This window comes from Vigna angularis, chromosome 7, assembly GCF_016808095.1.
Source record: "Vigna angularis cultivar LongXiaoDou No.4 chromosome 7, ASM1680809v1, whole genome shotgun sequence".
Classification (NCBI taxonomy): Eukaryota; Viridiplantae; Streptophyta; class Magnoliopsida; order Fabales; family Fabaceae; genus Vigna; species Vigna angularis.
The window spans coordinates 27,281,903-27,426,081 of record NC_068976.1 but is presented as its reverse complement, the minus strand read 5'-3'; the positions used below and the strand labels follow the sequence as shown (position 1 = coordinate 27,426,081).

General features: G+C 32.9%; 9 protein-coding genes and 1 non-coding gene across 11 annotated transcripts in view; 4 read left to right on the top strand and 6 right to left on the bottom strand.

Annotated features, from left to right (window-relative positions):
* LOC108338709 (2-methylpropanoate--CoA ligase CCL4) overlaps positions 1-524 on the bottom strand; it is a 4,010-nt gene extending 3,486 nt beyond the window's left edge. Inside the window, exon 1 of the mRNA XM_017575757.2 lies at positions 1-524. This exon is cut by the window's left edge and continues 3,486 nt beyond it. The gene's annotated coding sequence lies outside the window, so the exon portion shown is untranslated.
* A 4,326-nt stretch (positions 525-4,850) lies between these two features.
* LOC108336627 (uncharacterized) lies at positions 4,851-5,531 on the bottom strand. Its single transcript, XM_017573100.1, has one exon. The coding sequence runs from the start codon at positions 5,529-5,531 to the stop codon at positions 4,851-4,853; it is 681 nt and encodes a 226-aa protein (XP_017428589.1).
* A 39,288-nt stretch (positions 5,532-44,819) lies between these two features.
* On the bottom strand, positions 44,820-47,697 carry LOC108336326 (protein LEAD-SENSITIVE 1). Its single transcript, XM_017572742.2, has 2 exons — positions 47,446-47,697; positions 44,820-45,684 (listed from the first exon to the last, which is right to left on the bottom strand). Exons 1-2 carry the CDS (start codon positions 47,537-47,539, stop codon positions 44,996-44,998), a joined length of 783 nt encoding a protein of 260 aa, XP_017428231.1. The 5' UTR covers positions 47,540-47,697; the 3' UTR covers positions 44,820-44,995.
* A 2,383-nt stretch (positions 47,698-50,080) lies between these two features.
* LOC108338100 (auxin response factor 8-like) lies at positions 50,081-61,621 on the bottom strand. 2 transcript variants are annotated; one of them, XM_052880149.1, is made up of 14 exons: positions 60,993-61,621; positions 60,617-60,732; positions 60,341-60,439; positions 60,184-60,240; positions 59,934-60,089; positions 59,772-59,856; positions 54,004-54,094; positions 53,755-53,919; positions 53,556-53,678; positions 53,028-53,103; positions 52,482-52,629; positions 50,965-51,977; positions 50,691-50,881; positions 50,081-50,536 (listed from the first exon to the last, which is right to left on the bottom strand). In XM_052880149.1, the coding sequence occupies exons 1-14, from the start codon at positions 61,033-61,035 to the stop codon at positions 50,359-50,361; spliced, it is 2,541 nt and encodes an 846-aa protein (XP_052736109.1). In that variant the 5' UTR covers positions 61,036-61,621; the 3' UTR covers positions 50,081-50,358. The 2 variants fall into 2 exon arrangements, with proteins under 2 accessions (XP_052736109.1, XP_052736110.1); XM_052880150.1 differs by lacking the exons at positions 60,617-60,732; positions 60,993-61,621 and having other exon boundaries at positions 60,337-60,439.
* Positions 61,622-89,136: 27,515 nt separating this feature from the next.
* LOC108336625 (uncharacterized) lies at positions 89,137-90,024 on the top strand. Its single transcript, XM_017573098.2, has one exon. It carries the CDS (start codon positions 89,137-89,139, stop codon positions 90,022-90,024), a length of 888 nt encoding a protein of 295 aa, XP_017428587.2.
* A 10,302-nt stretch (positions 90,025-100,326) lies between these two features.
* On the top strand, positions 100,327-100,408 carry TRNAS-AGA (transfer RNA serine (anticodon AGA)). The gene has a single exon. It is a non-coding gene; the product is annotated as a tRNA-Ser (tRNA).
* Positions 100,409-102,060: 1,652 nt separating this feature from the next.
* On the bottom strand, positions 102,061-105,801 carry LOC108336624 (helicase sen1-like). Its single transcript, XM_017573096.1, is given in 8 exon segments — positions 102,061-102,298; positions 102,395-102,653; positions 102,789-103,116; positions 103,204-104,119; positions 104,121-104,431; positions 104,581-105,150; positions 105,450-105,594; positions 105,743-105,801. Coding segments are annotated over 8 exon segments (2,826 nt in total).
* Positions 105,802-111,916: 6,115 nt separating this feature from the next.
* LOC108337547 (uncharacterized) lies at positions 111,917-115,713 on the top strand. The gene is made up of 7 exons (XM_017574101.2): positions 111,917-112,054; positions 112,141-112,698; positions 112,948-114,243; positions 114,335-114,659; positions 114,778-115,036; positions 115,131-115,364; positions 115,498-115,713. Exons 1-7 carry the CDS (start codon positions 111,974-111,976, stop codon positions 115,535-115,537), a joined length of 2,793 nt encoding a protein of 930 aa, XP_017429590.1. The 5' UTR covers positions 111,917-111,973; the 3' UTR covers positions 115,538-115,713.
* A 12,594-nt stretch (positions 115,714-128,307) lies between these two features.
* On the top strand, positions 128,308-136,167 carry LOC108338670 (mediator of RNA polymerase II transcription subunit 15a). Its single transcript, XM_017575699.2, has 5 exons — positions 128,308-128,460; positions 131,674-131,796; positions 132,236-132,347; positions 132,469-132,577; positions 135,964-136,167. Exons 2-5 carry the CDS (start codon positions 131,687-131,689, stop codon positions 135,990-135,992), a joined length of 360 nt encoding a protein of 119 aa, XP_017431188.1. The 5' UTR covers positions 128,308-128,460; positions 131,674-131,686; the 3' UTR covers positions 135,993-136,167.
* Positions 136,168-139,155: 2,988 nt separating this feature from the next.
* On the bottom strand, positions 139,156-142,446 carry LOC108338669 (CASP-like protein 2A1). Its single transcript, XM_017575697.2, has 3 exons — positions 142,039-142,446; positions 140,811-140,931; positions 139,156-139,536 (listed from the first exon to the last, which is right to left on the bottom strand). Exons 1-3 carry the CDS (start codon positions 142,266-142,268, stop codon positions 139,261-139,263), a joined length of 627 nt encoding a protein of 208 aa, XP_017431186.1. The 5' UTR covers positions 142,269-142,446; the 3' UTR covers positions 139,156-139,260.
* Positions 142,447-144,179: the final 1,733 nt, after the last annotated feature.

The following is a 144,179-nucleotide window of genomic DNA, read 5'->3' as shown; positions in this document are numbered from 1 at the left end:
GTTGGCTTTAAGGTTTACAAGTGGATTGGTCGTCCAACTGCGATGAATATGGTAGTTCAACTAGGTTGTATGTGGTCGTTCAATTGGGTTGTATGTGCTCGTCCAATTGGGTTGCATGCGGTCGTCTTTGACCATGCAGGTGGATTAGGCGGACTATGTCGCGACCTTATCTTAGCGGGGTTTGATGCACGAGTCTTTATTGGTTCAGGCAAACTTTGTTTCGTGTTGCCGACTTAGGCAGGTACTAGTGTCAAATTAGGTGGATTGGTGTTGCTGGCTTTAGCAGGGTTCACTTCATGCTGTCGACTTAGGTAGACTTTGTCGAGTTGGTGATAACTTTATTGGTAACTACAATATTAATGAGAGGGGTTTTCTAAAATGTTGTAATGATTACTCCAAGATGCCAAATGTCGTTTCACATTAAATAATTATGTTCGATCTGATGCGGCCGCATCTTAGTGGTTGAACTCGGGGAATGAAACATTAAAAGTTACATGCAATCTTGTAGGGAAATGAAGTTTGACGAAGTGTTTTTTTTTTCAAAACCTTTATATTCGTCTTCGTCTCACATTTCTCTCCTTCTTCTCTTTGTCTATCTCTGCACCTTTTCACACTTGCCTTCTTTCTGTCTAAGTTCATTGTTCTTGCCTTGTTCTTCGTGTGTGCTAATCATTGTAGGTATGTCTTCTGATTCTTCTTCTAACACTAGTTCCAGTGGTCGTCGTTTGATGCTAGAGTAAGAGATTACACCCATGAGTGAAGGTTCATCTTCTGCTTCTCCTCCTCCTTTTAATGATAGGGTTTTCTCAATGGAACCCTTCTCCGTTACCCCTCATGTGGTGGCTTCTCCTGGGGTCACCTTTGTGGCTTCCAAGAAAAAGAAGAAGAAGGTGGCTAAAACTAAAAAGGTCATGTCACCTACAATGTGGGTTGAACCACCCACACCATAATTAAAAGACGTGACCAATTCCCCAATAAAGGATTCTAGATGTACTTGGATTCAGTATGAGGTAGCCTTTTATGCCTTCGAGTTTGTGATTGAGGTGAGGGTAGCTGAGCTAATGTAAAGGACCACAATTTTGTCTGTTTGTACAAGTATTTTAGGGAGTTTAATGTTTCTTTTCCTTTCTCCGATTTTGAGAGTGGTCTTCTATCTGCCCGCTCCATGACCTCTGGCCAACTTCATCCTAATAGGTGGGGTTTAGTGAAGTCTTCCGAGATTTTTGTGTGATCAGTTCAGTCTAACTCTCACTCCTCACATGTTCATGTTTTTGTCTCTTAATAGTTCCCAATGTGAATCCTTATTCATGATCTACACCCAATCTTCAATAATTGCAAAAAGAAAATTTTCAAACTTAAGGCCTCTTCTACCGAGGCCAAGCTCAAATCCTTATTGTTCCCTGATACTCGGGCACCAAGACTTCTCTTATATTAGTCTTATGTGGACAAGTTTAACTCAGTTCCTAATGACTTAATAAGCATATAGGAATAAAGGGGTATTGAGCTCATCAGACAACTCCCTCTACCCATAAACTGTCAAGATGTGTTGCGTGCCACACATGTTGAGGATCTTGTCGCTTTCTTCAAGAGCAAGGCTAGCTATTCTATTAATGTTGCCTTCAAAGTGTGATATGGAAGTGTATGCCTAGGGAAAAGTATACTAATGACAATTGAAAGAATGAATGGAAAATGAAAAATGGATAAGAGAAAGAGAAAGGAAACTTATGACTGGATGACACGCCACTTGAGAGAGGACTCCAAGATAAGTGTCGAGGAAGGACCGCCACTTAACTTTGCATCAAGACAAGGTCTACCAAATTGGACTAAAGACACAGAAAACTATCTCTAAGAAGAATGCAAGATTGCAATTCAACTCAAAATTTCAGTGATTTCAAAGGTAAGTACAAAGGAGACCCCCTAGGCTTCTTATATAGCTTTTGGAGTGAGTTTGGTGAAGAGTTTCAAGCAATGTGGGAATTGGAAGGCTCCAAGGTCTGGCCATGCAGCTGCAGCACGTCCCTTAGGTTCTTGGAGTCCCACATTGCTTAGTTCTCTCATTCCAAAAGGGTATATAAGCTACCTTGTTCTCCTAAAGTTCAAAAAATGAAAACTAGCTATGCTACCTTGGGCTACAAGCTAAGACGCCTACTTTCTCTTCTTTTCTTTTAAGACCAAGCCATGGGAAGTCCCACATTGCTTGTGCTAAAAGGAAAAGAAGGGTTTATAAGCGTTTATTCACTAGAACTAACGAAAAGAAAATAAGGAGGCAAATACACGCCTATGAAACCTATTCTATTTTTTTTCAAATGTGTAAAGAAGACAAGAAGTAAAATGATTTTCTTTAGCCATGCTTCTTGTCATCCTTTTATTCTCTTCATCACTTGGCCTCTCTATGATTACATCATCCCCCCCGGGTTGGAGAGGATTCGACCACGAATCTGGCAAATCTGCAAAAGGAGAAAGATCAGCCACATTAAAAGTAGGATGTACATTATAAGTGCTAGGCAAATCAATCTCATATGCATTATCATTTATTTTGCGTAGGACTTGAAAAGGATCATCGCCTCTAGGATTGAGTTTGGATTTCCTTTGTGAAGGAAATCTATCCTTGCGCAAATGAATCCATACCCAATCACCAGGAGAGAAAGTGACCTTTTTCCTACGCTTATTGACACAAGATGAATGCTTTTGATTGGTGTGTTCAATGTGGTCTTGACTCTATTATGCAAATCCTTAATGAAATGCGCTTTGGACACACCATCTAAACACATGGACTCAAAATCAGGAAGGGGAAGAAGATCCAATGGAGTGAGGGGGTTGAAACCATAAACAATGTGAAAAGGAGAATGAATGGAGGTAGAGTTGACAACCCTATTATAAGCGAACTCAATATGGGGTAACAACTCTTCCAACTGGCGTGGATTGCCCTCAAGACAACGTCTCAACAATTGACCCAAAGTTCTATTAGTCACCTCAGTCTGACCATCAGTTTGTGGATGACAAGTGGTAGAGAAAAGAAGTTTAGTACCCAACTTGTTCCACAAAGATCGCCAGAAATGACTAAGGAACTTGGAATCTCTATTAGAAACTATTGTCTTAGGTAAACCATGTAAACATACTACCTCTCTAAAGAATAAATTAGCAATACGAACAACATCATCTACTTTGTGGCAGGGAATAAAGTGTGCCATCTTTGAAAAATGGTCCACTACCACAAAGATAGAATCCATCCCTCGCTGTGTCCTAGGTAAACCCAAAACAAAATCCATAGAAATGTCAACCCAAGGACTACTAGGCACAAGCAAAGGAGTGTATAAGCCATGAGGGTGGGTGGTGGACTTAGCATGCTTACATGGAATGCATTGGCTACAAAACTTAGCTACATGTTTATGCAATGAGGCCAATAGAAATGGTCATGAAGAATAGCTAAAGTTTTTGCAATCCCAAAGTGCCCCATCAATCGTCCCTCATGTGCTTCTTTAATTAAGAAAAGACACAATGAACTCTTGGGAACACAAAGGCATTTATTCTTGAAAAGAAAGTCATTTGAAAGGAAAAAATCCTTGTGTGGTCCATGAGTACATTGTTCAAATAAAGAAGAGAAATCACTATCATCTTGATACAATTCCTTTATGTGATTAAACCCAAGAAACTTGGTTTCAAGAGTAGTCAAAAGAGTGTGTCTTCTTGATAGTGCATCAGCTACTATATTAGAAGAACCCTTCTTGAGTTTGATGACATAAGGAAATTTTCCTAAGAACTCCACCCACTTAGCATGTCTCTTATTGAGTTTTCCTTGGCTTTTCAAATGTTTTAAAGTCTCATGATCACTATGGATCACAAACTCTTTTGAAAGTAAGTAATGTTGCCAAGTTTGCAAAGCTCGAATAAGAGCATATAATTCCTTGTCATAGGTGGAATAATTTAAGTGACTCCCTTTAAGCTTCTCACTAAAGTAAGCAATAGGATGTCTTTCTTGAAGAAGTACAACCCCAATGCCTACATTAGAAGCATCACACTCAACTTCAAATGACTTAGAAAAGTCAGGTAAGGCTAAGATGGGAGCATGAGTTAACTTGTCTTTAAGGACTTGAAAAATCTTTTGTTGCTCATCCCCTCACTTAAAACCTACATCCTTCTTTACTATGTCACTTAAAGGAGCAGTGAGAGAAGAGAAATTAGGCACAAAGCGACGGTAAAAACTAGCTAGGCCATGAAAGCTCCTCACATCCTCGATGTTTTGAGGAATAGGCCACTCCCTAATAGCATCAATTTTGGAGGAGTCGACTTTAACTCCTTGGGAGCTAATAACAAAGCCTAGAAAAACTACTTGCCATGCCAAAAATGCACTTCTCTAAATTAGCAAACAATGAGGCCTCCCTTAAGGCTTGAAGAACACTCCTAACATGAATGCAATGGTCATCTAAAGACACACTATAAATGAGAATGTCATCAAAGTAGACCACTACATATTTGCCTATGAAAGGTCATAAAACATGATGCATGAGACGCATGAAAGTGCCAGGAGCATTAGTCAAGCCAAAAGGCATGACAAGCCACTCATATAGTCCAAATTTGGTCTTAAAGGCGGTTTTCCATTCATCCCCTTCTTTGATTCGAATTTTATTATAACCGCTCTTAAGATCAATTTTGGAAAATATGGTGGAACCATGAAGCTCATCTAATAAATCATCTAACCTAGGAATGAGATGCCTATACTTAATGGTGATGTTATTAATGGCCCTACAGTCGGTGCACATACGCCATGAACCATCTTTTTTTGGTACAAGGATCACTGGCATATCGCATGGACTCATGCTATCTCTAACCCACCAGTTAGACAACAAACCCTATACTTGTCTTTGAATTTCTTGGATTTCCATGGAATTTGTTCTATAAGTCGGACGGTTTGGAAGAGAAGCTCTTGGTATAAAATCAATTTGGTGTTCAATTCCTCTAAGAGGTGGTAAACCTTTTGAAGGATCTTGAAACACATCTTGGAACTCCTCTAGCAAACTATCTAACTTAGAAGACCTAAGGACAGGAGTGGATGTGAGACACTGGGAAGGAAAAACACAAAAGATAGGGTCTTTATTTTCAATAACTTTAAATATCTCTTTATGAGAGATGAGGCAATTATGCTTGACCTTCTGCTTTTCTTCACCTCTCTTGGACTTCATGATGAGGTGGTCCTCAAGTATTTCCTTTGGAGTTAGAGGTTTTAAGATGACCTTGCGCCCTTGGTAAGTAAAAGACATTCTATTAGTAAGACCATCATGTTGAACATTTCTATGAAATTGCCATAGTCTTCCTAATAGAATGTGAGTTGCTTCCATGGGTACAACATCACAAAGAACCTCATCTTGGCACTTGCCAATGGAAAAGGAAATATGGACTTGTTTATTGACCAAGATTTCACCCTCCTCACTTAACCATTGAAGCTTGTAGGGCTTGGCATGCGCAATAGTGGGCAGCTTGAGTTTGTCAATTACACGAGTGTTAGCCACATTAGTACAACTTCCCCCATCCATGATCATGGAACAAACCTTGCTAGCTATAAGACATCTAGTGTGAAAAATGTTTTCTCTTTGAGTGGAGTCAAAGTCCTTATGGACTTGTCCCAATAGACGTCTTATAACTAGTAGGTCTCCATCAAATGGAACCTTGTATTCATCTTCACTACAGGAAGAAGAAGAGTGAGAAGTTGTGAAGGTGAAGAAGGAGGAGAGTCATCGGTGACAACCTCTTCTCCTCGAATGCACATTGCCCGCTTATTTGGGCATGTAGATGCAATGTGACCATGACCTAAGCACTTAAAACATTTTATCTTACTAGAGCGCCTAGGTGACTTAGGTTTAGAAGAAGGCGCGGGGTTAGTAGATGATGGCTGAGATTTATGAGTGACCTTCCTAGAAACATGCTTTTCTTTGTCCCTTGATGATGAGCACGTATAAAAATGTTCCTTTGAAGAACTTGAAAACTTGTTGCGGTAGGACTCTTTTCTTAAAATTTGTCTTTCGACTTTCATAGCCTGATGTACCACAACATCTAAGTCCTTATCATCATGGAGCTCCACAACATCTTGGATGTTTCTATTGAGACCACTGATAAATCTTGCTATTTTCGTGGAGTCAGTGTCATGAGTGTTAGTATGATATAGGAGCACTTCGAGCTCGCGCGCATATTCCTCCACACTTCGTCTACCCTGAGTAAGTCGTTGGAGCTTAATCAGGAGGTCCCTATGGTAGTATGGAGGTACGAAGCGTTGGTACAACAAGTCTCGTAAATGTTCCCAAGAGCTCGCGCGTGAGCCCTTGGTGTTAATGTCCATCCTAATTAGCCATTGCATGGCGTATCCCTCTAAGTCTAAAGCAGCTATCTTTACACGCAAAGGTCTCTCTACACTATACAAATCAAAAATCTAATATACTTTAACTATCCACTCTAAAAATACAGTAGGCTCAGCTTCCCCTTTGAAAGTGGGCAAGTTCAACTTGGGCATTCCAAGGCTTTGGTCCATAGCTTTATCTTCATGCTTCTTCTTTGAGGAACCATGATCATGAGCATGAGGTTGCTTCCCTTTTGCTTTTGCGTCCTGGTCCAACCGTTTGCTAATGGACTCAAGTTGATATTGCATTTGTTGAAAGGCCTTCATAAAGTCAAATTTGCTAGAAGCACTTCCATTATGGCTAGCTCCATTGGAAGAGGAATGGCTTGAACCTGCAGACATTTTAAAAGGCAAACAACAGCAACACAAACATAAGACACATGTTAATACAGTCAGCAAAAACAGTGGAAAAGTGAAGCCAATAGCAGCTCTCGGTTCACTCAAACAGTAGCAACAAAAAATAGCTCAAGGCTCACAGTTTTTATAGTGAAACAAAGCAAGATCACTCCACTCACATGCACTCTTCTTTCAAAATAGTAATGTGTCTCTCAAATCACAAATTTAGAGCAGCAAATCAAGGCTAAAGCAAGTGGAAAAATGTACAATCCAACCTCAACACAAGAAAGAGAACAAACCAAGACAACATATACTTTAGAAGCCAAAAATGGAAGAAAACCACAAGACAATTGGTGAAAAATAGAACCTAGAAAGCAATAATCTTGGCACACAAAAAAATTGGCAGCAATCTAAAGATTAAGAGAAGACAAAACAACAAAGAATTAGGAGTCAAAACAGTGGCACATTAAGAAGACAGCAGCAAACAAAAATTACACAACTAAGAAGTAAATCACACCAACATGCTAGTCATACATGAAGAGTAAGATCTAATTAATGCTGGAAATAATTTGGCAAACCTCAAACCGATATATTCTGTATTTTTAATGAGAAAAGAGGCTTCAAAGGAAGTATCAAACACACTAAAAACAACAATGATTCCTGGCCAGATTGCACACAATTTCACATAGCTTGGATGCTGATTTCATTTTTTTTTAGACATGCAGTAATGGATTTAAGTCTCGGCCAGGTAGAAATTAATGAGGAAAGTGTGTTTGATTAAAAGACAATTGGAATTGGATAATGCCTCAATGGATACATAACATATAACATATAAGCAAGGTTCACACACTTAAATCCTATGGTGATCAAACTCAATTCAGCATACCAACATGGAGATGTAAAAAACTCTTAGCGATGCAATGTCATAAATGTTGTCTAGAAAACACCTAAAGAGGAACAAACATATGACTCAAAGCAAAGCTAACAAGCAAGAAAGACATATACAATCCAGCCAAGACAAAGAATAAAAGCTGGAACAGGCACACAAAATGAAGTAGAACACTTACTTGTTGAAGACTTCTAATAGCATTGTGTTGCTCAGGAAACAAGGTATTTGCGCAAGCCTCTGGATAGCCACGGTTTAGCACCTCCAAGCATTGACTTCAAGCTTCTGGACCATCCTCAAGAGTGTGTGGATGTTATATCATGTTCCAGAAATGAATTCCAGCTAGCAAAATACATCAAACAGCAAGCACAATGCAAAACAGTTTAGAAGTACAACAACAGCAGATAATGGATGAACACAGGTTGAAACAGAATTAATTTCGTATAGCAAAAGAACGAATTTAAATGAAGTAAAAGCTGGACTTTTAAGTAGACATGCAAACGAAACTTTTAAAAAAATTGCATGGAAAACGGATAAGAAATGAAGCTAAACTAGATCAAACAAAATGACTACAAAATGATGCACGCACTGGACAAGAGGCACATGGTTTTGCTGAAAAAGAAACTCTACTTCTACTCTAACATGCAATTCGTAATAAGGATCAAGCTCATAGCTCTAGATACCACATGATATGGAAGTGCATGCCTAGGGAGAAGTATACTAATGATAATTGAAAGAATGAATGGAAAATGAAAAACGGATAAGAGAAAGAGAAAGGAAACTTATGACTGGATGACACGCCACTTGAGAGAGGACTCTAAGATAATTGTAAGAGAAAGAGAAAGGAAACTAATGACTGGATGACATGCCACTTGAGAGAGGACTCCAAGATAAGTGTCAAGGAAGGACCGCCACTTGACTTTGCATCAAGATAAGGTCTGCCAAATTGGACTAAAGAGACAGAAAACTATCTCTAAGAAGAATGCAAGATTGCAATTCAACTCAAAATTTCATTGATTTCAAAGGTAAGTACAAAGGAGACCCCCTAGGCTTCTTATATAACTTTTGGAGTGAGTTTGGTGAAGAGTTTCAAGCAATGTGGGACTTGGAAGGCTCCAAGGTCTGGCCATGCAGCTACAACACGTCCCTTAGGTGCTTAGAGTCCCACATCGGTTAGTTCTCTCATTCCAAAAGGGTATATAAGCTACCTTGTTCTCCTAAAGTTCAAAAAATGAAAACTAGCTATGCTACCTTGCGCTACAAGCTAAGACACCTACTTTCTCTTCTTTCCTTTTAAGACCAAGCCATGGGAAGTCCCACATTGCTTGTGCTAAAAGGAAAAGAAGGGTTTATAAGCGTTTATTCAACTAAAACTAACGAAAAGAAAATAAGGAGGCAAATACACGCCTATGAAACCTATTCTACTTTTTTTTACAAATGTGTAAAGAAGACAAGAAGTAAAATGATTTCCTCTAGCCATGCTTATTGTCATCCTTTTATTCTCTTCATCACTTGCTTTCTATGATCACATCAAAGTGGGAATTGTAATCTTTTTCTATTTTGTCTACAGAGATTATGTTGTCAAAATACTCTGACTACAAGACGTGGAATGTTACCCATTTGAAGAAGTAGAAGGTCAAGCCTACCAAGCTTACTCCCATAACAGCTTCCAGCTTCTCCTATTGTTAAGAAACAAAAGGTTGTGGTGACAAAGACATTATTAGTTCCAAACTATATTAGAACTCCTGCTCATGAGGAGCCTGTTGAGAATAATATACCTCCCGAGGTGGTGGACCTAACTACCGACGAGGTCTCTAAGGAGCCTGTAGGGGAGGTACTCGGTGGTCTTAACCTCGAGGGGGATCTTATGCTAAAGAGGCCCTTGAAAAGAAGGTGATCGAGCTTCTTTTAGATGGTGCCTTCTTTAGCAGTGTTCCTCACCTTCACCTTTGAAACTTGGGATCTTCTTGGGTTGTCTTATAGAGGTTCGAGGTTGCCTTTTAGGGTGGAGCACGTCTCGACCACCATTTATGTTGTCCCCTCATTGTGCCATTTGGAGATGCATGAGGAGTTTGTGAAGAACTATTCTCTTCCTACTCCTTATGACATGACGTTGTTGAATAAGGTTCATTTAGAGGGTTGTATGTACTCGATCGAGGTCATGATGGCCCGATGCATGGCTATTATGTACTATTGCAAAAGTTATATGGCTAAGAGAAGTTTGTAGATGGTCAAGCTCAAGGAAACCGAAAGAGAGAAGGTCGAGCTCCTGGCTAACTTGAGTGAAAGTTAAAAGAGGCTCAAGGAGAATGATGAGGAGCCACTATGTTGAGGGCAGAGGTTACCCGTTTGAGGGAGGCTGAGGAGGCCCTAAAAAATCCACAGTTGAAGGTGGTCAACCTAAGGATCATGAAGAACGAAGTGATGAACTTGTACATGGAAGTTTGGTAGAAGCTAACAAGTAAAGACTTGAAGTTGGTGCAAAGCTATAGCCGAGCTGCCTTGATGACAATCAAGCTTGAGCAACTAAAGGGTGGGAGGGGTAACTTGGTGTCCAAGGTGAAGGAGGCCAAGACGTGTATTAAGACTTTCCAAGAGAAGGTAGCTCGCCTGAACAAAAAAGTGATCGATAGTCTCCAAGCTAAGGTTGTTTGGTTGAACGAGGAGAGGGGCAACTTTATTATTGGAGGTTTGACTGCCTATGTTGGAGGTTTTGACAAAGCCAAGAGGTAGGTTATTGATAACATTGTTGTTGACGCAATCAAATTAATACTACTAAACTATACCAACTTCATTATTGTTAACATAGTGGCCAATAAAATAGAAAGGGTAAAGTTAAACTTAAGTCGTCTTTCAACAAACACAAAATTGATTCTTAACAAATTAGTTCTTATATAAACTATACAAAAAGGGTTAATGAAATAAAAGTAAGAAAGAAGATAAAGATAAATAAAAGATTAAATAACAAAATAACAAAAGTTATAAAGAAATAAATTTATAAAAAACTTAAAAAGATAAAAACAATGATAAAGAAAATAGGTTGATTTCACTGATTTTTCAAAATAGGATTCATCATTTGTTATCTTAAGATTATTGTTCAATTAATTATTGTTTTAGATTATCAAATTAATCAATATGAATTTTCAATTAAGTTATTGGCGTTCTCACTATTAGCCAATGTACATTTTTAATTAAAGGTTTAATCACTTTAGAGGTCCCTATTTCTGCAGATTCATATCAATTGGGTCCTCATATTTTGAAAGTTCTCAATTGGGTCCCTATTTTGGTAAAATTGAGTCAATAATGCCCTTGTCTTTAATTGTTGTGGAGGGCGTTAACTTTCTTGCTTGGTGGCATGCTGAGGTATCCTTTAATAATCACGTGGCATAGTGAGGTCTCATTACGTGGATTTATTTTAATTAGGAATGGAAAACAATTTAGACGTGGTCGGCCACTCGACGTGGTGGTCGATACGGTGGTCGGCCACTCGGCCTGGTGGTCGGTCGCCCTGATGGGTGGTCGGCCTGGTGGTCGGTCGGCCTTGAGACCAACCACCAGACCGAGTTGCCGACCACTCACCAGGCCCTCCAGGCCGACCACCCACCATGCCAAGTGGTCGACCACCAGGCCGAGTAGCTGACCACCAGGTAGTACCATTATTTACCATATTTCATTCCTTTAAAATCATTTAAATCCATGTAATACCCTTATTCTGTGCCACGTGGTTATTAAAGGATACCTCAGCATGCCACCAGGCAAGAAAGTTAACGCCGTCCACAACAATTAACGGCAAGGGCATTATTGACTCAATATTACCAAAATAAGGACCCAATTGAGAACTTTCAAAATATGAGGACCCAATTGATAAGAATCTGCAGAAATAGGGACCTCTGAAGTGATTAAACCTTAATTAAAAGCAAGAACTTTGTAGATTAATCATTATAAATTTAACCAAAGTACATTCTCAATTAAATATTATTATGTCTAATCATATATATTCTTTTACCTCTTATATCAAGTAAAAAACTAATTGACCAAAGTAAATTCTTGATTAATTCTTGTTAAAGTTTTCACTTTTAATCAAAGTACATTCTCAATTATTAGCAAAAACACATTTAACCACATGAAACTTTCTTACTTTAATCAAAGTAAATTCTCAATTAAAATAAAAAAATGCTTGGACTCATATGATTGATATGTTATGTATATTTAACACCATGCTAACTTGCTACAATGTAAAAATAATTACCTTTACTTGATTAAAAAATAAAAAACATAGAAAAATATAAATCACAATAAGAATTAAAAGAACAAACAAATTTACTCATCTAACTTTAGAATCCAATTAAGAAATTATAGCAGAATCAACCTAGAGGCTTAACACTCCATGGAATGTGGAAATAACATAAAAATAAAAGAAGAGATGTGGAGAACATGAGAGAAGAGAGAAAGAGGACGAATCAATATATCCTTTAGTGTGAACCCATTCTCCGGTAAAATCGAGTAGGCGTTCCAAGTATAGTTAAATCAAGTTGGTTGGGACATCCAACTTTTTTAAGGTGTGCCAAAGTAGGACATTGATCAACTTGCCTTGGTCGATCAAAATCTTGTGCACTCGAAAGTTGGTGATGGGGACTATTACGACCATCATGTCATGATTTTGATCATCTATGCGTAAGTCCTCGTTAGAGAAGGTTATAGAGGTAAGTGTCATGGTGGGAACTGGCTCATTGAGTTTATACTCTTATGATATCTCTTTTTGTGTTGTTTGGGAGCTTCTCCCTTTGGCAAAACCACCAACAACAGTGTAAAGGCTTCCTTTTGTTTGAACGGGGTTAGGTTGAGTGTAGACTATTTGGCTCCAAATTATTGGTTGTATCGTAAGCGAAGTAGGTTGCTAGGCTTGCACGACCTTAAATCTCAATATTTGAAGGACCATGTTGGGCTGGTTCAATTGTCTTCGTCCTCACCCTATGAAGTCGCCACATCCTTTGCCTTGACCTCGTCCTCTACCTAGATTGTTACTTCCCTGTTGAATAAATCGGGCTAAGGCATCAAAGCGAATCAGCTCTTCGATGAGATCTCTTCGATGTCGGCACTCCTTTGTGGTGTGTCCTATGCTCTGGTGGTAGGAACACTTATAGGCTGGGTGGGCGTCGGTGGAAGGTTATCGAGGTTCTAGGAGCTGAATGAGCTATATGTTGAACGCTTCCCTAAGTATAATATCCTTATTAGCATTCAGGGGAGTGTACTAGTTGTACCAGGACACAGTCTAGTCACACTCTTTATTCTGTTATCTTCAATGGCAATGTACTTGGAAATTGTTTCCATCAGGTTGTCCATGTTATCAGGCCTTTCTATGAAAAAGAAATCAGAGAAAGGTTCGGGTTGAAGACCACAAATCAAGGAATGCATGTTAATGGATGGAGTGAGGTTCGAGATCATGGTTGTTGCGAAGGTGAACCTCTACATGAAGTATTGGAGGGTCTCGTTTTTCCCTTGTTCTATGTATTTCAAGACTGCCGATGGTAGACACTGTTTTATTATCCACAAACCATGCTCTGAACATGACACTTAACGCGTCAAAAGAGTCCACCGAGTACGGGGTAATGTATAGTATCAATCCATAGTCGATCCGTTCAAGGTGGTAGGAAACAACTTGCAAAAACCTATTTTATCATGGGTGTGAATAGTGACCTGGATCAAATAAGCTTTCACATGGGTTGCCGAGTTAGTTGTTTTGTTGTACTTGCGGATGTTGATGAGAATCCACTTTTGGATGTTATCCCAAGATACCTTTGTTGTTAAAGGATGAAAATTCTCAACGTTTGGTGGACATGAGAAGTCGATTCTATCTCAAAAATTCTAAAGGTGTACTTAGAAAGCCTAATGTTCTTCCTAATCTACCCACTTGCTGAGATGTCTAGTAAAATTTTAAGACTCTACTGACTCCTCATCTTAGTCGAAGTTGTAGTGTCTTCGCTTGCTGTGATCCTGCCTCGAGTGATAGGATCTGTCGCGAGTCTCCCCAACTTTGCATGGGTATACTTGCTTCGATGTCTTCAAAATCTATGTCGAGTTGATCGACCGCGACAAGATCTGAGTGGATTGATGAATCTTAATATGTATTCCATGAGGCTAAATATATAAATATATACATCAATAAATATATTTGAGAATATTTTTTTATCATTTAGGTTAGTAAACTTGAATGAATTTTGTTACACCATATAATTTATTTTGTTAGATCGAGTATATACAATATTTATTATTTATTATTTTCATAATAAAAATTTAAATGCTAAAACATATGTTTTTATCTTGTTATAATAAAGTTATATTTATCATAACATAAATAAAATGTTGCTAACCATAAAATAATTACAAATAAAAGATGCACATGCAACATGACATATATATATATATATATATATATATATATATATATATATATATATATATATATAAGTTAATTTATAAAATGATTTTGCTTTTAATAAACGTGGACAACTTCCTTCAATAAAAAATTTTCCAAAATAGTTTGTTTTCCAATATGTAGTGGCTCCACCTGCCACTTGGTTTAGTCATCAGGAACCATCCAAAACTGCGTTTGTTGGGAGTATGGACGTCAGATCATTCTACAATATTGCATATGACATAAACGTCATTCACACTTTATTGACATTATTGACACTAAAATAAAATAAAACTACACCAACTGTTACGTTCACAATAAGATTCTTTCTGAAGGAAAAAATAATCATATTTTGACATAATTTCATTACGATTTGATAATCTTTATCACATCCTTATACAGAAAACATAATTTTCACAAAAAAATAAATTTTAGATTTAAATAAATAAAAGAACTAGAGGGTTCAGTGTCAAATAGGTATAAACAAGCTCTGGTGTAGTATGAAAGAACCATAATCCTATAAAGGAATCATAGTCGACACGTATCTGTCACTGAAATTGAGAATCCGTGAGAGACACGACGCACCTAAGCTCTAGGCCCACACTAAATTGAAATTTTATTTATAAAACTTAGGTTAAATATTGTTTTTTCCTAATTTAAGTAAAAATTAGAATTATTATTTTTTATTTAATTTAGTTTTTTAATTTTAAAATGTATGAATTTAAACTTTTTAATTAACTTTTATTAAGTTTATTTATTATTTTTAATGTATTTTTTATTAAAATAAAAATATGTTAAATAATATAAATAATTTAAGAGAAATAATATTATTACACACTTTTACATTCATTTAACACATGATACAAGAATAAAATAATCTAAAAAGTGTAAAGTTTTGTATTTTTTCAAGAAAGAAGAAAGTAAAAAGTAAATAAGGATAATGTCAAATGAATGTAAAAAATTTAGGTGTGTTAAATAATCATTTTCTATAATTCAAATATTACCATAAGAATGTATTTAAAATATTAAATAAATTTAATAAAATATAATTAATAAAACTAAATTTACATATTTTTAGAATTAAATAAATTAAAGTTTTGAAAAGAAACTCATTTTAATTTTCCTTTAAAGTTAACAATATATTTAAACCTAAAATTTATTACAATTCAATTTATAAATATTAAATAAATCAATAATAATATAATAAATTTATCATAGTGTTATACTATTTCAAACATTTAAGTAAAATAAATTTTAAACATAGAAACTTATTTTTACTTTCTTAATCATAACTGTTAGTAATAAATTTATCATAGTGTTATATGATTTTAACCATTTAAATCAAACAAATTTTAAACATAGAAACCTATTTTTACTTTCCTAAAGTAAATCACTACAATAGTTACTATTAAGAAAGTAATCCTCAAAAATAAAATTTTTAAATATTTGTTTTATTTTATTTATTTTATTCATTTATTTCATGTTTGAATCCTTAAACAGTTTCTTTGTCTGCATTGAACATTAATTAATTGCTGTAGTTTTTATATTTTTATATTTCTTTGTTCATGAAATGTTCAAATTGAACATATTTATTTAATGTGGATTTTAATCTTATGTTTATATAGTTTATTTTAATTTTATTGTCCATAATGTATTCATATAATACAATAAAGATGTAAAATATTAAAATAAGATTATAATTTTTTTTATTTTTTTTACGCAGCTTGACTATAATATGGACCAATCATTAGAAATTCTTATGCTAATTAGGTCAATCTTATCCACTTTTTACAAACTAAATATAAAATGAGATAAAATAATATGATTCACCTTTTACAAACTAAATATACAGTGAGATAATATAGAATGAACCAACCCACATTGTGATCTTTAATTACTCTAACAAAGTAGTAGAAGAGGTAGCGATGTCAAAATGAGTTGTAACCCGCGAGTTAATCTGGCTCAGTGCGAGTTTGAGCTGTGTTAAGTTTGAAAAAAATGTAATTTTTTTATGCGGATTAGTTTTCAATCTGGTTCACTTAGAATCCGACTCACCGGGTTGAACCCGTTGTGAGCCGGGTTGACTCATCAACCAACCTAATTTAATTTAATTATTTATTATTTTGTGTTTCAATATTATTAGTTTTAACCCTCGAGAGAGAAAAACATTATATTCAAAACTCTAATATTATAAATAGAGAAGTGATACAAAAATTAACAATATTAAAAACTTATTTGTTCGTCTTTTGTACATGTTTTTAGATTACGCTTAGATTGTATGATACTTTTTTAATTGTCTTTAGAGTTTAACATCATTTTAGTGTGACGTTTATTTAGATTTTACTTAAAAAATGTAATATTTTTATTTTTAAAAAAAACTCATAATTAAATGAGTCAGTGAGCCAACCTATTTAACCCACCAACCCGTGGTGGGTCGGGTCGAATTCAAATTTTTTCCGTTCGCTAATAAGTGAGTCGGGTTGGAGTGGCTCACTAAGTGACCAACCCGTCGTGAGCCGGGTCAGATCGAGCCGAATTACCCGTTTTGATAGCTTTAAGAAAAAAGACAATTTGCTACGTTGAAAATTTTGGTTTTTTAAATAATAATATTTTGTATTATCTATGATAGTGTATTCATTTATGAAAGTTTTCCATACTATAATACTTTTAATTTCAAACAATAGTATATTAAGAATTAAAAGTTATATCATTTGTAATAAAAGAAAAATACATGATAAAATATAATTTTAAAGAAAGAAAATAATAACAAGATATTTGAAGTTAAAAGATATACGAAAGGATATTGCTTTTTTAATTTATATAAAATAGATAAAATTGTACGATTTGAAACAAATTATTATTATAAACGGAATTGTAAAGTAGAGGACTAAAAGTTTTCAAAGAAATGTTTTTCCGTAAAATTTCTTTTGAAGACATAAATTAAATTAAAATAGTAAAAGAAAAACAGTAAGTAGAACTCTCAAAATGAGTTACAATCCGCGGTTAATTGGGTCCACCACAGGTTTGTACACTTTTTTATTATTTTGAATTGTCTTAAGTTTAACATCATTTTGGGAGTGAAATTTATTTAGATTTGAATTACAAAAAGTTTGTAATTTTATTTTATTTTAAAAAATTGTAATTAAGTGAGTCAATGAGTCAACTCCTTTAACCCACCAACTCATGCTGGATCGAATCGAGTTCGAATTTTTCTAACTCTAATAAATGAGTCGGATTGAATTGACTCACTAAATAACTCACTGGTGAGTTGGATCGAATCAGACCCGGTAACCCATTTTGACAACACCAATCTTATTGTTAATAGCATTATATTTGGATAACATCTATCACAAATTAATTCACATAAAAACTATAAAGTAACTTCCAACATAAGATTTTAATATAATGAGTTTCTTTAGTCTTTTATAAGATTTTAATATAATGAGTTTCTTATTCTTTATCTTTATATTTATATATATTATTCATCAAAACTCATTTTCATCTTATTAGTTTGATTTAATATGAGACTTCCAATCAATTTACATAAAAAAACTGAAATAATGTACTTTTCTTTCCAAACTTACTAAAATACTATAAATTTTAAAATATTATTAAAATAGATAAATAGTATTAACTTAATACAATTTTACTGTAAAGAAGTGATACCAACTTAGTACAACTTTAATATATTATAATTTTTTATTTTTAAATTTTAATTAAAGTTATAACCATTTAATTTTTAACATATTATAATATAAATTTAAGTTGTATTAGTCTAATACAATTTCAATTGGTACTTTTGTCTCTTATCTCACTAATCATGAATATTTCACGTATATGTAATGCTCTAATTCAGGGTGTCATGAATAGTATGCAGAGTAAGATGTTTCAAAATCCTCTTAATGCGAAAAATGGTACAAATTAAAAATTTTGACATTTAAAACATGCAGAATTAAAAGAAAATTCTAACTTTACCACAAATATAATCTAATTACAAAATTTTGAAATTAATAAAATAAACGAAGAAATAAAAGTAATCCAATTACATTATTCCTAAAATTTATAACTCAAAAAATTTAAATAACCTAGGGTTGTTTCCCACTCTCGTGTCTCTATCATGTACCTAAAGCATATCCAACATCCCCTGCTCCCGTATAACCAAGGATCATATGATCATCGCAAGACACACACAAACACAAACACAATCAAATATAGGTAAGCTATCATAACACAACCAATAACAATATAATATGATCATAATAAGTAAGCGCAATTTAATAATAATCAGTCATCTACAACGCTATCCTTACTCACATAATCATTTCTACACCATGATCATCATCAACATTCTCACCGACTATATCATATTATACCATCAACGTTATTCTTATCAACATTGTCTTCAAACACATCGTCACTACGAATCATCAACACATATACCTTCATTATGACTATCCCCATCATGAACCCTTCATCATGACTATCCCCATCATGAGCATCACAAATCCATGAACTCCATCATAAAGGAATCAGTCACACTTGTGTACCATATCTCACCCACTTGTAGCCTCCCCTACAAGCCCCTTGTAGCCTCCCTACAGGTCCACTTTAGTTGTCCTGCCATCTTGCCTAATGACCTATTTTCCTACTACACAAGGATTAGGCAAAACACCATTTCCCCCGTAAAAAAAGGGTTCAACACTCGAACATCACTCTCTTTTCGCACATAAGATCAAAGAGAACCATTATCTCGTATTACATGGTAGATATTCTCAGAATTTGCTAGGTACAACTAGTAGATTCATCCTCTACTCTCATGCTCATTAATCATCTACACATTCAATACAACCCAACAAATTCCGATCGTCCAACATTAATTAAATGTCCCTCTTGACCCTATACAACTATTATTATTCCCTACTTAATATTATTTACACATCAACCTATAAAATCGCATACATATTCCAAGGTGAGTTCAATATAAACCCCTCATGAATCCCATACAGACAATATGTCATAAATATTTCACTCAATATCAAACCAAAAAAATAATTTACTTATGAGTTTAATTACTCATTATATTCCTTTTTCTTTTATTATTCTTTCAAGTTCACTCAATTTTACTTTAAATTCCACTTTTAATATTGACTTATACTTTATATATATATATATATATATATATATATATATATATATATATATATATATATATATATATATATTATAATTATAATTTTTAGTTATTTTATTTTATTGTTATTATTATTATTATTTTTTTCGTCCTTCAAATTTTTTTAAAATTTCAAAACTATCCTCTGCAATTTAAAAAACCTTACATCTTATCTTTCATGCTTCAACAAATTTCGAAATTCGTTGAATGATTTTTGCTTCAACGAATTTTGAAAGTTGTTGAAGGATTTTTTTCTTCAACGAATTTCGAAATCTATTGAAGCCTTTGAAAAAACTTCAGCATATTTAAAAATTCGTTGAAGAAAAAATCCTTCAACTTTCGAAACTCGTTGAAGAGAAACATAAATTTTAAGGGTATTTTTGAAAATTAGAGATGCATGATAAAATGTTTGGAACTGTTGGGAGAAACAACCACTGAACCAACCACACTCCAACGTTGCCAAAATTTGCGCCCGCAACCTAGTTAAGTTCAAACTAACCAACCACAACGTTGTTGGAGCCATCGTGATCCCTCTGGCCACAACCCATCAGGACTTTCACTACTCTATTTCGCACCACCATCAAGTCCTTCTCGTGGAACTGCATCAACAACTAGAATTCCAAATCAAACCCTAGCCCCTAATTTACATATCATGCAAAGAAGATTCAAGAAACCCAATTTGCAAATAGAACCCAATGTCCACGAATCAGAATCCCGAAGATCAAAACCCAAATCCATCAACCTACGAACCACCACTAGTGGAAAAACAACGTATAACGTCACATGTTCTATGTCTAACCACTAAATAACCAACGTTAAAAATGACCGATGGAAATTTTGTAAATAAATGCAATTATTAAACGTCGTTTAGAATTATAATTCGACGTAAAAGGATATAAAACGTCGAATGTCTCAGCGTTAGACGTCAAAAGGCCAGTGAATTCAATAAAAATTTGAGCGGGAGATTGAAAATTCCTTCAATTTATCTTAGCGCGCGAGACCCTCTTCACTGCTCAAACTTTTCTCGAACGAAGTTTGACGACCATCACATGTAATCTTTCTTTCATTTGATACAAATGCATGTTAATTAACTACTTTAGGTATGATTTTCGTTTGTTTTCACTGATTATTTTCGTGTTCTTGTCCTTCACAGGCGCATTTTGCTTTCTATCTCACTGGTGACAACACTTTATTTCGATGAACCCACCTTTTGAAGGTTAGTTTTTGTTTTGGTTTTGAAGAACTTATTTGTTAAACTTTTTTGTTGTTTTTTTTTTTTGTTGAACTTGTTTGTTGTTGTTTGGTTGAACTTGTTTGTTGTTGTTGTTTGATTGAACTTGTTTGTTGTTTGTTATTGTTATTTGTTGTTGATCCTATATTACCGTTCATAGTTCTGCTTTTCAGGTTTAGTAAAGTTGTAAAAAAGGATTACAATTAATTAAATAAAAAAAAATTGATTAACGTCGTATATTGACAAAATTCGACGTTAAATTAACGCCGTATATTGATAAAAGTCGACGTTAAATTAACGTCTCCCGATATGACGTCGTTCTCGAATTCGACGTGAAAGGCCAAAAATATTCGACGTTATACGCTATTTTTCCACTAGTGCACCAACCCCAAAAATACAATTTGAGATAACAAGAATATAACCCCAAGCATTTCCAAATCAAAACCCGAACTCCCTCGTTATGAGACCAAATCTATAGAGAAGATTCAAGAAACCAAAAATCCTTTATTGCAAACTCAAATATACAAGTAAAAATCTCAATCGCAAGAATCAGATTCCAAAAACCCCAAAATCTCTAAATTTCCAATTTCAGAAAACCTTTATTTCAAACCCCAATTTGTGACCATCAAGATCCACAAATAACAAAGAACAGAGGTAGAAGAAAACCTCAAAACCTCAACCGAAACCCTTGTCGCGAAATTGTCGGGACCACAACGCCGTTAAGAGGTTGCACCTGCGCTGCCCTATGAAACAACCCACAAACAGAGAAGAATAAGCAAGTCTTCCTATCCATGTTTAGACAAAATCGTCTATACGTCTAAACACTCTCATGTTTTGAAGTTTAACCAAATAACATTAAACAAAATAATAATATGAAAATACCATAAGAGGAAACACAAGACTTAGGACCAAAATCCCCAACATAGAAAAACCTTAGGAAAACACTTATGATTTTAGGAAACAGAAAAATAACTAAGTCAAAACACCCAGATGTTATGCTAAACGACTATTAAGTCAAAGCGTTCAAGAGAGTTGAAGCTAAACGTGTAAAGCTTATTATAGCCAAATGGTATTTAGTTTAACTCTCGAGAAAACAAAACAATGTCAAGACAATATCATTGACAAAAACATTCTAAAAGGCTAAAACTTAAAACACTAAAGAAAACATAAAATGTTAAACGTTATTGCTCTAAAAAGGCAAAATAACAAAAACTGTTTACATCAGTCTAAACGATATCATGAGCTAAACTATTACTTCGTTCAACGATGAAGTCTTTACTTAAAGCTTGGTATCTTTAGAAGAAAAGCTTAATTGTTAAATGTTACTTCAACGGTAGAAAAATGAAAAGCATTTTGTTGTTTTGAGCAAGCATTAAATGTTATTAAATGTTCAACGTTCAAAAACAACAAAAATGATAAGAGAAAAGACATATATGCTACATGCACAATCTACTCCATTATTTGCAAATAACCTACTCTACACGCATCCATAAACTTCAAATTAAAATATCAAAGTGGACATTAGAGATAAAAGAGATATTCACATAATGTTCTTCACTTAAAGCGGTGTCTAAAAGAAAGTACAACCAACTTCAAGTAAAGTACTGAAAAAGTCTGCTCTGAAAACTTGACTTTAACCAATGATTGTTATACATGAAGAAAGAGAAGACACAAGAATCAAGGCCAAGAGCTTAGTCTAACGGACACTTATCCAAGAGCCTTTAAATAAGAGATCAATCTGATGAAAAATTAAAAGGATAACATACAACAAAACCATCCTTTGATAAGTTTTCAAAAGAAAAGCACAAAAAAAGCTCAAGAAAAAGAAATTATCTGAGAGAAAAAGAGAAGAAAAGAACAAAAGAAAATCATACTCTCAAGTTTTAGTGTAATATTTGCTTACTGAGTTAAGGAAATCTAGGCAATGTTGCTTAGTACCAGGAGTGGTGTGAATACTCATTCAGTTTAGAGTGACAAGAGGTTATTCACTGACTGAGAAGAGCAGGAGTGGTGCAAATACTCATCCAATCTAGGGTAATAGGAGGTTATTCGATGACTGAGAAGACTAAGAGTGGTGCGAATACTCAATTGTAAACTTGTTGAAGATTATAGTGGAATTCTTTGCAGAGGAGACTGGACATAGCTCAACTGGAGTCAACTAGTATAAAAATATCTGTGCAATTGTTATTTCTCTCTTGTCTAAACACTTTTCTTATAAAAACATGTAACTGCGTTTTATTTCTAAATATAAGAACCTTCTGCACTAAACGATTATTCTTCAACTAAGGAAGTTCTTACAAATATTGTAATGTATGTTCTGGATAGCAAGTTAATAGGGAACTATATTTTAAAAGTCATTTATTAGGTCGAACGTCTAAGTGTCTATTTGATAAATTCAAAACTCGACGAACGTGTTATATCAAAAGGGTTGTGAAAATAATTTTTCCATTAACATTATTTAACTCCCCTTCTAAAGTTTTTCAAGTACTTCAATCCAGCCAACCACGATGCCTGACCCGAATTGGAGAAGACGAACCCTCCCCCTTAACCACCGCTCTTGCGCAACGATGTGCTCGGACCATGGCAAAAGAGGAGGAGAAAACCTTCCTTGGGTGGCACGACGAAGAACCTAGAGAATCAATCGATATACACGCCAGATTGCGCCATTGCGAGCTCAGAACGAGAAAAAGGAAAGAGAAAGTGCCTCCCCTAGCCAACTTCTCTTGCGCGAGGCAAAGGGCACCCAAGGCTGGGTTGGTCTGCAAAAATGGAATGCCAGAGAAGTGAGAAAACTTCTCTGATTAAGGTTCTTTTGATAGAGAAAAGAAACCTTTGAGAAACTATTTAAGGTTTAAGTGGTTCAATTTTGTGAACCAAATAAAATTTAGAAAAAAAAAATTAGAATGACATTTAGAATTGATTAAAAGAAAACCTTCACCCTAATCAATTTTTAATTATAATTAGAAGAAAAGTTTAATTCCTAATATTTTTCTAATTATAATTAAATGGAAGTCCATAAAACAAAACTTTAATTTCTAATATGTTTTTAATTATAATAAGAAGGAAACTTAACCCCTAATTTATTCCTAACTATACACTAGTGCAGTAAGAGGAAATGGCACCGGTTATTATTGTTTATAGGCACCGATTCTACGACCGAGGCATATACAGGCGAGGTAAAAAGGGGTAAGTCTTATGCCTCGGTTATGAACCGAGGCGTAAAGGGATAGGATTATGCCTCGAGTCATTTTAACCGATGCCATAAAGTTTTGTTTTCTTGATTAATCCCCTGCTACACTCTCCCACCGTTTCGAAACCAACCACACAAGCATAAACACAACCCTCATTATTTTTATAACATGTTTCATCCGCAAACAGACCAAAAACCCACGATTTCTTTTCCTTTGTCGAATGGAAATGGAAGTTCAATTCAGAACAGGGTCAAAGGTGGATGATGAATCTGGCATGTGTTCCCCTCCTTTGTGGTCCACAAGTCCATCAAAGAGTCCCCGTCACTAAAAAATTGAACAACAAAAATGTCTCTGGATCAAGAACAAAACCAAGAACAAGATTGATAGTGGAGGGTTTTATTTGAAAATGGTGTTTCCAATGTCTCTGGATCCAAAAAGAAGACCAAGAACAAGATCCAAAAAAATTTCACTTACCAAGCCAAGGAGGACCACTGCCGCGATGACCAGGACCGTGGGAGCGACTGCGGCAACAGAGACAACGCGGCATGGCGGTGCAGCAAGAACCCAGGAAGACCACGCGACGATGGCGGCAATGCGGCGGCAATGCGGCAGCAATACTTTCTTCACCACGCGACGGCAAGGCAGTAGCGGGGAGGCAACGACGGTGACGTTGTGGACGTAGTGGGGAGGCAGCAGCGGTGACTTTGTGGAGCGGATCTGGAGCGAATTTGGAGCGGCTTGGCGATCTGGAGCGGTGGATGAAGATGAAGATACAGAGGGGAAGAATGGCGGAGGCAGCAACGGCGGAGGCTACAGCAGTGAGAGAGGGGAAGAATGGGAGAGCACAGAGGGGAAGAATGGGAGAGCACAAAGGGGAAGAAGGGAGAGCACGAGAAAGAAGAAGTTGTTGGGCTGTGCAAATGAAAAAATCAGAGGAATGAAACGAGTGTATAGGCAGCAGTCGTCTGGCAACCCGAGGCAATAGGGGCTTTTTAAAAAGTTGTCAGACAAAAAGTGTGCTTAGGACAGAGGTATAGGTCTCGGGTCTTCTTCTAACCGAGACAATATCATCATTCTGCCTCGGGTCAAGGTGTAACCGAGGTATATAGTCTTTTAGCTTCGGGTTTTGCGTAACCGAAGCGTATATGGCGCGTTAGATTCCACTTTTTTTACTAGTGATAATTTAATGACAGCCTTAAATTCCACATATATAGTGATAACTCATTAACACCCTAATGCAGGTTAAGGTGTCATTTGGCTGTTATTAGGCCAGTGAAAGGAAAAATCCCATAAGCCCATCACAACTAGTATAAATAAAGGTCTCAGGCATGACTTCAGACCGGATTGCACACGTTACATATTACGCATTACTTGCATCTTTTGTTATAATCGTTCGATCATTTTATTGACTTGAGCGTCGGAGCACCTTTAACAGGTACGCCCTCATCCGGCTTGGAGAAGGAGGGGGAGTGAGCTACGTCCAACAAGTCTTCAACACCCGTCCAGCTCCCAACGTCTGTCCGCTTAGAGCTACGTCCGACAAGTCTTCGACACCCGTCTGTCACAAGAATCGTTTGTCCGCTTCAACATTCGTCCAGCTCCCAACATCCGTCCGCTTGGAGCTACATCCGACAAGTCTCCGACACCCGTCCGCTTGGAGCAACGTCCGCCCAGCCTTCAACCTAGTGCATGGAGCAGCGTTCGTCCGTCCTAAGCCCACCCGTTCGATCTTCAAAATGCTTCGTCCATCTGGTCTGTCAAGTTCGTTCAATCTTCAAGGTCCATTTGACCATCCACACAATCTTGAGTGCTTTGAGTATAGGACGTCAACCCTATATCCGAAACATTATTCTAACTCCTGATATTTTTTTTCTTAATCCTTAATTAATCAATCTTTATCTTATTTAACATGTTAACTTACCCTATGTAAGTCATCGAAATGATATCGTTACATGATACCATCCTATACATAGTATCTTTTGAAATCAAATTTAATCATTTATAATATTCTAAAAATAGTATACAAATTATAAAAGATAAAATTTAAAAATAAATGTTGCTCAAGTGTAGGTAGACGGGGAGTAGGTGTGTTAAATCAAAAATATTGTTTTTATAATGCTCACAACTAAGTTTGTTATACCGATAAAATATTAATAAATACATTTTTTAATTCTGAATAATTTAAAATCAGATCCATGGAACATTAATATCTTAATTGATAATCATTTATAAACTTAAAATCTCTATAAAATATTATAAAAGCAAAAGATTATTTAAATTAAACGATGTTCAAATATGTTGGTTCAGAACGAAAGAAAAAACAATATTTCTACGATAAAATCTATGAAAAAGGAGAATATTTAAAAAAGTAATAATATCATTACCATTATCTCAAAAATTAAAAAAGACAATTGATTATTCTATAAGATTAATAAAAAATTAAATTCGAGTATAAAATTTCTACTGTTAAACTCTTTAAATAGTGTATAAATTTAAAAATAACATCTATACTAAAAAATAAAATTAATAAAAGAGTAGGTCCAAGTAGACCATACTTACACTCTGTCCCTGTTTGCCTCATGTGTTTGATATCTGAAGGGATTTTCTTTTAAAAAAAAGTAAAGATCAGCCGAAGACTTTTTATTTATAGGACTCTTTGTTTTTTACTTTAAAAATTTTCTTGTACTACAAAATAAAAATAGTAAAAAGAAGTGCTTTTAGTATGGTGTGACATCTCAAAAATACAGTCATAACTATAAATTCAGAAAGTCACATTTAATAATAATCTCAAACAGTTTTTCCACTAAAAACAAAAGCCTGACCGAACGGTTTACAGAAAACATTTACCGAACGGTCCAAAATCAACTTAAGCGAAAACAAAGGATGGTCGGACGACCACTCAATTCAACAATCACACTACTGGCCGAGCGGTCTCACTGTTCGGTCTCCATTTCAACATTAATCAGGTTCTCTTCATTCAGCATTTCTTCCAAACGCTCGTCTCCCTCTGCTCACATCCACACGGATGATCATCGCAATGACAAGACGGACGTACAAGGACAATTGACAACACAAGGAAAACGAAAGGGTAAGCTTACGTAATTTAACTCATGCATCAACATATAATTTCTAGCAAACAGTTCATTTCACACATACATATCAACGTACGCATTCATCATACATCACATAATTTAACGCATGTACAAAATAAAACTCAACACGACTGACTGTCCGGACTGTATGAAATCTGCGTAGTTACAGGCGTTCACGCACCCGGGTGGTGTGGTAACTGGCATCCTCATCAGCTGCCACCTGAGGTTAGTCCGTTATTACGTCGCCCACGTTAACTTATGGACTAAGGACCTCCTGCCGTTCCCACGCATGACGTGCGTCCTCTACTTGAGAACGAGCACTCACGGAACATCAGGATGAACAGCCAGCATTAACTATCCACAGTCATACTTTACAACTTTCAACATTCAACCATGAGTCGTTCCTGCCTGGAACGCTCGTTCAATATTCATAACTTTCATATCATCTCAAATACTGTTCATCATTCATTATTCATCAATCCATAATCATTTTCATCATTCATAACAAAATCACCAAAAGCCGAACGTTCTGTCCCCAAAGATCGAGGACGAACGTTGTAAGTGAGACCAAAAGGACGTTCGTTTGAATCAAAGACCGAATGCTAAAAGCGAGACCAAAAGACGCTCGTTCGGAACGAAGACCGAACGCTAAAATCTGCAGAAAATTCCAATAGTACTGTTCATTGGACGAACGCTATTTAGTGGGAGAAGAGAACGAGCGCTCAAAATCATACCGAGCACTATTCGGACGAACGCTCAGTTGGAGACCGAGTACTATTTGGACGAACGCTCGAGGCCGAGCACTATTTGGACGAACGCTCGAGGCCGAGCACTATTTGGACGAACGCTCAGTTGGAGACCGAGCACTATTTGAACGAACGCTCGAGGCCGAGCACTATTTGAACGAACGTGCGAGGCCGAGCACTATTTGAACGAACGCTCGAGGCCGAGCACTATTTGGACGAACGCTCAGTGTATGACCGAACGCTATTCTGGGCGAACGTCAGGTGTAAGATTGAAAATCTTGAAGATAAACTAAGAGAAGTTTGGAGAAGTAATACGAACGGGAAAAATGCACTATTACATATATATATACATACAAGCACACAGAAAGAAAGAAGTTCATCAAACGTACAGGATTCAACAATGCCAAACCGAACGCTCAAACAGTGAGGACGTTCGTACTCAACCAGAGAGTGTCAAATGACAGAATCAATATACCAAACATTTTCCTAAGGAAAACCGAACGGTCAGTGACCGTCCAGAACGAACGTACAGCGTTTCAGGGAAAGTGCAGAAATGCATAAAACTCATTTTTTTCAAATGGTGACCCCTGTTCATCTGACTGAGTACCTGTGTTGGACTTTCTGTACATTTTGGCTAATTCTCTCGGGTAATCGTTTACAGGGGTACTGTAAACGATTACCAGACACCACTCTCAGTCATATATCATTCTCATTCAATAAAACGAACGTTCAATCATAAATTAAACATAACAGCTTCATATAATCACAATAACGAACGTTCATGCAAATCAGTCATGGTAACATCATACAGTGAAATAACGAACGTTCATATCATCATTTATATCATTCATCATGCATCTATACAGTAAAATAACGAACGCTCTCACATAACATACATCACAAACAGTTAAATTAAGTAAGCTTCCCTTACCTGGAAATGACCGAACGTTCACAGACGCACACAAACGCTTCTCCACTCAAATCCTACTTGCCAACGCTCGTTAATCCACTGTGCGAGCGAACGACCTCAACACCAAAAGTCATAACCACGCTACTCTAAGAGAATAACGAACGTACAATTCAAACATAGTTTTCATGCATGAAGGACGAACGTCAGAGAGGAAGGAAAGAACCTACCAGCATCACCAGCCGAACGTTCTCTTTGGAACTCCTACGCCAAGCGTCCTTCAATCTTGCCGGAGTGTGGAACGGAGGAGGTTTGAGTGGTGGTTCCTTAGAGAGAGAAAGAGGTTCAGGTGTAGAGAGAAGGAGGAGAGAATTTGTGTTTCCGAAATGAAGGAAAGAGGGGTGCGTGCAGAGGGTGGAGAGTATTTCAGAAATTCTCAGATTTGCTTTCCACCCTGCCAGCGCACGTCCGCACTCCGCCAGCACACGTCCGCACCCACCAGCGCACTTCCGCACCCACCAGCGCACTCCACTATGCCTCAGTAGCCTAAAACGGACGGTCGTCCACTCCCGAGCGAACACCTGGACTCCACCACGCCGAACGCACGTTCCCACTGCGCTCTGATCAGCTTGGCGTGCGACAGCTGGCATCCGTCAGTGGATGCCAGGCGCTGCTGTCGCCCATGTGCGGGCTGAGGTGGCTCGCCCTGCGCCTGCCACGTGGACTCCACTGTGCACGTTTTTCTGAAGCGTGACATATGGTAACTTTTCTTTTAAAAGTAGGATAAGATGCAAGAATGGACTGACGAGAAGTGTTGCTAACTTATCTTCAAATAATCTCAAAAGAAAGGTTTGAGACCATAAAGATATGAAATAATTAATGTGTCAAAAATATTTTAGAAATAAATTTATTTCAATCATAATTCTAATCATGTCAAATAATTTTCTAAATTTTAAACGTTTATGACAGTTTATTGTATGGGATCTCCAGCAAGCCAATCGGCTTTGATGAGTAGATCGTACGGTTGACTTATTCCGTAGACAAGGAACATCATTAATTGTAGATAAAAGATATTTATCAGCGTAAAATATAAATTAGGTTAGGGAAGACAATAAAACTTGTACTCGTGCCTATTTTATTTATGGATAAAATTAACGATACATAGCAAATATTTTAATATTTATTTATAAATAGTTTGTACGTAGATATTATATTATTTATATTTATGGATGTTAGAATCACTAAAATCCACACACGTACTGTCTTAGTAAATTACATGTGTCAAGAGGGGGATCCGACACTCAGATGGTGGAAGGCAGGTGTAAGCAGCTGAGTGGACGTTCGTTTTGGAAGGAAAACTCTGATTTTCAGAAATTCACGCCACTCTCTGCATGCACCCTTCTTCCCAGATTTCTGAAAAACTCCATTCTCTCCTCCTTCTCTCTACATCTCCTTCATCTTTTCTCTAAGAAAGCCTCACCGTTTCTTCCTCTGATCATCACTCAAGCACCATTTCTACTCCTCCGGTGTCAAGAGCTGCAGTTTGAACCGATCGGTTTTGAGTTCTGAACTGGTAAGTTCTTCCCTTCTCTTAGTTGTACGTTTTCTGACACATGCAAGCCAAGTTCTGGTTGCATGAGTTTATCATCTCATTCTGAGCACCTTTCTGGCCTTTTGTTTGGATTAGTTTCATAAAGCGTGAACTGTAGGATTCTAAGATTTCTGGTGGTGAGCTAATCTATACAAGCTGTGAGCGTTCGGTCACGTTAGAGGTAAGGGAACCTTATATAATTTGAATTGTATGTTTGTTTGGATTGTATGCATGTTCGTTGAGTTGCTGAATTATATGAAATATGATTGTTGCTATGTTTTGATTGTATGAAGTATGGAAATTTACTATGATATGGATGTATGAAATTATGAAGATAAATAATTCTAAGTATGAAATTCTCTATGATAATGTATGTTCGTTACTGAATGGTCTTTGACCGTTCGGTTTTTCTCGGGGACTCGTTTAGAACTAGATTCTTTCATTTGGAAGGAATTTCTGTTGAGGACGAGCGTCTTTGTCTAGTACAATTTGTGTACAGGCGTTCCACCAAGGATATTCTTTCCTTGGCATTCTGATATAAATTTAAGTATATCTATATGTAGTAGTATGTTCATTCGTTCTTGAACATTAATTAAATAATATCTTATATCTACCAAGCGCTCGTACGATTTAGTGCTAGGTCTTTCACCAAGCGATCGTACTATTTAATCATATGTCTTTCATCAAGCGCTCGTACGATTTAGTGTTAGGTCTTTCACCAAGCGATCGTACTATTCAATCATATGTCTTTCATCAAGCGCTCGTACGATTTAGTGTTGGGTCTTACACCAAGCGCTCGTTCTCTTTTTCGTAATCTCTTGATAATAAGAGCGTTCGTCCAAACTCAATAATGTTCACTCTCTACCGTGATCAGTCTTCGACTAGCATTCGGTTTTCTTGAGGATAAATTTATAAATAAACTAAGTATTTATAGCGTTCGGTTCCTTCATATGATTCTTTTAGGTACTACCCTTTGAATGTCTTGCAGTGTCTGTCTCTATTGGTTTCGGCCTAGAGTCTTAGTACTCGGCCTGGGCTTTTCGGTGTTCGGTTTGCACTCTCTAGAGTCAGTTCATTAAATTGGCTCACTTTGTAAATAACATTCGTTTCTATTCGTTCTTGTGAACTATGATTGTACTCAGTTTCTTTCTCAACCCGATAGTAACCCTCTCGGTCTTAATCTGTTTTGGAACTGGAGACCTCTTGGTCTCGCTCCAAGTTTTCGGTCTCGTTCGGGGTTGAAGGTGTACGTTCGGTATTTGGCATCTTAAGGGATTTTTATTCAAATTCATTGGATTTGAGATTTTGAAAATGTAAGATGATGGAATATGACGTAGAAGAAATGAGTATGGTTATGAACGAGTATTCTGGGGAGGAATATCTCATGAATGTATATCGGAATTGGTAAAGTATGAATGTGGGCATGCTAAGTTGGCGGTTCATCCTGATATTCCGTAATTACTCGTTCTCATGTAGAGAAGGGTAAGTCATGTGTGGGAATGGCAGGAGGTCCTATTCCTTATGGTTAATTTGGACAAATAGGACTAACCTCGGGTGGCAGCTGTTGAGGATATCCCAGTTACTACATCACCCGAGTGCACGAACGTCGTAGCTACACAGAATTCATACCATCCGGACAGTCAGAGTCTAGTATTAGGCTTTGCATGGAGTTAATGATTTATCTTGTTTATTTGAATTGTGTGAAATATATGCTGATACATGAATTAAATTACATAAGCTTATCTTATGTTCCCTGTCTTGTCTGTTTTGTACGTTCGTTTGTCTTTCTGTTGCAATGATCATCCATGTGGATGTGAGTAGAAGGAGACGAGCTGCTGGAAGAAGCGCTGAAAGAAGAAAACTTAGTCGAGGTAGAAGTTAAGACCGAACAGTAGAACCGTTCGGTCAGTATTATAGTTTGATAGTAAGGTGATCGTTCGATTACCTTTTCCCTTTTTCTTTTGTAGGACCGTTCGGTCAGAATTGCATCCTTGTTCAGTTTTAACTTCTTGTCATTTGTAAGGTCGTTCGGCCACAAACGTACTTTCTCTATTAATGTAAGACTGAGCTGTATATTATTGAATGTGATTATTCTATTATATAGTTTTAGACTGTATTTTTGGGATATTACAATGGATACTTATTATTTATAAAAAAATAAAAATAAAAATTTAAATTATATTTTATTTAATTAAAATTAAATATTTGTGGAGATTCGCGGATATCACATATTTGAAAATATGCGTGAATATTTTTTAACGAATATTCACACATAGTAGATTGTTTTTTTTTTCAAGTCGGATAACAGGTAAACACTACCCATTGTCATTCCTAAATTAGGCTCATAAATAGTAGGTATTTTAGTACCCACTTATAGTAGGTATTTTAGTACCCACTTATAAACGAATTGGATGTAGGTATTACACTATCGACCCACGAATATCTGTTACCCGCAAATAAATAAAGTAAAAATTTAATTAAATTTAATTTAATATAAAATTAATTTATATTTTATTACCTTAAATTAAATTAAAATTAAATTTTAGTTTATAATTTATTATATTTATATTAAATTATATATATATATATATATATTTAATTTTATTTTTTAAATGTATAAAATATTTTTTTTTAGTATTTACAGATACCTACGAATTTTTTTGAAATAGATACGCTGCTGATAGCGGACGAGTTACGTGTGATATTTTCATTTTGCAAGTCGGATTGCGGGTAGACACTATCTGAATCCGACCTGACTCCTTGTCATCCTTAATTCATGTGAATAAAATGTATTAAATAAGGTAATTTATATATATATATATATATATAACTATTAAGGTTGTGAAAATGAATTCATAATCAAATAAAAATTTATCAAATTAACTTGAATTTAATATACTTAATTAAAAAACTTAGACGTCTACTGCAGAGATTATGGTCGACATGTAAGTAATAAATTGTGAATTATTTCTATGAAAACTTCCGGTGATATAGTCATTGGACAAATAATTTGTTCCTTAGACCATTAAAGTTTTTATTGGATGACTTAAATTTTTGGACAAGATGACACTTTTAGCTAAGAGAGTAGAATGATGGCTTGGAGTATTGAAATGTGCTTAATTTTCTTGGTAAACAAAGTGTTGGCCGAGCCAGAGTGTGCTTTTCTAAACTTAGAAACAAAAAATTGCTTGTTAAAATTTGTTTATCGTTTACTATGTTGTTATATTTATTTGATTAATATATTACATTTGAATATTAATATTATGTAATGAATGATGGATTGCATTTTATTAGCATTTCCAACTTGAATACATGTATGTCTAAATGAAAATCAATAATAGTATAATTATGATACGATACTATGTGTGTTGTGAATCTAATTTTCTATTAAAAAAAATACTATGTTGAGATGTTTTCATTATGTATTAAATTTGATATTCTAAAAAAAATAATTCTAACTTTTTTAGTATTAAACTTACATTGAATAAAATATTAAGTGGTGAGAGTAAAAAAAAAGTCAGTAGTACAAAAAAGAATTGTTGCCATCTGGATTTAATTTATCATGAGTGTAGTGACAACTTAGTGAGAGTATAGTATGATAAATTTAGATCTCTTATTATACTTCAATGCAAGAGTCTTTCAATAATGGAGTTGAATATATGTGATGTATGATGTTAGTAGCTTATAATATAAAATGTAGTCTTTTGATTAAAAGATAAAAACTTAATTATTGATAGATGTTTAATGATTGAATTGAGATGTTAGACAATAGAATTAGAGTTATTGTGGATTGTGAATTTAGAACTAGAAAAATTGTTCTTTATCATGTTAAAAATTTCATATGAACCAGATTATTTTTTATGATCTTACAAATTTCATATGAACCAAATTAATCTTTATCATGTTAAAAATTTCATATGAACCAAATTATATTATAATGAATGTAAATTTCATGTTGTAAATTAATTTTGTGAGATTGAGATAATTAACTCTTAATATGTATCAAAATATATTCTAATTAGGTTTGCTGAATCTACCATATCACCAATTATCAAATCATCTACAAATATTAAATTCTAAATTAGAAATGTTCAATCTTTGATTAATGGGTGTGACAAGTTTTTAATGTGAAATATATAAGTGTGTTTTTTTTATTGAAAATACCTTTTCTTTTCTGCTCTTAAATTTCATATTTCATATGTGATGATATATTGGTGTTTGTGACCTTCATTACAGTAATCAATCAATTTTGTGCATGGAAAAACGTTTCTTTTGACAAAAGGGAATGTTAGGACATAAACATCCCAAAAATACAGTATAAAACCATATACGAGAATCATCACATATTAATAATACTACAAATCAGTTCTACCCAGAACGAGATACGATTATGGCCGAACGACTTTACACAATAACGGGGGATTTAAAAAAAAATATGCTAGCTACTACTAGACCGAACATTTAACAAAATACACTAATACTGCACGGTCTTTACAAAAGATAAAGCCAACGCCAGACCGAACGCTCTCAAGGTTCGGCCTTCACTTCCGTTGCATCTTTTAATACTTCTTCCAACAGCTTTTCTCCTTTTGCTCACATCTACACGGATGATCATTGCAACAGGAAAACGACAGGACGTACAACACAGACAAAGATAATAAACAGGGTAAGCTTATGTAATTTAATTTATTCAATCACATCATACAACATATAACAAAACCAACAACGACCACATCATAATTCATACATCCATGCATGCAAATAATGACCACATGACTCTGACTGTCTGAACTGTATGAATCCTGTGTAGCTACGACGTTCGTGCACCCGAGTGATGTAGTAACTGGGATACCCTCAACAGCTGCCACCCGAGGTTGATCCGTTCCGTCCAAGTTAACCTTATGGACTAGGACCTCCTGTCATTCTCACACGTGACTTACTCCTCTCTACATGAGAACGAGTAATCATAGAATATCAGGATGAACGTCCGCTAAGCTTTGCCCACATTCATACTTTACCAATCAATAACCACTTTCTGAGATATTCCTCCCTGGAATACTCGTTCATAATCAAACTATTTCATACACATCACATTTCAAATTCTCTCAGACTTTATCATCCACATATTCAAATGAAATAAGATCATACGTTCTTATCATAGCCCAAGTACGACTGGTATAACAAGACCGAGCGTTACTCATTTACTTCAATAAACAGACTCTTAAGAGTTCAAACCGGACGCCACGAAGCCTAGGTCGAGTACAAAGACTCTAGGCCGAACACCTTTTAAAGACTCACACTGATTTATACTAAATACTAATACTTATGAGAAACTATGAAGTAACGGACGCTATTGAGTTTGAATGAAGACTCTCATTCTAAGAACGGTAAATATATATATATATATATATATATATATATATATATATATATATATATATATATATATATATATATATATATATATATAACAGAAAACAAGACTCAGTGTTGGTTTAAGACCGAACCCTGTAGAACCGAACACTATTGGACGAGCGCTGATCCAAGACCAAGTGATTATAAGGAACGAGCGCTACTAAGACTGAACGCTTGGTCCAAGACCAATCACTAATAAACTTACATAAAATGAATGAATAAATATATATATATATATATATATATATATATATATATATATGTATATACAATTGAGCCACCACTTATTCTGAATGAAAGAGAACGATAACGTCTACGACCGTAAGTAATATATATAACACATGTACTAAACTGTTTAGGAAGTCTAAAGAAGAACTACACTTAAGTCGAACACACACTCATACATATCTACTATTCTATCACGACCGTTATTAACGAAATTCCTTGTATAAGAGAACCTAATATAAACGGACGCTCGACCAGATTACCACCTTTACTCAGAATACTACAGTTGACGATCAATCTCTATCTCAACTCAATTCACCACATACATCATTCATCCATCCACACGTCCAAACAAGTAGTACACACATATCTCATATTCATCAAATAATCAAACAACGTATCATGCAAACATGCCAACGTTCAAACAAGAATTTAATCAAATTATATAAGCTCCCCTTACCTCTAAGCGTGACCGAACATTCACAATTTGAACAAAATAGCTTGCCACCAATCTCTTAGAAGACTATGATTACGATTTACGAAACTAATCAAATGAAAGACTAGAAAGGCGTTCAGAAATGGGTTAAGGAACTCATGTAACCGAAAATTGAGTTTGCATGTACAGAAAAACCACTCGGCTGAGAGAGATGAACTTACCAGTCCAGAATCCAAAAATGATCGGTTCAAACGAACGCCCTCGATGCCAGGAGTGTTCCAGCGGTGCCTGAGAGGTGATTGGAAGAAGAAATGGGGAGGTTTTCTTAGAGAGAAGGAGGAGATTTTAGAGAGAAGGAGGAGAAAAGAGCTTCAGCAGTTTGGAGAAGAAGAAAGGCATGCAGAGAAGTGGCACGACATTTGAAATATGGCTTTAAATACTGCCGTCACTCAAAACGAACGACCACTCTCCTGCAGCCACCTGTTTTCCACTAATTGAGACGCTCACTCTCATCTGTTTTTATTCTTTCTGATTTTTGTTTCTATTAGTTTTTTCCATGCATGGCTTTTCTCTTTCTTCCTTCTTCTTTTTCAGTTCCTGTTTCTATGAAAGTCAAGTTCTCGAGATAAATAGAATTTCTTCTGGTCTTTTTATCAGAGCTAGAAGTCATGACATTGGAAAGCTCTCAGCCATTGATAATGCTAAATTTTACCATTATTTAAGCATCATTTTAATAGCAAAATCAACTCCTTTCTAACTTATAACTTGTTAAATCCTCTTCTTTTGTCTTGTTTTCTAAATAATTGTGTTTTTGGCTACTGTGATGTACTTTCATCAATAATCCCTTATTTTGTAGCTAAAAATGAGCTTGGAAGAGTCTCCAACAAATTATAGGGATAAACCAACCACAAGGCACCAGAAACGCTCGTCGCCAGCAAGAGGACGCTCGTCCAGGACGTTTAGAGGGGACGCTCGTCCAGAAAAAGAGAAAAGAGGACGCTCGTCCAGGAGCTCATGGAGGACGTTCGTCCAGAGAGTTAAGAGGACGCTCGCCAGCGAGAATAGGACGCTCGTCCAGAGAAGACGTCTAGCGAGACACGCAGTGGACGCTCGTCCAGCCAGGCAGAAGTGGACGCTCGTCCAGCCAGGCAGAGGACGCTCGTTCGGCAAGGCAGAAGAGGACGATCGTCAGAGAGGACGCTCGTCCAGAGAGAGTTAAGAGGACGCTCGTCCAGAGGGATAAGAGGACGCTCGTCCAAGATTTAGGACGCTCCTCCTGGCCAGAGAAGAGGACGCTCGTCCACTTTCAATTTATCCAGATGGTCCGCGCCGGGCGCGACGGGGCGCCGGGCGCGACTGACAGAGGGCGCCGGGCACGATTTTTACTGATGTGGCAGACAGAGTCTATTTAACCCTAAAACGCGAAGGGGAAAGGGTCTTTGGTTCTTTGGAGGTGCGATTTCACGGCTGGAGCTCATGGAGGGCATGAGGAGCTTGTGGGAACATCTCCTCCTCTTCCTTTGGGTCTCCTTCTTCTTCCATCTTCCATGTTTGTAAGCTTTAGGGTTCTCTATGGAAATGGAGAACCAAACCCATCTTTGTTGGGATTAGTTGTAGCCTTTGAATTCTTGTGTAATTGTTGAATGATTTGATTATATATATGCCTTTTCTATCAATTGCTAGTATTCTTGTTTCCGATCTTAAAGCTTGCATGTAATGGGGACGTTCATGACTTGATTTTGGGGTTTTATGGATTATGGGGACGTAAGATGAAACCCAGAACTGAAATAGGAGTCCTTGTGGGTCATTTGATTCTAGGGATGGAAGATGATTCACATGTTGTCTTAGATCCTAGCTCTTTAATGCGGGTTTTTCTTGTTAGATTGTCCAAGGGATTGGAGTTTGATAAGGAAAACCTAGGCTCTTTCATCTAAGGGATTAGGGCTAGAGTGTTTTAGTGGATTGACTTTAGTAAATTGATAGAGAGGAGATGAAATTGGTTATACACAAGAGTGCATTGGTGAAAACTAACCTTAGCAATGTCATTTCTTACCATTTCTAGTCTTTTCCATTTCCAAGTGCCTTCAATACCAAAGTCCAACCTTCTAATTACTTGTGAATTTATCTTTCTGCACTTGTTTGTAAATTGATGTTATGTTCTTGAGTCTATATGAGTTGTTAATCGCACAATTCTTTAGTATTACGAGTCTCTTGGGAAAACGATACCCGGTCTTACCGGTTTATTACTTGAACGATTCGGTACGCTTGCCGAAATCGAGCCCAACAAGTTTTGGACTAACAAGTTTTTGGCGCCGTTGCCGGGGATTTGGGGATTGAACCCGAGTCCTAGCAACAGCTAACAAGTTTTGGGTCAACAACCATCCGTCAATCATCAAATGATTGGCCTTGATACCACCGTGCAAATTTGGAGCATGCTGAATACTTACTTTGCTAACTCTCGAGCACGTATCAAGAAGATCAAACTTCAATAAGTCAGGTCATCTTGCGAGTATGTGTCAAATTTTTCATCAATGTTGAATACTTCTCCATCAATGCAACACAGTATGTGTCAAATTTTTCATAAGTCAGGTCATCTTGCGAGTGATTGTTAGCATCGTTTCAATCAAGACTTCCAACCTTCTTCTCAAATGTCACCAATGACGCCACTACCTTTTCTTCCAAGAATACCTCTGATCAAGCTCCTCCTGCTTCACTTGTTTCTCTTGATACTCATTCCAATTCATCTACATCTTCTAATACATCATTCTACTACTAACCCTTTTACATACTCCTTCGATGGCCAATCATCATCCCATGCAAAGCAAAGTCTGACATTTTTGAGCCTAAAGTTCTTGTCACTTCTGTCTGTGTGATAAAGTTCCCACCATAACTGGGGAAGCTCTAGCTAATCCTGAATAGAAACATGTTATGCAACAAGAGTTTGATGTGCTTATTAAAAACAAAACTTGGAGTCTTGTTTCTCCTCTGCCAGTGCCCATATTATTGGCTACAAGTGTATATTTTGCAACAAGTTCAACAAAGATGGAACTTTACAACGACGAAAAAGTTCAGTTAGTTGCTCGTGGATATAGCCAAATTTAAGGCGTAGATTATTTCAACATTTTTAGTCCTATGATTCAGTCAGCCACAATCATCAGAGTTGTTCGTTCTCTTGCAGTTTATACTCGAGGGCCTATTCACCATCTTCATATTAACAATGCAATTCCTGCTTAGTGACCTTGTTGAAATTACATACATGGAGCAACCTTCAGGTTTCTCAACCAGCACCACTCATATATGTCGTCTTAAAAAGGCTATCCACAACCTTAAACAGGAATAAGCTTCTCTAAGCTATATAACTCAAACAAGATAAAGACTTTTAAATAGATTAATGATTGTGGAAGTTTGATGGTGGTGAGAATATTGTGCACATAGTAGATTTGATGTGGTAAGATATTGATTCCTCTTCTAGGTTATATGACTCAAGCAAGGAGAAAAGCTATGATGGTGTTTGGTGTGCTCTCAAGAAAGGTTGTGTCAACTCAAGAGAAAGGGTGGCTAAAAAAACCTAAAATGAGTGATCTAGTCTTGGTAACTAAGTTCAGTAATATGAAACAAATTTGGTAGCATAAAAATAATTTAAAGTCGAATTTACATGGAAGAGACATTTCTATTTATAAACTTAGATAACCTTAAAGGTGTCATCAAATTGTAAAAGCAAAACCCTAATATTCTAACTTGAAGACCAAGGTAAAAATCATCTCTATTTGAAGGATGACACATGGCCACTACTAAGGAGAATTCCTCTCCATTAGGAGCATGACACATGGTCACTACTAAAGAGAAATTCTCTTCATTAGGAGCATGCCACACAGCAAGAGCATGTATCTCATAAAAAGAGAGCAACTTGGAGACTACTTTAGTTAAGGGTCCACAAGCTTCTAAAAGGTTTGCTCTTCAGCTAGGGATTTTACCCTAGATCCATGTGTCTCCCTAGGGCCTATCTCCCCTAGGCCCAAAACCCTACACTACAAGCTGAGCTCCAAAATAAAACCTAAACTACTTGGCTTATTATACAAGGTTCAAAATAAACCTAATTTACTAAAAACTCACTAATGACCCATGATGATAAGAGCTTGAACCCACTTCTCATAGATGACTCCAACTCTTCTTTAGTATATTTGGCTATGACTAGGGATATGCCATCAAATAGGCTCCTCAAGCATGGCATTATAAGCTAAGTCATACTTCTCACAACTTGGTTTTTCTTCTACAAAAAGTGACTCTTCTCTTTTTGTTCAACATGACAATCATTGTTTTATGTATATACTGATATGTTGATGACATCATTGTCATAGGAAACTCAAACCAAGCCATCACTACTCTCCTCAAAACTTTGAACAACGATTTCGGTTTTGAGAGGAAACTTTAGAGGCTTGAAGGAAGTGTTTAAAAATTGGGAGAGGTTGAAAGATTTTGAGAGAAGGAAAATTTTGTTGTGTTGAATGCTTTTAATTCTTTTGGCTTGATTACAAATGATACAATCATCCCCTTGTACTAGTGACACCTCCTCAACCAGTAGTTAGGATCTTGTCACCACAACATTAATGTAAGGGTTATTATTCATTCTCTAGAGATTTCTAAAATATTTCTAAAATTCTAAACTTATCTAGAGACATCTAATAGATAAGCATCTCTAGATATTTTTGCACTTCATTCTAGAATCCTTCTAGATAGGAAAATCTAGAATGGAAAATCTAGAATTCATTTTGGGCATTTTCTAATCTTAGACTTTTATCTTATAGGCCCAAAATACAAAATCAATTTACATTCCAACACCTTCTCTTAAACTTGATTTTGTACTCTAAGCAAACTTCTCAGCTTCATAAAGACTTCCTTCTTTAACGATTTGGTGAAGATATATGCTACCTGATCATGCTTTTTCACGTATTTCATTTGCATATCCTTGTTGTTCATGTTTTCTCTAATGTAATGGTAACAGGTGTGGATGTGCTTACTTCGATCATGGAAGACTGGGTTTTTCGTTAAAGCTATTGTCGACTTGTTGTCCACGAAAATATTTGTTGGCTCCATTTGTGGCAAGTTGAACTCTTTCAATAGGTTTCTTAGCCAAACAACATGGCAAACATATGAAGTTGCAACTACATAATTTACTTCACATGTAGAAAGAGTGACAATAGGCCACTTCTTGGACATCCAAGTAAAGGTTGTGTCTCCCATGTAGAACACAAATCCCCTTGTGCTCTTTCGATCATACATATCTCCACTCCAATTGGTATCACTATATCCAACAAGCTTGTAATCGTTAGAAATGGAGTAATATAAGTCAAAGCTTGTTATACTTTTGATATATCGAAGAATCTTCTTCGTAGACTTGAAGTGAGTAGTTGTTGGAGCTTCCATGTAGCAACTCACGACTCCAACAGCATAGAGAATGTCTAGTCTTGTACAAGTTATATAACACAAACTTCCAATAAGACTTGTTGGATCCACTTTTTCTCCCTCTTCATCTTTACTCAACTTGATGTCGCATTCCATACGAGTACCAACTGGATCATCTTGAACTTCTTGAGGAGGTCTTTAGCACAACTTTCTTGAGTAATAAACATTCCTTCATTTCCTTGCTTTACTTTAATTCCGAGATAATATGTCATAAGCCCCATGTCAGTCATTTCAAATTCCATGGTCATATCCTTCTTGAATTCCTCAAATATGCTTGGATTATTCCCTGTAAAAATCAAGTCACCGACATACAAGCATACAATCAAAATATCTTCACCTTGAGCTTTGATATAGAGTACATGCTCATATGGACACTTGATGAATTTTCTTTTTTGAAGTACTTGTCAATCCGAACATTCCAAGCTTTAAGGGCTTTTTTCAACCCATAAAAAGCCTTCTTTAATTTGAAGACTTTGTTTTCTTTACCTTTGACTTTATATGCTTGTGGCTACTCAATATAGACTTCTTCTTCAAAGAGCTTTCTTATCTTTCTTCCTTGAATCTCTCAAACTCTCCTTTTGAGCTTAAGAAAGATTGTCTACATTCTCTGGCTCAGTGTGGTCCTTTTTTACCACCTCTCACACATCATGTTCACCAAGGAGAGTTACATCCTTAAGCTTCAATTGTCGTATTTGCTCTTGGTGAGCATCAGGACTTGAAAGGGAACTCCGGTATTTGCCATTTTTATGAAGATCTTATGGCTTTTGATACCACTTTGTTGAGAGAAACTTTGAGGCTTGAAGGAAGTGTTTAAAAATTGGGAGAGGTTAAAAGATTTTAAGAGAATGAAAGGTTTGTTGTATTGAATGCTTCTAATTATTTTGACTTGATTACAAATGATATAATCATCCCCTATTTATACTAGTGGCACCTCCTCAATCAATGGTTAGGATATTGCCACCACAATATTAATCTAAGGGTTATTATTCATTTTCTAGAGATTTCTAAAATATTCGTATAATTCTAAACCTATCTAAAGACATCTTATAAATAACTATCACTAGATATTTTTGCTCTAGAATCCTTTTAGATAGAATTTTCTAGAATTTTATTTCGACCTTTTTTAATCTTAGACTTTTATCTTATAGATCCAAAATACAAAATCAATTTACATTCCAACCGCTGGGACTAAAAGATATGGAACCCCTTCATTACTTTCTAGGGATAGAAACCTAGTTTTCAAATGGCTCTCTTCACCTCTCACACTTAAAATATGTGCAGACTATCTTGGATGAAGCTCAAATGAGTGTTGCCAAACCACAACCTTCACCAATGATTTCTTCTCTTAAATTGGCTGTTGGTGCATGTGTTGCGTTTGATAATCCTACGTTATATCGACAAGTTGTTAGCGGTTTCGAATACCTTACTTTCACAACACTCGACATCACTTTTGCACTAAACAAGGTTTGCCGGTTCATGCAAGCTTCTCAAATACATCATTGGAAAGTTGCCAAAATGATTCTATATTATATTGCCCGTACAGCAACCTATGGCATTCGTTTTTCATCCTCTATTAATCACTACATCAAGTGTTTCGCATATGCAAATTGGGAGTCTAATCCGGATAATCCTAAGTCCACTTCAGGTTTTTGCATTTACATTGGTCCAAATCTCATAAATTGGTCATCCAAGAAACAAAAAGTTGTTTCACGCAGTAGTACTGAAGCCGAATATCGTAGTCTTGCTTCTGATGTCTCCGACTTTTCGTGGTTGTTACCACTTCTTGGTGAACTTAACATTCCTTCCTCTCCTCCAACTATCTATTATGATAATCAAGGGGTAGTTCTTCTCACCGCAAATCCCATCCTGCACTCTCCACCAAACACTTTGAATTTGAAATCGATCTTCATTATGTTCATAATCATGTCCAGAGGAATAACATTGGCCATCAACACATACTTTTACCAAACCAGTATCTGTTCTTCGTTTCTCTCTTTTCAACACAAACTTACAGCTCTTGATCTTTGACAACCACCCTAAGTTTGCGGAAGCATGTTAGGATATGCAACTTATACATTCACTTTTTCTGTTTTGGTTATTTATGTTTTTTCTTTTCTTTTTTTAGTTTTTCCCATACATGGTTTTGCAATTTCTTTTTTTTTTTTTGTATAAATGCTCAGTTTCTCTTTCTGTAAAAGTCAAGTTCTTGAGATAAATAAAATCTCAATTCGTACTTTCATTCGGGGAAAGCAAAATTGCAGCATTAACGTTTGACATTTGTATGTAACCATAAGAAATAATTGTTTATTTGTTTATCTATCGAGTTGACGAAACAACACTTGGTTTGGAAATATAAAAGATTCTATGCTTTTAGGCCGTTTCTTCGGGTGGTTGAGTTTTTCGTTTTCAATTATAATTTCGAAGCTAAATAAGTTTGACAAAAAAAGGACCAGAAATGATTTTCTACTCAATTTCAAACATTTTTAAATCAAGAAAAAAAAATTAGAAATCTAGATTTTTAATTTGAACTCTAATAATATTTAATCTTGATGTTTTCTACTTTTGCATGACTGTCACTTGTGTATATGATGTCGTAATCAAAATTGTTATCATGAAAACATATTTTATAATGATAGAAATATATATATATATATATATATATATATATATATATATATATATATATATATATATAACGAATTTGTTATGGGCTACCATTTTATGGTCCAGTCTGATTTCAAATTTTTTAAGTTCAACACTATTGGGTTTTTTTCTTTTTCAACACTATTAAATTATTTTGAAACTACAATATTAAAAAAACTCATTTTAAAACTAAAAACTACTCTGAACTAAGATTTTTATTTTTTTGTAGTTTTTTAAAACTATGAAACTTAAAAATTAAAACCATCCAAAAACAGGTTTAGAAAATATACCGGAATAAAATTTGTACTAAAGTGAAGTTGTATGGTCGGAATATATCCCGTATTAGCACACCATAGAATATAAATTTGTCGTACATTTTTTCGCCATTAAAATGATAGATGAACGTAAAATTAGTCGCATCATATTTTTCTGTATACTCCATCCATATACACAACTTAACAACCATGCACTGAAAACAAGAAACTTAGATCTGTGAAAGTCATAGTACCTTTCAATCTTTCATGTTGCCCGTGATATAAGGTGCGTGCACTTTAACAACCAAGAAGGCCTCTGAGCTCAGTTGCACTTCGTCGACAACTGTGAATCAGGTGGTTAGTGTAAGCAAAAATAATATTGCACAGACCTGACTATTGTCACGTTATTTAGATAACAGAAGTCAAGCTATAGGGGAAATCCTGTGTTTCATAATATATTAACAAGGTAGCGAGAAAGTTTTTGCACCCAAATGATAGATTGGTTTATGAACATGTCACATAAATATAAACTGCAGAAATAAAAACAGTAGATGTTGGAGGGAGTTGAATGTAACTTCACATGTCTACCAGTAACCATCAACAACATTAATCTTCCTTGGCCATCTCAGTTGTCCTCTCTGATATATCCAGGCCAGGTGATATATCCTGGCCAGGTGTAGCTATAAGCCTTTCCACTGGAACTTTCAGCACATCACGGCGTACTCCAATATCAGACATCAACCTTCCAGCACAGTACATGCCAACACTAACCAATGCCAAACCACTGAAACTGGTGGTCATAAAACGAAGCGGTGTGGAAACTACAGTACTAGCAGCAGATATGTAAGATGCCAATTGCCCACTGCGACCAACACTGATGTTTGTGGACACAAGCAGGCCTGTCTTGCAGTAAATTGCAAAGTCTTCGCAGTTATTCTTGAAAACATTGTAGCCACCAAACCCATTGTCGAGAAGAAATGAAGACCGATGAAGGACATCTTCAACTGGATCAGATGGAGCAAGAGTGCAGGTACCTCCTCGAGCTTTGGCTAGAAAAAATGCAGGTGATACCCCATACTCAAAGATGTATAGATTACCACCAGAAAGAAAACAATCCAAACAGGAACATAAGACACCATCGGTCCTAGTTTGGTTAGCACATCTTGGGCATGGAGTGTCAATAGAATGAGTGGGAGATGAACTTAAAAGGAAATTGTCCAACACAGTCCCTGTTCCAATTTCTTGACCTGCTCCTCTGGTAAAGTGGACCACCATTCCACAGCCAACATATATTCCTGGTATTTTGCATGAAAACCATCGGTAAAACCAAGATGAAAATTTCAATACAATACACAAATAACAGAAATTTCAAGTTCTTAGCTCAGTTCAAGTTGAAGTATCCAAAATTCAAAAAATAGAAAAAGGTTAAGCCAAACAACAGGATCAACGGCATTGACATCATTAATCTGACCTTAATGCTTATTAATCCTAAAACTCTTGTGAATGATATCTTTTCTATCTTGAAGTCCTCTTTTGTACACACAGAGCCCAAGTATTTTTTACTATCCCACAAAAAAGAGTAGCACATTTACACATGAAAAAGCAAGTGAGCACACACAACCTATAACTTCTCACCCCACCTATCGTTCCTTTTACAAAATATTAAGCAGCCTAGCAAAGCATTCAACCTCTACATTATATGTCCTCATTGACATATAATTTATCCCTTAATCTCAGCAGTTTCATAACTCATGCTGAGTGTTTATTTCCAAATTAATCAAACATCAGATTCAATGTTATCTTACATAAATCGCAAAATAAAGTCCAATTTCTAACTTATTGCGTATGTCCAGTTGTAGAAGTTACATATTTGCATTGTATTTAGGGAACAACACAATAAAACTACAAAGATTGAAGATCACCCACAATTGACCGCACAAATAAATGAGTCACACAGTTCACCAAAGTACATCAAAGGATTGTACAATTGATCATAAAAAAACTAATAGTTATAGCTTTCAGTTTTGAATGTACAACGACAGTTAGAACATAGCCATGAAACATATCAGTGATTATGTTAGTTCAAATAACAATTGTAAGCCACATTAAAGTGGGAAAACTAAAACATTCAAGGAATAATTTCATAAGAGATAATTTTTTAAAATCTTGAGACACAGCTAGTATTCCCAATCAGAACAGTGATAAGTGCCATCACTGACGCATAATTTCATAAGAACAAATCTACAAAACATCCTTAGCAATATCAACCTCATTCATGTGCTTCTGTAAACAGAATGGTTCAAAATTCGGATATCAAAACTAAGGGTTAAAATCATAGGCTCCCAAATCATACTCATCCATAAATAATTGAACAAAAAAGATTGCCAGCAATTTGAGCAGTTGGCCTTCAATAAAAACCAAAACTACAACAGTTACAGTACAACCCCCCTTCATCACCAACAAATAGAAGGCAAGAACCAACTCTGTCCCACTAGAATTCAGAAATATTCAAAGGTACAAGACACAATCATCACTGCTATCCCTTTATATCTCTCATGGTTTAATTTACGGTCATTTTTTTTATGCAGGAACATCATTTGTGAATAGTAAAGCAACTAAGCTTAAGCCAAAAATAACTGCGGCACCAGCCCTTCAGCATGCTGGATTCTATATTCAGCAGAAAACTGCAGCTAGACTGTAATATATATCATCAATGCCAACCCAACACAAGACACTGTGAATCTACAATTCATATTGTAAACTAACCAAACCCCACCCAGCATCCATTAGAGATTCTCAATGCAACACATAATAATAAAAACAAAAAGGAGCAATTCTAACAAACCCTAAAAAACCCAAAAGAAAAGAAATATGAATCGGGGATCGAAGTTGACGACACCAAGCAACCGAAAACACAAAGCAAACTTAATTCAGAAGAAAAGACATGAAAAGTCTCAATCTATCTCAAGTATAAGCAAATACAGTGACACAGATTATAAATTTGAAAATAGAAATGAAAAAATAAAAAGGAAAACAATAAGGAATTACGAAGAGACCGTGGTGCGCATAGATGTAGGCTTGCCTCCAAGAGTAAATGTGATCACCGAGTTTCAGATTTTCACGGTCGATCATATTGGAAAGCACTCCCATTTCTCTCTCTCTGAGAGAATCAAAACCAAAGGAAATGGTAGGAAGAGAATCTCAGTTGAATGTGCCCAACTTGTAATGAAGGCTCTCTCATATCACAGCTTAGGATCTTCAATTGCTTTCAGTCATCTTTCTTCTTCTTCTCTCTCTATATGTAATCAAATAGTTATAATCACAGAATAACTTTGAAGAAAAATAAACTGTGTAAACAAAATAAAGAAATTATATTTTAGTATTTTTAATATCAATAATTTCTTTTATTGTTGGTAATATTATTTATTTATTTTATTTTTATAGAGATAAATAATTATTACACTACTTTTCAATTTTTTTGTTGTTATGTCACATAGATTTCAAATTAAAAAGTATTACTATTATAAATTAAATCGTTAATATTTGATTATATAATATTATGTAAAAGTTATACACAATAAAAATCAAAAAAGAAATTTAATGTAACAATAATTTAAATTAAAAAATAAAAGAGTAAATTTCTGGTAATAAATCAAATTAAATTTAATTATTATTTATGAAATAAACTCATTTAAATCCTCTTCAAATTAATATATATATATATATATATATATATATATATATATATATATATATATATATATATATATATATTCAAATTAGTTACATGAAAATATTATAACTGCGTAATTATATTTTTTTTAAATATGAATTACCTTTATATGATAAAACTTATGTGATTATATCATTTATATATAACATGTAGTTTATCATTTAATTTTAGTAAACAATTCAAATTGAAAAGTTAACTTATAAACTCATAACTTATGAATTTATTGTATTATAAACGAAAAAGATAATTCTTAACTTACCACTTACCTACTGTTTTATAAGTTATTTTTGCCAAAATATATCACAAATACAGAAGAAAATTTAACATATATTTAATATATATATATATATATATTTAAATTGTAAAATATATAATAATGACTCTAATAAATTTTAAAATTTTTAAAAAATAAAAACAATAAAGTGCAACAATACAAATGTTTTTTTTCTAACATACATTAAATTATTTGACAACGTCTAGTATAAGAAAGAAGTTTGGAATGGTATTTTTTAATTTTCTTAATTTTAGTAGAGAACTTATTATGATAAACAAACACATTCTTGATAAGGATCACATGTATGTATAAATTATTTGATCAATCATGACTTAATTTTTCTTTAAAACAAAACTTATAATATAGTCATTCCTATTTTTTCTCACAGCTTATATTTCTTATAGTTATATGTTACACTACTATATCAATTTATTTTTTTCTTATATGTGTAAATTCTTTCTTGCTAATAAATATATTTATGTTTTACTAAAATTCAAATTTAAGTGTGATAGTAAATTTCAGGTCTAACTGCTCTTTACTTTTTAGTTGTGATGATTTCTTAATTTGTCCACTATTAATGATAACCATTTCCAATAATGACATGTGATTATAACAATTATTTCTCTATTCTCATACACAAGTTAACCTTAATTTCTGCAATTATTTTTTAAGGTCACTTATTACTCAGTAACCTAGCTACCATAAATTTTTAAAAAAATTACAAAGACCTGTTTTTAAAAAATGGATCAAATTTAAAAAAGTTGAACAAAATTAAAAAATAAATAAATTCATCATATAAGTAAAAGAAAACTGTCAAACCTAAATTTAACTTTTAATGTTATAAATTACAAAATCCTGATTTTATTTTAATTTCTGATAAAATTTGAATTATAATTATTATTATTATTATTATTATTATTATTATTATTATTGGATATAGATAATTATTCTACTATAATTGGTTATTAAACATTCATCAAGTTTGCAGTCAGTCACCATTCACATTAAAAACATAGATATATTATTTTGATTAATAAGAATTACATTATGTAATTATTACTTTTTTGAAAAATAAATGGTTTGTAATTATTTCCATTAGAAAATAAATGTTATACTATTATTGTTTTTTAGAATTGTAACATAATCTCCACTTCTAAAATTTTTACCTTGTATAAAATAATTTTTGTTATTTATATGACCAAAATTTTAAACTTTATATTATATATAAGCTTACTTTTGTAAAAAAGAATTATAAAATTTACGTCTTAGACTTATCCTAGACCCAATATTTATCAGGCCAAATTGGTTTTAATAGCAAATTCAAGAGAAAATTAGTTTATATTTGACAAAGTTTTAATTTCAGTTGCATTTTATTTTCCATCTTGAATTATTAGTCAATCTTATAAAATCAGTAATGTCAACCGAATCAATCCTTCACTCACTTTGTAATAACTTCATTATATATATATTTTGAAAACAAAAGCCATTGAAAACAAATTTCATGCACAATATATGTTTATGTACAAGATAAAATAGGCTTAAAAAACTAGGATAGAAGAGGTTGTATTAAAATTGAAGTATGCAAGTTAAATTTTATTAACAGGAGAAATTATATTTATATTACCCTCCTAATTTTATTTATTGTTTAATAAATGCATGGATTTTTTTACAGTACAGCTTGGGATCGATCAAATGCTACAGTAACAGTAACACTATTTCTAGCTTCCATAACACATGTTACAAATTGGCACAAAGTTTGTCGTTAGTTTCTCGTGAGAGATATTTCGTCCTGAAAATCTCAATAGTACTCTAAGAAATAATATTGATGTTTAAAGTGACAGACAATACAGTATATATTGATCCAGATATGCAAGGTCGGAAAGTAGTGTTCAACAGAAGTACTAAACATGTGTGATAGTCTTCTTAACCGTGGGATCTGAGAGAGCATACATTTTAAAATTCTCAGTATTCAAGGGAGCCTATTGATGGAAGTCCAGAAACAATTTCATGGGAATCTGCACCAGTGCTATTCAGCCTCTGTCCTGAACTTGGACCAAGGGATTCTACGGCTTGTTCTCCCATTTTCTGGATATCTTCAGGTGAAAGTATTTTGATGTACCAAACATTATTCACAAATGATCTACAAAAGGGTATGCACCAAATCCACACACCAAAAGGATGAAACACAAATGTCAGCAAAACATGAACAAGTGAAATAAGCATAGCATGTTTACTTAAAAAATGTTTTGAGATAGAATATTAGAATTTAGATCACAAGTTGAAATTGAACTTACTCCCACGGATCGTCTCCAAGGAGAAGAACATCGTTCTCCCTGTCGACGAATACAAGCTGCCAGCCTGATCTAAGAGGGTCTTCTAATTTCCCCTCAATACCAAACATCTGTGCCAACTCCTCCCTCAGCTCATGATAACTGCTGAACCGGGAGATGTCAAGTGACCGCCCTACCGACCCTGATTTGTAAACCTGTTTAAAGGACAACAAACAGAAATATTTAAGACAAAGAAGGACTTTTCATTTTACAAAAAGATAATATTTATCATTCAAACCTTGACAAATGTTCGTGTCTGGTTCTGAGGGTCAACTTGCCCTGCACTTCGCAACAACTCTGATGAATCTTGGACGCAAGGGTATAGAGGAGTTTGGAATCCAGACTCCACTAATGGCATTGCTGATGCATCAGTGTCAGCCGATGCGGTGGTATAACGAGGGACAGTGGTAGGGAGCAGAAGGCCAGATGAATCGATGTTGACACCAAATAGAATAGGATTTTGGGTGTCTGAGTTACAGTGTGGTGACACCATTGCGGTATCTTTTCCAGAATATTGCACGTGGGGCATTGAGTTGCCAAAAGTATTGACCTGCAAAGGTGTAAACTTTGGGGCCCATGGTTGTTGGGGTAACTGTTGTTCAGTCAGCATTGACTGACCACTTCTGGATAAATTCAAGAGACTGCCACTCCCTTCAGGACAAAGTGAACTCAGCATATTTTGTCCTGGAGAAACGGTAGCAGGGAACTTCATGCTTGAATCTAAGAAATCTGGTTTTGAATATGATGGTGAAGGTAAACCAGAGTGTTGCCTTTGATGCAGCTGATCACTTTGAAGTAAAACAGTATCTTGATAAGCGTGCTGCTGCTGCTGCTGTTGTGTTTGGTCTTCACGATTGTGTGATTTCTGAAGGAGATGCTGTGACAGGTTCTCTGCCAATACTTGGGCTTGTGGCTGTAGGATATTATTAGAAGTTACGGATTGCTGAATTGCTTGTGGTTGCTGAAGCTGCAAAGAAGGATTGGGGTTTCCTGATTGTTGAAGATAATTGAAAGGCTGTTGAAAATTCATCATTTGTTGTCTCATCAGATCTCCACTCCCTAAGTTCTGCAAACCAGATGTAAACATGGCTTGGTACTGCTGATTATGATCAATTCCAAGCAAAGTTGGATCCATTCTCTGCTGCATCCATGGCAACAAACCAGACCCTTGAAAACTCGGGGAATTGAGACCTTGGTCTCCAGGTCCACCCCTCAGCCACATTAGCCCATTCGTCGCTTCATAACTGCCATCTGTAAGAATATCCTTTTTGTGAAGAAAGGAGACAAAAAAAGTGCCCTCAAAACCACCATGGCCACTTGTTATAATGATGGGAGACACGACAGCAGATAAAAATAAATGTAATGCCTAAGAATCCTTTATACCTTACTAAATGCTTTCAATTACTTGGAAAAAAAAAAAACATTGCTGTGTTTTTAGTATAACAAATACATTCTTTTCTAATAAAACCTGTCTTGCTTTTGTTTCCTGAATCATTTCCCTTATGTTAGCATTATCCTACAATGATTACATTATTGAGTTGTGAGAAATAAAAGTGGTGGGAGAGGGATATTTAAAAATATAAATTATCGTCTTTTTTTTATGGTGAGAGGGAGAAATGTGATTAAAAAATTGTAAAATGTTCTCAAGGTTCATCCAATCATAGCATTAGTGTTATCATAACGTTGATTCTATGATGTACTTCACATACAAAAGGAAGATTCAAAGTGAAAAATGGTATTGAGGCAGACATGTACCATGAAAAGAAGAGGTGCCAGGATGCCATGGCCGTTTCAATCTAAGAGGAAACAGTGATGGATACATTGGAAATGTTGTTAAAGGCTCAATTTCCCACAATGATACTCGTGGCTGTCTCTCTCCTGCTGTTGATTCATCCCAGCCAACCTACTCAAAAGATAAAACCCTCTACCTGTTAAAACCTTGTCGCTATCTTTCTGGACAGCAGTCACATAAGAACAATGTTTATTGCAACTACAAATTAATCATGTGATAGGAACATTGGAGGACCATGCAATCAAGGAAAGCTAGGAACGACAAAATTAACTCTTATACAATCTTAAAATTTGGGATTAAACCTAATTTATCTGCATAAAACTGACTTGAGAAATTAAGGCTATGCCAATGTTGACACACCATGAAAGTTTAAAGACCCCATGCTCAGACAATAGGAACCTTGACACACGATGAAAGTTTACCCTCTTAATGGTCCTACATTTATAATGGCAAAGGGCCATTTTCATATAAATGTTATTCAATCATATGCATTACACTGAAGATTTTACCTTAACAGACCGCCAATGAGAATTCGGCCAACGAACAGGATCCAGGTCACTTATGCCAGTTATAGTACCCATATACCTACAAAACGATTGTGGCTTGTGCATTAGTAAAGGAAAAGTATAGGCAAAAGTACAATACCCTACAAGAGAATAGCACTTAGCAATTGGCTTCCATTCCATCAGATTGCCGCTGCTAACTCTTTTCTCTTAAACCCAAAATTGAAATGCATTTAAAAAATATGCAACTGACTATTAACAAATTACTCTGGAAACTGGTAAATCTATTTTATAACCAAAGATCCATTTACCAATAAACTATCCACCTTATACATTACAACAGATGAAGATGCCACATCAACCTTGTCATAGCAATGATATTTTAAAAGAAAGCTTCTGTTACAGATGTTTATAACTATGATTACTCCTCAAAATACAATTATCTGATCTAAGAAATGGAAGAAATATGTGAACAATTTATAGAGTAAAAAAATTCAAAATACCCTGAAGAAAAAAATTGATGCCTAAAATTACCTGCGTACACTTGATTCTTCAGTCTCGAAAAGCATCCTAAAACGCATACCAACAGACACTCGTGTGTGGTACACAGCTTTAATATATTTTGAAAGTGGTATGACAAACTCAGATGGACTTGCCCTGTCCATGGAAGTGCACATTATAATTTCTAATAAATATCAGTTTCAAAAATAGATACATGGATAATAAATACAACCTTGGATTATAGAACACTGTAAAGCAGCTATTAGTTGCTGCAGCATGAGCAGCAGCTGCAAGAAGCCCAATGTGCATACTATCACTGGATAGAACTGAGGATGGCATGACCGTTTGTGGTCGATTGGCTCTTCGTATTCCCAAAAGAAGTTGATTCTTTTCGTTCCTAACAATTTGTAAAACAATAAAAAAGCAGTTTGCAGAACCCAAGGGTGAGAAAAAGTAATACAAGATAAAATGAAATAAATACCATATAAAAAGCACAGAATCCCCAGCCACTAGTCTTTTGGCACTGACAAATACACTCCAGCCAGTTGTAAGAAGGTGTCGTTTTGGCTGTCCTGAAATGATAATCAAGAAATAGAATATCACATTATGCAGAAAATACAACTACATTAACGATATTTTGACAAATATAAGTGTTTGAATTTAGCTTTTTTATGTATTCAAAGCAGCTTACACTCATGTCTAAAGACAGATTTATGTAAAAAACGGTTTTTATCCCAGAAATAATAAAACGTGCAATAATTAGTATGGTTAAAAATGATCCTGGCAAACAAGCTCTAGCTTAATAAAAAATATTCACTATAGCGTATTTTTCTGGGTCCAAAGCTGGTTCTTTTTCCATTAAGACAGAAACATCAAACATTAAGGAGTCAGTAGTTATTCATCAAATAGGTTTGTCTATATTCCAAAAACAGAAAATCACAAGCTACAAAATATTGTAAAAGGACTGATAGAAATACGTTAGCCTAACAAAGTACAAAACAAGAGGCTCAGTACAAGACTGAAGACCTCAATTTTGGAACTTCCTTTGAAGAAGCTGATGTTCATCATCAAAAGGTATAATGTAGTGGCTTGCCATGTCTGTAATACAGCTAGCTTCGCAAGCTAAATTAAATTTTAAGCAATTAAACCAATTGTACAATGCAGATTGCTAGCACAGATGTGTTCGTCAAAGCAAATGTTTGCTAAGTTGTTCTATTTGTGTAACCTAAAATCTTGCAGGATTTCACCAAACACAATCAACTTTTTAGCCTCACATTCGAAATTCAAGGATTATTAGCCAATGCAGTTAGTTAAGGTTAGCCAAGAGGTAAAGAAAGAAAATTAACATTGGTGTGTTTTATAATAATGGGCGGAGTTTTTTACTCCATAAAGATTTGAAAAAGTCCCATTATTTATTACTGAAAAATAGGCTTCCCTAAACGATCCAGTATATTTCCTATGGGATATAATACAGATTCAAACAATTCACAAGTTGTTTATACTTTCTTCAGTTTAGTGAAACTGAATAGCCACAAGAGACTATAATTTCTCCACGCTCAGATCACTTAATTTTGGGTATCCTTCATATTCCTCACGGGAGTTACACAGGACATCAGACCTCTGCACAACCTATTCGCTACAGTTCAATTGATATTTGATATCATTGCCAAGATAGTCAAGATTTTGTGATTTGCAAATTGATATCTTGATATTAAATAATTTTAAAGTTAATGAATTTGCTATACATATTACACATGAAAAGATTAGAAAAATTGCAACAAGAAGCAGATCTCCCAGATCTTCAAGTCAATTTAGATGAGCAAGACACTGGTAACCACTAAGGTGCTTTAATTAGTTGCCTCGAGATTCTAGCAAAAGTCTCACTCTAAATTCAAAATTATTTATCCGGTATGACCATGGTAGTCAAAATCGTGACCCAGAAAAACCTACCCAAGGGATTGAGAAAGGGAAATTGTCACTTGACCACTTTAAAAATCACGCCACTATTGATTAAAATTCCATTAAAATGCATATGTTACAAGTCATAACTAAAGTAAGGTGACACCTCATAAGAAAAAATACTATGTTTTTGCCAGCATAACAGAGCCCATCCACTGAATCAACAATCCCACATTAAAAAAGACATTGTACAACACTCAAATGACCACCACCAAGAGGTCCTACAATATCATCACCTGCTCCACTGCAAAGTTGACTGCTTTTCAATTGAGAAACTAAATAATGTCTCAGTCAAGTACTAGCATAGAAGCGTCAACAGATTGACCATCAAGACACTCAACCAGAAGCACCTCCAAATCAAATCTCAAAATCATGCACCTAAAGCCCACAATTGAATCTGAGTTTTAGGCAAAAAGTCTGGAATGATTTGGAGAAGCCATTCTTGGATTGGGTTCTTTATACTGTGAGAGGGTTTTATGATTCAGAAATGGACCACTAAGCCAGTATGATAACATTGTCGTATCCTACTGACTTCACAGTCCAGCACATCAATCTTGTGAAATCTCACATAAATTAGCACATGCGTGATCAACGTTGAAGCAGAGAGCAGAAATCATCGCAATGGATGGATAATTTTAACTTCCTTGATTGATGTCAGAGATGGTCATCGCAGTATTTGTAAGCAGTACACCAAAGATTTGATAAATACCAAGAAAGCACGTTTACATAGATATAATTGATGAATGGTATGTTTCCATCTGAACAAAAGCTATTATAATTTATAAAAATTAAAGCTTGGACTGTAGAACAATGATGGTTATGAAACTTCCAAGACAGCCTTCTCTGTCTTACTTTTAAGCCACATCAGGAAAATTTAAGTATTCAAATTCTTAGCTTCTCTTTGCCATCTTTTTAACTCCTCTTACCATTTTTAACAGACAAATTGAAATAATCTTTCGACAGAGTTAATTCTACCAATCCAACACTATTAATTTCAATCTCACTCTAACTTTATTCTTACAAATGTCTATTCTATACTTGTTAGAAATTTAGAATCTCACAACTCAAATTGCAATTCTACCAATCCAACACTGTTAATTTCAATCTCACTCTAACTTTATTCTTACAAATGTCTATTCTATACTTGTTAGAAATTTAGAATCTCACAACTCAAATTGCAAATCCAACAATTCAATACCATTATCATATCACAAGATGAATCTAAAATTATTTTGCATTTAACAATCCATGAATGAATTTGTGCAATTTTGTAACATCAACAAGAATCATAAGACTTAATGAGTCTTAAAAGTTAAAATTGCTAAATGAAAGGAATATAAGTATCACTTGTTAAATTAGCCATTCTATTGCTTCATTTCCATTCTCTTGAAATAAAGACTTCACAATATCAAATATAGCTAATAATTTTGCTTTATAATACATAAGGTTAAGTTTTTTTATCCATTACTAATCTAAAATAATTGCATTGAACACAATATTGTCATTACATATTGGTCCTTCCCGACCCAATAGACATATTATAGAGCGCAGCCCAATAAAACCCTTTAAACCTTTTCATTATGGAAGAATCCAATCCACACCTATTTGGACTATATTTACATAATATGACTAAATTTCGATAGTTTGGTATGTTGGTTATTATTTATTATTGTGTTACTATTTATTATAATGTTATTATACTCCCCAGTATTATTATAATTGGAACATAGGCTTGCAGCCTATGTTAATCTTATAAATACACCTAATATTTTACACAAGGTACTCACTTCATAACACTCACTCTCACCCAAAGATTATAACTTTCTTACTGACTTAAGCAACAAAGAGTCTTTTACAGATGGATCTTCCACCTCTCAACAACAAGGAAACCTTTTCCATACAAAAGGAGTCATCAAACCACTGCTAGGATCTAGTCACATGTCCATAAGTTTACGCTCAAGATCCAGGTAAGAACACATAAAATTATGGTTAAGATTCAAAGTCACTTGACGTAGATATTTGTAGGCTTAACTATGCTTTCAGCCCCTACACAATAAGTGAGTTTCTATTTTGGCCCCCTACAAAAAAGATCTCTTTAGGAACACATACAATTATGGTTAAGATTTAAAGTCACTTGACGTAGATATTTGTAGGCTTAACTATGCTTTCAGCCCCTACACAATAAGTGAGTTTCTATTTGGCCCCCTACAGAAAAGATTTCTTTGGTTTTGGTCCCTCTAAAATTGAAAATTTGTCACTATTAATCCCTAGTATAATACGACATAATTAACCACTTCCGTGTTGGACAAGTAATTAAAAGGATGTTCTAAATGAAAATGATTAACATTATGCTAGCACATGTCACCTCAAAAAAATTCTTAAGATTCATAAAACAAAAATTATTTATCTATCTTAAAATGAATATTAGGGACTAAAAACAGTGATTTGAAATTTTCTAGGATGAAAATCAAAGAAAAATATTTTAAAAGATAAAATAAATGCATTTCATAAGAACCAAAAAGGGTGACTTCAAATTTCATAGGAATGAAAAATAGAAAATATAGGGATCAAAAAATAAAAACACTTAACTTTAAAGTGACTAAAAACATTTTTAAACCATTTTTTCATTGTATATGAATCTTAAAACAAAATTACCTTAGTTAATCAAGATTTGAATCTCTATTATTAGGTTACCTTGGTCTTCTCAACTACTTCATTGACCATCCTACTTTCTTTATTTTTTTTCCAATTACTCTTCTTAGTGAGTGTCTACTAATACAAGTAAGATTTAACTAATACACATTAAATTTATATCCATGATAAGTTAAAAAAAATAATACTCAATAATTTAACATTTAGCAACTGGAAAATCCTATTAAACATTTCCTTCATGCGATATAGTAATAATAGAATTTTTATAACAATTTGATAAATATATACCTCTTTTTTATTTGCAATATGTTACTCGGTATCTTTATTCCAAACCCAACACCTCTTTAACACTATTATTTCTATGCTTATAATGTCACACATGTCATACTCAAGCATAATAATGCGGGAAAAATTTCAAGAAGCTCTTGATCAGGTAAATCATAATACTTTTTCGTGAAAACATAATAATAACACATTCGCAGCATCAATTATGATTGTGTTTATACCTAATTTGTTTTATACTTCACAATAAAGGAACCTGTTCATACTTCTAATTCACACCAATTCTTCAAATTTACAGTGAGATTTTCTCACGTGAGAGCATTCTCTAGCTAATTAATGAGTCGCTGCATCAGTTTTTCAGTTATCAGGGTTTCTTTTGAAGGGATCAAGGTAAAGTCCCAAAAACAAGAAAAAGGTTAATTTTCCACTGAACATGTCTAGTTGACTACAGTCCACCGCCCTGTTCCCCAATTGTTTGCAGACAGTATTATTAGATAGTCAGATATTTCTTGAACAGTAAATTTTAGTTTCAAAAGTTCCCATTGTGATGTACTATAAGCAGCTGATAAGTGAGTCAAAATATGACTAAAGCATCAGTCTTATTAAGGTTACTACAAATATGTGGAAAGGATTCTTCAAAATCTTAAATAATGAGAACATTCATCTACCAATTCTCATAGCATTTCAGGGGGAAAAACTATTCAGAAGTTAAACTAGATTTTTCCAGGGGTAGTAAACTACTAAAAAGTTCATCCTTCGTATTAAATGATCCACTTTGGAAACATCTCAACTTCTTAGACCAAAGAACCAGAACCTTTCAATCCTTCAAAGTATAAATATTAGTTTGGAACTGTATTTTCATAGGAAGAAATGTTAGAAGACTTAGATTCATTAAGTGTTCAGACGAGAGATTCAGTATGTAAAGATAGTAGAGAATAAAAGTTATTAATGCTTCCTTGATTTTCTACATTGACAAAGGGTTTGATACAGACTTCTAGAGTGACAGATAATACGATAAAGTAGGGGGCAATTATGAGGGAACATAAGGAAGCAAGGCAAATAACTATCACTCAACAATATCTAGTTACACTAATGAAGTGATGCAATAAATACATTTCATTCGCATTACTACAGCTTTTTAGCATTCAAAAAAGGTTTCAATATTTGTACAGTGATGGACTTTTTTGGTAATGCAAAGTGCTAAATCCTGGTCCACATATGGTGGATGTATAAAATAGTGTATCATTACGATCATAGAACAGACAATATTATCATAATCCTATTCAACTTAGTGGAACTAGTCCTATAAAATGCAAAAATATTAAGAAATGAAACAACAAAGAAATAAATCCTTACCCCGAAAAATGTGTCGGAACTTCCACTCAACATCATGGAGATCCCTAGCAATTAGTTCTTGCGCAGGTGGTTGCTGTGAGAAATCCTGTACAGCCGAGAAAGAAGAGAAATATATATATGTCTAACCAGAATTGAAACACAAAGGGAAAATATGAACACAACCAGTGGAGGGAAAACTTTCTCAGCTGCACGACGAGGAACAGAGAACCCTCCATGCGTGCTGGTGTCACTTGCCGTTAATGTCTTGCAAAAATAATTTGAAGGCTGCTTACTTGGAATGCCCAACTCCATGGGAAGAAACGTATCCTTCTGCTCTTGCTACACATTCGATTGAAGACACATTTTTCAATTCCATGTACAAGAAATATTTCTATCACCAATACTCCAAAGCTTCAAAAGAGCAACAAAATACCGGAGTCAATGGCTGCAGCGTCATTTGAGCATACACTTCATCTGTTTCAACGTCTGCCTGAAAATCAAGACACCCTCTAGTTGACTGAGTCTACTCTAGTGGGAGGTAGAAGTAACTCAACTATCATAGCAAGCAACACGGAAGGTATAATACCCACATGCATTGTAACATTGTGAAGTTGGCAAATCAACTGGGGTGGCAAACTGGGGTAATTGGGTATGTGACCATCCACTTCCCGGTTAGTTGTGGCAGCAACCTAAAACCATTGTTTAGAACATGTTTAGTCCAATCTCCATTCATCAAAATCCACCACAGCTGGATTGAATTGCTTCCAATCTCAAAATTGGAAGAAAGCTGTGCAATCCTCATAGCCAGTAAAGTAGACAAAATTGAAACAACCAGGAGTAGAGTAGGGACTAGAGTAAAAAAGCACCTGCTCGCTATGACCTTGAGGGAAATAGACCACACGAGTTCCTGCAGTTGGTAGGGACACCAAGGGACCCGCGCATGCATGCCATAGCTCTGAATTCAAACACTTCTTTTCCCCTCCTGTCATCATACCACATCAAATTATCTCCAAAAAAACATCGAAAATCAAAAGAAACAAAAAAAAAAGGAAAGAACACTAAGAACTCACAAGGCAAGGTTGAAGCAAATACGAAAGGGACACCTACTAAGACTAACACTAATACTAATAATAATCATTTACATTTGAAGTTCACCCTAACCAAGAGCACAGAATAGGGTACTAAATAATTTATTTTTCCCAAAAGAAAAGTGAAAAAAGAGAAGATTGAGTGAATGGATACCTTCATGTCCCTGCTGACCCAACCCTGATGTTGAAAGCTTCATATCAAGCTTTCCCTTTTTTCCTCCTTTTGAAGACACAGTATTCAGCAATCACAGAAACACATGGAACCCTAGCTCAGAGACTCCCTCCTCAATTTCCCCAAACCCATTATTATTATAATTATCATTATTGCACTCCCCCATGTTCCCCTCCCACTTGCCAATGCACTCCATGTCCACAAAAAACCCAACTTCCCAAAAATCAAAGACACCCCCAAACCCCTTCAAAGGGATCCATTAAGTTCCACATGCTCACAAGCCCCAGCCAACCAAAGTAAAGAAGAAAAAAACCCAAAAAAGGAAAACATCAAGCAAACCCAGCAACCACGACCCAATTGGAACCGCACAACAACACCGAGCGTGGCACGTTCTCCAAGATCGCCATGAAGGAAACTGAACAAGAAGAAAGCAAAAATGAAGAAGAAATATCAAAAGATGAAGGAAGGAGCCACAACAAGTGAGTGTATGAGGAAGTAAAGGCCCTCTTTTGTGGCCTATCGCTTTCGGATTGAGACCCGAGTGAGGATTTTTGGGTTTGAAACGCACAGTGAGTAGAGAGAGGGTGAGAGAAAGAGAGAGGGAGAGCGTAAAGGAAGGGTCTTTGCCATATATAAGGGGGTCCCGACCAAGCTGGACATGGGTGCAGAGGAGAGAGAAAGTGAGAGGAGAGAGAAGATGTTCGACAAAGAGAATCAGAACCGTTGGATGATCCGTACATTTGAATCGCAGCCGTTGGTTGGGACCTGATGTGACTGCAGGCATGTGCCACCATCCTTCAGTGGTCGTTGTCAGAGTACGGAGTTTTGAGAAGGAAAATATATTGCCATAAATAATAATAGTGATAATAAACTGTTTTTTAAAGAATGGAAATAAAAATATCTATTAAATGAAAGTGAGGTTTGTGTCATCTGTGAGAGAGATACAGAGAGAGAAAGCGTGCTACCCAAATGGATGGGCAGAGAAGAAAGAAAAATGTGTGTGTGAGACGTAATAAGTAGCATGAAAAAAGTTAAAAGCAAAGAGATTGTCATTGATGGTTGTGTATTCCTACTACCACCTTTTTCTCTCTCTCCAATTTTCATCCAAATCAGATACCAATGAATCATCATCGTCATAAGTAGTATTAAATGTTTCTGGTCTTAAATTTTGGTTAAAGTGTAGAGAATGGAGATATTATTATGGAGTGTGAAAGAGAAAGAGAAAGAGAAAGAGAAAGAGAAAGAGAAAGAGAAAGAGAGAGGAAATTGTCACAATTATTAAATATTAATTATTGACTTGTGTGTCAGTGTGAGTCAGTGTCTGAATGTGGTAAATGGTTTTGAGTTCTCTATAAATTGACTGTGGGATATTTTTTAAGATATTCAATTAGATATGGTAAGTAACTGTGTGGAGATGGGAGCTCCAATTTTCTCTTATTCTCTCTCCATTTTTTGTTTGGGTAAAGAAAGTATCATACTTCAACAAGCCGTTCAAACACAGATTTATAAGATCTTTTCTGGATTTTACTTAGATTAGCTACACTTGTTCATTTGATGTATGAAATATTACTGGAATCAACCAAAAATCAGAAACGATTTAATTCAAAAGAATGAGTGAAAAATAATAAAAGCTTATAATTTTAAAAGCAATTCAAGTCAAAACACTTGTGTTATGGTTGAATGAAGAAAGTTTTGTCCATGTAAAAAGAAAAACAAAATCATTGTAAGCAAAAGATTCTAGTACGATGAATAACAGGGCCATGAAGAATAAAATATATTATATTTGTATCATATTGATCTGTATCCTTAAAATGAGCATTTTAGTTCCATTAGTTAATGGCAAACTTAATGATGTTACTAGCAATTATAAAAGTGACCACGACCATAATAAATAATCAATTTCAAAATATATTTTAAATATAATAAAGCTTGAAAATAAGCATTGGTAGAGCCTTACATTGAAGAAGATAAACAGTTATTATAAAAGGGAAAAATTGATTTAGGAGACATAACTATAACTCCATGCCATGTTTGGGGTATGGAAATTTATGTATTATTAAAAGGTTTATAATTTTGTAAAATAAAATGTATTAAAAAGTTTGTAATTTTGTGCAAAAAAGTGCATTAAGACTTTGTTCTTTTGGAGGGATTTGGAGGAGATGATTTGGGAGAGATGATTTGAATGGATTTGAGGATAATTTTTTTTGTTGTTTTTTTAATGGATTTGTGGGTAAAGTTTATGAAAATTAGTGTAGAATTTGATTTATGTAAAAGATAAAAAAAATTATTTAATTGGTAGAAATTAAAAATTACATAAATATCCCTAATTATTAAAGTAAAATAAAATGATAATAGTTAATGTTATATTTAATTGTAAAAATGATTATAAAGAGTAAAAAATTAATATTAATTATTATTATTATTATTATTTTATTATTATTATTATTACTATTATTATTATTATTATTATTACTATTATTATTATTATTATTATTATTATTTCAGCCTGTAAACCATTTTAGTCAAACACACTGTATTCAAGGGATGAAATTGTAAATGTTGAGAAATCTTTGCAAATCTACACATAGATGAGAGATTGAAAAATTCTTTTATCCTGCAAATCCGTGCTTTCAAATGCGCACAAATCTTTAGAAACGAGCACAACAATAATCTGAAATCCGTCTTCACATTTCATCGTGCATAGTAAATTAACCTCAAGCGAACAGAGGCTAAAAGATTTGTAATTGTTGTCTTCAATTTTTTTTCCAAAAAAATTATATAGAGAAGGATTTACAGTTTTGTTTACAAAAATTTACAGAAAATGATTTTTAGTTTTTTATAAAAAAAATTGAAAAATATTTATAGTTTTGTTCATGAAAAAGGTATAAGAAAAGTTGGTAACTTTGTCTAAAACATAATTACAGAAAAAGGGTTTTTGATTTTGTAAAAACAAATATTGTATGAAATTTTGTAGTTTTTTTCATCAAAATTCATGTTAAGTAATAATATTCCTACTGAATATTCGTGGACGTGAGTTTAAAATGTTGAATGATAAATTTATTATGTACTTTTATTTATATTTCCTTTTTTATTTGTGTGGTGTATGAATATGTTTCTGTTTGAAAATATTATTTTTCTATGGGATGATTCTCAACAATGATATCAGAGTTGATGATTTAATCCAGAGAAAAAAAGGAACATTTTGACATGTTAATCAAAATCAATATTGTATTTTTGTGTCTTTAGAGACAGGTTGCAATGATTTTGTTCATACATATGTTGTTGAGTTTTACTTAGTCGAAGTGGAATTGGTGATGAATTTTTCCTTAAGTATTAGTGAGTTATCAATGAGAATGATATTAAAGTTGTTAACCAGTTGTATAATCATAACTCAATAAGTTTGTTGGATGTATGAGAAACTTGATAGTTGTATGTCACAGGAAGATTTACAATTTTATCGAAAAAATTACACAAGATGTGCAACTTTTGTAAAAAAAATTGTAAGAGAAGGCTAAAAAAAATTGCATGATAAGTAGTAATATTTATGTTTTCTAGGTTCCCAACCATATATATTTAAATAGTTTGTAAATATTTAATGTATTTTGAATTTAATAAATTCTTTTAATGAAAATTTTAATCTTTAATTAAATATTAGAAAAAAATTTAAATAATTCAAATCACAGTTGAAGATTCAATATTATCATTAATATTTTATTCAATAAATTAGATTTCAAACGTAAAATTAAAGTTATTCAAACTTAAATATAAATCAAAATGGGTCCTAAAAGAGCATACTAACAAGTAGTATATAAAGAATTGTAAAACTAATATTATATATATATATATATATACATATATATATTCAATATGACAAATTTTAGGTAATTTATTCTAATAGTTTATTTGAAAACTATATATTTCTCCCAGAAGTTACAAGAGCATAGAAAATTATATGTTTAGATGGATAGTTTCTTGAGATTCAGCTATTTTAATATTAAAAATTTTAAATATAAATAGAATTTTTAAACAAGTTTATATTTTTAAATTACATTATTTCTCTAAACTTATTTTCTATAGAGCTCTCTACTCTCTTTCTAATGTTTCTAACCACATGTCTATTTTTAATGTTTCTAACCACATGTTCATATGTTTGAATATTAGAAACCACTTAAATAATCATTGAGGTGAGATATTCAACTTTATCATATTAGTTTCTACAAAAGAGTATGTTGGTTTCTACTCTTTTCCTTTGTGTATTTTTCTATGTATGTGAACGTTCTAGCTTACATGTAGGGTTTGAGTTTTCTATAAGATTCTTTGTTGATCAATGGTCCTAACGGTGTACACTGGTCATGTTTATGTTGTTCGTAGGAGCAAATAATTTTTTTTTTGTTTTTGGAACTATTTTAGGACCTTTAGAGTTGTTTGGTCATCTACTAGCTAAGGGAAGTTAATTACCTTGTTTAAGTTGCGTGAAAATTGGTTGAATTATTGATATTAAGGTTTAAGCATGTAGGAAATATGTTGGTGTAAATGGTTGTGTTGCTTGTGATTGTTTGGATTGGTGTTAAGCTGAAGGATTGAGGATATGATCATTTGAGCAAATTGGTATGCACTCTAACGTTGAAAATTGTTTTTGAACCATGCAATAAGTCAAGAAAACCAATTTGAGCATCTGAACAGGTCTCTAGTTCTCCAAATCACAAAATCGAGTTTATTATTTTCTGATATGGCGGCGTGACACTAAGCGCAAATTTGGTTGTACAAGTCTAGAAGTTATTTTGCTTCAAACCATTGAACGTCCATTTTTACTATTGAGCAACCATTTTTGTGAATATGGCACTAAGGAGTAGCATAGAATCGTTGAACACCCTTTTTCATTGCAAGTTTGCAACCATTTCAATTCCAAGTTACTAAGTGACAAAATGACGTTATTGAATGAGACACTTTGTGTGACGTTGAGTGTTAGGACGGTCACTGAGTGCAAACCTTTTGTGAAAGGATTGGCGTTAAACGCTAAAACTGTCGTTGAGTGCTCTCTTTTGGGAGAGGTCTTGCACTGAGTGTCACTTTGAGCACTAGTGTGTGTTTATAATTTTTTATTCTTTGATTTGTTTGAAATGGTTTTACCATGGTTTCTAAGTATGTTTATTATGGAGTGTGATGTTTCTTGGATTTATAACATGATGGTGAATATGTGAATGGAATTTCAATGAGAAGTTTCTTGTAATAGTTCCAATCTTGTATGCATTGATGTATGGATTTCGTATTGAGAGTTATTTTGACGCTCTGATAACCATCTAATCTCAAGTAGTAAAGGGTTTGGTATGTGGTGAGAGGAGTAGGAGGTCCTAGTGTGAGGACTTTACCTTGGCTAAAGACGTTAACAAACTAACCTTGTGTGTGGTAGGGTGAAATTCATTGGCAATGACTTTACAAACCGATAGAGATCACCACAAGTGCATGACTCGTTAGAGTCTAATATCAATACATGTATTCAGATGGTGAAGTCTAGGATGAATGATTGTATGCCTTAAGATTGGTTGATATAAATCTTTATATGTATTAACATTTATATAAATTTTGTATGAATGTTCTTTTTGGTACATTAGCTTACCTTTTCATTTTTATTTGTTTGTATATTTGTATTTCTTATTTGTAATGATTACCTTAATAGTGTAAGTAGATGGAGAATATTTTGGGCTTTTAATGGCGAATTCGCGAACGACGTCATATTAGGAGATGTTAAATTGACGTCGAATTTAAAAAATTCGACAATAAGTTAACGTCGAATTTTGTTAATATACGACATTAATCGCCTTTTTTGTTTTTTTAATTAATTGTGATATTTTTTTACAACTCTACGAGACCTGAAAAGCAAAAAAACAACAAATTTCAATTTTTGGTATTTTATAAAGCAAGAACTATGAACGTAGTATCAAGAACAAACAACAATAACCAACAACAAACAAGTTCAATCAAACAACAACAACAACAAACAAGTTCAACCAAACAATAACAAACAAGTTCAACAAATAAGTTCTTCAAAACGAAAACGAAAACTATCCTTCAAAAGGTGCGTTCGTTGGAATAAAGTACCGTCACCGGTGATAGAGACAGCAGAATGACTTATGAAGGACAAAAACACGAAAATAATCGGTCAAAACAAACGAAAATCATACATAAAATGCATTTGTATCAAATGAAAGAAAGATTACATCTGATGGTCGTCAAACTTCGTTCGAGAAAAGTTTGAGAAGAGAGGAGGGTCTCGCACGCTAAGATGAAGTGAATGAATTTTCAATCTCCTGCTCAAATTTTTATTGAATTCACTAATCTTTTGACGTCTAACTCTGGGACATTCGACGTTTTATATCATTTTACGTCGAATTATAATTATAAACGATGTTTAATAATTGCATTTATTTACAAAAATGTAACCGATCATTTTTAACTTTGGTTATTCAGTGGTTGGACGTTAAACGCGTGACGTTATACGCTGTTTTTCTACTAGGATATTATATATATATATATACACAGGGTATTACAATTATATTCGAAATAATTGTTATAGTATTTTATATAACTTTTTATATTATCTATTTTTTATATTAAAATATGATAATTGAATACTATTAAAATAAAATATTGAAAAATTGAGATAAAATTTCCTCTTTCGTTGATATTATATGCTATAATTGAGTAAAAGATAATATACAATAATAAAAATACTTGTTAAACAGTCTTGTGTATTGAATCATATTAATCTTAAATTTAATATTGATATAAATCTTAATATCATTTTATATCATGAAGATATAATTATCACACATAATCACTACATAGATCACATAAAAGTATATCACAACGAGAATTTCAAATTTTAAATATCAACCAACCTTACCAAGGTTTTTCCTCAATCAACTTGCTGTAATTATTTTATTTTTCAAAAAAACAGTTTATTCAAATTTTGTAAATGTTGTTTTAAAAAAATTGAAATAATATATTAGTTCTAAAGGTTTCACTGTAATCAAAGGATTAAGAAAGGTATTTCCACTCACTAACGTAAATATGCAAACTCGCCTGTTACATTATTTATCTCTTCAAAATTACAGAATACACGTATATTTTAACACTAAGTTATTATTGGTTTTCATGAATATTCTAACACTAAAAAAACAACATTTAACCTCGCACAATAGGCTTCGATTTAGACGAGACCGAAGCCTATCAGAACACGGTGACATTTTTGTAGATTAGGCAAACTTATATATCTCGGTTGAATTGGAACTGCAGCATATAATGCTTATGACCTTGGTTAAAGCATATAGCCGGTGCCTAATACTCTTCCAAAATTTCACCCGCCCTCTGCAAACTTACTTTGGTCTGTCACCTCACCTACGGCTTCAGTTCTCTGCGAACCCGAGGCGATATGTGTTGCACAGAGCTGACAAGTCTGATCAGAGCAGTTCAGATTCTCTCTGTTGCACCCCTACGGCATCGGTTCACTCAAAACTGGTGTGGAAAACTTCAGTTTATGTTCGGTTGTGACCAAACCGAAGCGTATAAGCGAGGCATAGGCATCGGTTGATGCTTTAACCGAGGCATATATGGGTTTATTACTTCGGCTAAAGGTAGAACCGAGGTAGTATCAATCACGATAAGTCAAAAAATTTAACCTCACTGTTCATTTTCTTCTTCGTCGCAAAGGTTGTTCTTCTTCCTGGCGTTGTTCTCGCACACTCCATTTGCTTCTTTGCTTCATTTTCTTCGTTGCTCCATTTCTTTCTATTATTGCACCGCCCTCCATTGCCTCTGCTTGGATTGCTTTCGCGTTGGTGCTCCGTTTGCTCCATTGTTGTCGCTACTACACTGGGCTGCCCGTAGCACCGCCCCTGCTGAACCACCATCGTTGCACCGTCACTGGTCCGTCCCTGTCTCTGGTTCGCCCCTGTTGCACGACGCCCTACTGCACGACGTAGCGCTGAACTGCCCTCGCTACACATTAGTGGCAGCTTCCTCCACGACCATCTTTCTCGTGGGACTTATTCTTCTAGGTAAGTTTTTGTATAATTGGTTTATATATTTTTTAGGTTTATATAATTTAGAATTAGGTTTATATAATTTTGAATTATGTTTATATAATTTTGAAATAGGTTTTATATAATTTTGAATTGTTAGGATTGAATTGGTTGTCGATGTTAATTGATGTATAATTTTGAATTAGAGTATAGGAACTAGGAATATTTGGATTAAATTGGTTTTTTTGGTGATGAAATAAACTTTAAGGTTAGAAACTATGAAACTAACTAATGTGTTGTTTGTTTTTGTGTAGATATTGTATTGTTGTGGTGAGGTTTTATACGCGGACATTCTCGATAGTTGATCGGCTTTCACGCTCCCAGGTTTCTATCCTTAAAATTTTCCTTTTAATATGAACATGTAATTATTTGTTTGCTTGAATATATTGTATATTGTATATGAAATTATTTGTTTGTTTGAATATATACCAATTTCAGGTGTCATTGGCAGCTACTTGTGATCTCCATACTGGAGAACACTGTTGTCTGGTTTTTTTCATTGCACAAGTCTCCTCCCAGCCCTCTTAAACATGTAATAGATTGGTAAGAACTTCAATCTTTTAACTTTCTTTGTTATATAAATGTATGCTAAAGCAAATTGTTTTTAATAGTTCCCTTGCAACACATATGATGTTATTTGGGAGATCTACTACTACAACTAAAAATCTTGCATGGGTTGCCCTTAAGGTTTGGTATTTTAGTCCATACTTTTTTACATTTGGTTCCATTCAAATGATGTTAATTAACACTTTATAATTATGATGATATATTGTAGTGTAATAGACAAACGGGGTCATATGAATGTGGTTACATGTTTTGGATGATGACCATTATTCGTGCACATTACACCAGTGGATGGGAAACGGTAATATTTAGGTTTGAATTTTATTTTCTCTATAATTTATATTTCATATACACTAATTGAAATCATTGTGTTTTATGTAGAGATTCAATAGGACTGCTCCAATTTTAGAGAAGTCACTTCAACTCGTGAGGAAAGCACTGACTAAATATGTAATTCAATTATATAATAGTATGTAGTAGATATTAGGATATATAGTAAGTTCTAAGTTTATGTTTCTAAGTTGCTTTATGATTTTCTACATTATTATTAATTTAACTTTGTACATTGCCTTGATTTATGCTTCAAACTTGATTTATGATTACATTGGATTGATTTATACTTCTAAGAAGTTGATTTGTGATTCCATTGAATGTATTTATGTTTTAATATAATTTTCATTCAAAATATACGTTTTTGAATTATTCTGGATTGTTCTGGCTATAAATATATATGCAGGTTTGTTTTTGTAGTTGGGAATGTAGCAGAAACATACCTCATATTAAAAAAAAACATGAGAATATGCCTCGGTTAAGGCCATAATCGAGGTAGAAAATCCTCTTATGGCCTCGGTTAAGGTCACACCCGATGCAGAAAGGCTGGCGGATGAAAAAAAAAACAAAAATGGGCTTTACTGTCTCGGTTGGGGTCTAAACCGAGGCAATAGAGGGGGACATACTGCCTCGGTTCAAAAGAAACCGAGGCATAAAGTCCTACGAAAAAAAAATCAAAACATCTACTACTTCGGTTAAGCCTGAACCGAGGCCAAATCTTCTCCTTTTATGCCTCGGTTCTCACCCGAGGCAAAAAGTAGTAGGCTTTTTGCCTCGCCTAGATATGCCTCGGTTCTGAAACCACTGTCTATGGCCAAAAATAACCGTTGTCGTTTCTCCTGACTATACTAATGTAAATGTGCATTCACAAACTATGGTAATGTTTAATACAAAAGCCCTTCAAATATTGTGAGAGGATATACATCTAAGTAAATCCTAGTATCTATCAAATGGCTAATGTAATTTAATAAAAACATTAAGAGAATATTAATGTAAAGGGCACCCAAAGTTTATACGTAATTGATTTAAATAGGTTATAGATAGCTAAATATCTTATGACTTGTATAACTAATTTTGTTAAAATTGATATAAAATTAAAATGATTGATTAAATTTTTGTTGTGTTTTATTTTTTATGTTGAAAATCCCACTTTTATTAGAAATAATATGAATTTACATTATATAATATATAAGTCTGTGTAATTTTTTTTCAAAACAATATATGTAAAGTTAAGTTTAAATTTTATTTATCAAAATTTATTTTTGTGAGATTTATTATTTATTAAATTTATCGTATTATTTGTAATCATGTTGTCATTATACCATTTATTAATGTTTAGTTGAATATGATAAAATGTTTTTTGGTTGGTTATCTATCAGAAAATATTAATCTACTAAAACATAATATTATTTAATGTTTTTGCTTGTGAATGCTGAAATTTTAAATTTTATGTTCAATGAATTTGTATTTATGAATGAATAAAAAGAAATACTATTAACTTATCTGAACTAATTACGAATGACGATCGTGTGAAAGTTCTCCCCTTCCCCAATTAACATTATGATGAGTATGAATATGGGTGAACCTAATCTATTTGAAGAAAATAGACCTAAGTTTTCATAACGTTCTTTAATTCTTTTTACCTTATTTGAAGAAAATAGACCTAAGTTATCAATTTGAGGGGTAAAAATGATAATGAGAAGTCATCATTGTTGCCTGCAATCTTGGTCATTTCCTTTTTCATGCCAAAAACAAGGACTTTGATTGCTCTTAAAAGTTATAAAATTAATCGAATGGGTTAGGAATACAGCAAAAAAGTGTTTTTTCTTTTAATTTTAATTTGAGAACCATTGATGAAAATTTTGAATTTTAATCCAAATTCATTTAAGCTTTAATGAGAGTTAGAGTTGATCTAATATTTTGCACATAACAAATTAGAGGATTGATGTGGTGCTTGTTTAATACTATAAAGGGAGTCGTTTGGTAGGGTCATTTTTATTCATACAATTATATGAAAATATTATTTTATTCTGTCGGTTCAATATGACAAAAAAACTTGAATTAATTTAGAATCTCAAAATAGTTATATAGACATTATTGACTCAAATAAATTGATTTTACTTCTATTAAATTATAACAAAATAATAGAGTCCCCTTTGGTGTATCATTTTTGAATGATTTTAAATTTATAGTTTTCGTTACTTTAAGGTAAATAATAGTTCCGAATAATTCAATATTGATATATTTTAATTTTAATATAGTAAAAGAAATATAATTTTAATACAGCAAGTTTATTTTTGTCAGTTTTTGCTTAAATTGTATTAATAATTAATATAAGTAAGTACATGTTTGATATTTAATAATTATTATATATTTCTTTATAAAATTAAAATCTTTAGTAGTTGCTAGTAATTTTTTTTAATAAACACGCGTGACAATTATTAAAGATTAAAACCGTGTCTGATTGGTAAAATTATAATTTTATTTTCATTTTATATTAAAAATAAAATATGTTAATATTTATTGTATTGTATTAAAGTGATTATTTATTGAGAATTTCATTATGATTAGATTCTCTAATTTCTTTAACAACTTTAGCTCGCCCTAACAACGAATCAAATTAATACAAGTATACTAATTGGTATAACCAATGGTTAATGTATTAATTTTTGTTAATACACAAAATAAAATTATAATTGTTTTTTTATTCATTGTTTATTAAATTTGAAAAATTTTAAATTTTAAAAATTATACTGGTTATTCATGTCTATAATTAAAGGTAAATATATAATTTATTAAACTTATTTTTTTAAGCTTTGTAAAATTATGACTGAATGATTGTTTCTGGTAATTAAGAGTTAAAATTAAAAATAAGGATTTGTGCCTGAGGTTAATTTTTGAAAAAGTAAAATGTAATTGTAAATCAAAAATAAATAAGTATGTTGTTTTAATTTTGTGTAAAATATATATTGAATGTATTTGTGTATTCTACCCTTTCTCAACAAAACAACTAAGAAAATCCTTACAATGACCTCTTCCTTTTTATTTTCAAATTTATCTATTCACTATGATAATTATGCAAACTAATTTTTTAATCTTATCTTTATCATTCAAAGTATTATATATATATATATATATATATATATATATATATATATATATATATATTCATATATATGGAAAACTTCAAATACATTATTGATTATTAATGTCACCTGAGATATATGGTAAGGCATTGCTTTCTTTATTGATTGAGCTTTTGAATTTTTCCTCCAGAATATGAAAGTAAACATATGCTCAGATAATTAGTTTGAAATTTGAGCATGATCTTCTCTTTGTCAATGTTAGAGCAATGAGGGAGGTTTTTTTTCATGAAAAGAGGAAGTTTATGACATTTCCTTCCATATAACAAATTCAAAGCTCAATTTGACTTATTTGGATGACTTATCACATAGTATCATATTTTATCATGATATTACATCTTTAATTAAAACTATAATTTATTTTACATATTATATAGGTTTGGTGTGGTTATTTTAGACTTTGTATATTTTTTTATTTAATAAATTTTTATATAATAATAAATAAATGATAAACTTTGAGGTTTCAGTTCAACTGAGATATTACGTTTATAATCATGTTTAGACTTTCTTATTTTGAACAACGGGAGCAATAAATATATATATATATATATATATATATATATATATATATATATATATATATATATATATATATTAATATAATATAATATTTTTGTTTGTATTTATTTGATAACTCATTAATTATAAATAAGATTAATTTATAGTGTATATATATAAAAGTGGATGTATATCTTATTTTATATAACCAATCTTATATAATAATGAGTTTATCTTCATATTTACTTTTTAAGATAGTATCAAAATCATTTAAAATCTATCTTAACAAAGTTCGTTATCGGTTAAATTTATCATGTTAAATGTTGTTATCAGATTGTTTTTAAATATCTAATATTACTTTTGAAATATAATATATAAGTGAGTGTGAACATTATTTTACTATACCAATTTATGTAGAATTAAACTAGGCTTAAGGATTGTAGAATTTATAGTTTTTGTAGAATTGAATTATATTTAAGATCTACTTCTTAAAATTATTTGTTTTAATAATCTATCCGAACATGTGTATAGATTATACATGTTTGAGTTTAATTGGTTGGATCATGAAAATTACTTCCTTCTTTGTAAATATTATATTTGTTTTTCATGACTACATATTGAATAAGTGAAATAATGTATAGTTTCTGTTTAAATTCTTACAACAATTAATTGAACATAAAATTGTTCAAACTTATGATGAATCAAAATTAAAAGTGTAGAAATAAGAATAACAATTTTAAAATACAACATATATACGAATTTTTTTTATTTATAATAAATTTGTATTTGAGAAATATATGATCAAAAGTTGAAATTCATCCTTTCAACTGTAAAAAATTTAGTAAGATAAAATTTGTGACACTTTCTCATAACAAAAATGATTATTCAAAAATTTGGTACTTTTAGATTTGTTTTTTATTTTTTAAAACAAAAATATATTAACCAATGATATTTAAGCATATATTAATATAGAAAAGTATTTTTATATCGGTTCAAGAACCGAGATAGAAATATGAGGTATAAAAAATATTGATATTTTATACTGGTTTCATAACCGATATAACTGGTATAAAAGTGTCACTTTTTATACTAATTAAATGTACAACTAGTATAAAAAATCTCTTCAAATTTCACTCGATGCGATGGTGGTAGAGGGAGTAGCAACCTTGGGTAACAATGCTAATTAGTGTTGGAAACGCAACAAGTGTTGTACAAGCGACTTCCAAAATGTTTTGGAGTGGAATCACCGGTGGAGGTGATTTTTAAGAGATAAGAGAGTTCAGAGAATATTGCGCCTCTAGCCTTCGTTGACGGGTAATGCGAACGACATTGTGGAGAACTACATTTTGATTATGGCTCGTCAGAGAGGAAGATTAAATGTCGGAGAAGCTGAATCACGAATCAGAGAATGAGAATGGACAAGCCTCCCACAAGAGGAAAATGCTCGTCGATAATGCAGATCCATGGTTATAGGCTTGTTAACGGTCGTGGTTGCAGCCATTGCAACGACAACGATGCTCAAAGGTATGCATATGTGTAGATTCATGTGTAGGGAGTGTGAATGGAGTGAGAAGGTGCTCAAACATGCTGGGAGTGTGAATGGAGGAAGAAGGCGCTCGCGCAGGTGCTACTGTTAAGATTTATAAAGTTTAAGGTTTCCGTGTAACCTAATTTAAAAAAAAAAATTACTTTCTATATTATTTATAATTAAAATCGGTATAGAAAATTTTCTTATTTATTACAAAAATATCATCGTGTCTACTTTCTATATCGGTTATAATTAGAAGTGACATATACATTTTTATTTATTTATTACAAAAATGTCACTCCTTCCACTTTTTATACTGGTTAATAATCAAAATCAGTAAGAAAATTTTCATCTTTATTACAAAAATGTCACTGCACCCACTTTCTATATCTTTTATAACCACAACTAATATAAAAATGTTATCTTATTTGCAGTTATATCGTCATGTCACTTTTAATATATGGTAGATTACAACCGATACAAATAATCGCTATAAATTTCACACTAATGATATAAGGAAAAAATAAAATTTAAAAAGAACATGTAATTTTGAGAGATAAAAGAGTAAGTGTCAAATTTTAAATTGTGTAATGTTTAATTTAAAATTATTTAAAGGTACGTTGTTTTAAAATGTAAAAAAAGAGTTATTATATATGGCCAATATATATATAGTTAATTTTTTGCAAGGTGCCTATTAGGGTGAATCCAATTGAAAAGTGAGAAGTATATCTATCCAAGAGTGGTGAAAGTGAGGAAGGGTTGGTCGGTCCTTGTCTCCATATGGGAGCCTCTCTAAAAAGCAAATCAAGATGAAAAAAAGTTATTCCAAATAATGAAAATTTAAATCCTAGGTTAAGGGACCCTACCCAAATCCTATCATGCTTAGCTACCCCACAAAAATTTATCCAAGTAGGCCATTATCTTTGGTCCCATTTTTTTTACTACAAAACAAAACCAACAAAATAAAGGACCCAATAAGCAGTAAAAAGTAGAATTCAAGGACTGGGTCTCACATGCATCTTCTTCTCTTGTGGGTCACTCCTCCTAAACCTATTCAACATTCTCATTAACATCATTAAGTGTCATTAGATAAAGAAAACAAACACTGATTCTTCCACTCTCTTTTCAAGTGTGCACTTCAACAGAGTGAAATTCGATGGTAATTTTCGTTACAAGTTACTCGTGCTTATTAAAAGGTGGAAATTACAAGACCAAGCATGGTAATGTGGTAAGAACAAAAGTTACATTGTCGTGTTTGTGTGAGACATTGATATCGTTGGTCAACAAAATACCAGTGTGTTCCTTTTAGTTCATTGTTTGTTTTGACGTTGTTCCAATGTTTCCATGGCATTAACGGATTAACCAAACTAATTGAGGGTTGTACTTTGTAGTGTCCTCTGTCTTATCGTTTACATTAATGAAAACGACAAACTAAAAGGAAAAGGAGAACATGAGAAAATGATTTATATATTATTCTATTTGAAGGTTTAAAACTTCCTATTGATGATGGGAATGGTTTTACTGTTTTTGAGAATTGTTTAATTTAATAATTTTTATTTTTATGATGGTATGGTCCAATGGAATGTCACCAACCATTAATTATTACTAAGTATATAATTTAAATGTTATGGTTTCCCCCAACATGCAACATGCAGCATGCACCCAACAGTTTTATGACATGAAAGCCGCCATACCTAACTCCTTCCAAGCCACCAACAGCAAAAGGCCAGAGTTATATCCTTACATTTTTTTCTTTTCATTTTTTTTATATTAAATAAACATACACTTATCTCTTTTTTAAGGTACTTTAACATGTAATCAAAGATATTGCCATTGGTTTTGATGTCTTTTATGAAACAATTGAGCTTTTTTTTAGAATGACCTCCTTCCATAAGATATGAGCTAACAATAAAAAAAAATATTTATTTGGAACACATAGATTAATAAGAGAATACTTAAAACGTAAATTTATATAGAAGAATAACATATTTTGTTCCTTTGGAAGAAGGTATTATCATATAAATTTATGAGCTTTCATTTTTATAACTAAATATACGAGCGACTATAAAATAATTAGACATAAATAAAAAGACATTCGAGTGATTCAATTTTGTTTCTTTGATAACGTAAATATTTGATCTATCGATCTAAACAATTTTTTATTAAGTTTCAAATTTCCTTTTCTTCGAAATTTAAATGGGAAAAAAAGAGTCAATTTTATAGTTTAGATCACGACGACTCATTATTTTAATGTTTTTATAGAAAAACTTCTTCACTCGAGCTAGTCGATTTCTAATATTTTATTATGTATATAATTAATTATTTAAAAATTATATTTAATAGATGATTTTTGAATAGTTCAAGTTAAATGATTTATTGAATTTTGTGCATATATATAACTCTTTGAATAGAACTAAAATAATATTCAATAAATATTACTATAATTTTAAAAATTGAATTAATTTTTATAGATATACCCTTTCATGATATATTGGTATGGATGAAACTGTAAACTCACATAAATTCATTAGTTTAATCATTTATATATCAATCCAGTAGTGAATTTCTAAGTAGGGTGAAGCGTGTATATATATATAACTCATTTCTTTGGACAAGTGAACTTTTCTTGTGTTTGATGAATAATTTAATTAAGAATTCATAATTTTCTGACTTTAGTAGAACAAACTATCTTTGTTGTCTTCAATTGGGAAAACCTTTTCTGGGTTGATTTCCAAGTCATGATAATGTGATATGATGCTTTATCTTTTTAAGCTTCCTCATATGAAATATGAAATCAAATTCCAAGGTAGTGTAAATGTGTTAATCAATATTTTCTAGTAACAATCCACCCAGCATTGATGATGAATAGTGGGGATTTTGGACTTATATACGTAGACTTTCATATGTCCCTATCAATTTTGAGTGTTGGTGTGGAAAGAAGGTCTAGAAGGAGCTTAATGGAGTGTAGCTTGGAGTCTTGGAAAATATAATGAAAACCTTTGATTTCTAAACTTTATGGAAGAATTGGAAGTTGAGCTGGAAAAAGAAAGTCTCATATAACAAGTCAAAAGACATTTACTTTCAAAGTTTCAATTATAATGGGAAGATTGATACGTTTATGTTAGTTGAAATGAAACAAAAATACATAATATATATTTTGAAAATTTCGGATCTTTCCAAACCTAATTTCAAGAACAAAAAATAGACAATAAAATTTTATGTCATGTCTACAAGGCATCCTAGTTATCCAAGATAGCACTTTTAAAAGAGAATATAGTTTGAGATATCTTGTTATTGGAGAACACTTGAGAGATAAAACATTTGTGTTCTTTTAGTCTCAACTTTCTTGAAATAGACAAAGTTACTTTCTTTTTGAGTTCTCCCACCTCATTTTGTTGTAAGTAAAGTTGCTTATGCATTAAGATACACATTCAAAGAAGTAAAGATAAATAACCAACCAAACTAAAAAAATTGCTGAATTTATTTTCCTAAAAATAATGCATTTATTTTCCTAAAAAGGATCCTTTGGTCACATAAACACCACATTCAAACGTTTTTTTAATCCCTTCAGTCCTAAGTAGAGCCATTTTTGAGAGATGAGCTCAGACTTGACAACTCTTATACCCAAAAGTTAAGGGTTGTTCCTAATAGTTGTAAATGAAAAATCAATTGTTAGTGGTAGAGATAAAAAAAAGGGGTAGAATCAAAGCATTTACACCACTCAAAAATATTCCCATTTATCCTTTTATCCATAAAATTGTTACTGTATCTAAATAACAGATGAGGGAGAATCACCATCACTATAATGATGTTTGTTGAACTTATGTTTATGTATATATTCAATGAAAGTTAGTATTCAGAGTTTCTTTTACATCCAAATATTAACAATACTTGTAATTATAGAGGAGATGGTTGAAAAATGGATATAGATGCTAAAAGAAATTAGATTAATGTAATTTAGTTAGAACTTCTTCAAATATCTAGTGATACAACTAACAGAAAATATGAGTCTGACTTTTGTAGATTTTGGGGAGGCTTCCATTGTTATATGTTCATAGATAATACAAAAAGATAGGAATTTTTATGCTTCAAATTGTTAACTCTGAGCAATTATATATGTATAATTGTCCCACATTCATTCTTCTCAATTATAAACAACAAAAAATCGAATAGACACAAATTAAAAAAAATAGTTAATTATATTAATTTATTAATTTCTTCCTAAAACATTCATGTAAAAGTATTGCAATAAAATGTCATATTTATTTTAGAAAAAAAAAAAGATGAAAGGTGTTAAAGTTTACTTAATTTCAATTTTTGAGATGAAATACTATATATATATATATATATATATATATATATATATATATATATATATATATATATATATATATAATTGAGAATGTGTAGTATATATTAAACTTAAATGACTTCTACATTTATTAAAATTTAAGTTAATCATATATGCAGAGAAAAAAAAAAGTAGAGGGATTGATATAAATTTCAAGTCAAAATAATTTACTTTTTAGAAAAATCATTATAAAAAATTGTGTCAAATCATTCCTTGACCTAAAGATTGCTTATATTCATGGGACTGTTTAAAGACCAAATTTAAAGTTTTTATAAGTTTTACTTTGATAATAATGGTATTTACAAGTTAAACTACTGAACTAGTGGACACCAAAAGCCCATTGACATTTTTAAACCATCTTTCCGTCTCTAAATCTTCATCCCTCACATTTAGTTAAAAAGTATTCTTCCTTGAACAAATAAAAATTTTCAAGTACATAACATGTATTCTCCTTCTCTTCACCAATCCTTTGAATACAATTTCAATTTGCCTAAACTGTGTATTTTTCATTGTTGCTCATGAAACTCAGAGAATGCCTCCTATGATTTTAATTCAAGGAATTAATCATTGTTTTCACATCTACAACTTAGCAATGAATCTAGTTGTAAATTATTCATCATTAATGTCAGATAATTGAAAATAAACTTTACCACTTCTAAACAAACTCCATACTTAAATTTCTTTTTCTTACACAGAAGTTATACAATGTTGAACATATCCTAAATATATAAATGATGCTATAATTTTTCTGGACACTTATCTATAGTTTGGTGGAAGAAACTTATTCTTAAAAATATTGATGTGGATAAAGCTTGAAATATTACCTTAACACTATTTCTCTTTTGTTAAATAATAAGGTGGTTTTCATTCCAATAGTCTTTAAAGGTTGAGTCAACTTTGTTCTGTTTCAATGATTATTAGATTTCAAGTATTATTTGTTGTTTTCGCTATTGGGAAAATACTCGTAAAAGATATTAAGTCATACAAGATTAGTTAATTGACAATAAATTTTAAAGTAAACAAACTAAATTCATTACTTAAAATCTATATTTATATTATTTATGTTGGATTTTATCCTTTTTAATGATTTTTTCAATAAATGTAAGAATTTGTTTATATTTTCTTTAAAAATATACATCAATTTTTGTTATAATAATTAAAACATGTATCTAATAAACAGTAAAAAATATATAATTAAAAATTATTTTTTAAGAAAAAATGTAAATAATTAAAGTTGACTTTAATATTTTATAAGTAATTAAAATATATTAATTAATTACAAATTTATTTTAACTTTTTTCACATAAATGCTACTCAGTGTAATATTCAAGATAAAGTAAATTTAATTTTTTATTTTATTAAATAAAAATAATTTTGATATTTGTACGTTAGAAGTAGAATATATTATTTGAAAAATTAAATTTAAATTTCACTCATAATTTCAAAAATTTTATTTATCCATTTTAAAATAACATTGAAGAAAAATTATATAAGTTAGTTTATAGAAATTAAAATTACTACAATAAATATAGAAAATAGACATGAATGTTATTTTAATCAACTATTCATTCTATTAATTAAATAGGAAATATTTTTTATATATTATTTATCTATATATTTTATTCATATGTGATTTTATTAAAACTTATAATTTTATTTATATAATAAATTTTAAAAAAATTAGCATATCTATAAATTAAATTAAATTAAAAGTATTTTTAAATGTATATAGAAAGAAAAAGAGAAGGCTCATTTTTGTGCATTGTATTGCAACACATTATATAAAAAGTTAAATTAAGATATTTTTAAGATAAAATATATTTGATGGAATAATTTAAGTTAAATATAACATAAACAAATAACAATTTTATACATTACCATGCATATTAATACAAAATATAATTATTCTTTTAGTTCACTCATTTATCAACGTCATAAGGTAACATTATTATTGTTTCTAAAATGAGTGTGAATGACGACACATTATTAATTAGCTTTTAAAATTTCATGTAATATCCCTAATTTTAATATTTATATTTATTATCAGTTATTATTAATTATGATGCATTATAATATATTAATATTAATTATTTTATTCTTCTTTTATTATATATAAAAGGTGAGGTTTGCACTCATTTATATACTCTATGTGTGTGTGTGTTTGTATTGGAAGTCTCACATTGACTAAAGATAAGGTCAATTTAGAATGTAAAAGTGGGTGCAAAACCTCACTTTACAAGCCAATTTTGTGGGATTGAGTTATGTTTAAAGTTCACTTCGGTATCAAGATTTGATGGCCACAAATGTAGGTAAACTATCAGTAAAGTTTAACGACACATTTTATACATTAGTGACAGATTTTGACAGTTGGTAATATCAATTTTTCCTATAGTGAAAAGTGACATAGAGCAACCAATATGTTGGTCTTGCTGGACGAGGAAGAGGGCATTGGACATAGAGCAATCATAGGCTTTTAATGTTTTTAAAAGCTTCAAGTTACATGTTGAAAAAGCAACAAATGTGTCACTCAAAGGGTTGCACATAAATCATGGTGGACAGTTAACATCTCAAGAATTCAACAACTTTTGCAATGCACATATAGTGCAAAGGAAATTAACAACTGCATATTCATCGCAAGAAAATGGTGTTGAAGATCGAAAGAATCAAACAATCATGAATATGATTCGCAACATGCTATCTGAAAAGAAAGTGTGTAAAACCTTTTGGCCAGAAGGAGTAAATTGGGTTGTGCACGTGTTAAACTGGTGTCCAATGCTAGTGGTGAAGGATAAAACACTCAAAGAAGCCTGGAACAGAATCAAACCATCATTTTAGAGTCTTTGGTTATGTCTCTTATGCTCATGTACCTAATTATTTGATATCTAAACTAGATGAGAAAAGCTTGAAGTGTGTTTTACTTAGAATCAGTGACGAATCAAAGGCATACAAACTCTACAATCCTCTCTGACAAAGAATTATAGTAAGCAAAGATGTGATTTTTTGCCAAAAATGAAGCATGGGAATGGAACAACCATGAGTTCACTACTATTTGCGAGCTAGAATAGGAAGATGATGACAAAGTTGTTTCAGAAGAATCTCCTGTAGAAGAAGATGTTGTGGATGCACAACCAGAGGAGTCTCTTGCCACTAATTAAGAGACTTCAGAAGGTCTTATGAAAGAGAGGAGTAGGAAGCAATAAACTTGGCTAAGAGACTATGTGTTTGGTGAAAGGTTGTCTGATGAAGAGGATGTCTTCTACTCAACATTCTTTGCCTTGTATACTATTGGTGCCGACTCACTCAATTTTGAAGAACCTGTGAAGATAGAAAAATGGAGAAATGTTGAGAATGGGGCGATTGAGTAAAATGACACTTGAGAATTAATTGATCGACCAAAGGGAGCGAAAGTAGTTAGAGTAAAGTGGGTTTACAATATCAAACTCAATGAAAAGGGAGAAGTTGACAAGTTTAAAGTAAGACTAGTAGTGAAAGTATATGCACATAAGAGAAAATGGTAGTCATGTCATTCACTGAAGCTCACATGGACACTTTGCCTTTAACAATTTAGACATCGTCAGGGAAAAGGACTAGATTGAACAAAAATTACAAAAAAGGAGACCACTTTAAACGCCATAAAAAGTCGAGGACCACTTTGAACAAAAGTTACGAAAATAGGGATCAAAATAGATATTAAGCCATTTTTAAAATATAATATTTTGTGAATACAATTTACTACAAAGTGGTATAATTATTTTCTTATTGAAGTGAAATTGAATATTCATGATGAAACAAATAACTAAGTCAAGTTACAATATTACATGAGATAAAAAATGTTCAAACATAATAAGGTAGAACTATATTTATCATAGTTTATAATGAAATTCCTTCGATTAGTTATGTAAGCAACATTTTCAAACGATATTGTATTAACATCCCTATTAGACGTCTTGTACGAGATGGATGTGAAGACAGAAACTCGAAGCACCGTCTGAATATTGACGTTAAAAATATTCAACCTCTTCAAAGAATTAGTCAATATTTGTGGTCCTCTGCATGCAAATTCATTAAGGTGATATTTGACGCCTCTATATGGAGTCATTATTATTCTTCTCAACATAAATCTAACGTCGCCAAGATAGTACTTTCCTACAATATTGTACATATAGCAGTATTTAGTCACTAATAACAAAATAACTAAGACCTCAATCAACACATTGGCCTTCGCGGATAACCAACAGATCATCTCTAGTAAGAGCATCTTCTAAAATTCTTGAATCAGATGTTATACCTTCTCAACCAGCTAGAACGTATGTGAATTTCATATCAAAATCATATGCGACAAACACATTTTGAGTTGGCCAATCTTTTCTTCCTCAAAATCTTAGAGCATATGATTTTTGAACCCTTACTCGTACACGAGTTCCATCTATGTCCCCTAAAAAATCCTAGTCATAAAAATAAGAACTCGTGAAAAAAGTCAAAAACATTATTGGACTTTCATAAAATTAAATCTTAAGTATTGAAATCACTACCTTAAATTACGGTTAAAATCGAATGTTGTGTAGGACATATGGATGAACCTAATTTTCTGAGGGTTAAATTAAAAATTTAGATTCTAGACTTAAAATAGCATCCAACACAATGTGAAAGTGTTTGCTAACGGTAAGCCCACATTGATGGAAGAAAAATGTCACACTTCAATTCTTAACGTTATGGTCAATTATATGAAGACATTGAGCTACTTGTTCCTCCATTGTCGACTGAATTGTGTCCTTAACTAAGCAGTTGTTCTTAGTCTCTCACAAAGATTAATAAATGCCTTTTGACCCATTCAAATAATGTCTTGACACCGATTAGTATGCACAAGGTTAGACAATACTTTCTCCTTGCGACGGTCTTTGTCTGGTAGAAAATCGCTAACACTATTTGATGCACTCGAACACATATTCAATATATTCAAGGCATGTCCAACAATGCATAACATTGTCAATGCGACCAGTGCGGTGGTTATTTGTAATTTTTTAATGTAAGTTTGCAACTATATTGAAGTCTACACCAACCACATTATCCACTATATCTTCACGGTCCAAATGAGACAGATATAATTTATCTTCCATATATATTTACTTAAGCAAATATAAACATTATTACCAACATCACAATGTCATAAATAAGGTCAATTAACATTTTAACAACTTCATAGGTCTAATTAACATAAACATTATAATTAAGTCATGCATAATACATTCAAGATACACTTATTACCAAATTCATGCATACATATAGAGATTAAAAAAGACGCATATTATAAGACATACCTCCTGCACTTAACAAGCTTTCAACCAAGATTGAACCAAGATTTTGTGAGATACAACCACCATAAATTCAAACCCAAGAACACAAAATCTTCAATAAACCTATAATACAATGCACCACAGATGATCCAAAAGGTATTTTAGCAAGAAACAAATTAAGAGCAGCTCACCTACGAGGATTGAAACATCAACCAAGCATGAAATCCTCCAATACAACCACTTCATTTCCAAATTACCACCCACCACCATAAAATAACAAAGCGAAACATCAAACAAATACAAGAAGTCATATATATGTAGGTTCAACACCTATCCTACTAAATATATGCCTTGTCAAAAACAACACAATGGAATTAAATACCTCTTTCATTCACTCATATCTCAAATTCTATCAAGTGTTAAAACAAGTAGCATTAAGGGTGACGAATGTCGAGTTTAACACCTTCTTCAACTTCTAAGAAATTGAATTGACCATTCAACCAACACTTTTCACCTTCACCTTGCAAAAACAGAACCAATTTTAACCAACGAGAATAAAAACAAACACACTTTGTTAAAACATCAACTACCTTCTAGCATTTCTTCAAGCCGATAAACCTTCACCAACTACATAATGCTCCCCTTTCACAGCATCACAAATTCACCGACTACACATAGAGCACCAAAACAAGCACACCTTCACCACCTTTAAAAGTATAAGCAACCACCCTTCTCCTTGTTAACACCTGCAAGACAAGAAACTAGTTAACAGTGCTTTCATTTCAACGCGCATCACCTGCACAAAGTCCTTTATGCACAGGTCAACCTCCACCACCTTGACAATGTTGCTCCCATTCAAAGTTGCACCAGATCCACCAAAAATGACAACGATTCTCCTTGCTAACACCTGCAACATAAACAAATGGTTAGAGGTGTTGCCATTAGAATGCGTTGCATGGACTTTCACTGCATGAACTCTCAAACTCTCGATGCACTCTCGCTCCACTTTCACTACATGGATTGCCGGTGCCACTAACCACATTTCTCCCCGCTGCAAGTAACAATTTCAAGGCCATTATCAACCTTTCAAATCCTATGAAACCCAATCCAAGCTCGTGTAACCTGTTGGAACCGAATGAGGGAGCTTGAAACCGAATAACCACATTTAGAATCGAATAACAGAGGCTATATTCGAATACACCCCTATGAAACCGAATAAGGGAGGTTGTAAACGAATACACCTAGTGAAACTGGATAAGGGAGGGTGTAATCGAATACACCCTTGTGGAACTAAATAAGGGAGGCTGTAATTGTATATAGCCCCTGTGGAATCAAATACGGGTGCCTCGTTCCTTACTGGAACCAAATACATTAGCTTGCAAAATCAGATATAGCTCCTTCGTTTTGTGCAAATGGCTTGGAATCGGATAAAGCCTCCATGGAAGCGATTCCAACAACAATGTTTACGTCATCCCACCCATGTTCACCTGCAACCTTCATCATAACATCTCCATCTTCAACCTTTATAATGGACAAATCTTCATCTTCAACCTCTTCAACTTTGACGTGCACAACACGAAGATCCATTTCTGCAATGGCTAACGAGTATGGAATAACTTGCATGTATGGTTGCTTCGTGTTCATCTTAAACAACCTTCATCTTCCACTCATCTTTGTAAACCTGCATCATACAACAACCACACAGTACACTCCAAATGAAACAAAAACACTCACCTTAGGTTCTCTTTGAACACACTTTCTTGCCTTCTTCGAAACTCTCTTCAAAGCTTCCTTGAAACAATGTATGCGTGAAGACTCCAACAAAAATAGTGATGAATTTATATCCTTACCAATGACACTTATTATAAGCCACAAATCCTACCAACCAGTAGTTAATATCATGGTTTTATCAAGGAGAGTCAAAGGAGTCAAACAATTTGAAATGGTGAATTGTAGCTCTCAAGAATATTTTCCTTCATTTAGGAATCTCTATGACTCCAAGTCTGTGTGTATGGCAAAAGAAAATGCATAGGAAATGGAAAAGGAAAAGTTACACATGAACTTGGTAGCAAAGCAATGCAAGCAATGTGTTTAGTGCAATCGGTTCCTTGCTTGCTTGGAATTGATTAAAGACTTAATAACTGAACATTTGTGTAGTAAATATGCTAATTTATTAGGGGCATTTCATCATTTCATCCGAGCAACATGTGAATTACATGAAATTAAAACTTTTTCATTACATCGTATAATAGTTGCATAATTTGGCACAATATATTTAACAAATTATGGTATCATCTTTAACTATAGATACACCATCAACCTCTAAAGTATATCTCATCTGTTGCTAATAAATTTGAGAAGTCCCATTGTTTTAATTATAGCATTGCTACTCTTCTTATTATGTCTAAAATGGGATAAGATCGATAGCCCACCAATGGAACTTATTGTGCTCTCGCTCGACTCAATCTTGTTTGTCTTCTTCCAAATGTAGTAAATTTAAAAAAAAACTTTCAGTTCACTACCATTGGAACTAATTGACCTTCTAGGGAAGTTACTTAAAGTTGGAGTCTCCACTGACTTTACCTTTACCTCCCTCCCAAGTTCGTTAGCCTGACGGGCATTGGGGGAAAAGAATTCACCTGAATGTAGTCTTTGTTAATTTGATTTTAGGTAGAGGGTGAACCTGTAAAACAAAGTCACAATTGATAAGTGTGAAAAACAGATGTTTTGACACTTATAAAGGATCTCAATTTTGTAATTATTCATGTTATTACTCAGTGAAAAGTCGTAATAGGAGGTAGATTGTGTTGTAAAATATTGTTCAGGAAAAGTTGTACAAAAGTGAATTTGTCAGCCAATTCTCGCATAGCAGAAGCAAAATTCGCAGAGCCAGGAGAATACATTCGCACAGCGCACCACCATTGGTTCGCTGAGCGAATCATGCCAGTTTGGAGATTTCAAGTCTTGAATTCGCACAGCGCACCAGAGGCTGTGCGCTTAGCGAGTTGGTGCAGTTGATTGCTGAATTAATTTTAATTCGCACAGCGAATCTGCTTCTGTGCGCTGAGCGAATGGAGCAGTTTTATGAGAAATAAACTGTCTCTTAAAAGACGTGCTTTGGAGGAGAGAGAGAGGGACAGAGACACGAAAATAGAAAAGAAAGACTGGAGAACTGCTCTGGATACCATTAGGAGACCTCTCTGAAGACATCAAGACTGCACATCATGCAAGGAATTGCAGAAATGAGTATGTTTGTGATGTCTAGGATCGGCTAAACTTTTATTTGTTGGAATTGACTGTAATGGCTGACATTTGATGTAATCTTTCCTGTTCAATATAAATTGTGTTCGTATGCTTTTCTTGTTTACTTTTTATTTTATTTTACGGAAGTAAAATAAACTTGTTTTTATATTTAAATTATACTGGGAAGTAAATTTGAGTATTAACGCAAGAAAAGCAACCAGAAGGAAAGATGCTAGGAATAGTTTCAATTCTTCTGGTCATCAATAACATCGTTCTTAATGCAAAGTTTATGTTTAATTACTTAAGGAATTAATAATTGAACATAATTCTTTAGAACTTGTTTTAAGGAATTAAACCAAGATACTGTGATGTTGATGTTTGAACGCAAGTTATATTGCTCAGAATAGTTACTATAATGTGGTCATGAAGTCAATTCCAATGAAGCTTTCTTTAAATTTTAATTTCAATTTTAAATTGTCATATACTTTGAGACTATTAATTCACTTATATTTTGTTGTTCAAATTGATTTTGATAAATAAATTTTAATTGAATAACGTAACACAAATTCCCTGAGGAGAACGATACTTTACTTATCACTGTATTACTTGTAACGATTTGGTATACTTGCCAAAAAGTTATCAAGTTTTTGGCGCCGTTGCTGGGGAGTTTGATTGTTTTGTTATTTTAATTAGTTGTTTATCAATTTCAATTTTGTTCCCATCTCCGTAAATTCATTGTTTTAGTTTTCTGTGTATCTGTATATATTGTGTTTTGTTCCTGTTGTTATTTCTTGGGTTGGTCATTGAAGATTTTTGTTCTGTATGCCACGCAGAACAAAGTCTGAGAATTTATTGTTTGATTTTGAGATTGAAAGGACAGCCCGTAGAAATAATAGTAGGCGTAGAAGAGAAAATAGGAAAAAAGAAGCTAGAGAATCCAGCTTATCCTCAAACGCTTTTTCTTCATCTGACCAAGAGGGTAAAAAGATGGAGGAAAACAGGGAAAATGAACAAGGAAGGCGTACGTTGGAAGATTATGCTTCAGTTACTGTTCTTTCAACAGTATAGCCAAACTTGTGATAATTGCGGCTAACATGGAAATGAAGCCAGCATTGATACACCTTGTTCAAAGTAATCAGTTTTCAGGATTGTCACACGAAAATCCCTATGATCATCTGGCAACTTTTAATGAATATTGCAACACTGTGAAAATGTTGAATGTGTCAGAGGAGGCAATCAGACTTAGTCTTTTTCCATTTTCTTTGGCAGGCAATGCCAAGAAATGGTTAAATTCTTTTCCTGAGAGAAGTCTGACAGGTTGGGATGACGTTGTGTCAAAGTTTTTGCAGAAGTATTTCCCTCAATCAAAAATAAACAAAGGTAAGCAAGAGATATCCTCTTTCCAACAGGAACCTGAAGAGACTTTGAGTCAGACATGGGATAGGTTTAAGGGATTGTTAAGAAAGACTCCCATACATGGATTTGATGTCCCCACTCAATTGAACCTGTTCTTAGGAGGTTTAAAATCTCACACAAAATTGATGCTAGATGCCTCAGCAGGAGGTAACATTAGGTGGAAGACACCTGATGAAGCTCATGAAATTATTGAAAATATGGCATCTAGCGACAATGATGTTCAGGGTGAGAGAGGACAAAATCAAAAGAAGGGAATGTTTGAGTTGCAATCCCAAGATGCCTTATTAGCCCAAAATAAAATTATGACTCAACAGCTTGAGTCTCTGATGAAAAAGGTATCACAATTACAGATTCAAAATGTATCACAGGCACAACATACTGTGCAAGGGTGTGAACTGTGTGGTGGAGAGCACCAAAATGGACAGTGTGCTATTCTTACCAATGCTAAGGAAGAGGTCAATTACATGGGAAATCAAGGCCGTTCTGGTAATTATGGAAATTATAATCAAGGATGGAGACCTCATCCTAGCATGGGTCAGGCTAGTTCCAGTATACCACCTCCATAGTTTCAACAACAACCCACTCTTTCGGATAGGACATCAAAACTGGAAGAAACTCTTCAACAATTTATGCAGATGTCCATATCAAATCAAAAGAGCACAGATGCATCTCTAAGAAATTTAGAAGTTCAAATGGGTCAGTTGGCCAAGAAATTGGAAGAGAAGCCTGTAAATACATTTGGAGCTAACACTGAACCAAATCCAAAAGAGCACTGTAAAGCTATAACAACAAGGAGTGGTAAAGTGTTAGAAAGTGTAGTTGTGAGGAAAGAGGATCAGGAGGAAAAGTTAAATGAGGAACAAAAAGATAAAGAAGAAGAAGTGGAAGAGCAGAAAGATAAAAATAAAAAAAGTGAAGAGAGCCAAAAAGGAAAACAGATTGTGAATCCTTTACCGTACCCAAAGACATATTCTAGGAAGGAAAAAGAAAGTCAATTTTCTAGATTTATGGCTCTCTTCAACAAGCTGGAAATTACAATTCCCTTTTCTGAAGCACTTCAACAAATGCCCTCTTATGCTAGATTCATGAAAGATCTGTTGACCAAGAAGAGAAAGTATATTGAGGAAGAAACAATAGAGGTGCAAGGGAATTGTAGCGCCATCATCCAAAAACTTCTACCACCAAAATTCAAAGACCCTGGAAGCTTTACTATTCCATGTACAATTGGAAAACTCCCTATTGGAAAAGCATTGATAGACTTAGGGGCAAGCATTAATTTGATGCCTTTGTCCATGTTAAAGAAAATAGGAGACATGGAAGTAAAACCAACAAGGATGACTCTACAATTAGCAGATAGGTCTTTAAAATACCCATATGGAGTTATTGAAGACGTACTGGTGAAAGTTGATAAGTTTACTTTTCCAGTAGATTTTGTTATTCTTGACATGGAAGAGGATACTGAAGTCCCCCTTATATTGGGTAGACCTTTCATGAAAACTGCTAGAGTCATAATTGATGTTGATGATGGTCATTTGAAGGTGAGGCTACATGATGAAACAGTAACCTTTAATGTTGTGGAGGCTATGCAACATCCAAAAGATAAAGGGAACTGTTTCAGAGTTGAAGTACTGGATGATGTAATTGAGACTGTAAAAAATCAAATGTATGTGAAATCTCCTTTAGAGCGTGTATTGGTTGATGCTTGTGAAGAGCTGACTGTTGAAGAAGAATCTGAAGTGGAGGAGATTTCACAAAATCTAGAAAAATTAAAAGAAGAGAATTCAACTGATGTGAGAGTGGAAAAATTGGAGAAGGCTGATTTGGATGATCAGGAAAAAATGGAATTAAAAATGCTTCCTGATCATCTCAAGTATGTGTTTTTAGAAGAAAATTCTAAGAAGCCTGTGATCATAAGCAATTCTCTATCAAACAGTGAGGAGAAAAAATTAGTGAAAATCTTGAAAGAGAATAAAAAGGCAATAGGTTGGCACATCTCTGATTTGAAAGGCATAAGTCCAACCTACTGCATGCATAAGATCATGATGGAACAGGATTATAAGCCCATAGCATAACCACAGAGAAGGTTGAATCCTACTTTGAAAGAGGTGGTGAGAAAGGAAGTGCTTAAATTGCTTGAAGCAGGAATGATTTATCCTATCTCAGATAGTGCTTGGGTGAGTCCTGTGCATGTTGTTCCTAAGAAAGGAGGTATGACTGTTGTTCAGAATGAGAAAAATGAATTAATTCCTACAAGAACAGTCACAGGGTGGCGAATGTGCATTGATTATAGAAAATTAAATCAAGCCACCAGGAAAGACCATTTTCCTCTCCCTTTCATGGATCAAATGTTGGAAAGGCTAGCAGGACAAGCTTATTATTGTTTCCTGGATGGCTATTCAGGATACAATCAAATAGTAGTGAATCCAGAGGACCAAGAAAAGACCGCTTTCACTTGTCCCTTCGGTGTGTTCGCATACCGAAGGATGCCTTTTGGTCTCTGTAATGCTCCTGCTACATTCCAACGTTGCATGCTAGCCATCTTTTCTGATTTGGTAGAGAATTGCATTGAAGTCTTTATGGATGATTTCTCAGTTTTTGGAAAATCATATGACTTATGCCTAGAGAACCTGGATGTAGTTTTGAAGAGATGCATTGCCACGAACCTTGTTCTAAATTGGGAAAAATGTCACTTTATGGTTCGTGAGGGAATTGTCTTAGGACATAAGATCTCATCTAGGGGAATAGGTGTGGATCAAGCAAAAGTTGATGTGATAAAAAAATTACCACCTCCTATGAATGTCAAAGGGGTAAGGAGCTTTCTTGGACATGTTGGTTTTTACAGGCGATTCATAAAAGATTTCTCCAAGATAGCTAAACCCCTTTGTAATCTGCTTGTGAAGGACACTCCATTTGAATTTGATGGGGAGTGTCAGAAAGCTTTTGAAGTTTTGAAAGAGAAGTTGATATCAGCCCCTGTTGTAGTCGCACCAAACTGGACTCAAAATTTTGAGTTATGTGCGATGCTAGTGATTATGCTATTGGGGCTGTTTTGGGGCAGAGACGTGGCAAGATTTTTCATGTTATTCATTATGCCAGTAAAGTTCTGAATGGGGCACAATTGAATTATGCCACCACTGAAAAGGAATTTTTGGCAATTGTGTATGCTCTTGAAAAGTTTAGACCTTATTTGATAGGGTCTAAAGTTATCATATACACTGACCATTCAGCCATCAAATATTTACTGGCTAAATCTGACTCAAAGCCACGTCTCATAAGATGGGTTTTATTGTTACAGGAATTTGATTTGGAAATCAAAGATAAGAAGGGGAGTGAGAATGTGATTGCTGATCATTTGTCTCGCCTTCTTAACTCTGAGGTGACTGATAAAGAGGGAGAAATAAAGGGAGAGTTCATTGATGAGCATCTGATGCTCATTCAACAGAGGCCATGGTTTGCAAATATGGCTAATTTTAAGGCTGCAGGAATTCTCCCTGATGACTTGACTTGGCAGCAGAAGAAGAAGTTTATTCATGATTCCAAAGAGTATCTTTGGGATGATCCTTATCTCTTCAAACTGGGTGCTGACCACTTACTTAGGCGGTGTGTTACAGCAGAGGAAGCTGCTGGAATCCTATGGCATTGTCATAATTCGCCATATGGAGGTCACTTTAGTGGAGAAAGGACCGCCGCCAAAGTGCTTCAATCTGGTTTCTTTTGGCCTACCTTGTTCAAAGATGCACATGCTCATGCTAGAGGGTGTGACAGATGCCAAAGAACGGGAAGCATATCAAAGAGACATGAGATGCCACTGCAGGCAATTTTAGAAGTTGAAATATTTGATTGTTGGGGAATGGACTTTATGGGACCACTACCTTCTTCTTACAACAACGAATATATTTTAGTAGCAGTGGATTATGTCAGTAAGTGGGTGGAAGCTGCAGCATGCCAGAAGAATGATGCCAAGACTGTTGTCAAATTTCTCAAGAGGCAAATCTTCTGTAGATTTGGTGTACCTAGGATCCTCATAAGTGATGGAGGATCACATTTCTGTAACTCCCGGTTGTCCAAGGTCTTGAAACACTATGATGTGAGGCATAGAATTGCTTCACCGTATCATCCACAGACCAATGGTCAAGCTGAAGTCTCCAACAGGGAGATAAAAAGAATCCTGGAAAAGACAGTATCATCTTCAAGAAAGGATTGGGCAGCAAAATTAGATGATGTCCTGTGGGCTTATAGGACTGCCTTGAAGACTCCTGTAGGGCTAACACCCTACCAATTAGTCTATGGCAAGTCATGCCATCTCCCTGTTGAGATGGAACATAAAGCATACTGGGCTTTAAAATTTCTTAACTTTGATGCTTCTCTGTGTGCAGGTAAAAGAAAGCTTTAATTGCAAGAGCTGGAGGAGATGCGGTCGACTGCCTATGATTCATCAAGAAAATACAAAGAAAAGATCAAGGTGTACCATGACAAAAAGCTGATCAAGAGAGATTTTCAACCTGGACAACAGGTATTGTTGTTTAATTCCAGATTCAAACTGTTTCCAGGTAAGTTGAAATCTAAATGGTCTGGTCCCTTTGTGATAAAGGCAGTCAAGCCTTATGGTGCTATTGAACTAATGGATCCAAATTCTGAGAATTCAAATAGAAGCTGGATTGTTAATGGCCAAAGATTGAAATCTTATTTGGGTGGTGAGGTTGAACGCCTCACCACAATTATTAAATTGTCTGAGCCATGAGATTCTGGGTCAAGCTAGTGACGTTAAAGAAGCGCTTGCTAGGAGGCACCCTAGCACATGTTTGTATATATTTGTGTTGTTGATTGTGTTTCTGTAATTATTAAGTTTGAGTGTGGAGAGGAAGTGTTAAGGATGCTTGAGGAATGAGCTCTGACGCTCTAGTCGCACAGCGCACAGCTGAGGTGCGCTCTGCGACTAGATGATTTTATGCAGCAGTGATTAATTCGCACAGCGAATTTCACGCGCTATGCGAGAGAGAGAAAGAAATTGTTTTGAGATTTGAGATTGTAGTTCGCATAGCGCATTACATGCGCTTTGCGATTAACGAAATTTAATTTTCTCTCTAAAAAGAATTCGCATAGCGCATTGGATAAGCAAGACGAATAAAATCATTAGAGCAATTGAGGAGAAAGTGAGCATTAATTCGCATAGCGCACACTTTGCGCTATGGTACCAAAAGTTTGAGGGAGAGCTCTGTTAAAATATTCGCAAGGCGAAATTTTGCGCAGAGCGAGTTAAATGTGAGAGGGAAGTTTGATTTTAATTCGCATAGCGCACAGCTGAGGTACGCTATGCGAATATATGTTAGTAAAAAAAAAAAAATATTCAGTCGCACAACGCGCAGCTTCGGTGCGCTATGCGACTGAACACCAAAATTCAAAAAAATAATAAATTATTCAAATGTGCAGAAAATGAGAGAAATTCGCACAGCGCACAGCTGAGGTGCGCTATGCGAATAACTTGTCAGTGGATGACATTTATTACGAGCTGATTCGCACAGCGCACAGCTGTGGTGCGCTATGCGAATCTACTCGTTCAGTTTTTTTTTAACTCTTACTCTTTCCATTTTCATTCTCCCACTCTTCATTTTACCCTAGCCACCATTCGTTCTTCCTCTCCGCACAGCGAACGCACCCTCATTCTCTGCCAAATTCTTCACTTTCTTTCCATTGTCACCATTTCACATTCTTGACTCTACATCTGCTTTGCTTCAAGTGCATCTTCACTCTCTGATCTTGGTCACTCTCCACAGGTTTCACTCCTACTCATTTGCTTCTTTGATTCTTAATGTTCATGGGACTATAATAGGGGTTGTGGTCTGATAAATAGTGCTTATACACTTTCAAGCCAAATGTGTTTCTGCATAAACATTACTTGCGCTGTCATTTGATCTCTAGTGCATGTCCTCAGCAATGTCTCTCGCTAGGCGACACATTCGCATAGCAAATTAGAGGTCTGGTTTTCTGATATGAACATTCGCTTAGCGAGCAATTCGCACAGCGAATTACATGTTTGCTTTCTGATAAGATTTTCGCACAGCGACTTTTGTCGCTTAGCGAATTGATCTTGACAGCAGGCACTGAAAGTGCAAATTCGCATAGCGCACGCTGGCGCATAACGAATTCCATCTGCCAGCATATGTGTTTTGAGTCATTCACTTGCTCTGACCCATCTTCCACAATTGTTTGCACTGTCTATTAATTCTTGCAGATGGCACCTCCCAAGAGCACACAAGAAAAAAAGAGGAAGACCACCCGAGGGTCTTCTTCTAGATCCCAACCTGCAGAAGCCCAAGAGGAGAACCTTGTCCTGAACTATGATCAGGACCGCTTTATTTCAGAGGCACATTCTGATAGGTTTCATCAGGTCATCATGGGCAGGGCATTATTACCTGAGAGGAGGGTTGAATTGAAACCTGGAGAGTATGACCATATCCAGGAAGAATTGGAGAAGAGAAGATGGAATTTTGTTTTAGCCAGCCTTCCAGATGAGATTGATGAAGTCTTGGTTAAAGAATTTTATGCAAATGCTTGGGAACCTGACCACTCTCAGCCTCATTCTAGAGTTTCAAAAGTGAGAGGCAAGCTAGTACGCTATGATCGTCGATCAATGAACAGGATTCTGAATACACTGATGTTTCAGCCGTGCCCTCTAGGTGCTTTTATGTCTAGCTATCCTGATCATGACCTTATTGCCTCCACTTTATGCCTTCCCGGATATGGCTATCAGCTTGGCACTAGTGGGACACCAGTGAGAATATTAAGGAAACATTTGAATTCACTGGCCACTATCTGGAGTCTCTTCACATTCACCAACATTTGTCCCAATTCTCATACTTCCGACATCAATCTGGAAAGGTCTTATATGGTATATGGAATTATGACAGGGATTGACATGGATGTGGGAGCTTATATCTCTTAGGAAATGGCACTGATTGCTGATAATGATACTTGTAAGCTTGGATTTCCTGCCTTGGTAACAGCGTTGTGCAAGGCCAGTGGAGTCCCTGGAGTTTCTGATATCGCTTTGAAACTTCAACCCCCTCTCAATAAGAAATTCTTTGATAGGAATTGCAGCAACAGGGAAGAGTTCTCTGCTGTGAATGCTCCTCCTCCAGTCCCCCCTCCACGCCGGAATGTCAGAGCGGCTAGACCACCTGTAGCGCCATCTGTTCCTTCACATGATATTTTCACTCGCTACATGCAGCAGAGTCTGGCTAGACAGGACGACATCCACGACTGGTGCACTACTATGCGGCAGGGTCAGGTGTCCTTACAGGAGAGCATGTATCATTTGTCATTGGGCATCCCTGATTTTCCTCCCGATTCACTGATGACTGGAGACCAGTTTGCTGCGCAGATTCCATGGCCTGAGGGCAGGCCAGAGTCCAGGTGGGGGAGTGCCTTTCCAGGAGCACCTGAGCCAGAGTTAGATGAGCAGGAGGACATGATGGCAGGTGATGGTGATGAGGAGGAAGAGGAGCCAGATCCCAGATGGGTACAGCAGAGTTATCATTCGCAGGAGAGCCAGTGGAGATCCAGGCCAGATGCGTCTTGGTAGAGTGCTGATGGACCGCTGTTATTGATGTGTTATTTATGTTTTTGTTATGTTGTTTTTAGATGTTTCAGTTTAGATGTTATTGTGGAACTCAGTTTATTTGTGATGTTGGTTGTAGTTGTAAAAACTTTGAGGTTTTGATTTAATGACTATGCATTGTCTGATTAAGTTATGTGATTCCTGATGATGATGACATGTATGTTTGTGGTTACTGTGCTTCAAAATTTTTATCTGTGTGTATGAATATGACCAGATTTGTGAGTGTTGAGCGCATATACTGATTGAGAGATATTGAATTGTCTGGATATGGACTTGGATTTTGCATGAGTATGATTCTATGTACACACACTTTTTGGTTAAGGATGAAAAAGGCCCTGTTTGTATTGATTATATAGCTACTTGGCCAGATAGCCAACCTTTAGACACTGTGATACATTTGTGAACCCTTTTGAGCCTTGAAAAATTTTTTCCTTCCACCTTGAGCTTATTAGATGATATCCTACCTTACACCTTAGAAGAGAACATGTATTATGTTTTAAAAGAGGTTAAGGTTGAATTCAAGTTTGGGGGAAAGAAGAAAAAAAAATATATGAAAGAAAAAAAAAAGGAAGAAGCTCAAAAGGAAAGAAAAGGTTGAGCTGTGAAAGAAAATGGTATATGATAAATGATATATTTTGGGTACTGTATTAGGAATTGAAGTTGTTCTCTTCTTAATAGGTGTCTTTGAATCCAAGAAAAACCATGATTCTTTTTCTAGCCAAGCCAAATCTTAACCTGAAAAGACCTTTTGACTTAACCAATAGTGTGTGAAGTGTGTGAATCAAATGAAATGCAAAAGCTGATGAAGTTCTAGGACAATTCTGCTGTGAGGACAAACACTGTGAGTGGTGAGAATGATAAATGCTGATCTGGTTTACATATTCTATACACAGGTGAATTTTTGAGTATTGTACTGTGCCATACCTGTTTGAATCTTTAGGAATGCATGTGATTTGTCTGATGTGTAAAGTCATTCTATTAAAATGTCACAGGTGTGTTATGTGTTGTTCATATGTTTCTGTTATTTCCTGAGGGCATGAAATAGTTCAAGTTTGGGGGAGTTGATAAGTGTGAAAAACAAATGTTTTGACACTTATAAAGGATCTCAATTTTGTAATTATTCATGTTATTACTCAGTGAAAAGTCGTAATAGGAGGTAGATTGTGTTGTAAAATATTGTTCAGGAAAAGTTGTACAAAAGTGAATTTGTCAGCCAATTCTCGCATAGCAGAAGCAAAATTCGCAGAGCCAGGAGAATACATTCGCACAGCGCACCACCATTGGTTCGCTGAGCGAATCATGCCAGTTTGGAGATTTCAAGTCTTGAATTCGCACAGCGCACCAGAGGCTGTGCGCTTAGCGAGTTGGTGCAGTTGATTGCTGAATTAATTTTAATTTGCACAGCGAATCTGCTTCTGTGCGCTGAGCGAATGGAGCAGTTTTATGAGAAATAAACTGTCTCTTAAAAGACGTGCTTTGGAGGAGAGAGAGAGGGACAGAGACACGAAAATAGAAAAGAAAGACTGGAGAACTGCTCTGGATACCATTAGGAGACCTCTCTGAAGACATCAAGACTGCACATCATGCAAGGAATTGCAGAAATGAGTATGTTTGTGATGTCTAGGATCGGCTAAACTTTTATTTGTTGGAATTGACTGTAATGGCTGACATTTGATGTAATCTTTCCTGTTCAATATAAATTGTGTTCGTATGCTTTTCTTGTTTACTTTTTATTTTATTTTACGGAAGTAAAATAAACTTGTTTTTATATTTAAATTATACTGGGAAGTAAATTTGAGTATTAACGCAAGAAAAACAACCAGAAGGAAAGATGCTAGGAATAGTTTCAATTCTTCTGGTCATCAATAACATCGTTCTTAATGCAAAGTTTATGTTTAATTACTTAAGGAATTAATAATTGAACATAATTCTTTAGAACTTGTTTTAAGGAATTAAACCAAGATACTGTGATGTTGATGTTTGAATGCAAGTTATATTGCTCAGAATAGTTACTGTAATGTGGTCATGAAGTCAATTCCAATGAAGCTTTCTTTAAATTTTAATTTCAATTTTAAATTGTCATATACTTTGAGACTATTAATTCACTTATATTTTGTTGTTCAAATTGATTTTGATAAATAAATTTTAATTGAATAACGTAACACAAATTCCCTGAGGAGAACGATACTTTACTTATCACTGTATTACTTGTAACGATTTGGTATACTTGCCAAAAAGTTATCAACAATTAGAATGAAAGGTAATTTATTGGGTGTGTGTCTTTTTTCCCAAAGGTATTGTTTCAAATCCAGCTCATGAGAAGGTTGTTTTGGTCATATTATTTGATATTGTTGTTAGGGTTGCAGGTGCTCTGACTAAGGTAATTATGTTTCGCTTCCTTTTGTTAATTATCATAACAATTATCAAAGCCCCAAAGAACAAAGCATGAGCGATTCACAAATGAAATCTAAGAACTAGTGAAAGATTTTAAATTTTTTGTTTCATCATTTAGATTTTCTCATAAGTAATTATATAGCTTATCAAGATGTATGAGTTAGAATATCAAGTCATTAATCCAATTGAAAACATATGTACCAAAAGCTTGGTTAAATTTTCGATTATAGTTTGACAATTATATGTGGACAATATTCTTTTTTTTATTATGCTGCATTATTTCCTTGTGATGTTTTCCAATAGACTAGGAAAACTATCGTTCATATAAGTATAATTAAGTTTATAAAATTATTTGATTTGATTCATGGTGTGACATAAGGGATTGTGTTCATAAGCACAAACATTTTGAAGAATTCACAATTAGAAATTTAAAAGAATCACAATTTGACTTTCTACTTGGGATTTATATCATTACTTCAACTTTAAATGTAACACTTTTTTATTTAAGTTTAAACTAAATAGAGTAATATATAAAACAACTGAATTTGACTAAATGTTTCTTTCACAATAGTTGTTGGTCTCTCTTGACTTTCCTAATATATAAAAAGAAATATAAAAATTATTATAATTACAGTGAATTATATGTATAATCAATTATTAAAATTATTTAGCTTTTATAGATATCTTAATTACAGTGAATTATATGTATAATCAATTATTAAAATTATTTAGCTTTTATAGAGCTCTTAATTACAGTGAATTATATGTATAATCAATTATTAAAATTATTTAGCTTTTATAGATATCTTAAGAACATTTAATATGTTAATGTAAAAAATAAGTTCATAAACATCAAGTGGACGTGCCGGAGTGGTTATCGGGCATGACTAGAAATCATGTGGGCTCTGCCCGCGCAGGTTCGAATCCTGCCGTCCACGACTTTAAAATTTCTTTTTACACCAAAGTTTTCATGCATGGAAGGGGCTTATATTGACTCCAAAGTAAGATATACTATTTATCCATCCTGTCTAATCATTATTAGTATAATAAACTTATTTTAAATTTATCATCATCTTTTATCATATATCAAATTCCTTTGCCCTAAGATATAAATAAATTTTATTGCTATTCTAAAATAAATTTGGCAAAGTATTTGCATGAACCTGGAAAAAGACTTGTAGTAATATTTGATCATGTCATAAATAAGATATAATAAATTTTTTTTTCTATTAAACTCTTTTAATAATTTGATGTGTCATCTTATAGTGTTAACACGTAGTTTTTCACTTGATACAAGTGCATGAACAAGCAATTATACATCTTAAATTTTGTAATTGGAAACTTCTAATTAAACAATAATGAAATACTATTCTGGTTAAATTGAGATGAAATAACCGCAAGGAAATTGCTAATATTATAATTTTTATATTCGAATATATTTTGTTTAGACAAGTTTTTACTCCTGATTGAGGTTTATTTAAAATTATGAAAATTTTAAAATATAAAAAAAAAATGCTAATGTCACTTAAATTTCACTCGTACTATATAATTTTAATGAATTTTAATCAACAATAAATATATATTAAATTGTATTACTAGTATCTCTATTATTCTAAGTTAGAGATAACTAGAGATTTATAGCTTAATTAATAACTCCACTATTTAATATCAGAAGTTTGTAAATATGATCAGAATACTTACTTTTTGTTTTATAATTATAGTTTTATGGATATTATGGATACAAAATACAAATTACGATACATTGATTCCTTGTATTCCCATACATGGATTGAATTTATGGTACACTGACCCACTTATATCAAGTTAATAGTTTGGAAATATGGTTATAAAACAGAACTGGCCAAAACAAAATTTTTTTTATATCAAGTTAATTTATGTACTAAATTAAACTATAATTAATTGTATTTTTTATGAACAAAATAGTAGAAAGAGTAATTAGGTTGAAAATACATAGGACAATAGTACTTTGACATTAATTTTTTTTTCTCATTTGACGTTATCTTTGATTTTTTTTTTCTCTTTCTTTTTCTTTATAAATACAAAAATTTGTTTTTGGTTAAGACAGTTTTATTTCAATAAAGACTGTCAAATAATAATAATAGGTATCAATCAACATTTTTCCAAATATATATTTGTAGCACTGAAGCTTTTCCATTATCTTTGCCAAGGATATAGACAAAAACACCATGCAAAGAGCATAATCGATGTAGTAAATGACCAAAATATTGACACCAAACATCTGAAAGATATGTCTGTAATGCTGAAATGAAAAAAATTGACAATAACTCTGTCTGCAATTCAACAACTTGTTTTTCTAAAGAACGATCATAGCAACGTCAAAATCCTGAAACTCCTGATCTCACCTCCTTGATTTTCGGGGTCTGTCAAATAAAGAAGAAAGCAAAGCTAAACAAACACTGAAATTATAAACTAACACTGAAACCAAATACTAAATTCATAAAAGATGCAGCATGTAAATGGAGAAGAAAAAAGCTTTTTGAAGCCATTCCACACTTAAGTATCTGACTTACTAATGAATGAATAGGTGAAATTATGAAGATATAGGGACTCACTTGGAGAATTTGATAGGCAATTTATTATCACCTAGACTCAGTTTCTTAAAGCGTGAATCAGATTCTTCTAGCATATCAAACTCAAATGCAGCCATGTCAATAGCTTGAACCAATCTCTTGTCATCATCAGCATTATAAAAACAACCCCTTTTCTTTGCATCCAGAACAAGCTTTCTCCATACAGAATCACTGCAAACTAAAGTAGCTGCATTTCCTACTACCCAAAGGCAATATCTGCATTAAAAACACTCTTATTAATTTATCATTACCTATTTGTAACTCAGAAAAAAAAAAGTAAGATTGAGCAGAATATATATTCGAGTACCATACCTAGCCCTAGTCAAAGCAACATTTGCTCTTTGTGCATTGGTAAGAAAACCCACTTTTCCACTCCCATTAGACCTTACAGTTGAAATTATTATGATATCTTCTTCGCCTCCTTGAAAACCATCCACAGAACGAACGCTAACAGAGAAGCCAGGATGAGAAGTAGAACTGTACTGCTTAATTTTGTCCTGAATCTCATACACTTGTGCATTGTATGGAGATATAATTCCAATGCTTACCCTTTTCTTTGTCCTAATAAACTCTGCCAAAAATCAGAATACAATTAAGATGTGAATCAGTATAGCACATTCAAAACTATAAATATAGAGATATCTTTATAGAAAACAGCAATTACAGAACACATTAGCACACTGAAAATTAGAGAGATAATACTAACCTTCTTTAAGGCTTCCAACAATCTCAGAAATTGCAGCAGCTTCAACCATGTTCTTTGAACTAAAACCTCCACGACCAAAATGCTCTTTACCCTTTGATACGTTAATAAAAGAAAAAGATCCATACATCTCTCCCTCCACGAATCTCTTACCGTAACTACTATGCACGACATTGGGGCCATCAGAAATTAACCCACCGTAGAACTCTTTGCATGGAAACAAACTAATAGATGGGTGCATTCTATACTGAAAATTTAGCATATGTTTCTCGTATCCCAAACGTACGAGCCTCTCGAACAAACTCCTTCCAAAGTCAGCATTTTCAGCAATCTAAAAATATAATAATGTTTCCTATATTAGATATCTAACTACATTTATTTAGCAATGATAAAATATAGCACAACTCAGCTAAATTACCTTGCTTTTGACCAATGCGGGAAGTTGTTTCTCATCACCGATTAGAATGCAATGCTTTAGGCCTGGAAGCCTTAACGGAATAGCAGATTCGCATTCTTTAAGCTGAGCTGCTTCATCAATCACTAAAAATTTTATTTCACTCATCCCTTCTGTATACAGTTTAATAGAACCTGATGCAGTACATAAAATTGTGCATGCATTCATTAAGCAAAACTTTTCAACTCCACCTCTCTCTGGAATATCAGGAAGGGAAACTGATTCGGAAAGTGATCTAAGTAAGTTAAGGCACAATGTGCCTGATGATCCAAAGCAATCAGGACCGATGCTTCTTTCTCCATAACCATCAAGAGTTACCTTCAATCGTTTCTCAACAGAAGCTAACAAATCCGTGACTTCAATCATATTCTTCACCTGTTCTCTTGAAATGAAAGATGTAGGCAAGTGTGTATACAAAGTTTGCATACAGAACTCGAGCTTCCTTCTTAAATCCTCAAAAGTTTGCTTTATAAATTGCTGACTGGTCAAGATACTTATCTCTCCTTGTTCCTTATGAAATCGGTCGTAAATGTCCATCCGGTTCTTCTTTACATACTCCATAAAGGTCATGGAGCCAAAAATCGTCAATCTTTGCTTGTATGCACGAAACGCAGAAGCTACACCAGTGTCATTCAACGTGACATATTCTTCCAACGACATAGCACCCTTTTCTTTCTTATATAAGGAGTATTGTTTGTTAGGATCCTCAAGTAAATGGATCATTGAATCCACAGTATGCTTCCAACCTGACAATGAAGAAAGGCACTTCCCAAGATTTTCCACACGATGATCAAGAAATACATCCTTAAGGCCCGGAGAAGAATCTAATTTCACCCTCGATTTATTGCCCATTAGAACTATGTCACCTAAACCATAAGCAGTGTTAGTTGGAGCACAATAGCAGTGTTAGTTGGAGCACAATAGCAGTGTTAGTTGGAGCACAAGCCAGCGATCTGTGTTTTAACTTGAGTAGACAAAACAACAAGCAGGCAAGAGTCTTTGTTTTCCCAGTTCCGGGAGGGCCCCATATTAGTTTGATATCACTGTGGTCACATTTTATCATACCAACACAGCTTGATACAGCTTTCTCTTGGGAATCATTTAGATTCTGATTTTGCAGTAGACAACGTGCAGTGATACCATGAAGTATTTTCTTTTCTTCAGACACGCAATTTTCGCATGTTACTCCACTCTGAAAAGTATAAATTAGGCATTGAGAAACTAAGTGTTTTTGAAGTTAAACAATAATGATTTATCTTAGCTGTATAAAACTACATATGTAGAACACTATGCCATTATGAAATAGAACATTATAATTAAAGGTGATATAGTGAATCTTACGTGTAGTTCTGGCTGCAACACCTGCTTAATGATGTCCACGTCGTAATCCTCCGACAGTGAGTGTAGTGCTTTCCAAATACGATTATTTGTGGTCAGGTTCATCAGAAATACAGCATATAGTTTTTGTGATTTGATCCTCCCAAATTCATTTAGAATATCCATTTCCATTATCTTGGATGACAGTATTAGTATTTCTTCAGTATCTGACTCTTTCGGGCCACACACATAAGCAGTATGGTAGAATCTTCCTGATCTAGTCAGGTCATCAATTCTTCTGGGTTTAACATCTGTTAAAACAAATAGATCTCCTGACTCAGGAACATATTTGCCACCGTTTTCCTCCTCATGTTCTACTTCATCAGATATATTTTTCAACGTTATCAGATATAAAAGGTCCTTGTTAGGTCTAAAAAACTTGGCCCTCTCGACCTTCTTGATTTCACATAAACGAGCATGAGATACACCCTTCAAGCTTGAACAAAGATCAGAGTGTGTTTCCTCGATCAATGGAGTGATGAAGGAGTTCAAGTAACTAGATGTTGATTCAAATGTCGCTGGTATTTTCTGTACCTGCGAGAAAAAGGTTTAATTTCCACAGTATTCAACGCTAATTCCACTAGTTAAAATATACCTTTTTAAAAATCTTTCCTCATAATTATTTTCAAATATTTTAAAGTTAATAACACAAGTATATTTCAAAGAGTTAAAAAGGTAAGTATGAATAAGTAGTACGTAAACCAAATCCAATAAATTCAACGAAGAAACATATTATGAAAAAGCATCAACAAAAGCTTGAAAAGAAACGGAAAAGATTACATATGAATGAGATTTTGACAAAGATTTTTCCTTTGAGTAAGAGGTAAAAGAACCTTGTTTTTGTAAAGATCTTCATTCAGAGCATCCTTAAGTTTCCAAGAGAAAACAATGTTTAAAAAGCTGTACTTATCATCATCCTCTTCTGTTGAAGAACAAGTCGTCTTGTTTGGTAACAGACTTGTGACATTCTTCTCAACTCTACGTAAAACAATTGCAAAAACAACATCAATCATCGGGTTGAATATCAGTAGTTATTCTTATGAGCATGCAACACATTACACTGAAGTAAAAGAAAAAAAAAGATGTTAAAAGCGTAGTATATATAAATGTATGTTGCAGTTCTTACTTTCCAAAGTAAGAATCAAGTTCGGACAAAGACAACATATCAGCCTCAAGTCGTTCCATGAGGCAGAATTAGAGAGGCTAACTTTGTGCAGTGTTTGAAAATTTTGGTGGAATGTGAAGGGGAAGAGATTAAAGAGAAGCAAATGGAAAGGGAGGTGAAAAGCTCCTTCAAAATGAGTTCGTTTTATAAGCATAACATAAATGGTGTATTTATTCTTGACTTTCAGTGTGCTTAAATTATGAGAATTTTTTAGTACACACACAATTTTTAATTTTATTTCTTCAGCACTCTATTTTATATTTACTGAAATACTAGTTTTAATTACTCCTAAGAAAACTGGATTGTATATATTTTTCTTTTTCCTTGATTTTTAATTAATTAAAAATAAATAATTAGAAGAAATTAAAATTGATCATATAACATATAATTAATTAGACTAATAAAAAATTAGATAAATTGTTTTTTAAATAAATACATTCTAAAAATATGTTTAGAAATTAATATAAATTAATAAAAACAATATTTAGAGGAATTATATATAAATATATATATATATATATATATATATATATATATATATATATATGTGTGTGTGTGTGTGTGTGTATAAATTAGATAAATAAATATTTAGAAACATATATTTTTTTTTTAATTTTAAACTAGCAATTGTTTTAAAGAAATTTATTTAAAAAAATTATAAAAATAATAAAATATATGTAACATAATTAAATTTATTAAGTAGTAAAAATATATTACTTTCATATATATATATATATATATAATATAATATAATATATGAATAAATAAATATTTTAAAATACATATATTTTAACGAAATATAAATTTAACATAGATAAGAAATTAGCCATTACTTGATTGGGTTGTGCTAGAGTTTTTTTTATTTCTATTTAAATTACTTTTTAAAATGCAACTAAATGTAAGGTGAAATTTAGGTAGATATTGAATAAGGTGGAAATCTAAGAACATGATAGAACAGTTGTTTCTGGATTTTGTTTGGTTTTAAGACGTTTCCTGGGAACAATTTTTAAAATTTTTTAAAATATTTATGATTAATTAATTATTAGCTGGGTTCTAAAAATCTGTTTAGAAATAGTTTTTAAAGTAAGAGAATCAAACAAGTACTGAAAATTTATAGTTATATTACAAAATATTTTTGAAACTGCTTTCAGGGAACAGAAGAGGTGGAAGAGGAAGAATAAACATTAAGAATAAAAAAAAAACCTTAAAATGAAAATATTCCATCGGTTTCTTTCTAACTGTTAATTTTATTAGAAATTTTTTGCTTTTATTCATTATTTACAAAGTTCATTATCGCATCAATTACTGTTTTATTAAGTATATTCTCATGCATGAATTTATTGTGTTAAATCAGAACAAAATCATTATGAAAGAGTAAACAAAATTCTTAATCTGCTATAATATAAAAAAAAATATTAGAAAATTTTATTTTTGTACTCACGCTTTATTTTATTGACAAATGTGAAAATTTTGATTTTTTAATCATCTAATATTGTTAATTTATATTTTTTTTATTTATATTTATTTTACGGCTACATATATGTATATATATATATATATATATATATATATATATATATATAAATTATTTTAACTTTTTAACTATTTATTTTAATTTTGAATTGATTTGCCTTAAAAATAGAAATACATTTTTATAATATATTATTTTTAATTTTATCTTTTTAAATTTCAAATCACATCGTCATTTAACAAATATTTAAAATATTAATTTTATTATATATATTTTTTATGATTTTAATTATTTGGTCATTTAATAAAATTAAATTTAAAAAATATACTTTACTTTTATTTCTTAAAATAATATTATTGAAATTATATATATTTATTACTACCGTGTTATAAAAAAATTGTCTCTTCAAAAAGTTATTTCATTTGATTTATTTTTAAATTGATATATCATGAAGTTATTTTACTCATTTATCCATTTATTTTAATTTTAAACTAATTTATCCAAAAACTGAAAATATATTTTTATACTATTTTCTCCATTCTTAATTTTATTTATACAATTAGATAAGTATAATACACATTAGACAACTCTATCTATTATTTAGACGAATCTAATATTACATATCAGACCATTTTATTCATATACTACTTTATATTTTTAACTAGTCTACTCCACACATTTATGTCTATTCTTTATATTTTTAGAGAGTCTTGCGATACTATGAGTCTGAATATCCATTGATTATAAGAGTTTACCCATACAAGTTATACGAGTGTGCCATATACAGATTAGACAAGTCTAACAATACATATTACACGAGTTTGTCTAAGCATTAATTAAACAAGTCGGACAAAATATAATAGATGAGTCTTTTCATACACTGATTAGACGAATATAACAAAAAATTTACACCAGTCAACATACATTAGACGAGATTGTCCATACACTAATTAGATGATTATAACAAAAAATATTGAATGAGTCATTTCATACATTGATTAGACGATAATAAAAAAAATTATTAAACAAGTCTAGAGAAATATATTAATTGGATGAGTATAGCAACAAATTAGACGAGTCTAATGATGTATTAATTAAACAAGTATAACAATACACATTAAACGAACAATATACACATTATACAAGTTTGTTTGTTAACTAATTAGATAGATTTTGCAAAAAATATTAGACAAGTCTAACTATACACTTTAAACAAGTTTGTTTATATATTGATTAGACGACCATAAGACAAATTTTTCATGAGTTATTTCATACACTAATTAGATGAATTTAAAAATACACAATATATGAGTCTATTCATGCAATTATTAGATGAGTCTACCCATACACTAATTATACAAGTATAATAATATACATTAGATAAATATACTTTTACAGAGTCTATTAATACATATTAGATGACTCTATCCATTATTTGAGTATACAAGTCTTATAATATGTACTAAACAAATTTATCTATGTACGAATTAGACTAGTCTAACAATACACACGAAAAGAGTTTGTCCATGTATTAATTAGAAAAGTCTTACAACACATATTAAACAACTTTGCAAATACATTAATTATATAAATATAACAATACATATTAAATCAATTTATTAATATACTGATTTGTATTTTTAGTGAGTCTAATTTACATGTTTGTATATCCTTATATTTTTAGAGAATCTACTTATATTTTTATTCATGTATTTATTTTTACAAATTTTAATATTTATATTTTACATGTTGAATTTTTAAACTAATAAATAATTTTTAATATTAAATATATTCAAAATTTAATTATAAACTTGAAAATATTTATTATTTTTAGAAAATTTTAAATTTATTTTAATAAAAATACAAATAAATATCAAATCGTAGACACAAATCACATATTTAAAACTAGTTCTTATAAATTACATACTAACAAGAATAAATGGAAGAAAAGAAAATAATAGAGACAAATACACAAAAACTCAAAGAAAAAAAATAAAAACTATAAATAACATACTAATTTTGAAAAGAGTATTCTGGTATATGCACCATACCCTAGCGCATAAAAATCAAATTCTTTGAAAATATTATCATGATATAAACAGTTTATTTTTCTTGCTATTTATAAAAATAAAAAACGACTTTTTGCAAAACAGAACAAGTCTGTCCTAATATTATAAGGATTGTTTTTTCAAGTGGGTTTAGGCATCAGACTATGTTCTTGGAGAATGTTAGTGAGACATTACTTTGGGTGTACATCATGGTTTGGCTTCTGCTCATAAATGTACTCTGAAATTTATATTTTTATATTTTTAAGTATATCTTTATATACTTAAAAATCTACTTTACATGTTTAGTTATTTTTAGAAAATCTACTTCATATTTTTATCCATGCATGTATTTTTATAAAATTTAGTATTTATATTTTTATGTTGACTTTTTAAACTTATAAATCATTTTTCATATTTATTATATCAAAATTTAATTATAAAATTTATAAATAACATACTAATTTTGAAAAAGATAAATTTTTTTTTGAAAATATAGTTTATTTTTCTTGTTATTTATAAAAATAAAAAACAACTTTTTGCAAAACGTCCTAATATTATAAGGACTGTTTTTCCCTACGGATTTAGGCATCTATGTTCTTGGAAAATGTTAGTGAGACATTACTTCGGGTGCACGTCATCATTGGCTTCTGCTCATAAAGGTACCCTGAAATGAAACTGGTGAGAGCATGCACCTTAAAAAACTCATTCAAAAGGAATTTTGCAGACCAAAAGTAGTGATGCATAATCATTTAATAGAAAACAAAATAAAATGAATAAAGCCCTATTGGGTTTTTTTGTGAACTTTTACAATTCCTTTCTCATTATGGTGCACAAATTCCATGACAAGAATATCAAGGGACCTAAGAAATGTGCTTGAAAAAGAACAAAACAGAATAATTAAATGTCTTTGGGATGCTAATTGAAGTTAATTATCTACAAAGAATTGCTAAAGTCACCACCTTTGTTAATAATTTTGGTTGATGAAAGTAAAATGTTAAATCAATTTCTTCCTGTTATTTGAATTCCTGTTATTTGAATTCATGTTTTGATTTTGATGGAAAATTATTCTATATATATAATATGAATAATATTTGATTTTTTTAAATTGACTACATGGTAAACTTATTAATATGTCTGGTTAGCTTTTCAACATTCCTTTATGATTTATATTAATAAAATATTTTTAACTTATTTGGTAATTTAAAACAATTTTATTAACTTTTTATGATTTTTAATTTGGTAACTTATTTATAAGTCACGTGTCTAATTTGGTAATTAATATTTAGAATAATAAATCTGTATAAGTATTAGTGTTATCCAAATTAGAATAGAGACAAACAAAAATCTTATATTTCTTAGATTTAATTATTAATTTGATTTTTATATTTAAATTTTTAATTTCTATATTTTCGTTGTTTCTACTTTTGTAAAAAATATTTAATATTTTAGTTAAATTGATATTAATATATCATATACTAAAATTTAGATAATTTTTTACTTTAAAAGATTACAAGTCAAAATTAAAAAATTCAAAATTAGATGATGACTCATATTTTAAAATATGAGGACTTAAATTTTAACCTATATAACACATATCAATTTAATAAAATAAGTTATATAAAGTTTTTTTTAAAAAAAAATTAAAACTCAATTGAGCTTTTTTTAAAATTTAGAAACTTAATTAAAAAAAGACCAAAACAAATTAATTGTTGAGACTAAATTAATAATTAAACATATTTAAAGATAAATATTTATCCTAAAAATAGAGAAATAATAGTCACTTCCTCCTTTATCAGGATAGATACAAGTTTAATAGTTAGATGAAATAAGATGATTAACAATTTTTTAGAACTAATTTATAATTTTGGTTCACCTAATATTGTTATTGGATTTGATAAGCCTAGAATATGAGTTAAAAAGTCCCACCAAATAAAATGTTAAAGAAAGACAAAGTGGATTTTTATTGTGTTTAATTCTTACAATTTCATACCCAATTTACAGTAAAATTACTTGAAATTTCATTTCATCATAAAGCTTTTCAAAATCTATACATAATAATCTATTATGGAATTATGTTAAAAGTTGTAAAAGTGTAGCAGAGTTGACGTGTGGTCTTTTGGTTTTCATCTAGTGACTGCAATTTATAGGGTCTTTCCAATCTCTAGACTCTGCATCTATGATCACAATCATCAAAATCTACATGGGAAGCTCCATATCTAAAACAGTAAAGCTTACGAAAACATATTTTCATCTTCTAGTATTCAATTTTGGGGAGAAGTGTACAGGTGAAAACTTTAAAATTTAAATAAGAAATAAATATAATGGTATATACTTTAAAATTCCTTTATCTCACTTTTATCTGTTTGTGTACCTTGACTCATAAAATTCCATTAGCTATCAGAAGTTCCCAAGTCTAAAACTTTCAAATTTTCAACACAGAATTGAGTTAGTTCTCTATTCAAATTTATTTTGTTATACAGTTTTCAATCTTCTTGGATTTAGCTGAAGTAGCTTTTCACTTTTACTGTTGAACAGTTTGGTACTTGAAACTTTTCAGTTCCTTAAATGCTAAGTAAGACCTTGTTTATTGTGTGTATAAAAGAAAGTGAAGCAGAGAAAGAAGAGTTTTTTGTGGTGCTTGTGTTACTGATTGATCGATAAACGTGAGCAAGGATGGAAAATGTTAGCTTGGTAGATACTGTATTCTCTTGGACTCTCAACGATGTTTTCAACGAAAAGCTTTTCAAGCACAAGGTTTCTTTTTCACTTTGCAGTATTTTTCTGTAAAATGCAGTCCTTTTTAAGTTAAGAGTTTCTATTGAAAAATTGTTTTGTCGCAGGTGAGGAAGATTCCGCAGACATTCCACTCAATAAAAGATTACATGAATTCATTCATTCCTGCATTGATTGATGAAACACACAGTGACCTGTCTTCAAGCTTGATGAGCGTGTCTCAAGCTCCTTTTTCTGAAGTCAACACCCTTCAAAGGTCTACGGACTTCGATTTTCCCTATGATTTGTTCTATGAGATTACCTTGAAGGGCATCACTGATGATGTGAAAGGTGCAAGAAAGTATGAACCTGAGACTGGAGATGTCATTGCATTCACAAATGTAAGACCTAGACGCATAAATGACTTGAAAATGACCAAAGAATATTGTCATATTGCTTATGTTCTTAAGTCCCCAGATATATTTAGTGATGAAATCACTATACTGACATCTAAGTTCATGGAGAATGATATTGAAATTGACGTGAGGAGCAACGAATCACAAAAGCTTTATGCAGTGTATCTTATGAACATGACAACAAATATTCGTATTTTGAAAGCCTTGACCTCGAAATTGGAGGGTGCAGATCCAAACATTCTCAAGAAAGTGCTAGGTGCTGATTCAACGGTAAGAATCAATAAATCATTCATTTTTTATAAACTTCTGTTATTAAAGCATTAACATAATTCAGAATTATTAACTTGAACTCATTTATGCATGTTAAAATTGATCTTTAATAGTATCCTTGTAAAGGTAGGCCATCGTTTAGGGTTTATATGAAGTGTCCATGCACATTTTTTTCTCGAATTTGTCCTTTATCTAAACTATAATTGTCTATGAAAAAAACATGCTTCAAGTTTTCTTTGTGCTTTACAGAACGGAGAAAACTGTCAGATTTGTTTATCAGGAGAAAATAGCTACAGTACTGTTGCACAAACTATAACCAGTGCTCATAATCTAAATGAGTCTCAAAAGAATGCAGTTTTAAGTTCTGTTACAATGAAGAAATGTGAGCATAATGGCCATATTAAACTTATATGGGGTCCACCAGGGACTGGGAAAACGAAGACAGTTGCTTCCTTGTTACTATACCTTTTCAAGCTTAAAACCAAAACATTGGCATGTGCTCCAACTAACACGGCCGTGTTGGAATTGGCTGTTAGGCTGCATGGTTTGGTTAAGGGATCTGTTGATACACCTGAGATTGAGACATATGGGCTTGGTGACATTGTGCTATTTGGGAATCGTTCTAGGATGAAAATCGAGTGTTACAAGGGTCTTGAGACAGTGTTTTTGGACAATCGTGTTGATGATTTGTTGAAATGCTTTTCTCCAGATATTGGTTGGAAATATTACCTGGAATCAACTATCAAGTTTCTAAAGGAACCTGAAGAGGCTTACTTTTCATACAAGAATCGTGTGAAGGATGAGAATCTTATGTCATTAGAAGAATTTGCTAAGCGAAGAATCAATAACGCAGACATTGCATATGGTTCATATAAGAAACGCGTTAGTAAGAATCGTGATCCAATGACATTTGAGCAATTTCTGGTGAAAAAATACGCTTATATCGTAGGCCTATACCAGGCCTACAAGGATGACAAAAATGAAAGTGCTGGCATGACAGAGGAGCAATTTATAAAGCAGAGGTTGAGTTACTTTGGAGAGAAGCTCAATGTACTAAGGCGAACCTTGTACACTCACATGCCAACATCTTTTATTCCATTAAATGTGTTGAACTGTATGTTGAAAGCTATGAATTTGCTAAAATCTCTTGAAGTTTCCACTGGTCAAAATGTTTCCAAGCAGACAATCTCTGATTGCGAAGATAAACAAAGCGTTCTTGGTCGCATTGGATTGTTAGGTTTGGAAAGAGATGAATGCCTTGTCATTCTAAGTAAACTTTCTCGGTCAATTTCACTTCCCGACTACCTTAGAAACAGAAAAGACATATCACAATTTTGCTTGGAGAATGCGTGCCTTGTTTTTTGTACAGCTTCAAGTTCTTCTAAATTGTACACGAAGAAGATGACACAATTCAGATTTGTAATCATTGATGAAGCAGCGCAACTAAAGGAATGTGAATCAGCCATTCCATTACAACTTCCAGGCCTTCGTAGAGGTATCCTCATAGGTGATGAGAGACAACTTCCTGCTATGGTCAAAAGCAAGGTAAGAGAAGTTGTTGTTTTTATTGTGTGATTTTGATTGTGGCTATTGTATATGGTTTTGTCTTGTATGCATGAATGGATCAAAATTTTAGATTGCTGAAAGGGCTGAATTTGGAAGAAGTTTGTTTGAAAGACTGGTGTTGTTGGGATACAAGAGGCATATTCTCAATGTTCAATATAGAATGCGTCCAGCCATTAGCATGTTCCCAAATAAAGAATTCTACGATCAGCAACTTTCTGATGCTCCACTTGTCAGAGGAATAAGCTATGATAAAAGTTTTCTTGATGGGAAAATGTATGCTTCATATTCTTTTATAAACATTTCTAAGGGTAAAGAACAGTCTAACAGTGATCATAGTTTGATGAACAAAATTGAGGTTGCAGCTATCTCTGAGATTATCGGAAATCTTAAAAAAGGTTACTTTCTCTTACTGCTTCTCTTCTGTCATATATTATTGTCAAAGTAAAATCTCTATAATCATAAGAATACAAGGAAAGAAAATTTTACGTGATTAATTCGTTTTTCTACTTACAGAGTTTTTGAAGACCAGGAAGAAAGTTAGTGTAGGAATCATATCACCATATAAGGCTCAAGTTTACGAAATCCAACAGAAAGTTAAGCAGTACATCTCGGTTTCTGATTCATACTTCTCTGTTAGTGTTCGTTCTGTTGATGGATTTCAAGGTGGTGAAGAAGATATTATAATATTATCTACTGTGAGATCTAATGGGAGTGGAAAAGTAGGTTTTCTTTCCAATAGGCAAAGAGCAAATGTTGCTCTTACCCGAGCTAAGTATGTTTCTTGTAATTTGGTCATTCTTTTTAGTGTTCTTTCCACGTTATATCAATATGCAAATAGCTAATGGATTGATTTTCTTTTACTTCAGATACTGCCTTTGGATATTAGGAAATGCTGCAACATTACTCAATAGCAACTCTGTATGGAGAAAACTGATTCTTGATGCTAAGGAAAGAGAATGCTTCCATAATGCTGATGAGGACAATAAATTGGGTCAGGCTATCGAAGATGCTATTCTTGAGCTTGAACTTGATGAATCTCAATCTCGGTTTAAGAAACTCAGTTTAGTAGAAAAGCCTATAATTGCAGCTAATTTGTCCAGGTGAATTGAGAAATATTTGTTTCATAATTTTTTTTAATGATGAACTATTTGCATACCTTGCATTGTTGAAAGCATGAGAAAAAATATCTCTTTGTAAATTGTTGTTAGTATAATTTACATTGTCTATGTGCAGGTCATACAAACCAAGAAGGTCATACAAACCAAGAAGGTGATGCACTATAGCATGTGGTTAATGAATTCATTGTGAGGTTCTGATTCATCAAAGACACTGAAGTATATAGCTTACAAAGTGATCACTGAGTTCATTGGATTTTGAATTCTTTTGCCTAAGTGACTTAAACTCTGTAACATTAGTAGTGACTATGTTTATTAATATAATTCTTCTCTATAATGAGCTTCTTATTTTTGAATCTTTTCTATACAAAACACTAAATGTTACAGAATACGTGTACAATTTAATTATGTTTGGACTATCAATCAGTATAATAACTTTTAATAAATGCTTTATCTTTTTGTATTTTTAACTATAATACATTATAGAATGAAAATTTCTGCCGATTTCTTACTTGTTTGGTTCAATTTTTCAAATCATTCTTTTATATAATAATTTATTAACAAAATAATTTCTAATTTACTCTGAATTAGTTTGAAAAACATATTACTATAATAAATAATATTATCAAACTTAACAATATTACATGTTTACCCAAAAATAATTGCACAACAAATAGTATAACATTTGTTTTATCTTTCTTGTGTTTGTATTTAAAATGTTTGATATATGTATTCATTATGTGTATATGAATCATAAATTTAAACAGATTTCACATTACATTTCTGGTAGAAATATTTGACTAGACATTGTATATAATCTATTATATTTCTTTAGATATCATGATTTGTTTAACAGGAGTAAACAACTGTGTGATAATCGATTACATAAGTTGGATGATTGTTAGGACTTTGGCAAGTATACCAAATTGCATAAAGTAATAAATCGATAAGTTCAAATATCGTTTTTTCAAGGGATTTCTTCTGACTTTACTAATTATGAAAGTTTATCGATTTAGCATAGTTCCTTAGAATCATGCATCAACATCATAGGCATACAAACATCTAATTCCTCATATGACAAGTTATGAACCATTAAACCAAAAATACTAATCTCTTAGCAATTTCATAAATCTGATTCGCATTAAAACAATGTTACAAATGACTAAAAGCTCCAATCTATGTCTAGAATCAAATTCCTTTAGTTGTTCTACCTAGGTCTGCGATTTCATGCATTTTCCAATGTTGTAATTATTCAAATAACTTAGATTTCCATATACGTGAATAATAAGCATAGAACACTAAATTCATCCATAATCATGCATTAAACGAAGAAATTACATAGAGTTTCGAAACTTTACTCTCAACCCCAATGAAATAGAGTTTTAGACACACATGCATCTAGGAAGCAAGAATAAGTAGAAATAATGGATTGGATGGTGAAAGATGGAGGCCTTGCACTATGGAGGCACCTGAACTTGAGCTAGAGAGGTTTTGTAGCGTTCCCACTGTCAAAACCTTCATTTGTTCGTGTTTTTCAGGCATTTTAATGAGTTCTGGAAAAATCAACTCGCTCGAGCGACTTTTGGGACTTGCTGAAGTGAAAATTCAATGCATAAACAATAAGTCAACACGTGAACAATGAATTTTAGTAACATTGTTTGCTCATTTTTCGCATCACTAGACGTGACTCTTGTGGCACCTAGTGTGGGTATTCATTTAAAATCCATCTTTTGTTGTCCAATCACGCTTTCTTGAGTTCCGGCTTGTTTTCCTCCACCAGAATTGCCTCCTGTTTTCTTATTTCACACTCAAAGAGATATTAAAAGTAGGCTTAATACCTCTTTTGGTCCCTCTTTAGGGGGGCAATGTTCAAGTCCGTCCTACCTTTTTTAAAAAGTTCAATGTGGTTCCAACTTGTGAAAAAAGTGTACAATTAAATCCTTTTTGGTCACGGCGTTAAATATTTAACGATCCAGCTGACAGCGTGGAGTGATCTGTGCAACGTGGCTGTTTAGGTTTATAACGTGGCTGCATAAAGGGTAAACTTGTGATTTTCATTAAAGTCCACATCAGGTTCATCTTCCACCTCCACCAACAGTGAATTTAGGGTTTCTTCCCTCCACTCCTTTGTCCACCACGACACTCAAAGTCATGTGCCGCCGTCTCCTTCTTCCTCCCCCTCTCCCTCTCCTCCCCACAAAACCCACCAGCTTTCCAAGCATGCCTCTTCCTCCCACTCCGATTCAGCCGGCTCCCACCTCCATTTCCACTCCAACTCCGATGATCTCTCTCCAAAATCTTATTTCCCTGGTTATTCCATAGCAAGATTAGATTAAATGACAAAGATTAGTGTTTCGTGTTTAATGGAATGAAGATAAAGCATTTTCTTTCATGGAATTGATTAAACTTGGGATTGTAGTTGGTAAATGAATCTTATCTGATATGTTAACTCTGTTTTGTTTCTGTTCTTTTTTCGATTTTGTTTCACCGGTCTTTATCCCCGTTAAAGACCTTGCCAACTACAACGATCTCTCCATTGAGGCGTGCCTCTGAGAACGTAGATCCTGATGCTGTATCAATTTGTTGCCCGTAATGTATGCAGAACTGCGAGCGAGAAGTAGCACAAATGTTGAAAGAAACTGAGAAATCAGATATTGAACTCAAATCAGAGGCAAGAAGAAAATCAGGTACTGTTTGTGGGTCCTGACAGAATTGGCAAGAAGAAAATCCTCACTGCAAATGGTTTGCCAAAGGATCTCAGGTACCTCTCCAAGGATGTGAGAGAAGAAACCCTAAATTCAGGATTGATGGAGGTGGAAGAAGAAGATGATGTGTCAAGCAATTTTTTTTTTAAATTCAAAATTGACACGTCACCATGTCACGTAAGAGAAAAAATGAACAACTCATCAAGTTTAGTCCAGAGGAGTAGTTTCATCGTTAAATATTTAACGCCGTGACAAAAAAGGATTTAATTGTACACTTTTTTCACAAGTGGGGACCAGATTGAACTTTTTAAAAAAGGTAGGACGGACTTGAACATTGCCCCCTTAAAGAGGGACCAAAAGAGGTATTAAGCCTTAAAAGTAAAACAAACATATATTAACTAAAACATAAGGCAACATGAAAACACACTAAACTTGGGAATAAAACAAGATAAAAGCTATGAATGAGTTGATTTATTCACCAAAATATATACACAAAAACACGTAAAATCGACTGTTATCAATAATCGATTAAAAAACGTTGTTATGCCAACATATGCTTGTTTAGTGCGTTGATCTGTTTGGAATGGAAATTGATTCGCAAATTTGCTTAAGTTTTGAACTTAATCGATTACATAAATTTTCTAATCGGTTAAATTATTTCTATTGTGAAAATCAATTTCATTTAAAGCTTTAACGGTCTATAATGGTCATATGTATTTGTTATTGGCTTGTATGAATTACATAATTGATTACATGCGCTATATAATTTGTTAAATCTTAAACAAATGTAAAACTATTAAAGCAAAAGGAAAAACTTAACATATTTCAATTTTGCCCCTCATTTGCAATCCATTTTTTCCTATCAATTAAAAGAAGATGTGAGACCATTGAAATAAGCTTAAAGGGTGCACCTACAGTAAGTTGAACACTCCATTTTCTTGTCTCAAAATTTTTTTGACTATCATGCAAGGTCTTAATAAAACATACAAAATCTACTAAACAAGTTTAATCATGCAAGGTCTTAATAAAACATACAAAATCTACTAAACAAGTTTTACTACATTAATTTTCATGAATTATTATATATGATAATTCAATTTTACAAAACCATCTAATAAAATATTAATTTATAAAGTGGAAAACTTATGTATTATAAACTACTTATTAATAATATATTTAATAATATGAAAATTAAACTCTTAATAAACTCCACCTTGATATGTTAAACATTCTTCCATTATTAATTATAAGTTTTAATTAAAATGAAAAAGATGAACAACATATAATAAAATAAACTCATAGATTCATTATTTTAAAATTTTAGATAATATCATATTTTTTTTATATAGAACAGACTCCTATCTTATTAGTGGTGTGTTTATATGTTAATCCGTTCTTCCTGATCGACAGGCATATCAGAGTTTTTTATACAATAAATCTCCATCTGGTGTGTTCATTACAGTGGGGAGATTGACTCCTTCCCTGTACTCAAAGGTTATGGTGGCTACCAACTTGAGTGACTATCGAAATGGTCCAATCTTTGCTGGACTATTAAACTGTTCTTTTGTCATAGCAACATTTGATGAAATCAATGACGATGATTTCCCTTCGTTCAAGCGAAACAACCACCAGATATTCATTGGCTTGGTGGTGGTTTCAAGTGCAGTAATGTTTTCTGTGATTTTGTGGGTTGTCTTTGTCAAAGAAAGACAAGTTCAAATGTCTGCAAAGAAGTTAAGGACAACAACAACAACTGGTGTAGTTCCACAAGACCAAGAAAACCATATTAGCACACCATAATTTCTCTAATATGGAGCAACTTTCACTTTAAGCAAGATCTTAATTAACTTGGTAAGAATTCAAGATGGTGAATTAATTATGATTACTAATCATTTAAACTAGAATGTAATGTAGGTATTTTATGCCTTGGAGGGTGAACTGTATCATCTTTAACAGTTATATATATACCTAATACATTACTTACTGTATTACAATCTTTTAATTAATCCACCTAACCTCATTTTTTTTTATTAATATTCACCTTTGATTTAAAAAATATATTAAGAAGTATTATAAAAAATTGTCACTCCCTAATGGCTGTTTTATTTCTCTTATTTCTGATTTGCTATACATGCATCTATATCTATATTTGTCGAATACTAAAAAATCTCTATTTTATAAATAACACAGAAATTTGAAGGAAATTATCCTCAAATGTGTATTCTCCAATTTATTGGTTTGAAAGAATACATTGAAATGAAAATCGGAATTATAAATTGGCTTGAAAGTAAATTAGAATGAAATGGAAGAGTTTCTGAATTTAACTATTCTGGTTAGTACTTAAAATTTATAAAATTGGCTTGAAAAGTTTGAAAAGAAAAGTAAAAAAGATTTGATTCAATTTTCCAACATCTAATATTTGTTATAAAATAATTGTATAAATGAAAATTATATTAAAATAAAGTTGAAAAATGCAAGATTGTGAGAATCCAAGCCAAGATTCAATATGTTAATAAAACTAGGTGGAAAGCTGATTATAAATATAATAATAATAATTAATAATTGAAGTTACATTTTAAATCAATAATTCAGTCTCAATTCACATGATAAGGTTAACTTTGTAGTTTTACCTCAAATACTTTTCATGAAAAAGACGACACTTTAGTAGTAAAATACTGCGTTTACGTCGCCTAGAAAAAAAACTATTTAAAATTTAAATTAGTTAATGTTGATGGTATATTAGATAGATGAATTATTAATATTCTATAACGCTTTTTAAATCCAACAAGATCAACCATAAACTTACTAAAAAATGATATTCAATTAAACTTTTATAACGGTTGAAGAATATAAATAATTATAAAAATGTTTGTAGATTGCTTGTACCTATATTGGGTTATTGAGATCATTCTTATCTTTTATTTAAGTAGAGTTAAAGTTGGAATTAATTTACTTTCTAATCAAACTGATTAATAAAAGAAACGGTATTCTTTATTTTTAATTATTGGACTATATATTAAAAATAAAAAGAATAATAACCACTCCTCTACGTTTTTATGGGTTTTTTTTACAAATTTTTTGTGAATTTTATAAGAGTTATTACCATCACATTTTCAAATTATTTTCAATAAAAAATAAAATTGCAGTAATTAAAATTTCAGCATATCATAGAAAAACTTGATATGAATTTTAGCTATGTTTTAATAACCAAACTATCTAACTAATTAAGACTAACCAATAGCTTATATATGCATTAAATAATTTTATATAAAAGTTATTTTGAGAATTTTAATATTAAGGTTTAATAGACAATTTTGTCCCGAGTTTCGTTCACAAATCTCAATTTAGTTCCTCGTTTTAAAAGTGTTTGGAATGAGTCCTCACTTTTAAAATTTTGAGTCAAATTAGTCAATTCCGTTAAATATAACCAAACGGAGTGAATGAGGTGATGATGTGCAATAGTTAGTGGTTACGTGTCATAATTTACTTCTGTGTGTGCTGACGTGTTCCTTAATTAGAGAACATAGGATTTTATTAAGAAATTAGGTTTTTTAATTGGGGAAAAATTTCATCTCATTGAAAACCTGTTCGCCTCATGCAACTTCCTTAATTGGGTTAGGGTTTTGAAGAGGGCCAGAGGTGTAACACGCCCTTGGGAGACGTTGTTGTGCCGGAGGTGTAGTTTAGGGTTATTGGGTCCCACTCGGAGTTGGGCCGTGCCCATCATAAGTTCGGGTCGCCTATGCTCAAAAGGCGCTCGTATTGCATGAGCCGCTGCGATAACATCCACATCCCCATAGCCATCGTCTGTGATAAGGAGGTGGTGTGGTGTGGGGGAATTTTGAAAGAGTGGTGAGAATAAGAGGGAGTGAATGAGAGTGGATGAAGACCAGGTGAGGGAAGAAGCGAGTTGGAGGCATCTATAGTGGGTTTGTGACCAGGTGAAGGAAATGTGGTCGTAGAGGATAGAGTGAGAGTCCACATACAGGATTGCTGCTCTTTCCAAGAAGATGAGTGGAGTGAGGGGTACTGAGTTTGCAGGGTTTGGTGTTAGCTTATCCATGGAAGTGATAGGATTTTCAATGAGATGACATTTTTTTTTAATTGGTTTTTTTAATTGGGCGAGGGTTTTGAAGAGGGCATTGAAGACGAGAGGGGAAGCATTACAGATAGGGTAGGAGTGTAAGAGAGAGTCGAAGAGGGTGTGGGGAGACTGTGAAGAGAGGATTTTTGTGAGGATGGTTTGGATGGTTTTGAATTGGCGATGTGGGGCGAGGGTGTGGAGGAGGAACGAGAGGGTGTCGTGGATGGATGGTGTTGGAGAAGCCATTGGGAAAGTTTGAGGGACAATACATGGTCATTTTGGAGGTTGAGGAAGAGGTGTTTGAGACGAAAGAGTGTGAGAACAGGGCACAAAGGATGTAGCTTTTCCTAGTGGGAGTTGACGATGTGACTGTGAGCGACGATGATGAAGTCCAGATCCTGGTCTTGAGGTTCGGGAAGGGTTTGGTGAGGTATGGGAAGGAATGACTTCGTTGTTGGGGTTTTGTGGGTTGCTTCGGTTATCAGAGTGCAAATTCGATGAAATTAAAGAAATCCAATTTCTTAATAAGATCCTATCTTCTTTGATTAAGGCACACGTCAGCATGTCCAGAAGTAAATTATGACACGTAACCACTCACTGCTGCCAGATCATCATCCCTTTAAGTACGTTTGGTTATATTTAACGGAAGGGACTAATTTGACTCAAACTAAAAAATGAGGACCTATTTCAAACACTTTTAAAACGAGGAACTAAATTGAGATTTGTTAACGAAACTGGAGACAAAATTGACTATTAAATCTAATATTAACAAGTTATTAATCTATTATTAACAAATTCTCTAACTTTCAAAAATAGAAAAAGTTTTTTTTTTTTAAATTTCCTCTTGAAAAGTAATGGAAGAAAGAATGATATATATTTTTTTCTTTTGGAATACTTATTATAAGAGGTGGTATGTTTTTACATATATTTTATATTGTTGTAATGTTTTCATGATAGGTTTTTAAAAGTTATGTATCTAATTAAATTTTGAAGATCAATCAATAATATCACTAAAGTTACCATAATTAAAATTGAATATAAACTTAAGTAAAATTAAATTTAAAGATGGTGATGCAAGAAATACGAGTCAATTTCTTTGATCCATTTCATATAACATTTACTCTACGAGTTTGTGGTATGGTCCGCGACTTACATAATGTAACATCCCAAAAATACAGCAATAAACTATATAATAGAATACTTACATTTAATAAAATATCAGTTCAGTCTTACACTAAAGAAAGCGTGTGGTTCTGGCCGAACGACATAAACAGAAAGAGTTCAAAATTAACTATACATCATTACAAATCTGACCGAACGGTTTACAAAAGGGATTACCGAACGGTCATTCTTATCAAAAGGAAAGGTGATCGAATGACCACCTTACACTAACTAAACTATACAACTAACCGAACGTACTATGGTTCGGTGATGTGTGAGTAAATGTAATTGCATTCATGTCTTAGTTTAGGTCATTTGCATGCATAATTGCATTCATTGAAGGATTTAGTCATGGATTATCTTTGTTTCGGATCATACATTGGCATTTTGTGTTTTTATTGTAGATTGATGATTCTAAGTGCCAAAATCACAATTTGGGAAGAATTGATGTACAAGATACCAAGATGAAACCAGAGAGTTCAACAACCAAGTTGTGAACAGTCTCACAACCTGTGGAGTTACATGTGGATGTTGCTTCTAAATGGAGTTGCAAAACAGAAAGTTCAACAATTGTGCTGTGAAAGTTACCACAACCTGTGGAGTAATCTGTGGATTCACGTAAGAAAACAGAATTAAAAGCAGAGAAGAACACAAGCAGAGTGGGGAGTTTTCCATGGGCTGTGAAAGTTTCCAGGAGCAGTTATTGAGCAGTTATTGATCTCTTTTATGACTGATTTAAAGAGATTAAATTAAAGGAAAATTGGGGGAAGTTAGGGAAAAGGAGAACCACTCTCCTAAAAAGGAGGAATTTGTGGAAATGATGGGAGAGGAATGAAAACACGTGGAAGGGGAGATAAAAAGGGGATTCACGCACAACAAACGGGCTCTTCTTCTTCGTCTTCTTCTGGGAGCTTTTGGGCTGCAACTTTTTGCGGAACTTTTTGCTTTTTGATTTTTCTTTTCCATTATGCAGAACTAAATTTCCTTTTGTTAGTGGATTGATGTAGTGCTTTGGATTATATTTTCTGAACCTTTTTCAATTGATGTTAAGTTCATTTTAATTATCCCAGTGTTCTATTTATGTTTTAATGTCTATTCTATGAGCAGTTTCACAGTTGGGAGATTGGGAATTGCTTGCGTTTATAAATAGAACAGATTAGATGCAGTCACAATTGGAAAATTGGGCAGGACTAGTTAGTTTGAATTGAGATATGATTGTTCTTCATGATCTTGTTGAATTTGTAATTGGCCTAAGGGATTGGGGATTCAAATTCAAGGGATACGTTTGCCTACTAAGGGATTAGGGATAAACAAGCTCTAAATAAACTCAAGTGGATAATTATAATTTACACATCGACTAAAAAGGGGAGGAAATTATATGAAAAGGTATGAAATCAATTCTCTAACATTGTTTATACTATTTGAATTTCCATCACTTGTTTATGTTCATCATTCTACTTGACAATCTTTGTTGCTCAAAATTAAGGAAATTAGTAAACTAGTACTCAACTCATTCAATCCTTGAGGACGATATTTTGTTACTACAATACGATTGGTACACTTGCCAAACGTACATCATTCGGCCTTAACTTCAACGCCGACGAGGTTCTCTTCCTCCAAAATTCCTTCTTCCAGCGCATCTTCCAACAGCGCGTCCGCTTCTGCTCACATCCACATGGATGATCATTGCAACGACAAGACGGACGTACAAAACAAGATACAACAGAGAATACAGAGTAAGCTTATGTAATTTAATTTCATACATCAACATACATTTCCAAAAATCCAACAAATAAGGTACATTTCATCAAACATATCATACGAAGCCTATTACTAGACTGACTGTCCGGACTGTATGAAATCTGTGTAGCTACAGGCGTTCGTGCACCCGGGTGATGTAGTAACTGGGATGCCCTCAACAGCTGTCACCCGAGGTTAGCCCTATCTGTCCAAAGTACCCCTAAGGACTAGGACCTCCTGTCGTTCCCACACATGACCTACCGTCCTCTACATGAAGACGAGTACTCACGGAACATCAGGATGAACAGCCAGCTTAGCATGCCCACAGTCATACTTTACCAATTCAAATATCCATACATGAGTCGTTCCTCCCCGGAACGCTCGTCCATAAACCACAACCTTTCCATATCACATTTTCTTCATCTTTCACTAATACATATCTCATTTAATCACCTCGTAAAAAGATTCATGAGGATTACAAATAACGAACGTTCAACCCGAACTTAAAACTGGGCCGAACACATAGAGCGAGACCGAGAGACCTTCAAATTTGAGAATGGATTTAGACCAAGGGTTGGTATCGGTTTTAAGAAAGATAGCGAGCACAATAATGTATTCCAAGAAACGAATGGAACGAACGTCGATTTCAACGTTGAGCCAGTTAGAGGAACCGACTCTTGAGAACTCTATCTGAACATCAAACGACCAGACTAAGAACGAGGACTCCAGAGTGAAACCAATGAATAATAATATTTCAAGGCACGAAAAATAATACTTAGAATTGTCTTATAGGAAGAAACCGAACGCTTGTGAATACTTAGTTTAGTTGAGTTTAGTATCAAGAATCCAAGTGACAGTCAAACACTAGACACTATAGTGAGCGAACCCTAGAGGGCTTGAACGAACGCTCATATAAAGAAATTTAGCTTAAGGAGATAGAACGAGTGCCAGGTGTGAGACCAAACACTTGCTTAGGACGAACACTAGGTATAAGACCAAGTGCTACTAAAATTATATAAAAGAGGCATAATAAATATACTAAGATACCATTGGATTAATATTTAAGAATAATTAAAATATACAAGTTCACACACACACACACACATATATATATATATATATATATATATATATATATATATATATATATATATATATATATATATATATATATATATATATATATATATATATATATATATATATATATATACTTAAGTTCACAACAGGATATTAATAAAGAACCATGTTTGACCGAACGCTCAAGCACAGTATTTCGAAATGCAAACGCTCGTACTCGACAAGGATTCTTCCCAAATGAAAGAATCCAATTCTAACCAAGTTCACTCAGAAAACCGAGCGGTCGAAGACTGTTCAGTAACGAACATACACTATCTTAGGGAAAATTCATATTCAGAATTTAAATTCATTTCTTAACAGGTAAATTCATAACTTTACACATTCATAGTATAATCAATTTTTTTTCATACTTCATATAGTTCAAACATATCAACCATCATACAACATATTCATTCAGTCATTCCAACGAACGCGCATACATCATATAATCATACCAATTAAATTAAATAAGCTTCCCTTACCTCTAGCGTGAACGAGCGTACTAAATATAGGATGCGATTTGTCTGACTATAATTCCTTCTACCCTTAACTCTTAATCAACTCTTCAAACTAAAATAAATAACAGAAAACCAGAATTTGCTCAGGCAAGAAGACAGCATGCAACCAGAACTTAAGTTGCATGTATCAGAGAACGAACAGCTAAAATACGAGTGAACTTACCAGTTCAGAACTTGAAACTGATCGGTTCAAACTGAAGCTTAGGACGCCGATAGTGTTTCTACGGTGCCTGAATGATGATCGGAGGAAAGAAAGGTTAAGATTTCTTAGAGAGAAGAGAGAGTTCTTAGTGAGAAGGAGGAGAAAATGAGAAGATCAGAGTTTTGGGGAAGAAGAGTGCATGCAGAGAGAGTGGGACGGGTTTTCAGAAAACAAAGTTTTGCTTCCCACGTTAGAACGAACGTCCGCTCTTCTGCTGACACCTGCCTTCCACTATCTGATTTCCAAATTTCAACGCTTGACACCTGGCGTCCGTTCAGAGGGGTGTGGGTGCGTTTTTAATGATTCTGACACATAATAATTTTAATAATTTTTTATATTTAATTAAATTAGTATAAATAATAATTTCTATAAGTTTATTTTTTAAAATAAATAATATTTATAATTATGTAATTTATATTTTTTAAGTGATTTTGAATTCAACTAACAAACTATATTTGAATAAATCGAATATTTAAATAAATCAAAGAAGAAATCTGGATAAATAAGTTATTTATAAGAAATACAAAAAGTGTTGGGTTGATATAGATGGATTTTAAGAATATAAGTAAATGCGATTATAGAGTGAGTTTAAATGAACCAATAGACTAAACAAAGTTAAATGAATCAATGGACTAAAATTTTATTCATACCGCATTATAATCATAATTAAATCAATATAAAAAATTTATATTTTTATTTAGAGTTCTTTACTTTTTTTTTTGTGTATATGGAATTATTTTATATATTTTTAATTAAAAATAAGAACTAAAATAATATTTTATAAACATTTATTAACGAATAATATGATTTAAAATACTAACGGATAGTATCTGTATAATTTATTTTTTTCTTATAATAATGTCTTAATATTTTTATAATAGAAACTTAGAATATTTGTCAAATATTACTTTTACATTGATAAAATATTAGAGACAAAAATGAAATAAAATAAAAAATGTTTAAGTAGATAAGATGTTAATAGGAAAGGAAATAAAATCAAAGCACTAAATGTAAAGAATTCTTTATCTACTAGAAAGATAAATTGAATGAATAAATTCCAAAAACAACTCAAACAAATTATAAAAAATTATTTGCGTATGATTATTTTATCCCATAATTTTAATAATTTTAATATAAATTTTAAAACTATTTTATTATAAAAAATATTTTAATTATAATTTTTAAAATTTTGTTACTATGAAAATTTTAACATAAATGCACTCATACACATTTTCACTTCCATAATGTATAATAATGAAAACAATAATTCATAAATTAATAATACAATAGTTTAAAGAAGTTTATATTATGATGAAATTATTTTGTTGAGATATTATAAAATATATATTTTAATAATTCTAAATCTTGATTTAATATTATTCCCATACTTATCTTTTGGAGAAAAGTCAAAGAAGTTAGCTATACAGGAACGATTTGTGGTTATTACTCATTGACCATAAACGTAGTGAATTAGGTTGAGTTCTCTGCAATTTCCGAGTAGCTGTCACCTCGACTCTCCGCCTCTGCTGGTCACCTTTGATCATAGCTCACGGTACATCTCTTTTGTTTTGGTTTTCTTCTTTTGTTTATTATATTTTACTTTTCTTTCTGATGTTTCTTGTAAGAATTAAATTGTTTGAAACTCTGAGTAATTATAGTTTTGTAATTGATAAGGATGATGATGGAATGAGAATTTATGATCTGTTGAATTGTTATGATTTTGAAAATAAACTTAGAATCTGCGGTGAAATTATTTGTAGAGTGCTCTGGATTAGAGGGAGGAGTGTAAAGTTTGAGGAATTGATAAAGAAAGAAACGAAAAAATGAAATGGGATTAGAGAAGTGTTAGGATATTTATCCTATTTTATGGTTGTTATATTGTATCAAGAGTTATCCTATTTTTCATGATTATATTGTGTTTAAAGTTACCTTATTTATCATGATTAATGTGTCTAGAGTTACCTAATTTATCATGATTATATTGTGTCTAGGATTATCCTATTTATAGTGTATTTTTATATCAATTTATTTTTATAAATAAAAGATTATGTGTTACGTATCTGAGTCAGAAACGTAATTATTTACTATCACATTAGGCAAAAGATGAACACTCAACCCTCATAGTTAGGGATATCCGTGGATAAAATTCGCGACGAATAATTGGTATCCGCGGATATTTACTATCCACGGATTACGGGTAGCGGGTTTTTCAATACCCGCTTATAAACGGATCGGGTGTAGGTATTATACTATCCGTACCCGCAGATATCCGCTACCTATAAAAAATAAAAATAAAAATTTAATTTATATTTTATTAAGTTAAATTTAATTAAAATTAACATTAACTTATATTTTATAAAGTTAAATATAATTAAAATTAAATTTTAATTTATATTTAATTTAATATATTATATTTTATATATTTTTTGTAATTTTATTTAAATTTTATTATAATATTTTATAAAAATATATTTTTTTAAATATTTGTGGGGTATCCGCGGGTATCCACGGATATCCGCGGGTTTTAAAATATTCGCGGATATTTTTTAAGCGGATATCCGTGCTGGTAGCGATTGAATTTTTTTTTGTCAGGTCGGGTTGTGGGTAGGCACTATCCATGTCCGACCCGACCCGTTGCAATCCCTACTCATAGTAAACCAAAAGAATAAGGGATGAATGAAATTTCTTTTATTGATGATAATATCTGAGTAAATAAAAGTACACAAGGTAATTGAGAGCATAACCTCCTCCAATTACTTGGGAGCATAACCTCCCTCACAGGAACATAGCCGCCTATCAACAAAACTCAATAATAAAAAACATGCCCTAAACAATAGCATCTAGCTTTATTTATATTAAATATTTCCCTAAAATATAATTCTATTTATTATAATTAACTTATATTAAATATTTCCCTAGAATATAATTCTACGTACTATAATTAACTTATACTGAATATTTCCCTAGGATATAATTCTATTTACTATAATTAACTTATACTGAATATTTCCCTAGGATATAATTCTATTTACTATAATTAACTTATACTGAATATTTCTCTAGGATATAGCTCTATTTATTATAATTAACTTACACTAATATTTCCCTAGGATATGACCTTATTTACTATAATTATTTTCCGTTCATCCTAACTGGATAGTCACTCTTCAACCGATCGGTTCCAGTTCTTCTCTGCCTTCCGTTCGACTTTTTTTCCCCTGCCTCCTACCGTTCGGCTTCAACCCTGCCTCTTACCGTTAGACTTGCTTCCCCCTGCCTCTTACCGTTAGGCTTGCTTCCCCCAGTTTCATACGGTTATGCTTGCTTTCATTTGCCTCTTACCGTTCGGCTCCTCTACCTTCTATCCTATCACCCAGTATCCTATCATTATGAGAGGGATCAATCAAGTCTTCTAAAATTATTTTACAGTTTAATTTTCAAGTAGGAGAATATGTATAAGCTAGGTCTTTTAATCTTTGTTCAGGAGTTTAGTTTTTCCTAAATGAATATAATTTATTAGACTATAACATGAGGAATCCACAAACTCCCACACTTAGCTTTTGACTGAGTCAATTTGATCTTTGAAGGGATTTTTCTTTTTTATGATGAAATTCAATATTTGTCATAAGAAATGAGATATCACTGTGCTATTATTGGTTTTGGAGTTATCTATTTATCAATTTTAAGCTCCAGGTTTTCAGCATTGTGTAAGTTTTAATATGTGATGCATTTGTTTATACTATTAACATAAATCTTCTTCCATCTACTCTAGATTTGGTCTCTTCAACAACATTATTCAGTTCCTTTAGGAATAAAATTTATCATAATTTTGTTGTTTGGTTTGATGTGGTTTAGATATTTATAAATATTCCTGTTTTGATGATGAGTTCCAACACAACTGTAAAGTTGCCTACTGTGACCACTTAGTCACATATTGGAATCTAAAATCAACTTTGTATATACAAGGGGAAGAAGGTTGCATATAATGAACCTCCCTCCTCCATTTTGTGAAGCAAGAAGCCTTTAAGGATACTTTGGTGTGTTAGATTTTGCAAGTATTCCTTTTGTATAGGGTCCTTTGACTGGTTGTCATTTTGGCATTTCCAATCTGGATAAGAAGGTTTCATCTCTTGTTTCTACTGATTTGTATTTTGGCTATGCTTTTCTTCATAGTCTTCAAATAAAGTGCCTTTCTTGCTAAGCTTGAACATTTCAGATCCCCTTGAAGGACAAGTCTTTTGTTTGGACAATGATTTTAGTGAAATTAGTACTGGCGATGCACTACCGCCCTGTTTTATGCAGTTCTAGTTCAGAAAAACTGCCTACTTATCTTCATATCTTGGGAACTACTGAGGTTGGGCACATTTGGACGAACAACTTAATTAAGCGCTTATTCAATATGTTTATTTTTGTAAGCCTAACTGAAAAGTTTAACCATGAGGATTTTATGGGAAGATTTTAACCAAATAACTGTAAAGTGCTTATATCATAAATCAGTTCCATGAAGACTCTTCCAAATGTACCTTATCCCTTTTGAATCTACCACAGTTCTTATTAACTTTTGAGGTTTTGGAAATTGGAAAGATTAAAGTTGGCAAAACTTTATGCTTGTAGTTCGTTTGTGTGCTTATATATTAGTCGTTACCATCAACCCTATAGCCACAATATAGATATGATGATGTCTTTTATTGTATATGTACCTCCCTTTACATGTTTCCATCTAAAATCTGACTTGATTATTGCATTTTGTCTTCGGATACTTCAGGTGATTGAATTTGATGGATTCCAATAATTGGAGACCTAATCAAGGTAATAACCCCACTATGGATACAAACGACTGGAGAGCTCAACTACCACCGGGTTCACGCCAAAAAATTGTCAACAAAATGTAAGCTTCAATTTTAGTTCTGTATTCTTGAGATTATTTGATTAGTTCTTTTACTAGTTGTTACCTATCAAAGTAAAATTAATAAATAAATAAATAATGAATCCCTAAATTGACAACATTTTCAAAACTTGTAAAAAATATGGGAATGTGATATTGCCTAATTCACTTTATTGGGAATAATTAGTGATACTTTGAAACAAACACAAACTTTAGAGACATTGGGTGAAAGGTTATCGTAATACCTAAGACGATGCTATGAAGACCATCATGGCAACTCATTAACCCTACTCCCTCTCATAGGTTGGGTGTGTGGGCTTTTTCACTGGTTTCATCAACTTTTAACAGATAACCGTGTTCTGTCGTTTTAGGATTGGCTGATATTCTTACATCTCCATCCTTAAATTATCTAATTGTGAAACTATTGTTTATCTTCATGTAGAATGGACACATTAAAAAAAGACAATCCTTTTTCTGGTCCTGACGGATTGCAAGAACTTCGGCAGATTGCTATAAGGTTTGAAGAAGAGATTTTTACTACTGCAAGAAGCCAGGTACGTCCATTTTGAAAATTGGGGATCCTCCATTTCTTTTGTTGTTGCCTATGCAAATACATAAATATATAAGAAAATTATTCATGGTTTGACCCAGCACTGGTGTTTTGTCTTTTTTCAGCCTGATTATCTACGGAAAATATCTATGAAGATGCTTACATGGGAGACTAAGTCCCAAAACACCCTGGCTAATAGTCAAGTTGGCCCTAGCAATAGACCTACCGATCAAGGTTAGCATTTAATAGCCTGAGTTTGGTGATGATATTATGATTTGGTACCAAGTGTCCAATCCTAATTAAAGTACAAGTATTTGGAATGGTGTATTTCACTCTCTTAAGATTGGAGAATTTGCAAAATACTACCAAGATGTCAATCAATTATCTCGTAAACTTTAGTCAGTACTATAATATATCCTCCCGGTTAACCTATATTAAATCCTTAACAGAGATGCCATGTATGATATAGCAAATTTGGAGCCCTCCATAATGATATAGGAAGATAAATAAGGAAGCTATGTGACAGCAAATCAATTTAATTCGGATTATCAATCAGATTAATTTTAATTAACAATCAATTTAATTTTGTTTATTCTGTTAGGATTATTATTTATGGCATTGATAGTTAATTGGTGTAATGCAGTTCATACTCTAAACAGAGTGAGGAGATCTGATTTCTGAATAAACTGTCTTGTAATCTTCCTCAAATCAATATATTTTTGGATTCTATTCATTCATTGGAATCCCTAAAGTGCTGTAGTTGTTTGAATAGATTTATTCCTAGTTCTACCTACATCACATAAATTCTTCTTTTCCAACTTACGAAATATTACATCATACGAAGTTTGCTTGCAAGACTTTAATGACCAATATGGTCTGGTCATCAATTTTGTTTGACTTGCTAGAGGATCTTCATCTCATTGTCAATAATTCTCCACTTCTCTGAGGGAATAAAATCCTCTTTCTCTTTCTAGAGCCTTACCCCAACCTAGCACAGTGCTCCTACTCAAGCATACCAAATATTGACAGAAAATACAAATGATCAACCAAAAAGTTAAAAAGCAAGTGATAATAAACAACATAAACTGTATTATTTCATCACCCAGCCTGACTTTAAACCAATCAACAAACTCTTTAAACACTCTAGTTTCTACCTCTGTGGTTGAAGGTCACCTTCCTCTTTATCTGCTTTTTATCAATTCTCTAAATTCAGTACATGAATTAATTACATTAGAATCAAAGAAGATGTCTAACATAGTTGAATTGGTTTAAATATAAATCACACACATAATGTACATTACTCACTCAACAAGGTGTATGACTATTGTAAGACCCTAGGATAATGTGTTAATTAGGGAATAATGTGGTTATGAGACTTGGCATTATCATTGGTAATTGTTGTTGGATTATTTGATGTTTTTCTACAATTATAATTATTACGTTATTATTTAATGTTATTATTGATTAAGTAGAACACATGGTTGATATGTTGTTTATCATGATGATTTTTGTGGTGTGTTGTTACCGATATGATATGTTGGATTAATGGTAGAAGGGTGATTTGAGATGTAATAGGTGTGGACCAAATTTTAGAAAGAAAGAGAGTTAAAGTAAACTTTTGGGTTTAATTTGTATTTTGGGGCCCAAGGGTAAAAGAGTCTTATACTCTCATTAAGTGGTGTGGACATTAAGTTAAGGGAGTGTAGAAAGAAAAGGAATAAAAATAAAATCTGAAACAAAATAGAAAGATTATGTGGATATTTGAGATATTTGGTGGTTGTTGATATTTTAAATATTAGATAAAATAAAATAAGAAAGGAAATCTTGGTGGTTTTAAAGATTAAATGAGAAATATTATTTTAATTAAAAAGATAGAGATAGAATAGAAAAAGATAAAAATATGATAGGAGTAAAAGGGGGCTGCATATTGCTACCCTAAAATCCAAAAACGAAAATTTGAAAGTTAAGGGAGAGAAGAGACGTTTCTAGGAGAGAAGAGGAAGAGCTGAATAAAACCTAGTGCAAGGGAGGACTCATTGTATTTTTGAAGTTAGATCAAGCCCTAGGATTGGCCAAGGTATGGGAAGCTTACCTTTGTTTGTTAATTGTTGTATGATATATGTGTTCTTGGTTATTTGATTAATAATCCTTGTTGATATATGTTTATATGATTATGATTATGGTTGTATGTTGATCTTGTTGGGCAAGGGTTTATGTATGCATGAGCATAGGGTTTATGTAATATTTGTGTTGGGTTTCCCTATGAATGTATGTATGGTTATTGGGTTATCTCAACAAAGGGTTTGATGTTAAGGGAGAATAAAGTTATGATTCATGGGGGTTTCCATGCAAATATATGTTGTAAGTATTGGGTTAAAGGAAAGAAAAGAAGTCATTCCTGCATATCACAAAACCTGCACTGGTGTTTTCGTCGTTGCGAAGTCGTTCACCGTTAGACAAGCTGATTTTTGGATAATGGGTTCCAGACATATGGTTCTTCATTTGGACCGTTCGAATCGTCAATTAGAGGTCTACGTTGGGAGAAATAGCCTAAACGAAAAGAGGAAAGTATTTCCACATATCACAAAACCTGCACTGGTGTTTTCGTTGCTGCAAAGTTGTTCACCGTTGGATCAGGCGAAATTTTGGACAGTAGGTTCCAGACATATGGTTCTTCATTTTGACCGTTCGGATCGTCAATCAGAGGTCTAGTTTGGGAGAAAACAGTCTCGCATCAGTAGCTCTATTTTTGAGAAGTTGTAGAACGTGATGAGAATAAGAGAATGAGTTTAGGGGTTCTGGTTAAGGTTAGGTTTGACTTGTGGATGAGATTGGAGCATGTGTGAGTGTTGGGATGTACCTTGGTATGTGATAGATGAGCTTGAGAGTGGAAGATGAGGTTTACTTGATGTACCTAGTAAATCCTGGTTCTATCTATGGATAGGTACTCTATTTGGCATTGATTGTTGAAAAGAGAGTGGTGACTCCCTTTGGCATTGGTTGTTGTGAAGGGAGGGATATTCCCTTTGGCATTGGTTGTTGAAAAGGGGATGAATCGCTTTGGCATTGGTTGTTGAAAAGAGGGTGACATTCTCTTTGGCAAATAGTTGTAGAAAAGAGAATGGTATTCGAGTGTTGAATCTTCTTTGGTGAGGGGGATGAATGTTCAGCCTTGTGTAACAGGTCTGAAGCCAGAAGAAAGATGACTCGAGTGTACTGTATGGGGAAGCTACAGATGGGACTGTAGAAGCGGCAACAGTCGGTAAGGTAAGGTATAAGAGTGTGACTGAGTCTTGTCATGTTAAAGTTCATGGTTTGGTTATGCTCACAGTGTGATTTATGATTGGGATAATCATGTTGGTGGTGTACCTATGATGATGATGAGGGATCGAGGCTTGAGGATCAGGGATAAGTAATTCGTTTGATTGAATTGTTATGTTAGAGGACCATGATTCTTATTGTAATTATGATTATGTATCGGTTGTTTGATTATTATTGATTTAATCAGTATGTTTATATCATGTTATTATGATTGTTTTACCAGTAGCTTACCCATACATGTTTATGTGTGTGCATGTGAATGCGATGATCGTATAATGTGTGATGTTATACGTGAGCAGATGATGTTGCAGATGGTGCTGAAGCATGATAGATTCGAGAGATGACGGGGGACAAGAGATTTTATTTACAGTTATTTCTTTTGAACTTTGAGACAATGTAATTGAAGTTATTTTAATTCCTTCGCTATTTTCATTGGACAAGTGGTTTGGAACTATTATGTTTTATGCACGTTTAAATATTGAGTGTTTCCGCATTATGTTAAAGTTTGAAAATTTTACCGATTCTGGAATAACCTGACACCCTAGAAATTGGGGCGTTACATTTTGGTATCAGAGCGAGGTTTCGAAAAAACTTTTGGGCTTTTGGGGAGTGAGCTCATCTAGCTTTTGTTGTGTGACTATGTTAAACACATGTGTGTGAGTATAACTGTGAGAATTGCATGCGTATGTGTATGAATGTGTGGATTTAAATGTTTATATGCGTGAATTATTTTGTAGATCTTCTTATGGATGAGAGTATCCTCATCTTTTTGGTAATTAAAATAATTTTCGGGAACGAAAATTCTTTTGAGGAGGGGTGAATGTAACACCCTAGGAAAATGTGGTAATTAGGGAATAATGTGGTTATGAGACTTGGACATTATTATTGATAATTGTTGTTGGATTATTTGATGTTTTTCTACAATTATAATTATTATGTTATTATTTAATGTTATTATTGATTAAGTAAAACACATGGTTGATATGTTGTTTATCATGATGATTTTTGTGGTGTATTGTTACCAATATGATGTGTTGGATTGATGGTAGAAGAGTGATTTGAGATGTAATAGGTGTGGGCCAAATTTTAGAAAGAAAGAGAGTTAAAGTAAACTTTTGGGTTTAATTTGTATTTTGGGGCCCAAGGGTAAAAGAGTCTTATATTCTCATTAAGTGGTGTGTACATTAAGTTAAGGAAGTGTAGAAAGAAAAGGAAGAAAAATAAAATCTGAAACAAAATAGAAAGATTATGTGAATCTTTGAGATATTTGGTGGTTGTTGATATTTTAAATATTAGATAAAATAAAATAAGAAAGGAAATCTTGGTGGTTTTAAAGATTAAATGAGAAATATTATTTTAATTAAAAAGATAGAGATAGAATAGAAAAAGATAAATATATGAGGAGTAAAAGGGGGCTGCATATTGCTACCCTAAAATCCAAAAACGAAAATTTGAAAGTTAAGGGAGAGAAGAGACGTTTCTAGGAGAGAAGAGGAAGAGTTGCAGAAAACCTAGTGCAAGGAAGGACTCGTTGTATTTTTGAAGTTAGATCAAGCCCTAGGATTGGCCAAGGTATGGGAAGCTTACCTTTGTTTGTTAATTGTTGTATGATATATGTGTTCTTGGTTATTTGATTAATAATCCTTGTTGATATATGTTTATATGATTATGATTATGGTTGTATGTTGATCTTGTTGGGCAAGGGTTATGTATGCATGAGCATAAGGTGTATGTAATATTTGTGTTGGGTTTCCCTATGAATGTATGTATGGTTGTTGGGTTATCTCAACAAAGATTTTGATGTTAAGGGAGAATAAAGTTATGATTCATGGGGGTTTCCATGCAAATATATGTTGTAAGTATTGGGTTAAAGGAAAGAAAAGAAGTCATTTCCGCATATCACAAAACCTCCACTAGTGTTTTCGTCGCTACGAAGTCGTTCACCGTTGGACAAGCTGATTTTTGGACAGTGGATTCCAAAAATATGGTTCTTCATTTTGACCGTTCGGATTGTCAATTGGAGGTCTACGTTGGGAGAAACAGCCTAAACGAAAAGAGGAAAGTATTTCCGCATATCACAAAACCTGCACTGGTGTTTTCGTCGCGACAAAGTCGTTCACTGTTGGATCGGGCTGATTTTTGGACAGTAGGTTCCAGACATATGGTTCTTCATTTTGACCGTTCAGATCGTCAATCGGAGGTTCAGTTTGGGAGAAAACAGTCTCGCATCAGTAGCTCTATTTTGGAGAAGTTGTAGAGTGGAGAATAAGAGAATGAGTTTAGGGGTTCTGGTTAAGGTTAGGTTTGACTTGTGGATGAGATTGGAGCATGTGTGAGTGTTGAGATGTGCCTTGGTATGTGATAGATGAGCATGAGAGTTGAAGATGAGGTCTACTTGTTGTACCTAGTAAATGCTTGTTCTATCTATGGATAGGTACTCTCTTTGGCATTGGTTGTTGAAAAGAGAGTGGTGACTCCCTTTGATTGGTTGTTGAAAAGGGAGGGATATTCCCTTTGGCATTGGTTTTTGAAAAAAGGGATGAATCTCTTTGGCATTGGTTGTTGAAAAGAGGGTGACATTCTCTTTGGCAAATAGTTGTTGAAAAGAGAATGGTATTCGAGTGTTGAATCTTCTTTGGTAAGGGGGATAGATGTTCAGCCTTGTGTGATAGGGGAATAGGTCCGAAACCAGAAGAAAGATGACTCAAGTGTATTTGTATGGGGAAGCTACAGATGAGACTGTAGAAGCAGCTACATTCAGTGAGGTAAGGTACAAGAATATAATCGTACGAAATATAATCGTACAAAATATAATCGTATAAAATATAATCGTATAAATTGTAATGTCTTAGTATAATTTTTGTTTCAATATATCTTTAATTTTGTCAAGATAACCTTTTTTTTATTAATGGGTGTGTTCAAATGTGGATTAACATAAAAAGTAATTAAACAAGTACTTCAAATTATATGTTTATATTCTTTTAACTTAATTGCTACGTAATTTCTTTCTGACTTTTTTATCTACACAATTAAACTAAAACTAGAAATATAATCATACAAAATATAATAGTATATAATTCATCATATAAATTTAATTATACAATAATTAATTGTATACCTTTTTCAACATTATTTGTGATATTATGAGATCATGAGTACATAACTATTGTTATATCTATTTTGTAAGTATGAGTCTGGGTAATTTTAGGTTGCTCCTTTCCTATATACACATTAATTTAGATATACCTTCATTTAGTTACTTTTAGTACAACTTTATAACGAGAATGTTTGAATGCAAGTCCATATTTAGTTCCTTCATTTAGTTACTTTTAGTGCAATCCTCTAATTAAAATTATTCTATATCAACAATAAAATTGTTTTATATATTAAATGTGAACATAAAGTTATTTTATATTAGATAATAACATTATGTCTTTATAATCAATAATAGACTTTATGGTTAATTTTATTGCGTGAGAATGAAGCACTAGTATTACATATCATTACTTGTGGATAATGACGGAAAGAAAATTACAGTTATAAAACATGTCTTAATGAGTCCACACTAACACATATGAGAAGCACAGAGAGTTGGATTAGCCATGAAAAGCAGAAATGTGAACACCCTTAGAAATGTTGCTGATATCTGGTGCATCATACTTGGTGAATAACTTGTAGGAAGAAATGAGAGAAAGGAAGACATAGCAAATAACAGCAACAAATGTGATAGCTATTGATGCAGTAAGCTTGTGGCAAAAGAGACCAAAGACACTGCAAGCTGAGCTCCATGCTGTTGCAGCGTTTCCCTTCTCAGCCAAGTACAGTACCTCCATTGATGCAGCTCCAGCAGCAAGGATTAGGTATGTCAAAACCTACAAACCAAATGGAATATCTTCGGTTATGTCATGCTATATATTCATATTTTATAGTTATAGAAGGTCTTGATTATTATCTTAACTATCGTTGAATATCTTCGGTTTTAATTAACTAATGTGTTGTTTGTTTTAAGTTTATATATATTCAGTTTTCATATTTTTCAAAAGGACACATACAACTTTAGTCAAGATGTATGATTTAAATTGATTGATTAGTTAGATGCCTGAATAAATTGCTTTCAATAAAACAATTCATCCTCTCATTTTATAATCACTAATTTGACTTTTTCTTTTCTTAAGATTTAAATTATGCATTACATTAATTATTTTTATCGTATAATAAATTATTTTGATTCATGAATGATAAAATATTATGAATTGTTTCTCTCTTATAAAGATTGAAAAAGTTATGTGTTTAATTTAAAATATTAAAATTTAATTATTATGCATTACCAATTTTAAAAATATTATTATAGTTATTAACAATTATATTATTATTAATTAAATTGATTTACTTTTTAAAAAGTGTAAATTACTTACGAATAATTTAAAAAAAAAACTAAAATAAAATTTTACTAAAAATTATAACATGTATTATTAAAGACGAGATTATACTCTAAAATTGAAAAATTATTTCATATTATGATCATCTAAATATATCATAACAAAAATTTCCCTGTTTTTATGACAATCATTTAACATACATCGGTATATCATTAAACTGTTGTTGTTACGATCTAGATTATTACAAATACATTCTCGGTATTTTTTAAATAATTTTAAAAAAAACGTAAGATTTTATTTTAATTTTGAATACATAAATAGCTTAAACAGAGCTAGAGCCCACCTAATATTGACACTGCTAGAGTGCTTATCTTTTGGCAATGAATAATCGTAAATCCTTATGCAAAAAAGTCATTTAACATTTCACATTAATCAAAATATTATTTTTATATCAATTATATTTTTTCATATATTTTTAATATGTAAAAATCAAGTAATTATAATGACAAATAAATAAAACAGTCGAATCATTCCAGTAATATAAAACTTAAATAATTACTTTCATAAAAAAAATCAATTAAAAATAATTAAATTTGTTGAAGATGTTAAATTTAATCAAAACTTTTAAGAACAATACTAAAAGTGTTTTATAGAGATAATCATTATTTATTTTATTAAATATAAAGAGTGGTTTAAGAATATATCAAAATCACTTTTTTTTAGTTCATTCACAAACAAATAACACTAAGAGATTAAAGTGAGTTGACCTGGTCAAGCAAAAAGAAAGTCCAATTTATGGACATGCTGCTGGAAAGACGAGGCAAAGCAACAAAAACCACTGATAATAAAGAATACCCTGCACAGATGCCATTGGCATGCACCAAATATCTGCAACATACGTAATTCAGATCTCAAAGTATTCATCTTAGTTCATTAGAAAAACAATCACAATTTAATTTCTATCTTGCTAAAAATAAAACATTACTATGTCAACCAATTGAAAATTATTATAACTTAAATTTTAAAATGATTGTTAAATTTTTTTAAAAAGAAATTTTATTCATCTTTCTTGAAATGTTGATTTAGATAAAATTATCCTTGTTTTTCTTGAAGGGTTGGAAAGATTGCATTCATACTCCATAAAGTTATCCTAAATAACATTTTCACACGTTTTAGTTTCAAAATATATATTCATTTTTTTTTATAATTTTTAGTAGTGTAAAATTTGATTTTTTTTATATTTTATTTGAAAATAATATATCAGACTGAAAGTTAGATGAATATAATTATGTAAAATAAAGTTTTAAATTATTAAGGAATTATTATTTATAATTAAATTATATAGTCATTCAATTCTTAAATATATACACAGGTTACACTTTTAGTCAAAATAATAGTTTATATACAAATTTGATTAGTAATTGTAAAATATACAGTTAAAATTATTTATTTGTGATATACCTATGTATGACTTAATGCAAGTATAGAGATTAGTAAAATAAAAAAATTATAATTATTTGAATTAATTATGAAATTGTATTTCATTCTTATCATAAATACTCATATTTTATAAATTAGTTCTCAAAGACATATTATATATATAAATGTGAAGATAACATTAGTACAAAATTTATGAAAAATACTAAATGTAATTTTGTTTAAAAGTTTAATTATTTTCTTAAGGAACATAAGTTAATCCCACAAATTAATTCAAAAGAATGCTAACGATTTTCTATAATTAATGTAAATTCATAAAAAGAATGATTATTAGATGTAAAATAATAATTGATCTAGGAATAGAAAGAGTTTAAAGAAAAGAAAACTTGCAACTATTCCTCTTGATCAAACGTTCCAAAACTTTCAATTTGGCTCTGTTCGTTCCCAAATCAGGAGAACCTCAGCACAAACCAGCGACTGCTCTTTTCAAATCTACTCCGAATGAATTTCTGTAAAAGCGAAAGGAGCGAAAGCATGTGTGAGTTGATTGAGAGATACCTGAAGGCGCTAAGGTCGGTGTAGCTAACGGAGCCATGTTCATTCTCCTCAGAGTTCTTAAGCATGATGACGAGAGCCGTCACAGAGAGAACAATGGGGAACAGACGCAGCAACGTCTCCACCACGCGTAGGAAGCTGCTGTTGCCTTCAAATTCCTCATGTGTTCCTTCACCTCCTATCAGTCGTTTGTCAGATCTCGAATTTTGAAGAACTCCACTTCCCTCTTCCATAGCTATTCTGTTATTTTGAAATGTGCATGAATTAGGTTATGATATAGCCCATCTATCCGGTCGAGGCTAAGGCCAATTCAATGTGCATCATGTCATTAAAATATGACTACTACCAAAAATTCTATATAAAAGGTCATTTTCTCTTTAGAGTCTTGTCTTATGCTGTGATAATCAAGATACCTCTCAAACGAGACCATAATTGATTGTTAGAGTCCGTTTTTCCTTTGAATTGAAGTCTTCATTTATAGCAATTTTCTTTTAGACCTAAAGAAAAACAATATTTTCAATTACCCTAAATGCTGGCTGAATGGTACGAGATATGATGATGGTTGAGAGTAATAAATTTTGGAAGGGGACATCTCATCGAATTTATGATCGGACTCTAGGAAGGTGAGACACCGCTACTTGTTCACTTGTTGGCTTAAATTTACTTTCATAGACGGTGAAATTGAGGCAATTATAAGCCATAAATTTCCACTTAAAGTGGGTTCTGCTTCTTAATTTTCTCACCCACCTTAACAGCATCTATTCAGAATTATATATTATGCACCATAAGATTTTTCATCACTCATATATACTGTAAAAACTAGTTTTATCTTTAACCCAAAACCTTGATGTAGGAATGGTGCTAGATGCAGTCGAACAGATCCACACATAGTCCTTTTTACTGCTCAAGATAGTGAAGATATTGGGGATTTGATAACTGAAGAGTTTGAAAAAAGAAGTCAAAGTGATCGAATTTTCATTAATTATTGACGGATGAAGATTGAGTCTTTATGAAAACGAAATAAAGTTAACTCAATCAAATAGATCAATAATACGACAAGTAGTTTCAATTTCGCTACAATACAAATGAATGCGAGCAGACCGACCACGTGTACAATTTTCAGTGGGATATAGTCCTAACCTAAGACTAAGCCGCATCTATTGATTTATAATAAAGGCGAAATTTTCTTAGATGGATGAAAAATAAAAATTAATACAGTTTTTAAACAATCTTATTCCTGCAAAAAAAAATCTTTTATATGCAAACTTTGATGTAATTTATATGGGAAAAATTAAAATAAAATAGCTAATACGTTTAATATCAATGCATAACAAAATTTATTAGTAATAAGACGAACAAATGCCTTAAACGTTCGGCCCAAAACAACCTGGAATGTGTTCGTTGAGGAACTATGAGAAGAGCATCTTGTAACAAAATTAAGTAATTAAATAAATATCACTATAAGAATTATAATAGTAATAATAAAAATTAAATATGTTTTAGTTACTAAAGTGAAATTGAAATTTATTTTTATCTGAATTTTTGATATAGTTTGATTTTTAAATTTTAAATATAAATAAATATAATTTTTTTTAGTATAATTAGATTAAATAAATATATATTTATTTTTAAAATCTAGATATCAAAATATATTAAAGTTACTTTTTAATATAAAAAATTTGAAACCGAATACATATTTAATCTTCGTAATAATAAAAGAAAGTGAAAATGTAATTGTAATTTATTATAGAAATAAGTAATTATTAAAAAGCTTAGAATTAAATAATAAAATAGGTGGGTGTATGAACGCAACATCAGCTGAATCCCATTGGGCTTACCAAACAGAGACATCTTCCAGCTTCGGAGATATCCACTTTCCATCAACATGGGATGGAATGAGACACAATGCAACTTACAAGGACTTCACCCTTATCCAAACTTCTTCTCAATTTCACTATCCTTGCACTCACCTTGCTTTCATCTTCAAACCCTTTTCAAAATTCAATCATTTCTTTTATTCCTTATATTCTCATTTTTTTTTTATAATGTCTATCTTATAGGAATTCATATACGGACTTTTTCTTGGGTTTCGAATCCATCCAACAAGTTTCAACAATTTACAAATTTTTATGCTCTAATTTCTT

Excerpts from the sequence above, each read along its gene's own strand:
- LOC108337547 (XM_017574101.2), top strand. The coding sequence starts at position 111,974 with ATGGAAAATGTTAGCTTGGTAGATACTGTATTCTCTTGGACTCTCAAC. Across the intron at positions 112,055-112,140 it reads AAAAGCTTTTCAAGCACAAG|GTGAGGAAGATTCCGCAGAC; the intron begins GTTTCTTTTTCA and ends GTTTTGTCGCAG. Across the intron at positions 115,037-115,130 it reads GTTGCTCTTACCCGAGCTAA|ATACTGCCTTTGGATATTAG; the intron begins GTATGTTTCTTG and ends CTTTTACTTCAG.
- LOC108336625 (XM_017573098.2), top strand. The coding sequence starts at position 89,137 with ATGGAAATGAAGCCAGCATTGATACACCTTGTTCAAAGTAATCAGTTT.
- LOC108338670 (XM_017575699.2), top strand. The coding sequence starts at position 131,687 with ATGGATTCCAATAATTGGAGACCTAATCAAGGTAATAACCCCACTATG. Across the intron at positions 132,348-132,468 it reads TTACTACTGCAAGAAGCCAG|CCTGATTATCTACGGAAAAT; the intron begins GTACGTCCATTT and ends GTCTTTTTTCAG. Across the intron at positions 132,578-135,963 it reads CAATAGACCTACCGATCAAG|ATGATGTTGCAGATGGTGCT; the intron begins GTTAGCATTTAA and ends ATACGTGAGCAG.
- LOC108336627 (XM_017573100.1), bottom strand. The coding sequence starts at position 5,531 with ATGGATGGGGGAAGTTGTACTAATGTGGCTAACACTCGTGTAATTGAC.
- LOC108336326 (XM_017572742.2), bottom strand. The coding sequence starts at position 47,539 with ATGGGAGTGCTTTCCAATATGATCGACCGTGAAAATCTGAAACTCGGT. Across the intron at positions 45,685-47,445 it reads CTACATCTATGCGCACCACG|GAATATATGTTGGCTGTGGA; the intron begins GTCTCTTCGTAA and ends GCAAAATACCAG.
- LOC108338669 (XM_017575697.2), bottom strand. The coding sequence starts at position 142,268 with ATGGAAGAGGGAAGTGGAGTTCTTCAAAATTCGAGATCTGACAAACGA. Across the intron at positions 140,932-142,038 it reads ACCGACCTTAGCGCCTTCAG|ATATTTGGTGCATGCCAATG; the intron begins GTATCTCTCAAT and ends CGTATGTTGCAG. Across the intron at positions 139,537-140,810 it reads CTTTCTTTTTGCTTGACCAG|GTTTTGACATACCTAATCCT; the intron begins GTCAACTCACTT and ends TTTGGTTTGTAG.
- LOC108338100 (XM_052880149.1), bottom strand. The coding sequence starts at position 61,035 with ATGAAGCTTTCAACATCAGGGTTGGGTCAGCAGGGACATGAAG. Across the intron at positions 53,920-54,003 it reads GATTCTGTGCTTTTTATATG|GAACGAAAAGAATCAACTTC; the intron begins GTATTTATTTCA and ends ACAAATTGTTAG. Across the intron at positions 53,104-53,555 it reads GAAGAATCAAGTGTACGCAG|GTATATGGGTACTATAACTG; the intron begins GTAATTTTAGGC and ends ATCGTTTTGTAG.